Source organism: Phoca vitulina, unplaced genomic scaffold, assembly GCF_004348235.1.
Source record: "Phoca vitulina isolate PV1807 unplaced genomic scaffold, GSC_HSeal_1.0 scaffold97, whole genome shotgun sequence".
Classification (NCBI taxonomy): domain Eukaryota; kingdom Metazoa; phylum Chordata; class Mammalia; order Carnivora; family Phocidae; genus Phoca; species Phoca vitulina.
The window spans coordinates 1,106,985-1,237,738 of NW_022589800.1; the positions used below are offsets into that span (position 1 = coordinate 1,106,985).

At 57.1% G+C, this 130,754-nt stretch overlaps 6 protein-coding genes across 8 annotated transcripts; 5 read left to right on the top strand and 1 right to left on the bottom strand.

Moving 5' to 3' along the window:
* Window positions 1–13,450: 13,450 nt before the first annotated feature.
* On the top strand, window positions 13,451–16,090 carry SLAMF9 (SLAM family member 9). Its single transcript, XM_032397284.1, has 4 exons — window positions 13,451–13,553; window positions 14,006–14,347; window positions 15,125–15,397; window positions 15,780–16,090. The coding sequence occupies exons 1-4, from the start codon at window positions 13,508–13,510 to the stop codon at window positions 15,980–15,982; spliced, it is 864 nt and encodes a 287-aa protein (XP_032253175.1). The 5' UTR covers window positions 13,451–13,507; the 3' UTR covers window positions 15,983–16,090.
* Window positions 16,091–22,915: 6,825 nt separating this feature from the next.
* On the top strand, window positions 22,916–37,217 carry IGSF9 (immunoglobulin superfamily member 9). The gene is made up of 20 exons (XM_032397211.1): window positions 22,916–22,973; window positions 23,184–23,372; window positions 27,502–27,654; window positions 28,334–28,488; window positions 28,746–28,863; window positions 30,227–30,368; window positions 30,466–30,611; window positions 30,712–30,854; window positions 31,871–32,011; window positions 32,518–32,634; window positions 32,813–32,963; window positions 33,169–33,292; window positions 33,518–33,693; window positions 33,994–34,244; window positions 34,415–34,499; window positions 34,599–34,775; window positions 34,998–35,040; window positions 35,362–36,219; window positions 36,472–36,599; window positions 36,802–37,217. The coding sequence occupies exons 1-20, from the start codon at window positions 22,916–22,918 to the stop codon at window positions 36,981–36,983; spliced, it is 3,537 nt and encodes a 1,178-aa protein (XP_032253102.1). The 3' UTR covers window positions 36,984–37,217.
* Window positions 37,218–38,857: 1,640 nt separating this feature from the next.
* TAGLN2 (transgelin 2) lies at window positions 38,858–45,883 on the top strand. The gene is made up of 5 exons (XM_032397200.1): window positions 38,858–38,922; window positions 43,689–43,896; window positions 44,275–44,449; window positions 44,716–44,818; window positions 45,103–45,883. The coding sequence occupies exons 2-5, from the start codon at window positions 43,717–43,719 to the stop codon at window positions 45,242–45,244; spliced, it is 600 nt and encodes a 199-aa protein (XP_032253091.1). The 5' UTR covers window positions 38,858–38,922; window positions 43,689–43,716; the 3' UTR covers window positions 45,245–45,883.
* A 15,455-nt stretch (window positions 45,884–61,338) lies between these two features.
* CFAP45 (cilia and flagella associated protein 45) lies at window positions 61,339–84,138 on the top strand. Of its 2 annotated transcripts, XM_032397204.1 has the most exons (12): window positions 61,339–61,416; window positions 66,457–66,582; window positions 68,991–69,127; window positions 70,948–71,092; window positions 71,389–71,559; window positions 72,631–72,809; window positions 74,631–74,760; window positions 77,687–77,833; window positions 79,343–79,456; window positions 80,056–80,249; window positions 83,394–83,618; window positions 83,981–84,138. In XM_032397204.1, exons 1-12 carry the CDS (start codon window positions 61,414–61,416, stop codon window positions 84,057–84,059), a joined length of 1,650 nt encoding a protein of 549 aa, XP_032253095.1. In that variant the 5' UTR covers window positions 61,339–61,413; the 3' UTR covers window positions 84,060–84,138. The 2 variants fall into 2 exon arrangements, with proteins under 2 accessions (XP_032253095.1, XP_032253096.1); XM_032397205.1 differs by lacking the exons at window positions 72,631–72,809; window positions 74,631–74,760.
* A 9,496-nt stretch (window positions 84,139–93,634) lies between these two features.
* Window positions 93,635–100,349, top strand: VSIG8 (V-set and immunoglobulin domain containing 8). The gene is made up of 7 exons (XM_032397155.1): window positions 93,635–93,683; window positions 96,942–97,117; window positions 97,553–97,754; window positions 97,842–98,063; window positions 98,632–98,751; window positions 99,058–99,268; window positions 100,073–100,349. Exons 1-7 carry the CDS (start codon window positions 93,635–93,637, stop codon window positions 100,347–100,349), a joined length of 1,257 nt encoding a protein of 418 aa, XP_032253046.1.
* A 12,836-nt stretch (window positions 100,350–113,185) lies between these two features.
* On the bottom strand, window positions 113,186–121,675 carry SLAMF8 (SLAM family member 8). Of its 2 annotated transcripts, XM_032397247.1 has the most exons (5): window positions 121,523–121,675; window positions 118,761–119,087; window positions 115,147–115,452; window positions 114,961–115,065; window positions 113,186–114,100 (listed from the first exon to the last, which is right to left on the bottom strand). In XM_032397247.1, exons 1-5 carry the CDS (start codon window positions 121,665–121,667, stop codon window positions 114,036–114,038), a joined length of 948 nt encoding a protein of 315 aa, XP_032253138.1. In that variant the 5' UTR covers window positions 121,668–121,675; the 3' UTR covers window positions 113,186–114,035. The 2 variants fall into 2 exon arrangements, with proteins under 2 accessions (XP_032253138.1, XP_032253139.1); XM_032397248.1 differs by lacking the exon at window positions 114,961–115,065.
* Between the last annotated feature and the right edge of the window lie 9,079 nt (window positions 121,676–130,754).

The following is a 130,754-nucleotide window of genomic DNA, read 5'->3' on the forward strand; positions in this document are numbered from 1 at the left end:
GCAGGATGCGTCACTAAGAGGAGCCTGGCCGGGGTGCCTGGTGCCTGAGCAAGACAGTAGTACGGGAGCCGCACCGTCAGTGTTCTTCTGTGTGTGTGTCTTGGGTGGGACGGGTGCTGGGGAACGGAGAGCAATGTCCCAGGAAGAAGGGATTACATGGCCCTTCCTGCGGGTGCGCCTGGAATCCCCCTTCTTGCAGGCAGTTGGGGAGGAGTTCTCAGCAGAAGAAGAAACAGGAAGGAATGGCAGACATGCTGCTGATTGGCCCCAAGCCCCTTGACCTTGGTCTTGCTCTGAGGGTCCCAGTCTTCGCCCCCACCCTTACCTTCCCCTAACTCCCCGCTCCTGCCCCATGCTCCATCCGGACCCGACCATCTGATGTTTCCTGAAGCGTCCTGTGACTTCCCATCTCTGTGCCCTGTTCCTGCTGGTGCCTTACCACACAGTGTATCCCACCTCGGGCTGTCTCCAAATCCCTTCCGGACGCCGGCTGAGCCCTCCGACTGGGTGGGTTGCCTCCCTGCTTTCAGCTCTCCCGCTCCTGCTCCTCCAGCCCTCGGCTTTGTGTGTCTGTGTGTTTGGTCTTGCGTGGCCAGACCGCCTGGGAATGGGGCCGCCGTATGCCATTTTGTCCCCATTTCCAGCCAGCACAGTGCCTTACTTGTGGTAGCATTAAAGAGATCTTTGTTGAGTTGAACTGAAGTAGAAGAAGATGTTATTTTCTCTGGGTCATTCATGGCAAAGAGGCCCACGAGGGGCTCTTCCAGTCAAGAAGGTATTTTTTTGGCGACCGTCCTTTGACTCTTAACTCCTGCCCTTTGAAGCTTAGATTGATTTAAAGCCCTTTGCTTTAAATGCTTAAGCACATTTGCCTAAATGAGCTCACGGCTTCATCTAAGCCTGCTCGCTCAGGGACATTTACATTTTTCTGCACATTTACAAACATATGAGAACGGTTTCTAAGCAGAGATATGTTGTGGTTTCCTCTTATCTTCCTAGCACTGTTTGCATGTTAAAAGAAGAACTTGGGGAAAGTAGTGACCAGAAAGAGATCAGCGGGATTTCGTGTGTGTGTGTGTGTGGGGGGGGTGGTGGACCCCAGAGACATGTGATTGGAGGAGCTTCTCCGAAACAACTGGGAGGACCCCAGCCTGCAGCCTCTGCTCTCCCTGCTCTGTAACCCCTGAGACCCCCCCACCCCACTTCTGCAAGGTTTCCTTCTGGCAGCCGTGCCCAGCGAGGCACGGACAAGGAGAACTGAACACGGCCAGCCACAAGTTCAACGGACAGAAAGCTGCAGCTTCAGGGGACCCGTGTATTTACATCTGGGACTCAGGGGGCGCTTCGTGGTAAATAAGCACAAATGAATCCCCTACACCTCAAAACCCAAAGCCGCCTGTATTTTCACAGTCAAATGAGGTATTTTCTGGGAGCAGTTTGGGGAGAAGATGGAGTGGGTGAAGCCCCCTTCCTGCAAGAGGAGAGGGCCAGTTACCGCTCAGTCTGTGTTTTTGCAAGGAAGCGTTGCCTTCTTAGATAGTAACAGAATTCAGGACTTAGCCAAGTTGGGCCTGGAACCCGACTCTCCAGTGGGGGGGGAGCTCGGGGAGGCAGCTGGACCCCAGAGACCCCACATTCTCTCCGTCCCTGAGGCTCGCCTTCTCTCGGAGGCTCTCCGTGGTTCACCGCCGATGTCTCCCGTGCTGGGCTCTGGGGGACCGTGCTTCCCCTCCAACACATGGCTGACCCCTTCAGACAAGCATCTACTAAAGACTGGGGTAAGCAAAAGAGAAACTTGAGGAAAAAATAAGAGTACCAGGAAGCTGTCTTATGAGACATGATTTAGGCATCTTTAGCTGCCTCCCTTCTGAGCTCCTGGTCCGTCTGAGTGCCATCCTAGCGTCTGTCAGCCCCGTGACTCCAGGTTGGAGCTGGGCTCCCAAGGGATTTGGAGTCCTTTCCCCCCGCCGAGACCCACCTCATCAGACCTGGTGTGCTGCGTGGAGATCTGCTCTTCCTGCAAAGCTGAAGGAGAGTCAGCTCTCCTTTGCTAAGTGCCCACCCTGGCCCCGGGGCTTGTCCTGCTTGGGCTTCTTAGGGGACAAGGTGGCTGTCATCGGCTTCCTTTTCCGTGTGCCTCCCGAGGCCGGGCGCACAGACTGTGGGGAGGGGTAGGCCCTGGGGCTGCTCCGCCGAGCCCCTGAAGCCAGCGTGGCCAGATGCCGTGCGGGAAGCTTCCTGGGACGCTTATCGGGAACGACGACCAGGAGTGGGGGGCACTGTCCGGATCTGCGCGGGAAGATGAGTCAGGGGCTCACTTATCCTCCTGTGCCCACTGTTCCCACATGTAACCACTCTGTCTGCCGTGATAGAAAGCTGCGTGCATCCTGAATTTCACGTTCCCGCTGTTCCTATGTGTTTGCCAGTGTTCGCATCCATGCTGACCACCCTGGCTGTTTGGAAATATCTGTCTGAGGGGCCACTGTCTGGCTGAGGTCTGCATAGCCCTTGACTCTAGATTGGTCAGAGGGCTGGCTCCACCCTACAGGGCTCAGGCTTCGTGCCCATCGGTGCCATGGAATGTCCCAGATCTGGAGGCAGGAGAGGTGGCCTGGGACTGGGAAGGTGACCTTCATCCCGCACCTGGGCGCACAAAGTTCAGAGATGACCACGGTTCAAGTCCAAGGTGAGTCACGAGCTTCGGGGGGTCGGGGGGTGGTGGGGACTAGGGTGCTGCTCAGGGATCTGGTCTCTAGAGGTCAGCAGCCCTCCCTCTCGCTGCCCCTGATGCCGGGCCGACCACAGAGCCCTGAGATGTCCACCATGCTGTCCAAATGCCCTGCCCCCGCGGGGTACATCTGGAGCTCGGGGAAGGAGGGGGATGCCCTGGGCCGCAGAAGCACCCTGAACCAGCCCGGCCACTCAGTCCCAGAGACCCTGGGCCAGACCCTTCCCTTCTGGGGACCAGATGCCCTATAAGGCCCTCTGGCTCTGGCTCAGGATTCCAGAGGGGCTGGGGTGTAGTCATGGGATGAGAGGTGGGTCCTGGGGGACAATGACAGTGTCTGTCATGGGGCACAGGGCTGTGGCCTGGGATGTGCCCTAGCTTAGACCCCCGCCTCTGGGGACTCAGGGTTCAGGAGTCCCCCCTGAGCCTGGGCCTGCTTCTCCCCAGAGCTGTTCCCACCTCCAGTGCTGAGCTCTGTCCCTTCTCCCGAGCTCCTTGAGGGGAGCCCACTGACCCTGAGATGCCAGACGGCGCTACACCCCCAGAGGTCGGCCTCTAGGCTCCTCTTCTCCTTCCACAAAGATGGCCGCACCTTGCAGAACTGGGGCCCCCACTCAGAGCTCTGCCTCCCAGAAGCCGGGTGGGAGCCTCTGGGCCTTACTGGTGCCAGGCCACCCCTGAGGGTAGCAGAGTCCAGAAACAGAGCCCCCAGCTGAAGGTGAGGGTGCAGGGTGAGTGGCAGAGGCCCCTCCGCAGAGAGGTCCACTCCAGCAACAGGGGAGAGGGAATGTGGCCAGCTCCAAGGAGAGGGCGCCTGCAGGCCCGGGGAGAATGGAGCCAGGTGGCAGGTCTTCCTGCGGGTCTCTGGGTCCCCGGAGCCCCCCCTTCGCACACAAGACTCCAGCTCCCGCGTCACCCTGCTCACATCTTTCCAGTGCGTGCCTCCCCACCTTTCTGTGTCACGGACTATCTTCCTCGGCTCAGCTGCCATCCCAAAACACCACAGACCGGGTGGCAGGGGGGTGTTCAACAATGAAAATCCGTGTTCTCACGGTCCTGGAGGCTGGAAGTCTGCTATCCAGATGCTAGCGCGCTCGGTCTCATTCAGGGCACTCTTCTGTAGGCCTGGGGACGGGAGGAGGGATGGACAGAGGGGGGAAACTCTCCGGTACCTCTTCTTAGTCCCACTGTGGGGGCCCCACCCTCATGAGCTCCTCTAACCTTGCCTACCCCCCAGAGGCCGCATCTCCAAGTACCATCTCACTGGGGGGTTGGCTTCAACAGACGAGTTTGGGGGACACAAACTTTTGGCACATAGCACGCCCGTGGCCTAAGTGCAGGAGAGAAGTCGCCACCAGGACACTCACGAGAGCGACTCTGAGGCTCTGGACCCTGGGTACCAGCTGTGACCTTGACCCGGCGTCCTTTCCAACAGCTCTGCAAAGCTGCCAGGACTCCCCTTGTACCGCAGCATGCCCACGGCCCCGACTCTGCCTGGGAATCCCTCGGCTGGCATAGACGAGATGGGGCGAGGCCTCGTCCGCCTCTGTCCACGTCAGCACGTCTGAGCCTTCCTTGCTCTCCGAGGGCACCGAGAGATGACCCCCGTCCCCCCACTCAGGGCCGAGCGCAGCCAGCTCGCCGAGGGGCTCAGAGGCTGTGGGCCCAGTGTCCCTGCTGGAGCCCCTGTCCCTCGTCGCTCCCCAGGGCTGTTATCGTCAGGAGTCGGTCGCGCCTGGAAGGAGGCGATGTGACGGATTGGCTCATCTCGTCTTTCCTTCTCCTCACTTTGCTTGAAAAACGAATGTAACACATTGTGTAGTGAAGGATTCACTTTACCCGAAGAGAGGTCTGGCCTTTGCCGGGGGCTACTGGGTTGATCTTTCGATATGTCATGTGGGTGGGAGTGTCTCTGTTTGCGTGGGGACCTTGGCCACCAGACGGTCTAACGGTGTGATTTATGATGAGGGCTCTGGGCCATGCGGTATCAGGTCTACCTACGAGGGTCTGGACACTAAAGGTCTGAGCCCAGCCTTCGGAGGGACCAGACGCTGACAGTCGGCCACGTGGCTGCACATCCTCGAGCTCCAACAGCGCTGGGCGCCACGGCTGGCGTGAGCTTTTCCGTGCGTGTGGTCACGTGGACGCCAGGCGCGTAACCCAGGGAGAGGACAGGTTCGTCTCTTTTCGTGGGCCTACGCACTTCTCCCCTGGGCGGAGTTCAGTCTGTCGCCTTTCCCTGTAATAAACCACAGCTGTGAAAGTAAAAGCTTCCAGTGTGTTCTAGGAGTCCTTCTAGCTGATTATTGAAACCACGGTGGTTCTGGGAACCCCTGGACCTTGCACTTGGTGGTCTTGGGTGGACCGTGTTCTCTAACTGTATGTGGGGCTAACCTCTTGCATGTGGTCTGCAAAATGCACGCAGGATAAGACACCAATCAGCCAGGAAGATGAGATTCAAAGCAAGCAGGGTGGGATGAGGAACTGGAGCCAGGAGCGAGGTCAGGATCCAAACAGCATGCGTTAGTGCTCTGTCCTGGCTGTGGCCGGGCGGCAGGTGTGGCTGTCCCCTGACGGCAGGACTCTGGGAGGGCAGGGAGGTCTACGCAATCACAGGACTGCTCAGGGCAACGGCCCTGGCTGGTGGCAGCGAACAGTACCTTGAGCTCATCTTTTCCATAGCCCCGCCGACTGTTCCTACTTCGTGGGCGCCTCCACACAGGCTCTGGGCCTTGCAGCAAAGCACTTGGGAGAAGGGCAAGTGGGCAGGGTCCTTGTGTGACGTGGTTTGGCTTTCAGCTTTTGGGACTCGGCCCCTTGCCCCTCCTGCGTGCCCTTCCAGCGCACAGTCAGCCTACCTGGACGTCCCTGGAGCCGGGAGCTGTCCATCCTGGGACCATTCTCTCCACCGCTTCTCCCCCTCCCACAGAGCGGCCTGGTGGCTGCCCCCAATCCTTCACTTCTCCTTATGACCTTCCATTTCCTCTTCTAGGAGACGGGGGGATCCCCAAGGCCTTCCCCATTCCTCAGCCATTTCCATAGATGGAGAGAAAATGTCTCATTGTTGGTGTTCTGTTACCAAGCTGCTGTCCCCTTGGAGAAGGGAAATCTCTCTGTTCCAGGAGACCACCTAGCCTCCAAGCCACCTTCGGCGTTCTGGGTCAGGACTCCAGACAGCCCCTCTCTTGCTGAGGAAGGAAGATTTGACCCAGAGAGCAGACTGACCCCATAGGGTGTCATGAAACCTCTCGAGGGGATCAGCTCTTTGGACAGGGTAGAGGGAGCCTTCCCTGGTGATAGCGTTTTGTATCTGAGATGAGGAACTGAAACCTTTCTCAAGAAAAGTATTTAGAGTGTGTTGGGGGGCGGTGGGGGGGGGCAGGGGGAGGACCAGGTAGCCCTGGAGAAGGGGAAAATGAGGTTGTCTTCTGAGTCCCAAATTAGTAAATCGATACTTAGTGGATCAGAGATGAGATTTGCAAATTATCCCCAAAGAAACAAATGATCAAATCCAAGTATCTACCTTATTAGGAAAAGGAGATGGGGTGCTTGTGGACTCATTGCAAGGAGAGTCACAGAGGTGAGCCCTGACCGTGGCTTCTGGCTTCTGTCTGGGGCTCTGGCGGCCCAGACAGAGCCAGGCAGAAGGAGCGCCATGGAGATGGACACAGTAGGTCGTCACCAAATTGTTGAACCCCAGACCATCTCCTTGCCCCAGACCCCATGCTCCCGGCAGCCTTCTGTTAATAACTCCTCATACTGACTGTTCGTGTGGGAGACGTCGGGGCAGGGGGGCTGCAGCTGGTGTATGGGATCTGAGTGCCCTCAACCACATGGACTTCTTGCCCGCATCCCTGGTCATTCCTTTGTCCAGCTCAGTTCTTCTCACTTTATCACTTGATGTTATATGTTTGTTTGCTTGCTGTCTATTGCTGATCTCCCCCAACCCCACTCAGTGATGTGGCCTCCATGTTTCCCTGCTCACTGCTGCGGTCCCCATCGAGGGCTTCATAAATACTTGCAGGATGAGGGGATGATTGTATACGTCAGTTCATGACAGCTCTGGTAAAATGAGGCTGCCTCCCAGATTCTGATCACTCCTGGGACACGGGAGAGCTGGAGTTTTGAGCCTGTGCTGTGAAAGCCGGGGTCTGATCTGTAAGAAAAATACCGTCAGGTACAGACCTGCCTGGGCTCCCCGCCACGGCTTTCTTTTCTTTCTTTCTTTTTTTAAAATTTCTTTAAATTCAATTAGCCAACTTAAAGTACATCATTAGTTTCAGATGTAGCGTTCAGTAATTTATCAGTTTCATATACTGCCCAGTGCTCATCCCATCACGTGCCCTCCTTAACGCCCGTCACCCAGTTACCCCATCCCCCCACCAAGGCCCCGGCTTTTCTCTGCGCCCTCCCCTTTAAGCGCCTCCAGTCTCGAATACAATGAGCAATAACAAATGAATACAAATACAAACTAACAATTCCCTCAACCATGGTGACACTTACTGAGGATTTTCTGTGCGCTGGGACATCACCAGATGCAGGTCTGTTACCTCCCGAATTAGTCCAGTCCATCCGGCCAGCAAGACACCAGGTGACCTGGATTTGGGCTCAGCTTTGCTTAGGCCTCTGATTCCGGGCCCTCTGGTTTTTGTTTTTGCTTTGTGTGGTTTTAATTTGTAAAATAAGGGGCTGGACAAGACCCGTAGATTCTAAACTTTTCTTCTTTTGGCAATGGTGCCCTAGTCCCCAGCAAGTTCTGCTTTGGCACCCCCGATGTCGACAGGAAAGCACACGTGTCACGTGCCAGCTCCCAGGCCTCACCCCTGCTTCCGGCCGCAGTCCGGGAGACGCGCCCCCAAGTTCCCCAGGGACCCCCCAGGAGGACAGACCGAAAGCCCCAGAGCCCCTCTCATGTTCTAGGAAGCCCAGCCCAAGAAGGTGGCAGTCTCACCCCCCTACTCACGGGGAAAGAAACCTTTTGTGACACAAGACAAAGGCCAACATCGGGGAACTTCCTCTCTGTTTCAGTGAAACACAAGAGCAGACAGAGGGTGGTTTTCTCAAACTTTAGCGCACAGTGGAATCCCCGGGGGACCTGGAGCAGCAGGTGGATTTGCAGCCCCTCCCTCCACAAGCCCCACCCGAGTCCCTGGGTCTGGAGTGGGGCCAAGGGAACCAGCACTGTGCCCAGCCCTCCCCGGGACTGCGTGTGATTTCCCGCCTGTACACGCTCCAAACCCCGCGTTCTGAGAATGAGAGCACTTGGGAGAGAAGTCGTGGGAAAGGCGGGTGTGGGAACCCACTCTGGGATCCGGGATGAGACAAGGAATGAGTTGCCAGGCTGACCTGGCGCAGGGTGGGGGCACGCCGACTCCCAGCTGGGCTGAGCATCCCGCAGCACCGCCCACTGCCTCCCAGACTGGGGCTGATTGGTGCTGCCAGAGAACGTTCTTGAATAAACCCATTCATGTGTCCCATATCATAGACTTCCTGGGTATTCTCCTCAGTAGTCAGAGACCCTGGCCAGTGACGCGGGGGCTCCAGGTCCTCCTGGTACCAAAGCCCTCGATCTTTCCACTTCACCAGCCATCAGTGATAGGCACAGCTCACAGGCGCCGACCCTCGCGGTGTGCCAGGCTCCGGCCCCGTGCTTGGCAGGCTCATTGTCTTTGTCATCTCCTTTCGTTGCCCGGCTGCCCCACGGAGCACGTGTGGTGAGTAGCTCGCTCCGCAGAGGGAGGAACCCAAGCAGTGTGGCTGCAGGTCATTCTCTTACCCCTGCCCCCCGCCGCCCTCCAGATCTGTGGGGCAATTCGTTGTCCAGAAAAGCTAAGGGTGGCCCCGGACTTTCAAAGCTTAGCTAGCTCACCAAGTAAGATTTTGCTCCTGTTCTAGAGTAAGCACATAATGTATCCTACAAACAAGGCACTTTCTAAGAATGATTATTGATAATCAGGCTGGACAAGAGGCTTAAACTGGAACAGTCCCCAGAAACCTGGACACACAGTCACCTCATCTGTTTCAAAGCCTGTCCTTCCTCCCAAAATGCCTGCCTTTGACACACACTCCAACCTCAGTTTCAGCCGATAATGTGACTTCTACTTTGCAGAGAAAATGGAAACCACTAGACAGGACTCCCCTTAACTTCTTGCCCCAGACAAATCTCCCTTCATATCTGACCAGCTTATTATAATAAAAGACCATCTTGCAACCTAAGGCTGGGTCTTCCTGCTGGGCTCTGAATCTGAGTCCCTCACCTCTTCCGGGGGCAGTGGGGGCCTCGCTCTGTCCACCAGCTCCTTTATGTCTTGCTTCCCCATCCCCACTCCCTGCTCAGCATTTAAGTATGTTCAGATCTCTCCCATCTTAAAAAAAACCAACAGCAATACAACTTTCCCTCTACCCCACGCTCTCCCTTCCCCTCCCGTGCTGTGTTTCTCCAGCCTCTGAAAGGTGAATGCTGGAGAGAGGGGCCTTATAAACCCAAGCAGCCCGTGAGGCCCAGGGAGCTGACTTCTGCCCCCTCCGCGCCCGCTCAGCTCCTCCACCCCAGTGTCTTGGCCCCACCAGGCGGAATCTGTGCGCTTTCATGGGTGGGTGCTGTTCTCTCCCACCTCAGGGACCCCGCAAGGGCTGGTCCCTCCTCTGCAGGGAGGGCTGCTGTCGCCTCTGTCCCTAGTGGCCCCTCTGGGTGCACCTCGACTGTCGGCACGCTGTTTCAGAGCTCTCCTGCTGCCTTCCTGGTGCGGCTGAAAAACCAGCCTGTTAACCCTGACATTTAAAAACAGAAGGCAAACCCTGCGGGTAGAATAGAATAGAAGACATGTGCATGGCCCTATATCGCCGCCCCTCCCCTCCGTCAGAGCAGGACCGGCTTCTCCCTGGTTCCTCTTTCCCAAGGTTGTTATGGCAGGAGAACTGGGGCGGGGGGCTTATTTCTCATTAACGTATTTGCCCCTAAAAATCCAGGCAGAAGATCTAAATTTTACTGGCTCAACTACTTTATCATGTACGATAGTATCATAATCTAGGTTCCTCCCAGAGCAGGGCCTTGGACATGGACTTGGGTGGAGGACGTCTTTATGGGAGGTGATCCAGGAAGCCAGCCGGGAAGAATGAGGAACACAAGCCTGGAACGGGACGAAAGCCAATAAAGGGTGTATCAGTGGCTGGGGTTGCTCAGGGGTCTGCACACTCCCCACACTTCCCGCGGCACTGCGCCGGGGCTGAGTGGCCTTCCGCTGCTTCCCAGAAAGGCCCAGAAGGGAAAAGCAGAGGTGCAAACAGGGTGGAGGGGAACCCTCATGGAGCTGTCCAACAGCAGAGCAGAAATCAGCGGGGCCCGGGGCTGCGGGAGGGGAACCCCAAGTGTCTGCTGCATGCAGGATGTTAGCTGGAAGCCTCCCTGCGTGGTCCCACCAAGGTGTCTAGGAGACAGGTGTCAGCAGATCAACGGGAACAAAGGGGAACTTGTATCAGTGCTCTGGAACCCCTCACCCCGGGTGGGGAGTTCACAGTGGGAGACTGGAAAGAGATATCTTTGGAAACAGCTGTTATTTTATTGTGAGTCGGCACCACTTCCAATGGAGGGACGCGAGCCAAGTGAGAGGGTGTCAAAGAGAGGACTTGCGGAGGTTTGACACGTGGGCCTCACTGGGGTGGGTCCAAGGGGACAGGGACCTACACCAGGCCTGAGAGAGTGGAAACCATCGTACACTGAGATCAGAGTCCTTGCAGGCAGGCAGAATGCAGTGTATGCTGTAGATTTTGGTGTCAAGCAAGGAATATGGCGGGCCACCGAGCACCAGCCATGAGACACAGCCTTGTTGCTGGGTCTGGTGCCACACAGTGGGGACAGTTGGCCAGATGTCCAGGGGCTGTGGGAGGACCTTCAAAGGACCAACCCAGAATAGAGATGTATCCACCCTGGGTCAAGGGTAGGAGAGATGGAACCGGTGGAAACTCTTAAGAACCCATAAAACTGCTCCTCTAAAGAAGAGACCATCGTAACCATCTGCCAGACCCACAGAGAGCAAAGCCACTCAGCCAGGTGAGAACGATTCCATCACCTCTCCTTCATGCCCACCCTCCTGGAGACGGGGGTGGGGGGGGGGGGGGAAGGAAGTGAGTTGGGGGAAGGAAGTTCAGGGCAGCAGAGGTGCCGGGGTAAGCTGGGAGTGAGGAGAGAGAATCTTTCCCATTCCCCAGTGTGGGCTTCCAACCCGAGACAGACCCAAGCCGGGGGAAGGGGAGAGTGATTTGAATTTAAGTTTGGAATTTTGTATATTACAAGAGACAGGAAGTTCTCATTTCTGAACTGAGACAGAAATCAAGACCAGAGTTCTCATTTGGGACAGGAGAAGACCACCCTACTGAATAAAAGTGAAGGGGTGGGGGGTGCCTGGCTGGCTCAGTTGGCAGAGTATGCAGGACTCCTGATCTCAGGGTTGTGAGTTTGAGCCTTATGTTCGGTGTAGAGATTACTTAAAAATAAAATCTTTGGGATGCCTGGGTGGCTCAGTTGGTGAAGCCTACGACTTCCATTCAGGTTATGATCTCAGGGTCCTCGGATGGAGGTCCAGGTCAGGCTCCCTGCTCAGTGGGGAGCCTGCTTCTCCCTCTCCCTCTGCCCCTCCCCCTGCTCGTGCTCTCGCTCTTTCGCTCTCTCTCAAATAAATAAAAAAGCTTTAAAAAATATTTTAAAAAAATAAAAATCTTTTTTAAAAAGTGAAGGGATGGTGAGAGACAGAAATGGAGTTGAGTTTGGATCACAATCCATGAGCCAGAATGAAAATCATCTTCTGAAAAGTCTTTTCTCCACATTGGACTGGGAGGGTGTGTGTGTGTGTGTGTGTGTGTGAAAATTATCTCCTTCTACTCAATAATCATGATGTGCTGTTTGTTCTTGTTGATGGAGACAGGTCTAATCAATCTGAACACAGCTCCTTTTGGTGGACCCCCGTGGAACAGCCGTGAGGTGCCCCTGGATCCCCTTTCCAGAGAGCTTGTCTTCCGCTGCAGGGGTGTAGTTGACGGACGGCCTCCAATGCAGCCTCCAGCATTCCCGCTCCTCCTGGGCAGGCCCAGCCGGGACAGCACAGTGAGGGGGTGGGATCTTTGCCCCAGAGCCCCCACCAACTTAGCAACTTGACTTAGCGGAGAGTGAGATGATCTGCTTTGCATGGAGGGGCTCCCCCTGCCCGACTCTGTTTCCTTCCCTTTTATCTTCTACAGGGCGTTCCCCTCCACAAAGAGGAAACCTCCTTCACACCCAGCCCCGGCACCTGCTTCTGAGAGACCACAACTGATAGACTCACACTTTAGACTCTGGATATTATGCACGTGACCTTGTTTTCTTTTCTCCTTTTTTTTTTTTTTGCTTTAATTTTTTTTAATTGGGAAGACTACATAAGAAAGTTTTCATCTACATTTAAAAAAACCCCACAACCTCCAAGGTTTGATGCTCCCAAATTGAATTTTCAGAACTGCCCACCTCATTTTCTTCTTCACTTAGCAGATCCTAGTACCCTTGAGGTCATTTCTCCTGGAAGGCTTTCTCCGACCTCCTGACTTCAAATTTGCTAAATCCCCTTGTCCTTGGCTCCCCAGATGAGTCCTTGGGTGAAACTCATCAGACTCGCAGTTAGTTGTCCACGGTCAGATCTTAGCCCCTGATCTCCTCGAAGTCATGATCTAAAGCTCTTGGTCACTGCTAATCCCTCAGAATTTAGGACAGTGCCTGGGCCACGGAAGCTGCTCAGTAAGTATCTGACGGGTGCTGAATCTGATACCCTGAAGACATGAGGTGCTGCCACAGGACCGGGGCTGATAGATCTGCCTCTGTGGTATCATCTATCTTGAGGGCTTCACTCTTGCTTCCCGATCACAGCACAGACCTATAGGATTGAGTATTCGAAAAAACGTAAAGGTTCTCCTGTCTGAGTACCCACCCGATGCCAGAGATGCTGTAGACACCCACCGATCCAAGACTGGCCCGTGTTAGCTTGAACACCAGCGATGGAGACTGGTGTCTCCCAAGGCCACCACGGTGTCCTGGGCAGCACTCACTGTTGGATCTCCTCCAGCTTTGGTCCACGTCATAGTCTCACAGAACAAGTTAGTCTTTCCATAATATTAACAACCTAGATGGGTTCTCAGGCCCAAAGTGTGCTTTTTTTAAGGGGGTTATTAAAATTTTTCTTCCTCTGAATAGTCTCTCAAGTGGGAACCTAGCAAGCTTAACATAGGACTACTTCATTTATTCATCTATTCCAGAAATACCAATTGGGTGCTACATGTGTCTAGCATGGGACATACAGAGATGTCCCAAAAGACGGAGTCCATCTGGGGAGACCAAAATGCTTATAAGGTCAAAGGATCATAGCAATATAGGAAGTGCCAAGCGAGAGCTGACCCAGAGTATGCTGAGGGCCAAGAGCTCCAGGTGGGGCAGCGGTGGGGTGTCTGGGAACACAGGGGGCAGGGCGCCTAGGAAGGTTTCTCGTAGGAAGTAGGATCTGAGCGGTGTTTGATGGACAGGAAGCATGAGTCAGTGGGTGAACCAGCCGGGCAATCAGGCTCGGAGAGAGAACTTCCCAAGATGGACAGGGAGGGGCTTAGTGGGGATGAAGGAAGTTGGAGGCTGCTGGGGGGTGAGAAGCATTTCCCCTCCTAGAGACTGCCAATCAGTCACTGTCTCCAGCAGCTTCCTGACAGCTTGTCTTCTTCATTGGCTTGGGGGCCGAGCAGGTCAACCTCCTGGGGCACGGGGCTGCTGACATGGGGGCCCTTCTGTGGTTGCTCCTGCTTTTGTGGCTCCAGGCAGGTGAGAGAGAGAGAGAGAGAGAGGGCAGTCCTGGGATGGGAGCGTCTCCGTCCCTCTGCTCTCCTGTCCCGCCGCGGTTTGGGCTAGCAAGTCTTGGGGCTGGATGCTTTGGCTCTTCTGCCATAGAGAGAATAGGGTGTGGCTTCGGTGCAGGGCCAAGAGGTGAGGAAGCCTGGAATATAGAAGGGGGACCAGCCCACTGCAGTCAACGGCGAAGGAAAAATGTGGAGGGTGAAGGCCCAGCCAGAAGCCAAGCCCTGGTAGGTGCTCACATCAGGTGTGGCGGAGAGCCAGAGAGGCAGCTGGGCGCGAGATGGAGCACGGGATCGAGCACGGGGCCACGGAAGCCGCGCGGTGGAGACCGGTGCGCCCACATCAGTGCCCCGCCGCCAGGCTCAGCAGCCCGGAGACACGAGCTGGGCTGTTTCCATCTGTTCTTCCTTTTTCTGCAGCCAAAGGGTATTCTGGAGATGATGTGGATACAGAAGAAGTAGTTGCGGTCCTTCAGGAGTCCATCAGCCTCCGCCTGGAAATACCAGCCGATGAAGAGGTTGAGAACATCATCTGGTTCTCTTACATAAGGCTTGCCACCGTGGTTCCAGGGAAAGAGACACAGCCGGCTACCGTCATGGTGACCAACCCTCGATACGAGGGCCGAGTGAGCTTCCTGGACCCCAGCTACTCCCTGCACATCAACAATCTGAGCTGGGAGGACTCAGGGCTGTACCAGGCTCAGGTCAACCTGAGGACATCGCAGATCTCCACCATGCAGCGTTACAATCTACGTGTCTACCGTGAGTCTAGGCTGGGAACTCTAGCGCTGCTTGTTTCTGGCTCTCCTGAGCTTTGCACACAAAGGAGCGGTGGTCTCGGGACTGAGTTATGGTTTGAGGGGCGGGGACTGGAAGGCCGACAGTCTCCAGCGTGCCCAAGCCCGGTGTCTGAGCTGCGGCCACAGGCGGAGTGACCCGCATCAGTGAGGCCCTGGGCACGCAGGCTGTTCCCCTGGACCTTCCCGATGGAGTGGGAGGGGTCCGGAGCTTCGTGTGCAGACCTCCAGGGCCCCTTCTCCCCCACTGAGATTCTGCATCCTGGGGATGGATGCCATCTTTAGTCCCGAGCCTTTTATCCTCCTGTGCCATGGGAGGGCTACTAATCAATATCTCCTCTCTGCCTGAGCCAGATTTCTCAGTGCCTGTGACGCTGACTGATATTCTAACTTGAATCTTGCAGAGACACTGATTAAACTATAAATGCCCCCAGGAGGTGTGATAATATTTTCTGGGATCAAGGAGGCAGAATGGGGTTTGGAGGAAGGTGGGGTGCACAGGTGAGGGAGAGAAAGCAAGGACATGGGGGGGCACGTAGAAAATGCCATAGGCAGCTCTCTCTGCCTTAGCAGCTGCCCGGGGGCCCTGGCACCAGATTTCATGGTGGCTGGGTTATGTTAGTTTCTGTTTATGTGAAGAGACCTTCAGAAGGCACACCCGTCACCCCAGGATTGAGGACCTTAAGAGAACAGACCCGAGCCCTGATTCCTTGGAGGGTCTTCATGTCCTTCCTTCATCTAGGACGGCTGTCGGAGCCTCGTGTCACCGTGAACTTTGAGATTGCTCAGGAAGATGGCTGCAATATATCTCTGACCTGCTCTGTGGAGAAGGCAGGCCTGGACGTGACCTACAGCTGGATCTCCTGGGAGGATGGCAGGGACACAGTCCATGAGAGCTCGGCCCTGAGCACGTCCTGGCGGCCTGGGGACGATGCCCTCTCCTACAGCTGCAGGGCCAGCAACCCTGTCAGCAGCATCGCCTCCCGCCTCATCCCTGCCGGGCCCTTCTGTGCAGGTACCAGGCCCCCGGGGGCACCCCCTGAGCGACCGCAGGCCTCCAGCTACCACCACCCTCCCCCCGTTCTTCCCAGGTGTGTACCTGGAACCCAGAACCGCACTCCTCCCCATGGGGCCTTGCCCCCTGGACTGGGGCGGGGGCTGGTGCTCCCACCTTCCAAAGGCTCTCGAGTCTCTCGCTCAGCTTGAGATTGCTCCTCGCATCTCAGCTCCTGAGCTTCTGTGAGCAGAACACATAGTTCCAGAGACACTGGCAAAGGAATATCAACTGACTGTGAACTTGAGACCCCTCTGTGGGATCTGGGCTGGGTGTCTGCCTCCAAATCCGGACTTCCCCTCCCCCTGGCGAGCCCCCCTCTCTCTCCCTTCTTCTGTCCCAGATCCCGGTTTTCCTTCGGAGAAGGCGACTTACTTCTGCCTCTTGGCCAAGGGACTGCTTCTTCTCTTGCTCGTCGTAATTGTGGCCGCGGGGCTCTGGCTCATCCGAGCTCAGAAACGATGCCAAACGCCAAGGATGAGGAAGCTCAAGAGAAACAGACTCAGACTGAAGAAGAAGGAGAAGCCCCGCCCCAGCCTGGCCTGAGCGCCCCTGGGGACCCCTGTCCTGAGCACTGTTTCTCCCCAGCCCCTGGGGAGTCCTCCCCCGCCCCACCTGGGGCCTTCTCCTCCCAGGGGGCAGCGGGGTGGGTATCCAAAGGGCCATACTCCTCAGGTCGGGGGGCATGATTCTCTGGCAATAAAGTCCTATCAGGTGACAGCCACTCTGGAGCAGCTGCGTTTGGTCCTTTGCCAGGTGACTCACAAACCTGCTTCCCTGACTTCCCTTCCGTTCTAGGTGTCCTCCCCCCAGCCCCTGTGCTTTCCACACTGCCTCTGCTAAGGAGAGTGAGTCCAAAGCCCCCTTCACAACAGTATTTATTCTTCAACGCCTATCCCATTCCCACCAACACACGTAACATGTACACTTCCAACAACGAAGTGAGCGATCCCTGTGACCCAAACTGAGTCTGTGACCCCTAAGCAGGAGAGTTCCCAGCACTGAGCAGCCACGGAGGGCGGGGGTCTTCCCGCTGAGACTCCTCTGCTCTCAGACTCGGCTTCCGCCCTGGCTCGGTGCAGAGGCTGTGAGGCACAGGGACGTGTCCAGCGTCCTGGGCTGTCCTCCGTCCTCCCCGGGGGCTGAGTCAAGCCCGATGACCCTCAGTCATCTTCGTGTCTGCCTGACGCTAGCCGCACTGGGCCTCTGGGGCCGGCCACAGACGGACGACAACTCGGCTGGACCGGTAGCTGACGTCTGGACCCCTGACCGCCGTTCGTGGTTAGTATCACTGTCCTGGCCTCTTCTCAAGATTTCCATGTCCCAAACCTTCTCTCTGGACTCTTGTCCTGAGTGCATGCCCACCCCCTCCCCACATACCCATCCCGGGCCAAGGCCCTTACGCTGATCCCCGCCAGCAGTCTGAATCCCTCACCTGGGTCTGCTGAGCCCTGTCTTGGTCATCCTCCCCGGACCCTGTCTTGTGGGTGTTACGCAGGCCGGGCAGGTGGGGAAGCATGAGGGGAGGGCCCTGGAGGCCAGCAGGTGACAGGACACATAGGTGGTGAGTGAGCTGCAGGAGGTGGTGTAGGACGTGGGGAGAGCCCAGCTCTGGGCCCCTCTCTGCCACTCGCCTGGGACACTTTGTTCAGCAAACACCCATTCAGGCTCCGGTCCCTTTCTACAAGGAGCGCTCTGAAGGAGAGGCGGGCGTAGGTGGCCCTGAGGGGGCTCTTACAGCGAGGTGGCTACGGAGGCGCAGGAGGGCTGGCTGGTTCCCCCTGGGGGTCTCCGTGGAGTCTGAGGGACTAGGGGAGGGCCAGTGGCAGAATGCCTGACGTTCCTCCTGCTTGTCTTCCCCTCTTTCAGTGAGAAGGATGCTGATCTCCAAAGTGACTTCCAAGAAAAGAATTATCGGGCTGTGCAGGGGCAGTGGGATGCATAGGGGAATTGTGGGGACCCAGGACACTGCTTTTGGGAAGACAGGACAAGTGGGCCAGGCACTAGGACACCCGTGAGGAGGGTTCTTTCCGGGTTCCAGACGGGAAAGGAAGCAGGGCCAGGAGGCGAGCAGGGATTTCCTCCATTTCTATGCAGGACATGGAGCCCCTTGGGGCCTGGGAAGGAGTTGGTGAGGTTGGGAAACCAGTCCCCAAAGAGCTCCTCAGGTGGGCAACAGATCAACTCTACTACCCCCTGAGGGCCTGAGCCCTTGTCCCCCTGGAAGACAGTCCCTGCTGCCCCGAGGCCGATTCTCTGCACCTCTGCCCCGCCCCCCAAGAAGTCCCACCTTCAAAAAGGCCTGAGGTTCAGGGCCAAGCCTGCAGCCCCAATTCCTCTAGCTCCTGTAATCCGTTTCTGGAGGCTGACTGGGAAGACACGCGGGGCCGCTGGTTTTTCCTGTATCTCAGGGTCAGGCCCACGGAAAGTGAGTAAAGAGATGGACGGTCCCTGTGCAGCTGAACCAGGGCTCTCCCCGGGAGCTGGCCAAGTCCTTCTCCCACCATCTCTGAACAGAGAAGGGCTGAGGCCCCAGACCGTCCAGGGGGAACCTGGAAGAGGAAGGCAGAGCCCCTCAGAAGGTGGAATCGCAGCTCAGGGAGGCCCGGGGCCTCTCCCTCTGCAGGAAGCCAGGATAATGATCGCCTGGTAGCACTTTGCAACGTTTGCCTGTCCTTTGAAATAGGTGGAAGCAAATGGGGGTGGGAGTGGGGTGCGGGGGAGGGTACTATTTAGGGATCCATTAAGAGCCAGGCACTGGCTAGTACTGCAGGGGCAGGAAGGACACTGCCTTCCCTCAAGGAAGTCTTCCTGCAGCGTGTGAAGATGTAATCACAACGAGGTGTGACGGGTGTGACACGGGCCGTGGGCGAAGGTCAGGGCCCGGTGGGAGGAGCGGGACCGTGCCCCGGAGGAAGAAGAGGTGAACACAATTCTGACCCCAGATTAGCAGGGGGTCCCGGGAAGGGACATTCTCGCCTGACAGAAGATGAATGGGAAGACACTGGTTTGTGGGAGAGCACAGTGACTTCTAGGGACGGTGAGGCCCGCCCGGTGTGGGGACAAAGGCGGAGGTAAGAAGCGTGTCTGGAGAGGCTGGGCCCCTTGGACGGACTCAGGGCTGTGGGGGCATTCAAGCACGAACGAGACAAGCGCCACACCGTCCTGGACCTACAGCCTCACAGGGACAGAAGACAGGCACGCCCACGGCGAGGGGACAGTCTGTGAGAGACCACACCGGGTGACAGGGCCAGTGCTCCCAGGGGTCAGCAGTGTCCCTGGGACTGACCACATTGTCTGACCTTCTTGTCAGCAAGTTGAAAATACGTGGGCCGGTTGATACTTGGGTTACATGAAATCCTAGTTTGTTGGTTGAACACACTTTCCCAGAGAGTTACAACCACAGATCAGGGACGAATCAGAAGAAAATCTTAATTTTGAGCCTCAGGGACTATTTTTATCAAGTTTCACTTCTGACACAGGTAACAAGTTTCAGGGCTAGGTTCCTGTTCTTTCCCAAAAGCCCATAAGATACTTCAGAATCAGAGCAAAATGACAATAATACAACTCACAAAATAAGCATTCGGGGGGGGGGGAATGACCATATCGTAAACTTTTAAAAATGGAAAGTTATTCTAAATCCCAAGTTTACAAAAAGTTATTTTAACAACCAAACGAAATTAGCTCTTCCTCAAAAAACACTGGAAAGAGCAGAAGTGAACCTTCGGATCAGAGGTGTGCAGATCCCACCTGGGGGGAGGGAGATCTTCCCTGCTGGCTAGTGAGGGGCCACGGGGTAAAGCCTGGCCTGGCTTTCGCACGGTGTCCCCTAACCTGTGCTCCGAACGGTCTCATCACTGCCAGGTAAGTCTGTTACCTGGTCAAGTAATGCGGGAAGCTGCCACTTTGGGAGACTTTGCTGGAGGGATGGTGGGAGAGACCACACCACGGCTCCTGCCTCCCCTCCTTCTCACCCTTTCCCGTCACATTTTCATCTCAGGCTGTGGCAAGAAGCCCCCAGCTGTTCACACCTGGAAGAACTTTCCAGCAGTCTGTCTCTAAGGATGGAATGGATTACTAGGGGGGATGGTGAGCTTCCTGGCCCAGGATGTGGGCCGATGGGGCCAGGGGCCACCTGGAAGGAGGATGTGGCTGGGATCCTGGAGTGGTTCAGTGCATCCTGCAGGGTCTCTCTTGGAAGAAGTTGAGGCCATGATTCCATGAATCAGATGCCTGGGAGGCTCTTTTGGAGTCACAGGAGTTCAGACTGGGGTGAGGGCAGTGCACGGGGAGGACCTGGACAGATATGGCTGCTTAAGCCTGCTGAGGAAGGCATGATGACCCTATATCCCTAAGGGGGCCCCCAGCTCACCAAGGAGAAAGCTCTGAGGGGCAGAAGTGCCAGATATCTTCTGGCCTTAAGTCTCAAAGGAAGTGGGTTTCATGAAGTCCAGGTCGGTGTGCGTTCAGCTCTGCGCAGTCCGAGATGGAAAGGCTGGGGCAAATCCCCATTTTCTCATTAGTAAGGCAGAGCCGTGCCTACTTCCCAGGGTCTCCGCCCGGGGGACCTAAGAGCTACAAAGCCTGCAGTCCAGGGTATGGCACCCTGCAGCGTTCAGGAGGCGATCTTTCCATGCCCCGCGTCGGGATGCCTCTCGTCCTGCCCCCCCGGGCCTGTTTCGCTGGGTCGCTGGCGCTGGGAGCTGCAGCGGGGGCGACTTGGCAGCCTCGGCCCGGGCGCACGGTCCCCTCGGCACCCTGTGGGAGGCGCCGGGGCAGGGCCTGGGAGCTCGCCAGCGCAGACAGGTATTTCCAGTCGGGCTGCCCCAGAGGCGGGTGGGTGGCGGCGGGGGTGGGGCGGGGGAGGCGAGCCCGGGGCCCTCGAGCGGCGCGGATCCCCTGGGGGTCCTGTGGCCGGCCGGGCGCTCCGGCCCCGGCTCGGCGGTGGGCCCCGCGGCTCTCCCCGGCCGAGCGCGGACGGCGGGGCTCGCGGGCGGCTGGCCCGGGACGGGGGCGGGCCGGCTCCGGCCACCGGGGGCCCGGGTCCCGCGCGGCCGCGGCCCCGGCTGGCGCCTGGCGCACGGAGCTCCGCCAGGGGGCGACCCGAGCCCGCGGCCACGCGTCCCGCCCTCCCGAAACTACAACTCCCAGGCCGCTCGGGGGTCGCGGCCGCCCCGCCCCGCTGGTCGGCCCCCTCGGCGGCGGGCGGGGCGCGGCGGTCTCCAGGGCGACGCGGGCGCTAGGGCGCCGGGCGGGAGGCGGGCCCGCCCCCTATTGTGTGGCTGCGGGAGCCGGGCCGCGCGGCGCCGGGCAGGTGAGGGCGGGGGCGCTCCGGGGGCAGGGACGGCGGCCGGCGGGGCTCGGGAGTCCCGGGGGCGCGGAGCAAGCGGGGGCTGGGGCACCGTGGGATTCTTTGGGGAGCAGAACTAGAGTTCTGGGGAGTGAAGTGGGATTTTTGATGGGCGGGTGGTGGGGGGTTCCCCGAGACCCGGAGGCGTCTGGAGGTAACGCGTGCGCGTGCATGCGTGTGTGTGTGTGTGTGTGTCCGCGCGGGCGCGCGTCTGTGCAGGGGGTGGGTCCTGGGGGGTTCCGGAAGGGAGAGTTCAGGGGTCCGGAGCAGGGAATTGGGGTGGGGTATCAGAGGAGTACTGTGGGCTGAGGCTGGAGAATTTTGGGAGGGAGGTTCCGGGGAAGAGGATGGGAGAAGTGGGAGGATGGGGATTCTGGAGGAGACAGGAAGGGAGTTCCTTGAAGCGCGGAGGACCTGGTGCAGTTGGAGATCAGGGGTGGAAACTGGGAATTTGGGGGGGACTGTGAGAAGTAGGGGTAGCTGGAATCGGAGCACTTGCTGGGGAGACCCGACAGGTGAGGACATGGTGGGGGGTGTGGGCAGAGGAGTAGGAAGATGTAGGAAAAGCAGAGGAATTCGGGGAAACCCGGGAGGGAGCTGGGGTTCCTATCCACTTGGAAAATGATGTCAGGGAAGAATGGGAGAGCTGGCTGGGGGCAGAGGGAAGCAAGGGAGAATGTTTGCTGGTGAGTTGTCAGTTCCATACCCGGGGCCCCCAAGTAGAAGCCGGGGTCAGGCTGAGGGACTTGGAGGATGGTTTACGGCCAGTCCAGAACTGGGAGATCTGGAGTGGGGTGGAGACCACAGAGCAAAGTCCAGTTGGGTTTGCGGGGCCCACCCAAGGCAGCCGCACCCCTGCCCCCAGCCCACTGTGATTACCCTAGATGCTCTGGGGCTGGAGCAGCCAGGGTTCCTACCATCCGTGCCCCAGGGCTTACTCTGTACACCCTAGGGACTCGCAGGCTTTTTGGCTTCTGAGTCTTGCCTCTAGGGTTGGGGAAGGGAAAGGCTGGCAAGCCTTGGGCCCCCAGGTCACTGGAGGACAGTGAATGGGAAGCCCTGGGGTAAGGCACCTGGGTCATGGTGGAGGGCTGCCTGGCAGCATCATGAAGGAAAAGTAGTACCAGCTGCCTGCCCATGGACCTGCCCAGACCTGGAGGATGCTGGGGGGGGGGGTGCTTTCCAGCGGGTTGGGGAGGCCGCCCCTCTTCTCCCAGTGCCTGACTCACTTACTGCCCAAGCAGTATTGAGAGCCTGAGTGGAGAAAGAGATGCAAGGTTTCCAGCTTCCAGGGTTCACAGTGGCTGGGGAAATGGGCAAGGAATTGTGCGTGTGGGTTCCCTGGGGGCCGCTTTGTGGGGTTCTGATCCAGGCTTTGCCCTTCACTGGCTCAGTGCCCCTGAGCGAGCCTGTCTGGGATCCTGGGGGTCCTTATTTGTCACTGTGGGGTGGAGGCGCTGTACCGGTTCTACCTTGCAATCTTGTTATTAGCAGCAGGACTAAGGAAGGAGCACAGAGAGGAGGCTGAGCCACGGGGCCTCTTCATCTCCCATTTTCCTGACACATCTTTTTCCAAGTGGATAGGAACCCCAGTTCCATCCCAGCTCAGCTTTCTGAGCACTTAAGTAACCCCGAGTTTCCCTGGAGTTCCTCTGCCTTTCTTAAGATCTTCCTCCTCCTCTGCCCCACCCTCCCCATGTCCTCACCTGTCAGGTCTCCCCACCCAGTGCTCCCGGGCTCTTCCAGCGCTCCCACCCCGGCCCTGGGGGGCCCTTATTCCCTAGGCTGGCAGGATCTCTAGTCTCTGTGCACCTCCCCTACTTATCTGCTCTCCTCTCTCTTCCTTTGCTCTTCTCCTGGCCTTTCTGTAACTGTGGGGTTTCTTCTGGTCCCAAGTATTGGCCAACTCTGTACGTTGCCTTGCATTTTGCATTTAGATCTGGTGGTGCTCCGGGGAGCGGCTTCATCAGGTGTTATGTGAACCAAGTCCTAATCGTCCAGAAGAGTGAGAGCTGAAACCTGCCACCGATCAGAAGGCTTTGTGGGGCTTGCTGGGCTGTGGACACCCCCGGGCCCCTCCATCTGGGCCCCCGTGGATAGGAGGGGCCGGGCGAGCAGGCAGCTGGGCTATGGTTTGGTGCCTCAGTGTGGTCATCCTCAGCCTGATCATCAGCCAGGGGGCTGACGGTGAGCCGGACTCCCTGGGCTCAGGAGCTCCCCACTGGCCTTGGAATGGGGGACATTCCCCAGGAGGGGTAGAGGGGGAATAGGGCTGGTTCTGGAGAAGTGGAGGATTCTCTCAGTCGCTTCACAAAGTCCTGGGGAGCCCTCAGAGCCAGCGAGGAGCGTCCTCTCCCAGCCCTGACTGGGGTCCCTGCTGTCGGCCCCACCCTGCAGGTCGAGGGAAGCCTGAGGCGGTGTCAGTGGTGGGCCAGGCTGGCGAGAGTGCGGTGCTGGGCTGTGACCTGCTGCCCCCGGCTGGCCGGCCCCCCCTGCATGTCATCGAGTGGCTGCGCTTTGGATTCCTGCTTCCGATCTTCATCCAGTTCGGCCTCTACTCTCCCCGCATCGACCCTGATTACGTGGGTAAGACTTGTCCTCAGGTGGGAGGTTGGGAGGTGCTACCGACGCACCAAAGAAGGTGGGCTGGGGGTGGAGGGCAAGACCTCTTCTTTACTGCTCTGCTTCCCCCCCCCCACTGTCTCAAATGCCAGTTGGGAGGTTCTAGGGCTCTCGGGAGTGGGCTGATGGGCAGCAGGGTGGGTGGGTCTGTGACCCGTCTGCTTCTCCAGTGGGGGCTCAGTCTGGTCTGAGTACAGAAGAGCATGTGCGTGGGGAGGCGGGGGTTGGTGAGGGCCAGTTTCCCTAAAGATCAGGGAATGGATGAGGCCAGGCTGGGTTCCTGCTTCAGGTGGCTCCTGTCCGGATTTAAACTAGTGTATAGGCCTCCCAGGGGCCGCCTTCTGCGCCTTCTGCGCCCCCGCTGGCTGGCTCCCTCAGAGGGCTTGGTTTCCTCCTAATCCCAGATGGATCCTTAATCTGAGCGGGTTTTCTGCAGGCCTCAGAGGGCAGTGTGTGGGAGGGCCCAAGGTGGGGGCTGGGGCTCCTGCGCAAGACAGTCTTTGTGCCTTCTTCTTCTGAGGGAAACCCGGGAAAGGCCACCTGGGCAACGTTGGTGGGGGAGGAGACCCCCACCTTTTCCCTCTTGAGTTTGAATCCTGAGAGCAGCCCTAGGATTGGCTGAGCTCTTCCTGAGAGGCAGGCTGAGCTCAGGCAGGTGCCGCCAGAGGAAGAGTTTATTTTCAAACTGGGGGCAGTTGTTGGCAAACAGCCTGGTGGGAGCGTATGTGTCTACACAGGCCCTGTGAGAGCTGATGAAAGCAGGCCCCAATTAGGACAGTGGGGGAAAAACAGCTGTGCCCACCAGCCCTCCCTCCCTGCCTCTGCAGGCTGGCCCGGAGGAGTTTGGGTCCTGGGGCGGAGGCTGGGCCACTACAGAATGTTCCCTGCGTGAGGACGGAGCAGGTGCAGGTGGGGCGGTGGAGGGAGAGGGCTTTTCCTGGGGGATGTGAAACTGTCTCTCCAGCCTCTGTCCTGGCTTGGGATTCCTCCGGCCGACAAGCCACTGGGTGGCTGGGAACTTTGTGACCGGAGGGTTTCCTTTCTCTCTCTTGCTCCTTGGAGCTGCAAGGGCTGTGAGCAGTCACCCCTGGGGCTCTTCCTACCCTGCCCTTTGTGTCCACCCCTGCCCCCAGTCTGGAGCTCCTGGTCTGGCCAGCGCTAGTCTGCGGAGTCAGGGCCCTGGGGGGAGGCCGCCCCCCCCCCCCCCCCCCCCCCCCCCGGGCCGGGGGGGCGGGCCCCGCCCGGGCGGGGGGGGGGGGGGGGGGGGGGGGGCCCCCCCCCCCCCCCCCCGCCCGCGCCCATTAACTCTCTTACTGCCTCCCAGTGTGGAAGGGGCCTCTCAGCCTTTGTGTAGGGGACGGGAACTGCGGTTGCTAGGCAACAGGAGGTGGAGGTTGCTAAGGACAATGCTGTCCTGTCATAAGCCCTCTGGGCAAGGGAAGGAGAGATGGTCCCGGACCCGTGTGTGAGGCCTGTGGCCTAGAATGTGGGAGGGACCGCGCCTGTGACCAAAGCTCCCCATCTTTGAGGACTCCACAATCCATCTGGTGGAGGAGCCGGGATTTACAGACTAGCACAGAGTAGGAAAGAGCGGTATGGACAGGCTGAGAGGGCATCCGGGAGGAAGGCAGCAACTGTCTATCAGGCCCCCGGCACAGAGCCCACACGGGGTGCCTCCGTGGCCCCAGAGCCCAGAGGGATGGCGGCCTTGGCTTACTTACGCCAGCTCCCCAGGTGGGACCTGCTCTTCTAATCCAGGCGCCGGCTTTGGTCTTTGGTCTTTGGTCTTTGACTTTCGTGCTGTCTTTCTCGGGAGTTTGAAGGTAGCCCGCGCGGCAGAAAGTCACGGGTTTTCTCTCTGCCCTGAGTTGTGTGGTTCAAAGCATACAACTTTCTGTTCTGTTCAGAACCCCTGCTCTCTCTAGTCATCTCCCCTTGCTACCCTCCCCATGGTCCCTGGAAGCCCTCAGTATTCCTCTCGCTCGGCGGTCCTTGGAATATCTGGACACGGCAAGCACCATTTTCCTGAACTGTGTGTATGTGAACTGTACATGTACATGAGTGTGGGTTCTCTGCCTTCTGAGAGCTTGAGAGCAGAGTCTGGGTCTCCTGCTCTCTTTACACACCCCTGCATGCGGGAGGTCTGGAGCCCATCAGGCTCTGGCCCTGCGGGTCCTTTCCTCTAAGTGAAATCTTGGGAGGATTAAATATGGTGCTGGTACTTAATGCCCGTGGTCCAGGTTCAGTGCTCAGTCTCCCTTCTCTCTCCTTCCTTCCCTCTAGAACTTGAGGGTCGCCATCGTGAAAAGTTGCTATCTTATGGCACTTTGGAGAGGTCATATGCTGGGCTCTGCAGGGCTCTGTGGCCAGGCCGATTAGGGTGACGGAGGAATCCCGAAGCGGGGCAGAGGGGTGTGATTATGTTAAATATTTACCTGCAAAGTCTAGGCTTATCTCCTGGGTGGGGATTTCAACAGCTAGCCCTTGAGGTACCTAGTCCACACCCATTCTGGAGAATCCACACCCCTGGACCTCATCCTTGGAAGAAGCAAGTCCCTTGCCTAAGGTCACCAGGCCAGCCTGAATGGGATCATTCTCCTCCTCCTCCCTGACAGCACTAGGAGCACTGCAGGCTTTGATTATATTTTGGAAAGATCACCCTAGAGGTAGAAGAGAAGCAGACACACAGTGTCAGAATTTCTAGTATTAGGAAGGGCTGATTAGGGCCTCTGTCTGGATGGTTGGTGTGGGCACGTGGAAGGGACTTGGCTTAGGGCTGCAGTGGTTTTGTGTAACCCCAAAGATTTAGAAAATCTCATCCGTCCGCATCAAAGGTCAAGGTGTGGTGGACTGATGCTTGTAACAGAAGTAACAGAAGGTAGGCTCAAGGCAGGGAGACGACCTAGCGGGCTGTGGAGTAACTCAGGGGAGAGGTGCTATGGGACCACACTAAGGTGAGGATGCTGGAGAAGAAACAGATATTGAGAGGGCAGAATTTTGAAGATTTACTGAACACGTAGGTGTGGGAGATAACGGATAGGAGTCTAGGCGGTCCCAGGTTTCTGGTAGGGCAGCTTGGTGCCTCATGGAGCTGGCCACTGCTGGGGGCAAAGGAGAGGATGTGTTACCAGGCAAGGGGCAGGGTCAAGCTCGAGTCCAGCTTCTGATTTCAAGTGTTGTGCTCATGTGTTTGTTCAACAATATGTGAGCACCTGCTGAGGCCCCGTGTTCCCTGAGCTCCAGCCCGTCCAGATTTGCCTTCCCTCTCTTACAGATGAAACTGAAGCTGTCTAACTTGTCCAAGGGAGTCTCTCTGGCTCCCGAGTGCGGGCCTCTGTCACTAGGCCGCCCTGCCAGGGACACCCGAAGTGGTGTGGGGAGTGTGCTGAGGGATTTGTGGGGGCGGCCTCCGTCTGAGCCTGGTGGTGTGCCGGATGCTGACCGAGGGTGGACATGTGTGTCTGCCTGTGCTGGGCTGTGTGTCTTTGTGAAGCTCCACGTGGCCAGCCAGCCGGGGCCTGGGTGCCCTGGGGCGTGAGGGGATGGGGTGAGGAGGCTGCTGACCTTGCTGCCTGGCTGGGCTGGACTCTGGCCACCCTAAGGCGCTTAGGCCGTTGATAATAGCCCCGACGGATTAGGGGCTTTAGGAGGCGAGGTCTGGGTCCCTGCTCAGGGCCCCAAACACTGCTGAGGTTTCCGGGGACCGTCCTCTGGCAGGAGGAGTACTCTGGGAGCCAGACCTTGCCCCTATAAAGAGTTGTGGGGTGGGGCAGGTCCTGTAAGAATCACGGGGAGACTAAGTGTGGCTCTTAAAGCCCCCTACCCCAAGAGCCCTTGAAGCCCCCTGCGGTTCAGTGGAGTGTCTTGTCCACCCGCTGCCACTCTGGGTTTTTCTTTGCCTAAACTGGGTCCCAGCTGCTGAAAAGCAGAGGTGACCCGGGGCTGAATGGAGGGATCTGCCCTCAGTGACCCCAACCCCACTGTGTCTCTCCGGGCCAGGCCCCACTTGATCAGGGTAACTGGAGGAGACTGGGCCTGTTCTTGAGCTCTGAGAATAACCAGTGTGACCAGAGCCTTGGGGCTCCTCTCCCAGGGCGAATCCGGCTGCAGAAGGGGGCATCTCTCCAGATCGAGGGGCTCCGAGCGGAAGACCAGGGCTGGTACGAGTGCCGAGTTCTCTTTCTGGACCAGCACAGCCCAGAGGACGACTCGGCTAACGGCTCCTGGGTGCACCTCACAGTGAACTGTATGAAGCTGGGAGCAGGTGGTGGAGAAGGGAGGAGAGCAGCAGGATGGGGACCTGTGCCTGGGGGTGGGGTGTGGTTCCCATGCCCCACTCTTGCTGACACCCCTTGTTTGCTGGCTTGCTATCTGCATCTTACCCCTCCCACCCCCACGCCGGCCCTTCCAGTTCTTCAGTCTAAGTCCCAGCTGCCTGCTAGGCTCTGTTCCCGTCTTCCCTGTTCCTGCCTCTCTGGCCAGGAGAGGGGAACGGGACGGGGGCTGTTGGGGACGGGGGCTGTTGGGCCTGGAGTGAGGTAGCTCACTTATATACACAGCATGTTGTTTTTTCAAAACACCTTTTAACCCAGTACCTCATGAATTCTCTCTCAGCCCTAAGAAGGAAGGGATGTCCTAATCATTCCCATTTCATTGTGGAGACTGGATCATGCCACGGATAGGGGCAAAGCAGAGTCTCCCAGAGCAGTGCCAGAGGCCACTAGCTCCCCCCGCCCAGCCCCGGCCCGTGTGCAGCTCCCGTTGCCAGCTCTACAGGCCTGTGCAGAGATGGGCTGGCGCATTCCTCGCTTGGCCCCGAGTGCAGCAGGGTGGCCCTGGGCTGACGGGCTGACCTGCCGCCTTGGCCCTCGGACCCTGCTCTTTGGACTGATATCTGGCACCCCCTGATGCCTCTCTCTCTGCAGCACCCCCTCAATTCCTGGAGACGCCTCCCCAGGTGCTGGAAGTTCGGGAACTGGAGGCTGTGACCCTGCGTTGTGTGGCCCGCGGCAGCCCACAGCCCCGTGTGACTTGGAAGCTCCGAGGACAGGACCTTGGCCAAGGCCAGGGTCAGGTGCAAGTGAGTCCTGGGCTAGGCAGGGGAGTAGTTAGAGTGTGAGGGGCAGGTGGAGGCCTGGGGGCGGGGGTGGGGGTGGTGGCTAGAGGACAGGGGCAAAGGCCATGCTGGGAGACTGGCTTTGCACTGGCTTCCTGGGCCTGGCGTGCTGCCTCCCTCTGCCGGTCAGCCTCGGGAGTGCAGGGTCTGAGGCCGCCCGAGGGAAGGGGCGGGAGGGGAGGGGAGGCACGTGGGACCTTCCTCATCCCCTCCTACCCTAGGTGCAGAATGGGACGCTGTGGATCCGACGGGTGGAGCGAGGCAGCTCCGGAGTCTACACCTGCCAAGCTTCCAGCACCGAGGGCAGCGCCTCCCACGCCACCCAGCTGCTGGTGCTAGGTGCTGTCCGGTGGGGAGGGCTGGGAACCGGGCCTGTGACCTGTGTGACCTGTGGCCGGGGGGGGGGGGGGCACACAGCAGGAGTGGGGACGGGTGTGTGGAGAGAGAGGGAGCTCCCAATGCAGGCTGGTGCTCCAAAACCAGCATCTTAATTTTAAAAGGATCAGTGAATGGACAAGTAGATATTTAGTGCCCAGCAGTGTGGTGTGTGACCCCCCCGGCCCCCAGTTTCCTCGTCTATATATAAGGAGGTTCAGATCTGCATTTTAGGACTATTACAAGAATTTAACCGAGCACAGTGATCAGCACTTAGTAATTCCTGTCCAAGTCCTTCTGAGGAAAGCTGAGCCCCAGGGCCTGGACTCTGCTGCGGGGAAGTCAGAGGACCGAGCCAAGTGTCGCTCTCCTTGGTACTGGGGGTGGGCGAAGTCGGCTGGCGGCCCCAAGGCCCCAAGGAGCCTTGCCTACCCTGCTGACCTTGGGCAGCGCTCCTCACTTCTCGGCCTCTGAGCCTTTATTTCTTCATCTGTGAAGGGGAGACAGTAATTCCTCCCACAGAAGGCGCCGGTGAGGATTGAAAGAGATGGTGCGGCAACGTGCTTACGCCAGCTCGAATCGTTACCTCTTAGGACTGATGCTGGTGCAGCGGGGCCCGGGAGGGGGCGAGGGCAGTGGAGCAGCAGATGGGAGAGACTGTGTGGCCTGGCCAGACTCTGCGGGAAGAGCATTCTGGACGGGGTTCGGAGAGCAGAGGCAGGGCAGTGGAAATGAGGCTGGCACGGGACAGAGCCCGCTGTGCATACTGACCTGAAAGAGTCTCTAATGGTTGGCCAGGCCGGGAGCAGTTGTGAGTTCTTGAGCAGGAGCGTTCTGTGGCCAAAGGGGGCATTTCTGCATGAATGGCCACTGGAGTGGCAGAGATACGGGAGCCGGGGTCAGGGCTTGCTGCAGTATCTTGGGGTAAGGTATTGGGTATCCGCAGTAGGGTAGGACGCACAGAGGTGACTTCAGATGTGACAGATGAGGATGTAAAGGGTAAGTGAGCAGAGAATAAAACCGATTCCCCCCCCCCCCCCACCCCCCCCCACGCACACACTCTGCATGCATGGTGCACGAACACACAGCTTCTAGGCAGGGGAACCTGGGTGAATGGTGGTGTTCCTGGAGGGAAGGGGAGCTGGTCTGGGGGAGAGAAGGAACTTTTCTCACCTACAGGGTTAGGGCCCGTTGCAGCTCCCCGGGGCCCTGTAACAGCCCCTTCTGTATTCCAAGGGCAGATCCGGGAAGAACTGCAGAAATGACCTCAGGGTTCTGGGAGGGCTGTGGGCTGAGGCCCCTCTCTCCTCTTGTGCTCCCCCCACAGGTCCCCCAGTCATCGTGGTGCCCCCCAAGAACAGCACGGTCAATGCCTCCCAGGATGTTTCCCTGGCCTGCCGGGCTGAGGCGTACCCCACCAACCTCACCTATAGCTGGTTCCAGGACAGCATCAATGTATTCCACATTAGGTGGGGCTCTGGGCTGGGTGGGGGACTGGTAGGCAGCCTTTGAGGAGCCCCTCAGCGGAGCAAGCCTGGAGCCCGGCCCACATGTGCCATTTTGCAGCCGCCTGCAGCCCCGAGTGCGGATCCTGGTGGACGGCAGCCTGCGGCTTCAGGCCACCCAGCCCGATGACACGGGCCGCTACACCTGTGTGCCCAGCAACGGCCTCCTGCGCCCACCCTCGGCCTCCGCCTACCTCACGGTGCTCTGTAAGCCTGACCCAGCTCCCTCCCCAGCCTGCTCCCCCTCCCCTGGGCCAGGCTGAGCTCCTGCCCTCCAATCTGCCACTGCTTCCCCCGCCCCCCCCAGACCCAGCCCAGGTGACAGCAATGCCTCCTGAGACACCCCTGCCCATAGGCATGCGGGGGGTGATCCGGTGCCCGGTCCGTGCCAACCCCCCACTGCTCTTTGTCAGCTGGACCAAGGACGGGCAGGCCCTACAGCTGGATAAGGTAGGGGCCTCGGGCCGGGGGAAGGAAGGGCATAGATTGGTGTTCTGGTCAGGACAGCTGGGCTGGGGTTAGCTCTGTGGAATTCAGGTCGGCCACTAGGGACACGCTTCTTCCCTGGGGCTGTGTGGGCTGTTCGGAGAGCAGGAGCACCACATCCGTCCTTAAGGAGGGCACAGCCTGGAGGAGTAGGACAGCGCACATGCTCTGTCGAGTTGGGGGGGGGGTCACAGTGCCTGTGGGGACATGAGGCTACCGAGAAAGCTCGCGGGGCAGGTTGGGGCCAAAAGGGAGCACTGTGGATGCCAAGTGACTATTCCCTCGTTCCCAGGCAATCTTTGTTTGTCTTCAAAGAGTACACGTTCTGCGTGGGCTACCACCGCGTCCTTGAATCCCAGTGCCCCCCAGGGCTTCTGCAATAGGACTCAGTACATTTTTGTTGAACATTAGAAAAAAAAAGTCTGCAGGCAGTTGGAGTCCGTGAAGTTGTCTGAGCAGAGGTGTGATAGTTTTGGAGCTTGGAGCAGGAGTTGAGTCTGTCAGTGAGTGGAGGACAGAGTGGACGCAGGGAGAGGGGTTCAGAGGCTGTTGAGAAGGTCCAGGGGAGAGGTGAGGAGGTCATGGGGGTGGACGGGCTTGACGCCTAGACAAACGCCTTCCCAGAGGACAGAGCTGGTGAGCATTTGGATGGGGGAGTGGGGAGTTAGGAGTCTGTGGTTAGTAGGGACAGTGAGGCCCTTAACACAGCAACAGGGAAAGGAAGGGCTTTGGGGTGGAAGATGCTGACTTTCATCATGGAGTGCTGGAAAGACAGGCGGGGGACACCCCAGCAGGCAAGGAGCCCCCTACCAGGGCTCAGCTCCAGGGGGCGCCCCCAGAAAGAGAAGTGAAGGACTGGAGTTCAGAGAGGGGTCAGGCCTGGAGGAGGAGTCCTCTGCAGGGAGGCGCCTTTCTCCTCCCTCTCCCGCCCCTGCCCAGCTGCTTTGACTAGTGGCCATCTCCTCTCCTCTTCCCTCCAGCTCCCTGGCTGGTCCCAGGGCCCGGAGGGCTCACTGATCATTGCCTTGGGGAATGAGGATGCTCTGGGAGAATACTCCTGCACGCCCTACAACAGTCTCGGCACCGCAGGGCCCTCCCCGGTGACCCGCGTGCTGCTCAAGGTGAGGCTGTGGCCGGGCCAGCAGCACTGGGCCAGGTGGCTGGGGATGCGCCCTGGCTGACGCCGGCCGACCAGGGGGTGGGACAGTCAGCGTGGGGAGGGGCTTCCGAGTCTGTTTCCCACGGTGGGCACAGCCGTAGCTACCAGACGCCGTCCCAGAGGTTTTTGCAGAGATGGTGCTGGGAGGTGGGATGGGAAGCACACACATCCCCAAAGTAAGATACCCCGCCGGTCCAGCTCACTAACCTTGGCCTCTCTGGAGGGGGAGGGGTGAGTAGCAGAGGGGAGGGTGAAAGTTCTGTGGAGGTTTATACATCCCCAGAGAGGCCTCCCAGCCCCCAAGTCCTTGTGCAGCCCCCCATTTCCCTTCAGCCCTGCCAGGGAGCAGAGACTACAGGTAGGGAGATGGGGCCTGAGATGGGGCGTGACCGGAGCCCCCCGAGAGAGGAGTGTGGTCCTTAGATAGCAGGGTGAGAGGCCCCTCCCGATGCCAGATCTGGCTTGCAGGCTCCCCCAGCTTTTCTAGAACGGCCCAAGGAAGAATATTTCCAAGAAGTAGGGCGAGAGCTACTCATCCCCTGCTCAGCCCAAGGAGACCCCCCTCCTGCTATCTCTTGGGCCAAGGTAAGGCTCCCGATCCTGCTCTGCCTGCGTTCACGCCCACTACGCCCCTGCTTCTCCCTGCCCCTGGTCATTCTGTGGGAAGGAGGGGGCGGTCAGGGGCAGGGTGGGGAGGACACTGGAGCTGCCCTTGGTGAGGGGTGGCTGCGTGTGTCCTCAGGGCTGACCAGTGGTTCTGTAGGTGGGCCGGGGGCTGCAGGGCCAGGCCCAGGTAGACAGCAACAGTAGCCTCATCCTGCGGCCACTGACCAAGGAGGCCCATGGGCGCTGGGAGTGCACCGCCAGCAACGTTGTGGCCCGAGTGGCCACCTCCACACATGTCTACGTGCTGGGTTAGTGGCTGGAGGGCCGGCCGGGGGCTAGAGGAAACCGTGTGGGACAGGAGATGGGGGGATTATTTTTGGAGGTCCTCGTGGGCATGGTGGTTGAGGGACGCTGGGATGATAGGTAGAGGTCAGAGGCCCTGGGACTCCCCTCAGCTCTTCACTTTCCCTCAGGGCCCTGACCATCGTCCCTCCCTCAATTCCCCCTCCCCAGGCACCAGCCCCCACGTTGTCACCAACGTGTCCGTGGTGCCTCTGCCCAAGGGTGCTAATGTCTCCTGGGAGCCTGGCTTTGATGGTGGCTATCTGCAGAGATTCAGTGTCTGGTACACCCCGCTGTGAGTGACCTGCCCCCCATTCCATCTGACCCTCTGCCCTTTCCCCCACCCCTCCAGCCCAGCCTTGCCCTAACTCTGCCCTATTTCCAGGGGATCTGAGGTGTTCAGGGCCCAGGTTCTGAGACCCCGGAAGGCTGAGGGGAGGGGACAGGTCAGATCTCTGGACTCCAGACCTTCCTGGCCCTTCTAGTTCATGAGGTGCCCCCATTTCCTCCTGTCCTCCAGGGCCAAGCGTCCTGACAGAACCCACCATGACTGGGTGTCCCTGGCAGTGCCTGTGGGGTCTGCTTACCTCCTCGTGCCAGGGCTGCAGCCCCATACCCAGTACCAGTTCAGCGTCCTAGCTCAGAACAAGCTGGGGAGTGGGCCCTTCAGCGAGATCGTCTTGTCTGCCCCTGAAGGTGAGAGACCTCTGCCCCGAGAGCAGCTGCCAGGGTGGGAAAGGACTGGTAGGGAAAACCCGGATGTGGGACGACCTGGGTGGGAGGGGTCAGAGGTGCTGGGCGGCTTGGGGTCCACAGGAGTTTGTGGAACAAGATTCAGATTCGTCTTTAGGGGCTCTGGGAGAATGGTTGGGTACGGAGGTGGGGGCAGGGGTGGTGGTGAGAGGGGTTGGAGGGCTGGCATGTGGTGGAATGGTCAGGGGACAGGGGAAGGGCACTGGGAGCCCTATCTCCATCATGCCTATCCGTCCTGTTCAGGGCTTCCCACCACACCAGCTGCCCCCAGGCTTCCGCCGACTGAGATGCCACCTCCCCTGTCACCTCCCCGAGGCCTGGTGGCAGTGAGGACACCCCGGGGGGTGCTCCTGCATTGGGATCCCCCGGAACTGGTCCCTGAGACGCTGGATGGCTATGTCCTGGAGGGACGGCAAGACTCCCAGGGCTGGGAGGTGCTAGACCGGGCCGTGGCAGGCACGGAAATGCAGCTGCTGGTGCCAGGACTCATCAAGGTGTGTGGGGGAGGCAGGCACAGGGAGCTTCCTCCTCTCGGCTGTCCAGGCCCCAGCTCCAGCCCCCAAACCTCAGCTTCCCACCCTAACCTCCCAACTGCAGTCTTTCTGAATGGGGCTGGGGTGGGCGGCGCTGGCCCCTGACCCCCTTCCTGGACCCCCGCCCCCAGGACGTTCTGTACGAGTTCCGCCTTGTGGCCCTCGCGGGTAGCTATGTCAGCGATCCCAGCAATACGGCCAACGTCTCCACTTCCGGTGAGAACCGGGCGGGAGGGCAGAGCGCTGGGCACGGGGGGCTCCAAGCCCACTGTCGCGGGCACCGACCCCCTCCCCCCCTCGTGGCCCCTCGCCCAGGCCTGGAGGTCTACCCCTCGCGCACACAGCTGCCGGGCCTCCTGCCCCAGCCGGTCCTGGCCGGCGTGGTGGGCGGGGTCTGCTTCCTGGGCGTGGCTGTCCTCGTGAGCATCCTGGCCGCCTGCCTGACCAACCGGCGCAGGGCAGCCCGCCGCCGCCGCAAGCGCCTCCGCCAAGGTAGGCCCCTGAGGCCGCGCCCCGCCCTCCCTAGGCCCCGCCCACCGGGGGTGGAAGGCCCCACCCCCAGGCCCCTCTGCGCGCGGCCAGGTGCGTCCTGTCCTCCTGCACGGTCCCCGGGGCGGGAGGGCTTGCCAGCGGGTGATGGCTGAGCCTCAGCGCCCTGGGCCCTGGAGGGCCTGAGTTTTGCCGGTGTCCTCTCTGGTTCTCCTGCCCGAACAGATGCGCCCCTTATCTTCTCTCCGCCCGGGAAGTCAGCTCCACAGTAAGTCTCTCCACCTCCTCGGCCTCCTTCTGCCTGCCCTCTGCGCCCACTATCTCGGCTCCCGTGGTGGTGCCTTGGGGTGGGCTGGGAGGGGCGGAACAGAATGAGAACGAGGTGAGGGTGGGAGTGCAGAGACCCCAGCTTGGGGCCTGTCCACTGTTGCCTCTGCCTCTCCTCCACCTCTCCACCACGTGGGTCCTTGTCTCCGGTACTCTCCCTAGCTGTGCTCTGTTGTGCAGCAAACCTCTCAAGGCCTGATGCTGGTTCCTGGGAGGGGGACTGGCCCCCTGCCACAGAGCCTGATCTCTTGTCCTTCCCCAGCTCTGCTCCGGGCTCGGGCAGCCCCGATAGTGTGGCGAAGCTGAAGCTCCAGGGTTCCCCAGTCCCCAGCCTGCGCCAGAGTCTGCTCTGGGGGGAGCCTGCTGGCCCCCCCAGCCCCACTCCAGATCCTCTGCCTAGTCGGGGGCCCTTACCCCTGGAGCCCATTTGCCGGGGACCAGATGGCCGCTTTGTGATGGGACCCAACGTGGGGAGCCCCCAAGAAAGGTCAGGCTCTGAGCGAGCTGAACCTCGGACCCCCGCCCAGCACCAGGCCAGGTCCTATGACTGCAGCAGCAGCCCCAGTGGGATGCCCCAGCCCCTCTGCATTGCAGACATCAGCCCTGTGGGGCCCCCTCCCGCAGCCCCACCTAGCCCTCTGCCTGGTCCAGGACCCTTGCTCCAGTACCTGAGCCTGCCCTTCTTCCGGGAGATGAATGTGGATGGGGACTGGCCCCCTTTCGAGGAGCCCGCTCCTGCTCCACCCCCCGATTACATGGATACCCGGCCCTGCCCCACCTCCTCTCTCCTTCACCCCCTGGACTCCGACAAGGTGTCCCCCAGGGCAGCGCTTCCTGGGGCTGTGACGGGGGCCGGGGCCACCCCAGAGCCCCTGTACACAGCACTGGCTGACTGGACGCTGAGGGACCGGCTGCTGCCAAGCCTTCTCCCTGCCGCCCCTCGGGGCAGCCTCACCAGCCAGAGCAGCGGGCGGGGCAGCGCCTCGTTCCTTCGGCCCCCCTCTACGGCCCCCTCTGCAGGAGGCAGCTACCTCAGCCCTGCTCCGGGAGACACCAGCAGCTGGGCCAGTGGCCCTGAGAGGTGGCCCCGGAGGGAGCATGTGGTGACAGTCAGCAAGAGGTGAGGACAGTCCCTGCTCATCCCTGCCCAGGCTCCAGTTCCTGCCCAGACTTCCCCTAATGCCCTGTGCCTTCCGGGCTCCACCCCCACCCTGGGACCAGGAGAACTTATCTCCTGTTAGAAGCTTTTGCTGAGGTCCAGGGATCTTCAGGGGACGCATGGCCCCACCTGAGCTTGGGGACTCTGGGCTGGGGCTTTTTTGGTCACCTTCAGTTCCTCCATCCAATACGGGACATTTGTCCCTTTTAACAGGAGGAACACGTCTGTGGATGAGAACTACGAGTGGGACTCAGAGTTTCCTGGGGACATGGAATTGCTGGAGACTCTGCACCTGGGCTTGGCTGGCCCTCGCCCCCGACCTGAAGCTGAGCCAGAGCTAGGTGTGAGAGCCCTCCAGAGAGGCTGTGTGGCCTTGCTGTTCCACGTCTTGCCCATCTGGTCCCCGTCTGGTCCCAGTCGGGCCCCGTGCCCTAGGCTTGCTCCCACTCCTGTGCCTCATCTGCACTGGCTGGGCCTGGGCGGCTTCGTGGTGCCAACGACCCTCAGACCTCTCCCTGTCCTTGTCCTGCCCTCCCCTTGCAGATGTGAAGACTCTGGAGGAGGGCGGCCTTCCGAGCGTGGCCCATGCCCCGGGCCCTGAAGCCCGCTGCGCTGCCCTCCGGGAGGAGTTCTTGGCTTTCCGGCGCCGCCGAGATGCCACTAGGGCCCGGTTACTGGTCTACAGACAGCCAGTCCCCCATCCTGAACAGGCCACTCTGCTGTGAAGGCTGGGTGAAGGCACACAGGCCCTGCACGCGAGGGCCCCACAAGACCCAGCTCTGGCCGGGGACACTGCTTCTGCCCCACTTTGGTGCCCAGGCACAGCCCCTGATGGTGGGCAGGGGTGGGCTAGGTATGAGATGTCTGCTGGGCCCCTAGAGCCTGGGGACTGGAACAGGGATCTTAGGTCTGCCCGTGTGTGTGCGTGTGTGTGTGTGTGTTGATGGTGATGGTGTTTGTGGTGTGGGTGAGGTTTTTTACAGGTGAATAAAGAAAGTCTGAAAAATGTTTGTGTGTCTTCTGCCTTTGAATCTGAGAGGGAGGTAGGAGAATCCCTGAACCCTTAAAAAGGAGGGGACTCTTCCTGAATGAACAGAGGTTCATTCAACATTCTTGTAGAAAGCATTTATTGAGTGCCTACTGAGGTCAGCTACTAAGACCAGCCATTGAGTTAGATGCTGAGAAAACAAAGTTCACTAAGTCAAGCCTTTGCCCTTGGCAAGTTCCTTCTAGTCCGTGAAGCAGACAAAGGGACAGTTACAGTGTGATGTGATAAGTTCTGTGATAAAGCTATGTGTTGCATAGTGGTCGCACAAAGGAAGGCGTCAACAATGAGTGCTTACAGCATGTGCTGGGACAGTGCTACCTATGGGGGGTCCTCATGGAGTGGGAGTAACAGCAATAGCGAGCAGCTGAGCCCCCACTTTCTCGGCGGCGCCGGAAAGCCAAGAACTCCTCCCGGAGGGCAGCGCAGCGGGCTTCAGGGCCCGGAGCATGGGCCACGCTGGGAACATGCTCATGGGACGACTTTAAGCTCCTTACACGCTATTTTCCACCACTCTGAGGTAGGTAGAATGCCGGGCTCCATTTCCTAGACTGGGGAACTAAAGCATAGAGGTTTTAGGAATTTGTTCAGAGGTCACACAGCAGGTACGGAGTAGGGTAGGTCAGAAGTTGGTCAAAAGAGGGAAAGCACCCCAGGCAGAAGGCACAGAGGAGTGAAAACACTTGGTCTCCCAGGGACTCACTTGGCACTGGATTATAAGATTGGGGAAGAGGGGATGGCGAGGTGGAGGGAGGACACTGGTGGTTGATGTCCCTGGAAACCAAGCTAAACGGGTAGCTTCTACCAAACAGGAAGAACCCCACTGTCTGATGAAGGCAGGGACTCCACCCGAGGGGCACAGCTCAGGAGAAACCTGAAGAGGGGCGCTCCTTCAACCCCTAAACTATGCTCCCCTCCACCCTCAGACACAGAACTGCCGACCTCCTTCTCTCCTGAGGCCTCCTCTTCTGATCCCTCCAGGATTAAGAGACGCCAGGTCAGGGAGGAGGAGACTAAGGGGAGAGAAGTCAGATCTGAACCCTGGGTCCCAAGGCTGATCACACCTCTTGAGCCCTGGGCAAAGAGTGACCTCACTGTGAGTTCCTGCCCAGGCCTGAAGAAGGCGAGAGCAGGAGCACGTGTGGGTACTGCCCTGGCCTGCAGCCCTAGTACTGTCACACCCAGTCACTTGGGGGGCGGGGAGGGTCCTCCTGCGCTTCCGTTTACCTAACCACCCTTTTTAAATCAAGAGGCCTCTTCCCACATAAACACGACCATAGTCTTGAGCTAACCTTCCAGGCAAAACGCTTCCCGCCAAGGCGTAAGTTTAAGAGCTCCGGGCTGGAGGCCGCGGTTCTCACGGGTGGAGACCACTACTGTGGCTCGCGTAGGCCCGGGCTCCCCAGATCCTTTCGCCCAGGCTCCCGCGCACCGCCCCCCTCCCCAAAGCTCTGCCCTCCGCTCCCGCGCTGTGGCGCCTTTAAAGCCTCTGGGCGCTCGCCCCGCCCCGGGTCCGCCCCGTCCGAGGCGGGAGCCCGCTGAAAACCCCCCGGCCCGGGCCGGGCGCGCCACTCGGCCCGCAGCCCCTGCCAGGAGTGTGCCGCGCCGGCCCGCCAACGGTGAGCAGGGGGAGGGCGGGGGGCGCGCCCCCAGGAAGCGGGAGGCCAGCGCTGGCGACTTGCTCCCCGGATGGGGCGAGGGTCCGACGACAGCTCTGCTCGCCCGGTGCTGTCGGGTCCTGTCCCCAAGCCCCGACCCGGCGTTGCTGGGCGATGAGGTCAGCCGAGGTTGCGGGTGCACGGACGGGGCGTCCGTCCGAGCAGGGGGGGGACTCGGCCTTCGGGGGAGAGGAGCGGCGGGCGTCGGGGCTTGGCGGGCGTGCCCGGAAGGCGGGCGCGCCCTCGGAGCTTCCCCGCGACCCTCACTTCCCGGTCCCAGGAGCACGTGCGGGAGCTGCCCGCGCTCCGCGACCCCGAGGCCGCCCTTTCCGTTCCTCTTCCCGCCGCTGACCCGCTGGCGAGTCGGGGTCACGGGCCGGGGAGGACAGTCCCCCGATCTCGGGCTCCGGGGGCTGCCGCCGGCGCCGGCGGGCGGTGTGGGGAGGGGGCTGCTTACGGGCGATCCTGCCCCCGCGCCCGCGAGGGCCCCCACCCCGCGCCCCCTGCTGCTGGGAAAGCCGGCGGGGGCTGCGGGCGGGCGGGCTGCCCAGACCACTGCGTCACCCCAGCGGCGGGCGGTGGGTGACTCATCCGCCTGTAACGGCCCAGGGTGTGGCGAGGCGGGGCGGCGGGGCCGGACCCGCAGGACCGGAAGTGGACGGCCGCCTTCCCGGCCCTGCAGGCCCCGTGGAGCCTCCTGGAGCCCGTGCCGGGGAGTTCTGGGGCAGCCTGGCATCTGGGAGCAGAAAGCGTGGCGGGAGTGGGGGTGGGGTGGGGGGCTGTGGAGGTCCCGGGTACGGGGGGCCCTGTGACTTGGCTGGGCTCTCCCGAGTTCTGACTCCAGAGCACCAGACGGAGGGACAGCTCCCCCTCTCCAGCGCCCCTCCCGATTTCTCCTTCCTCGTCCCGCGCGCGGGGAGACCTACAACTGCAGGGGAGGCCCGGGTAGCGTGGGGCTGCGGGGCCCGGCCCTGCGGGAGGCAACCGGTAGTCTTCGTCCGACTGCAGCGCCCCTCCAGCGCCCCAGCCCTCCTCTGCCCCCTGGATTGGCCTCGAGTCCTTCCTTCGCCCCAGCCCTTCTCCCTCCAGGATTTTCAGGGAGCGGGCTCTCTAACTCCGAGCACACCCTCCGTTCAAAGAGCATTTCTTCTCTACCCCCAAACTCGTAACTTCCCACGCCTCCAAACGCCCTCCTTAGCCTCCGCCGCTGCCCCCCGGAGGGATCCCTCGCACCTGCCTGCACCCGGGAACTGCCGTGGGGGGGGGGCTTTTTCCCCGGAGGCCGCCTCTGGCCCCGGTGCACGCAGCCTCCTCACCCTGCGTGTGTGTTGAGTGCGTGTTTCTGCCCGGTGCCCCCACCCTGCCGGGTTCCTGTGTTTGGTACACAGAAGCCATGGCAACCGCCCCACCTCACCCCTCCTCCCGCAAGCCTTGCGGCTTCCTGTTTGTGCCGCTTCAGCTTTCTCTTCTGCTCGCTGACGTGATGGTGAGGGGCTGCGCCCCGGGTGGCTCCTCGGTCACAGGTGTCCACCACCCTTGCCCTGCCTGCCCCCTCTGCCCTTCCCTTTGGGGGCAGGGGCCCCCACTGGCGCCTTCAGAATAGCCCTAAGCGCGATTCCGACTTGGGAAGTTCCCCTGCGACCTGTGTGCACAATGAATGGAGAGTCTCTTTGTCTTCCCCTGTGAGATGCCCCGGGCCCCAGCCACCCCAGCGGGGACCCTTGCCCTTGACATCTGCGTGGGGTGGGGCGAGGTGAGCGTCCTGCCCAGGGTCTGGGGGGCCCCTCCGCCTTCCCGGACCATTGTAATCTTGTGGGTGGGGTGAGGGCTGTTCCCACAGCTGCAGGCAGCTCTGGCTTGGGTAACTCACCCCCGCCCCCCAAGTGGTTCGGCTGTTGTCTTCTCTTCGGATCCCCAGCCCTGGGCATCTCCTACACAGCTCCCCACCCCAGCAGGCACCTGGCCCTCTTCCCTTCCTTTGAGGGAGGGCTGCGGAAGGTCCCTTGGGTGTCACTAGGGCGGGCCACCCCAGCTCCAGCACACCAGCCGCGGCCCCTCAGCTTGCGGCTGCCCAAGGGGGCGGGGAGGAGAAACCCCTGCAGGCAGGCTGGCCGGGCCGCCCCTTCCCGGAGCTCGGCCCCACAGCTCTGGCACCTCCGGGCCCCAGGGCAGTGGCCCCCAAGTGGAGCCGAGATGCTGCAGCTGGAGGCTGTGACACGGCCATTGGTGCCCAGGCTCCAGAGTGGGGGCGGGGCCCCCAGCATTCTCCCGGAGCCCAGAGGTGGGGCTGGGAGGCCAAGTCTGTTCTGCCCCTTGGGGGGGGGGGACGCTTCAGGCCTGCTCTCCCCTACTGACCCTGGTGTCCGGGTTAATGATTCTTCTGCCCTTTCTCTCCCTGGGCCATCGTGATCCCTTGGCCCTAGGCCACTTGGCTCCAAGGAGACACAGCCCCGAGGCCCAGGGGACCCTAGTGAAGCTGCTTCCAGGAGAGAGGTCTGGACATTGGGTTGGGAAAAGGGGGCTTACTGGTGGCTTCCGCCCCGTCCTCCCCCTTTCCCCCCAGGTCTCCCAGCCATGCCCCTGTGTGTCAGGGGCCCCGGGCTGAGATAGAGCGAGTGGTGGCTGAGCTGCTTGGGGCTGGGCTGGCAGGAGAGAATCTTGTCCCCCTTGCTCTGCAGCCCTCGGCTGCTCTCTGCTTGCCCTCCCCCGGCCGAGAGTGTGTGTGCCTGGTGGTGTGGGTCAAGGCCCAGACCGACATTTATCTGGGCCAGCCTTCAGGCTGGGGGGGAGTGAGGGTGGGCTGGTCTTAATGAGGTATAAAAATAACTGATTTAGGGGGAGGATCGCTGCCGGAAATGTGCTGCTGGATAAGCTGGCGTAGAAAGGAGCAGCGCTGTTGGAGTGTGGGGGAGGGGACCGGCCTGAGACCAAAGGCTGAGAGCAGGAGGGGTTTGAGGCGGCTCTGCCCCATGCCTGGCTCCTCTGCTGAGCCCCGAGGCCCATGGAGGGGGTGGCAGGATTGTGGAACCTGGGGTGTGTGGGAGAGAGTGAGACAGAGTGACTTCATCCCTACCGGCTGACCTGTCCTGAAGCCAGGTGTGGGAGCAGAAGTCTCCCCTCCCTGTCCTTGCACACAGGTGCCTGTTCTGGGGGATCCCCCTGTCTGAGCGGCAGACAGCTAGCTGGATCTCACAGTGGAAAGGGAAGCTCATCTGCAGAGGGGATGGGGACAGGGAGTGAGGTCCTGTCCCTTCTGTGGTCCTGGCTCCCCCCTGGCATGGGTAGCATTTTGGGGACTTGTTCAACAGGGTCCCGGGAGTGGGACGTAGGCAACGAGGTAGGAGGTGGGGACAGACTGCCCCTGGGCCGGCAGTCTGGAAACCGCCCACTTCTTCCCAACACAGGTTCTCAAACGAAGTTAAATCCTCCCATGTGTTTCCCCAACTCTCCCTCCCCTCCAAAGTTTCCCTAAAAATACCATCCACACTCCTGGGTTAGTTCCCTATTCCTGCTGTAACAAATTAGTACAAATTTAGTGACTTAAAGCCACACACATTTCACATGGTGCAGTTTAGAGACCTCAACAGAGGTTAAAATCCTCAGCAGGGCTGCCTTCCTTCTTGTGGAGTGTAGGGGAGAACCCCTTTCCTTGCCTTTTCCAGCCTCTGGAGGCACCTGCATGGCTCTCCCCTGACTCTGCTTTCTTCTTGCTTCTCCCGCTCTGACTTGCCTGCCTCCCTCCCTCGCTTATAAAGCCCCTTGCTGTGAGGACACTGGGCCCTCTTGGATGATCCAGCATACTCTCCCTGTGTCAAGACCCTTCATTCAGTCCCATCTGCAAAGGCTTTTTTTGCTACGTAACATTCACAGGTTCTGGGGTTTAGGATGTAGACACCTTTGGGCGGCACCATTATTCTGCCCACCATAGCTTCTAGAAGGGGAAGTAGGATTGGTTTTGATTGCTTGGTTTCTCATGGGAAGTTCCTTTTGTCTGCTGAAATCTTTTAAGGGCCTACTCAGACCTCCTCTTCCAGGAAGCCTTCCAGGGTGCTTCTGCCAACACTCTTCTCTACGTTTCCATGACCAAGGGTCTGACTGCAGATTTGTACAGTATTCACCATGGACAAGACTTACCTTTTCCTGGGTGCTCTCTTTGTCTCTCTGTTGGCATTCTAGGACCAAGAACTTCCTTCTCTTCCACAGTCCCCAGCACAGAGAGTGGGTGCTCAGTTAAACCCAGAGGCTAACTGAGGGTGGGTGTGTCTAGTTCTCTAGCTCCCGGAAGAAGTTTCCCTAGCCATGTTTTCCTCCTGTCCCCCAGTCCTCCTCCTTCCCAGGGCTGGGGTTAGAATGACCAGTTTGCCTTTGCTAAAGCTAACCACCCCAAATGAGGGGCTGGACCCCCAGACTTGGCCTCATTTACCCCATACTCTATTCCAGTGGGTTTTCTATTTCATTCTAGTAGTGGGGCCATTCAAATGAAGTCCAGTGGCAGGACTCAGTAACAGTCTGCCTGTTGTGGGGGTGGGGGAAGCCAGAGATGGCCTGCATGGGCCCTTAACGCCAGAGCTCTGAGCAGTGTTATTTCAGCCCATGCTCCGGAGTCAGGGTGAGAGTCCCCTCATTTGACAGTGGTTCCCACCTCTGGGTCCCACCCTGGGGATATGGAGTGTGTCCCTGCAAGCTGCAGGGTACTGACTGCGGGCCTGGCCGCGTCCTCTCCCCAGAGTCCCACAGCCAGCACTGCCCTTGGGAATGGCCAACAGGGGACCTGCCTACGGCCTGAGCCGGGAGGTGCAGCAGAAGATCGAGAAACAGTACGATGCGGACCTGGAGCAGATCCTGATCCAGTGGATCACCACCCAGTGCCGCAAGGATGTGGGCCGGCCCCAGCCTGGGCGCGAGAACTTCCAGAACTGGCTTAAGGATGGCACGGTGAGAGCTGAGCACTTCTGACTGGAAGTGCAGGGAGCAGTGGGAGGCCTGGGGGGCCTGGGGGGGGGGCCAGGGGGGCCTGGACTTGTTCTACTTCTTCCTTCTGAGCCTGGGTATCTATCCCGCAGAGGACTCACAGAGTGAAAGGGGAGGCCCTGGGGGACACAAGGAAGAATAGCTCCAAGGAAAGAAGCTCGGGAGGGTGTGTTCTAGGCAGTGATGCTGGACCAGCAAACACTCTGGGCTCGGGCAGGAAGGAGCCTGGGGCTCACTCCAGGGGAAGTAGGAGTTGCCTTCAGGTAGGACAGGAACCGCGCGGGCTCACTGTCTCCGGGGCCAGCATGGCCTCACCTCTGCACACCTGCTGTCCTCACCCAGGTGCTGTGCGAGCTCATCAACGGGCTGTACCCCGAGGGACAGCCCCCAGTGAAGAAGATCCAGGCCTCCACTATGGCCTTCAAGCAGATGGAGCAGATCTCTCAGTTCCTGCAGGCGGCCGAGCGCTATGGCATCAACACCACTGACATCTTCCAGACTGTGGACCTCTGGGAAGGTGGGTCAGGGCCAGGGCACTGTCACCCAGAACACCAGAGACCGGGCCAGGCCATCTTGCCCAGGAGGAGGGGGCAGGTTTATGGCACCCTGAGGACAAAGAGCGGTTGTGTGTGTGTATTTCCTGGAGGAATGGGCCATGTCGGGGGGTGGGGTGGAGGAGGGTATGGGGACAGAGGGAATTGCTGACCTAAGCGGTAGAGGTGGGACCCTGGTTCCCAGGACCCCAGCGCCGCCGAGGCCAACACACCCCCTCCCCCTTTCCAGGAAAGAACATGGCGTGTGTGCAGAGGACGCTGATGAACCTGGGTGGACTGGCGGTAGCCCGGGACGATGGACTTTTCTCTGGGGATCCCAACTGGTTTCCTAAGTGAGTATGGCAGGGCGGCCCAGGCCTGTCCCTGTCCCAAGCAAATGGTCCCGCACAAAGCACTTTCCCGTCCCTCATCTCCCTGAGTCCTCGCAACTCTCCTGGGATGGCAAGGGACTGTCCCTTTTGAGACACGAAGAGGTGGCTTGAGAGAGCTCAAGGCCTCTCAAGGGCAGAGTGGACACTAGCACCCGAGTCCCCAGCGAAGCCTTGCCCCGTCCAGGGAAGACACGCACCGGGGCAGCCTCCAGCCTCTTCCTCACCAGCGCTCCCTTTCCACCCAGGAAGTCTAAGGAGAACCCTCGGAACTTCTCGGACAACCAGCTGCAAGAGGGCAAGAACGTCATTGGGTTGCAGATGGGCACCAACCGTGGGGCGTCCCAGGCCGGCATGACCGGCTACGGAATGCCCCGCCAGATCCTCTGAGCCCACCCCAGCCCTGTTCCTGCCTTCCCATGAATGGTTAATATATATATATATTTTTTAGCAGTGACATTCCCTGAGATCCCCTGGGGCTCTCAGACTCCCCTCGGCCGGGGTGGGGGCCTGGCCTGGCTGGCCTCTGGGGGTGTCCGATGGCAGGCTCTCCCCCGTGCTTACTAATACATTCCCTTCTTTAAACCCACCAAAACTGGACCAACGGGCCTCTTTTCTCCTGGGACCAAAATTTGGGGGCCTTGCCACCCCCCACCCTCATACCTCTTCTCTTTCCCTTCGGCTTCTTTTCCCCCTGAGCTCTGTCCTCAGTCCATTCCCTGGCTGGGGGTTAGGGACCCTGCCTCCTGGCCTCGCTTCCACAAGTAGGCCTCGGCCCTAGCTGTGGCCGCAGGACTTAATTTATAGGGAGAGGCCTGTGGCGACTGCCACCCCAGCCGCAGCCGGGCTGTGCTTACCACACATCAAGGCAGCCTGCCCCTGGCAGGGGCTCTCTCAGCTTCCCATTTTCCATTTCCCTTGCTGTGGCTAAGGGGTGGGGGTGAGGGGACAGGGAGGGACGGCTGCCCACCATGGGCTGGGGCTCAAAAAACCTGAGTTTGCTGATTTCAATAAATCTCTCTGTCTTTTTTGGATGGTCTCTGGCTGTGTCTGGGGCCGTGAGCCCTCCACTGGGAAGGGAGGAATGTGGGGGGCAGTACCGTGACTGGTGCGGGAGAGGGGGCTTTGAGATGAAAGGCTGCAGTCCTCACACCCATCTTCCGAGTTCCTTCCCTGTCCTCTTCCTCCCCGGCTTTAAGGGAGGGGAGGTTGGGTTGAGGATAGTTGCCGTTGGGCCGGGGGCCGTAATGCAGGAGGTGTGGACGGTGTCCACACACCAGCCTAGGAATTGGGCATCCCACCTGGTGCTCCTGGTTGGGCCCCTCGCCCAGCCAGAACAGCTTCTTCGCCACGGCAGGAGGGTCGGGCTGGCTGCTGGCCCTGCCCTGAGTCCTGGCCAGTCTCGGCGGGAGGCCCCTCAGGCAGGCCTGGGGCAAGGTGGCCCCTGTTGGAGTTGGCCACACCAGCTTGGGGGCCAGGGGCCAGGGGGGCAGTGGTGGGGAGGAACTGCCAGGCTGCGAGGGAGCAGAGGGGAGTTGGTGGTGGTGGCTGGAGGGAGGAGGCCCTGTTGAGGGATCCCACGCACTTGGGAGTGCAGAGGAGAGAACTTGCCTTCTGGGCAGGTGGCCTCGTTCCAAGAAAATCAATTTTGGGGTCAGGTTGTCCGGAGCTCGCCCTGACCGAGGCATGAATGTTGCCCCCGTCGTTTCCAACTCCTAGGTGTCACCTTGACTCCATGGCCTCCCCATCAGACCCTGGGAGGACTGGACAGACCCTGGGCCAGCCCCCCACACCAAGGTCCCCCCTACCCTCTTTCTACTTCAGGGCCTGTTTCCTTAGGAGGGCAGAGCCCCAGCATTGTGCCTGAGGGGGACAGATTAGGCCCGGGTTGCTAACCAGAGAGCTTTAATTCTCTCTTCTCCCACTGCCTCACTGTGGCTCCCTCTGCCAAGGAGCACCTCCTGTGTGCTAGGCCCCGTGCCGTGCCGGGCTGTCTGTGGAAGGTCAGCTGGAAGGCTCAGCGGGGATCCTGGGGGATCCTGACGTGACCCCGCGGGAGGGATGGAATTTGCTGCCCTCCCTCGGGCTGAGGCACAGATAAGATAGGCTGGTGCCTCTATGCAAATTCCCACGGATTAGCTGTCATTCTGCCCCGTTATCTCTGGCTCTGGGAGGCTTGCGGGAAGCCAGAGAGGGAGAGTGATGTCACTGCAGAGAAAACCTTGAATTCACTAATTGTTATACTAGAACACCGAACCATTTGCACCCTTCCCTGATTTAACCATTTACAGCTACAGATTACGGGCCATGCGCCTCACAACTTTCTGAGACACTCAGCTGGTTCCAGAGCCTAGACTGAGACCCCCTGGCTTCCCCCAGTGGATTCCCACAGTAGTCCACGAGGTGCATATCACTGTGTTCTTTCCCCCATTTTGGCCCCACATGAGCACACCGGGTCTCAGGGCATCCCACGGCCACGTCAGGAGTAAAGGGAGGGACGTGGATTTGAGGCCTGGTCAACCTGGCTGTGATCCTGGGTAGTTGGAGGCTCAGCAAGAAGTGGGGCCATGGAGGAACAGGGGGACAGAAGGGATGTGGGGGTGGCGGGTGCCCCTCATCTGAAAGCTAGAGGTGCTGGCTCCTTCCTCCTGGTGCCGTGAGGATCGTGCCAGCCCTGTGCGGAAAGCACGGGCCCTCGCCTGCAAGTGCTCCAGGGACGGACGTGTGGGGTGCAGCAGGGTTTGCGTGGACGCCTCGCAGGGAGAGAGGTGGTGCTCGGAGATGCTTCAGGCAGCAGCCGGACCCCCCGCCCCGGGAGGAACTGGCTCTTCAAGGCAAACAACACCGGGATCGGAGAAGTGCTTGGTTAGGGGGCCGCCTTGCTTCTGGCTGGACCGCCACCCCCCACAGGCTCTGTGAGCCGTCTCCACGGCTCCCCGCAATCCACCTGGCCGCAGCTCCAGCAGATTCCTTCTGGAAATGGCCTGCACCGACACCTCAAAATCTGCTTAGTGTTTTGTCCCATCGGAGGCCATAGTTTTGCACTGAATCTGGCCTCTTTCACCTCTCCTGGCCTCACCCCCTTCAGAGTCCTAGCGGGGGGTTGGGGGGGCCAGGAGCTCCTCTGTGTGGCATCTCGCTCTCCATGGCTCCCTGCACTGGTGTCTCCTGATGCCCTACCTGCAGGACTGTCCCTGCTGCCAGGACCCCTGTCCCCTCTAGGTCTCACCACGGTTTGTCCTTCAAGTCTTTGTTCAAAGGTTACCTTCTGAGTAAGGCCTTCCCTGGCCAGCCTATTTAACATTGCACATTCCACCCTCGGCCTGCTCCCCATCCTCCTCCCCTGCTTTCTCGTATCACCACCTGACCTGCAGTGTATTTTACTTATTTATTTTCTGTCTCCACCCACAGAATGTACACTCTTTAAGGGCAGGTTTGTGTTGGTTTTGTTGATGTGGAGAGGTGCCTGGCATGTTGTAGGTGCTGGATAAATATTTGTCGAACAAATGAATGAATATCACCCCACTCTCATGTTCCTGAATCCCCTGGCCCAGTGACACGGTGCCCAGCCAGGCCAAGGGCTCAGCAAGCCAGCCTGTCATTGGGTCTGAGATGGAACCAGCTCATCCATCAGCTTCCTTCCAATGCTCCCCCATTGTTCATTTCCAGCAGGTGAAAACCTGAGACGCCAGGGCTCCGGACGGCCAGAAGTGAGGTCGGGGAGGGGACAGAGAGCCGTGTGTCCGCCGGGCAAATGGAAGGCACACTGAGGATTTGGGGGAAGACATGGGAGTAGGGCAGGAAGAGGTAGGAACCAACTTTGGTTCATTTATTCCTTGCCTTCAGCCTTGAAGTGCAAAATCACTGCGGAGGTGGAAAGTAGGTTCGGCTCCTTGTGGCCCAATGGAAAGAATTGGAGTAGGAAGGCAGGGAGAGGTAGGGGGAGGTGGAGGGGGGAGGAGGAAGAGGAAGAGGGCTCCTGGTACTCAGCCTAGCTTGGCTCACCCTTGGGGAAAAAGCATAGGTCTGTGTGGTCCCTTCCCGTGGGTGTGTGTCCAGGTGTGTGAGAATTCTCAGGGCTAGGGCTCAGCAGGTGGGAGCAGAGGAATCTGTGACCGAGTGTGGAGGCCGCCTATGAGCATGTTTGCCAAGGAGCAGGGATTATGGGCGCAGCGAGGTGTGCGTCCTGTGTGCGTAGGCAGGATGTAAGCATCTGTGAGTTTGTACATCGTTCCGTGGAGAACAATATGTCCCATTCCTGCCTTTACAGCCGGGGGAGGCCTTGGAGAGCTTGGCAAAAGGCCCAAGGAGCAGCAGAACAGGGAAAAGCCTGGGCAATAGGGCCCTAGGGAGGGAACTATAAAGGGTCTGGGATTAAATTTGTTGAAGAGAAGCCTAAAGAGTAAGTTAGTAACTGTCTCCATGCAAAGAAATGAGTTTCAGTCCCAGTGGCCAAGAGGTGGATTAAAAGAAAATGCACTGAAGTTGCATCTAGAGAAATTTAGGTTACACAAGGAAAAACGATCCTCTTGACTCTGAAGGTTATTAGCCTCTGGCATCTCTTAAGGATCAAGAGGAATGTTTTCAATAATAGGACAGATCCCATCTTCTTAAGGTAGAAAATGGGCAATTCTGCTTGGGAATGCGTATACATACACCCATTTTTTTTAAATTCGGGTGTTCGTTCGTTCAACACTTATTGGGGTTCTCTGTGTCAGGCCTTATGGGGGAGATGAAGATTATTAATACATGATCTCTTTGCTCAAAGAACAGATAGTCCTGCAGGGGCGATAAAACAGATACGAGCCGAGTCTCAATCATTCAGGAAGCCAGCACTCTGTGCCTTTGGAAAAATGCACACAGGGCTCTTTGGGAGGATCACTCGCCAACCTCCAGCAGCTCTGGGTCATTTCTGCAGTGGAGGCTGGTGGTGATGTTGTGGGGAGCTGAGGCTGCATATCTCAGGAATCAGCTCAGGCGAGTGGGGCTGCTGGTTGGGGGCTGGGGGGCTCCTCCAGGAAGAGGAACAGTTACTTGCTCTGTGGTCAGAGGTCAACTTTCAGTGCGGGGTGAGGGGTTGTTCCTTCCATTCTGGAGTTGGGGTTGGGCAAAGAGGCCTGAGCTGGGGTGAGAGCCAGGGACTGGGTAGGGACAGATCAAGAACACGGGAGTTCTGAATTGTTTCCATGAGAGAAGCGAGAAAGTGTGGCTCAGTGTGGGCTGGGCCATAATGGTGGGGATGCGGAGATTCATTACCACTTTCTGCTGGTCACTGGGCTACGAGCTTTATCTGTAGTTTGTGTTTCTTTTTTACTTATTTCAACAAATGTTTCTCTCTTTTTTAAAGATTTTATTTATTTATTAGGGAGAGCACAAGCATAAACAGGGGGAGGGGCAGAGGGACAGGAAGACTCCCTGCTGAGCGGGGAGCCTGATGCAGGGCTTGATCCCAGGACCCTGAGATCACAACCCCAGCAGGTCACTTAACCGACCCGACCGAGCCACCCAGGCACCCCTCAACAAATAGTTCTTGAGCACCCATTTAGGGTAAGGTATCTGCTGGGTGCTGGGGGATACAGCATCAGCAAGACAAGTAGAGTTTTTGCCCTCCTGAGAGGAGCTAGAAAAGCAAAGGGCCAGTTATAATGTGATTTGGGGGGTGGTAAGGGGAGCGTAGGTGCTAAGGGATCCCGCAGGAGGGGACTCAACCCAGCCTTGTGCGGAGGGCATCAGTGAGGATCTCTGAAAGATGCTGAAGTCTGAGCTGGGGATTTAAGGACAGTTAGAAGCGTGAAGGCGTGGCCTGTGGTGGTGAGGAGAGTGTTCCAGGCAGGAGTGCGGCGTGGGCATGGCCTGGAGGTGAGAATGTGCAGAACCGGACTGTAGGGAGCCAGCTTACAGGCTGAGAATGCAGTTGAGAAGGAAGTCAGGACCAGCTCTTCCAAGGAGCTTCAAAGTCAAATGAAAGATTTTGGACATTTCACTAAGGGCTGGAGGAATTTTAAGCAGGGAGCTGAAGAGATGAGAGTTGTGTCTTACTTAGAAAACTTCCCCGGGCTGTAGGGCAGAGAAAGGCCTGGGGTTGGGAAGACTCCGCGGGGGCAGGCCGACCTTAGGAGGCTACTGCATCGGTCCAGGCTGGAGTGAGAACAGCCTGGGCCAAGGGGGCTCAGCAGGCATGAGAAGGAGAGGATGGATTTCCAGATTGGCTCATGCATTGTGGAGAGTGAAGAGGGTTTCAGCAACCACATGAGTGGTGCTGTGGTCTCCGGGATGGGAAATCCAGGAACAGGGGCTGGATACTACCACAGATTCTTCTCCGCTTCTCTCCCATTTTCCAGGTCAGGAAACCGAGGCGAAGAGCAAAAGTAACTTCAGAACCCAGCTGGTGGCTGAACTGGGATTTGAGCTGATGACCAAAGCAGTCTAAGCTCATCACGTGCCCCTTTCTGGGCTCTCCTGTGAGCTGGCTGACCCGGGAAAGGGTTCGGCTGGTAGCCAGCATGAACTGCAGTGTTTCTGTGGGTGGAGGCCAGGGCCGCAGTGAGGAAGTGGGAGGTCAGGCCTCAGAAGTGGGGCAGGAAGTTCAGCTCCGAGGCAGCCACCCCTCCAAGGCTACTGCAGATCTGGCAGCTTCAGAAAGAGGCTAGTGGAGAGACCCTGAGGCCCAGCCCCTGGATCTTGCAACTTGGGGTTGCTGTCCTCAAGGCTCTCTGACTTTCTGGAGCTTTCTGACTGCCCAACTTCTACCTCTAGCAACAAAAGCTTTTGCAACAACCAGGACATACAGAGAAGCCCTCCCGTATCTATCAATTCCGGAGGGGCTTGTCACCTCTTGGAAAGGCTTTAATATTTGTATACCCTTTGGAGAAAAGAGAAAAACATACCTAACCACTGTTAAGTGGTGTGCTCAACCCAGCGTCCTTGAACCCCTTATATATCTTCCTATGGCTCCTGGTGCTCAGCAAGGTAGTACCTGGCCCAGAAGCTAGCTCAGTGGGAGTTCATAGTTTTGCACTGGTTCTGCATGTTCTAGAATCCAGATCTCTGGACTCCTGGTCACTCCCTGGACATTGAAAATACCCAAAGTGAAGCATCCCTGGGGCTGGGGCTAGCTGCAGGCTTCAGCAGACACCGGATGGTTGGGCTATCCTAGGCCGCCGCCTCTATCCCCCTAACCCCACCACAAGGAGTCCCAACTTGCTCAGACTTACTCTGTTCTCTAAGTGACATCTGTCCTGACATTGCCAATACTGCAATCACCCCGGGTGCTGGTTAGAAATGAAGATTCCAGTTTGTCCTCTTAGACCCCTGAGACTCAGAATCTGTGGGGGAGTTCATGGGGGTGTTCTCTTGAATTTGCATTTTAAACTGGCTTCCCCCATAATTCTTAGGCGGTCCTGTCCTCAGAGATGCAGAGCGAAGTTTCTCCAAGCAGAAAGCTGAGGTCTGGGACGGCCCTGGCCCAAGGCCTTGGATGGGAGTTGTCCCTACCCCCCACCCCCCCACCCTGCACTGTTTGGAGACTGTGGTGGGTTGCCAGGGGAAACAGGCTGTGTAACTTCCGGGCTTTGGCTGCTTTCCCTCCTTGGCCTTATCTTAACATCCGCCATGCAGTCCAGGGTCCTTGCTGGTCACGTAGGAGGGGAAGCTGGTGCCAGGCATGCGGAGGCGTGTCCAGGGCACCCGGGACCTGGGAGAACCTGGGATGGGCGGGAGGGTGGAGATGTGGTTTTGAAGAGGGGTGGAGGCTGTAGATTCCTTAATGTCTTTCTCCTTGGCCTGGGGGCTCTCTGCCCAGGGGCGCTGGGGCCAGGTAGGGGGTGGGCTGTGTGGTCAGCATGGTTCTGTCAGCGCTCTGGAGGTTCAGCGCCCCACTCCCCACCGTCACCACCTCCAGGCCCGAGGGTGGGAGGGTGATGATGCCTCCTTGGCCAATGCCCTCTCCCCTCCTTCCCTCTGGACCCAGGGCCTCCAGTCACCTCCTACACCCTCCTCCCCCTCTCCTCCCCATCCCCCCACCCCTTTCCCTGGGGCTCACCATCTTTCTCCATGGCCCTCCAACTCTCTCCCCACTCCCTGCCCCATGCCTCATCTCCCAGTTTTTAAGGATGGGAAAGAGAGATCTGGAGAAAGAGGGAAGGCAGCAAATTCTTTGAGTAAAACAATTCATGCATTTAAGTGTTTATTTATGTGTTCAGCTCTACTTTGCTTTGGGAAGAACTGAAGGCCCTTCTGAGAGTTCAAGTGCTCCAGGAAGAAGGGGGTAGTGAGATAGGCTTTCAGGCATCCTTGCAACTTAGAGGATTTACAGTCTGATTCCTGACTGTGTTTACACTACACGGAGGACAAAGAGGTCCCCCACCCCACATAGCCCCCTGCTCTGGGGGGCGGAAAAGGAAAGAAAACCACCAGGCACTGTGCAAACTGGTTTTCGAGCCTGGTCGGCACAGTGCCGCTTGGGGCTATTGCCCCGTGTCGCAGATGAGTTCACAAGGCCCAGGTGGTTGGGCAGGTGGCCCAAGGGCTCTCGGCTGTGAGCGGCTAGGTCAGGGCTGTAACCCTGCTAGTCTGGCTCCAAAATTAGTCACCACTTTCCTTCTTCACTGTGCTGCCAGGGGAGCACAGATCATGGGAGAGCCTCTTCCGGGCTGTTCTAGATGGACTTCTTGGCTATGAACCAGCCTAGAAACAATGTGCTTTCCTGAGAACTGAGTGAGCATCCCACAGTTCCCTTTATGGACAGCTGGTCACCCTGACAATGGGAGCAGAATCTGGTAGGGCCATGGAGGCAGGTCTGGAGGAAGGAGGTGGGGACCCTATGTTGGAGAACTCCCAAGACACGTGTATCAAAGGCGTTCAGAGACTACACGAGTGAGCAAAGAACTACATGCGCTCAACACAAACTCTCCAAAGGAAATGTGGGAAGCCTCATCCCTGCTGGCCATTCTTTCCTATGGCCCTGCTACCCCCAAGCCCCGCCGAAGGGCCTCAGCATCGCCGATCCCTGGCCTGCAAAGTGTGGGTTCTAAATGCATTTCAAGCGCAGAGAGACAGAGAGGGAGGGAAGTGGGGAATCAGTCTCTCTTCTCGTTGCTCTCGGGCAGACCTGTCATTTTAACCATTGGCTCCTCCGCTCTTATCTCCCAGGCTCCTCCCATTTATTTTTTTATTTTTTATTTTTGAGACAGAGAGAATGAGAGAGAGAGAGAGCACATGAGAGGGCGGAGGGTCAGAGGGAGAAGCAGGTTCCCTGCCGAGCAGGGAGCCCGATGCGGGACTCGATCCTGGGACTCCAGGATCATGACCTGAGCCGAAGGCAGTCGCTTAACCAACAGAGCCACCCAGGCGCCCTGGCTCCTCCCATTTAAAATGTGCTTATTAATCAGAGTCAAAATTCTCGCCCCTCCGGCCCTACCAGCGTGGGCAGCACCTCGGGACGCCTGCAGGGTGGGGCCGGCCCCGGGGAGGGCTCCAAGGCCCAGTGGGGCGAGGAGGAGCTGCGGGGGCCCAGCGCCCCCCGGGGAGGCTCCTCTGAGTGACGACGCGGTGGGAAGGGTCCGGGAGCCGGGGGTGGGATTCGGGTAGGGCAGGGAGTCGGGACCGCCGTCTTCCTCAGGCTCCCCAGCCCCTCCAGCCCCGGACTGCTCTCCCGCCCGCCTGGGTGTGCGGTGGGGACGCTGCGAAGGGGCGGAGCGGAGGACGAGAGGGAACCGAGAGTCTGGGGATGGGCCCGCAGGAAGCGGACGCCCACGATGCACAGCAAGGAGGAAGGCCGGGACGAAAGGGAGGGCAGGGCGCAGGGGAGAAGGTGGGAGAGGGCCCGGGAGGAGTGGGCAGAGCCGGCCGAGGCTGCGAGGGGAGAGCAAGGGCACGCCACCCCGGCCCCACCGGATACGGCTGCACTTGGGAGCCAAGTTTTGCCGAGAAGGGGAAGGTTGCCTCCCTGCTTATCAGGGGTGGAACCAGGCTTTGTGAGGCCCGAAGCTCGTGCAGTCTGGGAAGCCCCATTGAAGAGAAACGAGGCAAAATTATCAATACACAATTAATTGCAAGAGTGAACCTTTATTTGGTATAATAAATCATGACAAATTAGAAATGTTTCAAAATCTGGCAAATACTATAAAAATCATAACACCTGGAAGAGTAACAGAAGATTTAAGTGAATTCACTGCCTGAGACAACTCTAAAATAGCTTTCCTCCTTCCGTTTTTTGGCCGTTTATTCTTTGTGTCCAAACGACAGTGATTTTATATAGACAGAATAGAGTGATAATTCATTCCTTCTTCTGATATGGATTGATCGACACTTTTATTATTATTAATAGATTAGGATGTTTCTTTCATTTCAGTTTGCCATTGGCAAAATCATATCAATTTTCGTAATTGTCAAATTTGGAAAAATCGGTGCTAAATTTCTTACATGAGCTATAAATTTCAGGACATTGTTCAGTAATTAAATGTTCTTTGAATTGAGGGCACTCATTAACCAACTTGTCAAAGGTTCTGATTTTAGGGTACCGATATGAGTTTTATGCAAGCTCTGTCAATGTCAGTATTTTATGTCAAATCAACAGGAAATCTAATATATTCCCAATGTGTTCATAGGATTTTTTTCTCCTTGTTAATTGGATTATTAAACAATCCAAGGGCCTATTTATTCAAAATTCGTCTATTTCTCTTACTGAATTACGATGTTGATAGAGTCTGAACATTTTTGTTACCATTTACTTTTCAATTTCCTAATAATATGTACTGATTTCATGGTTCATTTTTATCACTTTTGTTTCATAAACCTATTAAGTTCTTTTATTGAGATATAATGACACATAACATTATATTAGTTTCAGATGTACAACATAATGATGCAGTGTTTGTATACACTGAGAAATGATCACCTCGAGAAGCCGAGTCAGCATCTGTCACCACACACAGTTTACACATTGTTTTCTTCCGATGAGAGATGTTAAGATCTACTCTCTTAGCATCTTCCAAATGTACAATACAGTATTATTATTTATTTTTAAAAAATATTTTATTTATTTATTTGACAGAGAGAGACTCAGCGAGAGAGGGAACACAAGCAGGGGGAGTGGGAGAGGGAGAAGCAGGCTTCCCGCGGAGCAGGGAGCCCAATGCGGGGCTCGACCCCAGGACCCTGGGATCATGACCTGAGCCGAAGGCAGACGCTTAACAACTGAGCCACCCAGGCGCCCCACAATACAGTATTATTAACCACAGTCATCCTGTTGCACATTAATCCCCATGACTTACTTATTTTATAACTGGGAGTTTGTACCTTTTGACCATCTTTGCCCAACTGCCCCACCCCAACTCCCCACCTCGGGCAACCACAAATCTCCTCTCTGGATCTATGAGTTTGGTTTTGTTTCCTTGCCGCTAGATTCCACACCTAAGTGAGTGTTGCTTTGCAACCCTCTCAGGAGCTTCCTGGATATAATCTCAAACCGGCCCCATATGTGGAGGGCAGAGAGAGGCCAGAGAGAGAGATGACCACTCCAGGTTCGAAGGTGGCAGATTTAAGAGGCTTGTCTTGGGTGGGAGCCAGATAAATAGATCCTGCACCCGCCCCCCCAAATCTTAAAAGTTTCTATAGAGGCCTTAGCTGGGTTCAGTCACATATACTGGCCAAATGTTCTCAGTGCCACATCATTATCCAAGGCTGTGTCCTTGGAGCAGCCTCTGGGAGTGGCAAAGCCAAGTGGAACCCGCATGCCAAGGACAGAGTGGGGCTGAGGAACCTCTGATGGCCTGGGTCCAGGTCACGGGTCAACCAGTGGTCAGGTCTTTGATGACCTCCCCCAACAGCTAGATCATACCATTTGTCTTTCCCTGTCTGACTTACTTCACCTAGCAAAATACCCTCAGGATGCATCCATCTTATCACAAATGGCAAGATTTCATTCTTTTTTTAATGGCTGACTAGTATTCCATATATATATGTCACATTTTCTGTATTCATTCATTCATCAGTGGACACTTAGGTTGTTTTCATGTCTTGGCTATTGTAAATAATGCTTCAGGTGTCATAGAAGAGTGTATATTTTTTTGATTTAAGTGTTTTTGTTTTCTTTGGATAAATACCCACAAGTTGTTTGCTGGATCATATGGCAGTTCTCTTTTTAGTTTTTTGAGGAACCTCCATACTGTTTTGCACAGTAGCTGCACCAATTTACATTCCACCAACAGTGCAGGAGGATTTCCTTTTTTCTACACCCTTTTTTCTACCCACTTGTTACTTCTTGTCTTTTTGATACTAGCCATTCTAACAGGTGTGAGGTGATATCTCATTGTGGTTTTGATTTGCATTTCCCTGATGATCAGTGATGTTGAGCCAGTTGTATATCTTCTTTTTTCTTTTTTTAGATCTTTTTATTTATGTATTTGAGAGACAGAGACAGAGCATGAGCAGGCGTGAGGGGCAGAGGGAGAAGGAGAAGCAGATTCCCCGCTGAGCAGGGAGCCCAATGCGGGGCTCAATCCCAGGACCCTGAGATCATGACCTGAGCCAAAGGCAGATGCCTAACTGACTGAGCCACCCAGGCGCCCCCGTTTGTATGTCTTCTTTGGAAGAATATCTACTCAGAGCCTCTGCCTATTTTTAAAGTGGATTTCTTTTTCTTTCTTTCTTTCTTTCTTTCTTTCTTTCTTTCTTTCTTTCTTTCTTTCTTCCTTCCTTCCTTCCTTCCTTCCTTCCTTCCTTCCTTTCTTTCTTTCTTCTTTCTTTCTTTCTTTCTTTTTCTTTCTTCCTTCCTTCTTTCCTTCCTTTCTTTCTTCTTGCTTGCTTGCTTGCTGTGGAGTTGTAGGAGTTCTTTATATATTCTAGCTATTAACCCCTTATCAGATACATGATTGGTAAATATTTTCTCTCATTCAGTAGGTTGCCTTTTCATTTTGTTGATCGTTTCCTTTCTTGTACAAAATAAATTCATTAATTTTAAAGTAAATTTTCTGTTCTTTAACACATACATTTAAAGTTGATGGAAGAAGAGAATGTACTCTTTTTAAAAGATTAAAAAAAAATTTTAAGTAAACTCCATGCCCATCGTGGGGCTCAAACTCATGACCCTGAGATCTAGAGTTGTATGCTCTACCTACCAACTGAGTCAGCCAGGCACCCCAAAGAGGATGTACTCTTGATATATGTCCAAATCTGTTCACTCTCATTTGTATTATTTGAATCTTCAAAGAAACTTTCCAAGATCGGTTTAGAAAGGCATGTTCAAGTTGTATCAACTTTTTGAATAAATATTTTTGCATTTTGTTTTTTGTGTTTCTCTCCCAAGCCTTTGAAAATATGTTACAGATCCTTAAAAGATCATTGTTACCTAGCAAGGTGTGGTAGGCAGAATAATGCACCACCTCTCCTCCAAATATCTACCTCTTAATTCCCCAAACCTCTAAATATTTACCTTACATGGTAAAACGACTTTGCAGTTATGAATAAGGTAAGGATCCTGAGATGGGGAGATTCTCTTGGATTATCCTGGTGGGCTCAACCTAATCACACGAGTCCCTAAAATCAGAGAAACTTCCCCATAGAAGGAAATGTGACTTGTGTAGAGTGCTCAGTGCTGTAATGTTACTGGCTTTAAATATGGAAGAAGGGGGGCGTGAGCCAAGGAATATGGTGGCCTTCAGAAATTGGACAAAGTATTCACCCTAGAGCCTTTGTAAGGAATGTGATCCTGCTGAGAACTTAGTTTTAGGCTGGTAAGAACTCCAGGACTGGGAGATCATAAATTTGTGCTGTTTTGAGCAACTAAATTTGTGGTAATTTGTTACAGCAGCAGTAGAAAACTAACACACAAGGCTTGAACAGTTTTTAAATGGAAAGACTGTCTCATTATACTCAGAAGAGTTCAAGTGGGCATGTGGGTTTGAAATTATCTACGAGAAGAATGCAAAAAGGAAAAACCGTATCACTGTTAGAAAAACAGAACCGTCAACAAGTTTAGGTCCTCTGGAGACAGCTTTTTCTCTGGTGAGATGTATAATGTGTTTATAATTATATATGTTGCATTACTAGGTCTCTTCTTGGCCAGAGAGAACTTCCGTTTTGGCCAGGCAGTGATAAGAACAGAATCTGCACTTAACAATTTTATACAATAGGAGGGTTAGAATTTATTCATGGACTGGCTGCTGGCTTTTTCTTCTTCTTCTTCTTCTTCTCTTTTTTTTTTTTTAAGATTTTACTTATTTATCTGACAGAGAGAGAGACAGCGAGAGAGGGAACACAAGCAGGGGGAGTGGGAGGGGAGAAGCAGGCTTCCCGCTGAGCAGGGAGCCCGATGCGGGGCTCGATCCCAGGCCCTTGGGATCATGACCTGAGCTGAAGGCAGACGCTTAATGACTGAGCCACCCAGGCGCCCCTGGCCGCTGGCTTCTTAAAAAAATTTCAAACTTTGTTTTTCTTCCACTTTGCAAAGCCTTCTGGGGTCGGGCACCACAGCACATGTTCCCACAGAGAATGTGGCCGGCCTTTTCCCGTCTGGACCTCAGCTGAGGTGGCCGGTGGGCAGCCGGAGGGAGCGTCCCAGGCGGCCTTGCTGACAGCCGCACAGAAAGCAGTAACACAACGAGACAGGTGATGGGGAACCACACAAACATGGAATCCAAAATAAATGGGGAACATTTCATGGAATCCAAAATAAATGGATCCCTAACTCAACTTACTTTTGCAAATCTACAAACCACATGGCCAAGCAGACACGCAGCCAAGAGGCCTGGTGATTGAGCCTTGTAAGGGGCTCAAGCACTCCGAAGGCCCGAACCTTAAGGATTGGGAGCTTTGAGGTCAATTCAAACAAAGCCTGGCAGGGGGCTCCCTTACCTGGCACTCTGTCCCCCACTCCTTCCTGCCTCGACTTTAAGACCTTGCCTTCAGAGAGGCCGCCTGGGTTGAGGAAAGAACACCAACTTTTGAGTTTGGACGGTGACCCCTCTTGGCCTCAGTCTCCTCTCTGGTGATGGGGATGATTTCACAGAGATGCGGCTGAGGATTCGGAGGAACACTTAGGGGAGCATCCCATCCACAGCAGGCTGCTCGCCTCGTTGTCCCTCCTTCCCTCACCTCACTCCCAAGCCCAGAGGATTGTGCTCCCCCTTCAGGCCCACAGGGCATGGTAGCTGCTCTCACCTCCCCCTCGGATCCCACCTCCCACACTGTGGCCTCCCCGCCACCCCTGTCCCGCCCCTGTGTTCTTTTGAGGATCCCAAAGGAGATAAGGCTGGGAAATCCAGAGAAGGAATGTGAGGTCTGCTGGAGTTAAGTCCTTTTAAGAACAACTGGAGGTGACCCGGCTCCCTTCCTCCATCCCCTGGGGCTGTGGACAGCCCTCGGTGCCCCTAGCTCTGCAGACCGTCCAGCCCTGAGTGTGTCTCAGAGGCAGCCAGTGGCTTTGAAGCACAGAAGTCAAGCTGCAGTGAGCTTCCGCACGGCGGGCTGTGAGGGACTGGGGAGGGGTCCGCCAGTGGGAGAGCAGGATCGTCATCACTGCCTTCTGGCCCGAGGTCAGCTCATCAGGGCTGGAGGGGAAAGCGTCCTTGGTGCGTGCAGAGGCTTGGTGAGGCGTGGGGCACGCAGGCTGGGGGGTCAGCTCAGTTTCGTCCCTGCAGGTTGGGAGGTATGCGGGCCAAACCAAATTGGGAAAATCATAAAACTCCTAAGAACTCTTCCAGAACAGTCCACGCAAACTGGGAAGCGTTAAAAGGCAGATTTCCTAAGGCCAGTTCCGTAGATTTCCATTCAGATAGTCTATAGGGCCTGCCTTTTATTTTTATTTATTTTATTTTTTAAAAAGATCTTATTTATTCGACAGAGAGAGCACAAGCAGAGGGAGAGAGAGGGAGAAGCAGGCTCCCTGCTGAGCAAGGAGCCCGATGTGGGACTCAATCCCAGGACCCTGGGATCATGACCCAGGTCGAAGGCAGCCGCTTAACCGACTGAGCCACCCAGGCGTCCCAGGCCTGCCTTTTATTTGTAATAAACTCCCAGGTGACTGAGCTGGAGGTCTGAGGAACTGCTCCTGAAACTGCACACACGTCCTCAAGGCGGGAAGTACTTTCTGTGGTCTAACCAGACTGTCCTGTTGTGAAACTTGTCTCCTCTGATCCAGGGTTGGCGGGCACCTCCTGGGCAGAACTGGCAACAGGAACCATGGTAACCAGGGGGTGTCCCCGGGCCTGGCTTTTGCAGGAGTGCCCACAGATGCGTCCTGGGCCCGTGCCAGGCCCTTGAGGGTTCGGGTTCCGACCCTACGGTCCAGCCAGAGCCAGAGTGAAGAGCCGGGCTCGCCGGCGGGGCTCAGTCTTTCGGGGGCGCCGTTCTCAGTCAAGGGAGGGGCTCGGGTCCCCCCGATCGCTGGACGCCGCGTGCTTCCGCGGGAACTGAGGGGCGGGGCCGGGGTGGGCCCAGGGGCGGGGCCGCGGCGTGCACGCGCGCTCTCGTTGCTATGGTAACGCATCAACATCCAGCGCCCAGGCTGCGCTGTGGGTAGCAGAGGCGGCGCAGGCGCAGAGCCAGGGCGTTCGGCTGAGATGGTGAGGTCCCGGGAGCACCAAGGAGGGGGGCCTCATGTGTCCTGAACTGGGTTGGGGTGCTGAGCGGGAAGAGCGAGGCGTTGGGGAGGGCAGAAAATGAGTCAGGGTCTGGGGTCAGGAAGGCCCAGGGGCAAAGAAGACATGCCTAGAAGCAGCAAGGGAAGTCCCGAGGAGGGTCCACGGGAGGAATTAGGGGTGGGGTCGATAGGGATTGAAAGCGCGGAGGGGTGCTAGCCCGGGAGTTCCGGAGAAAGGGACGTTCTCTTCCCTCTCCTTCAGGCTAGAGCCTCCACGGGCTGGGGATGATGGGCGGTGATGTGGGTCAACCGCAGGTGAGGCCACATGCCGGGTTATAGGACCTGCTCGGCCACTGAGAGCAGAGTGACAAAGTCACCTAACGTCCCTGAGCCTCAGGTTTCTCTTCTGTTGGTGGGGCCTTGGTTCACTCAGTAGGGCTCAACAAGTATTTGAATGAATGAATGGGTGGGTAGGTACCAGGTTTGAAAGGCCCTGGAGAGGGATCAGGTGTGCTTTGGCAGGCCTGGGGTTCCCTGGGGTGGGAAGGATCCCGCAGTGGTGAGGGTTGACAAGGACACCAGGCCTGGGAGGAGCTATGAAGGGGTGTCTGGGTTCCAGTAAGGAGGGTGTTGGTCCCTGAGGGATAAGGCAGCGGGACAGAGGATAGTCATTGGAGCCTCAGGGTGTTGGAAATAACCTTAGAATTTCTGGGGCACACCAGGGGGCAGAGATGATGCCCCGGGTATTCAGTGGACACATTTCGTGCCCATAGGTCACACTGCTTTTCTAGGGCTCAGTGGTTCCAATTCAGGGTCCCCAAGTAGGGATTTCAGAAGAGCTTTGTTAATTATATGCAAACAAGTCTCCAACAAAGAGCGGTCCCCAATTTCTGGGGACTCCCTGTGGTGTTGCGGTGCGGGTCCCCTTTCACGGATCCGTTTTATCAGGCTTAGTCATTCCAGGCTCTCCTCGGTGCTTCATAAGCGCAAGGTGTGTGTCCGTCTGTCTGTGATGGCCTAGCATTGCGTCGGGCCTCCCGGCAGGCAACTAAGAACACATAGCAGCTCTCACTTCCTTTCTCTCCGGTTAAAACTATTCATATTTTCCAGTGCAAATTAATCAGTGCATTGCACTTAGGCTAGACTTGTGGGCTTTAGTGTAGTCAGATCGGGATTCCCTGCCTATGGGCCACTCGGGGCAGGGGTCGGCCTGCTGACGGAGGCCTTCTGAGATCCCCCGGACAGGACTGGGCCTGCAGGCACCTTTCAGAAGCAGTGGGTCGAGTTAGTGATCTCCACTCTTCTGGCAGGCTGTGTGTGTGTGTGTGCGCGCGCACGCGTGTGTGTGCACGTGTGTGCGCGCGCGCGTGTGTGCGTGCGTGTGCGTGTGTGTGCGTGTGCCGCTCGCTAGCTTTTGAGAGTGTTTGGAGGAGTGGGGAGAGGTGCTGGTGGCGGCGGGGAGGCTGGGGCTCACGATGAGGCGGATTTCCAGGACTCTGCCAAAAACAATGAATAACACCATCCTCCAGAAAGAGGCTTGGGACCTCAGTCCTGACTAGGATGCCACCTTCAGATGGCATTCTGCTGATGGCCAGCCTTGTCTCCCATTTGAGGAAAGAGGTGGCTTGAGTGCATCACTCTGTAAAAGGCAGCTGCCTGGGGCAGGTGCATCCTCACCTTCTTGGTAACCAAAGCCCACAGAAAGGGACATAGAATCGGGCCGAGCGCTGGAAGCTTGCTTTGCCGGCCCGTGATGAACCTACATGCAAAAGGAGAACTGGACGGCAGGGTGAGGAGGATGTCCAGGAAAGGACACAAAAGGTCTTCGTTCCGTTGACGGGTGTTAAGGTTACGTCAAGGAAACCCCACAGCTGTCCGCGCCACCCCCGTACCAGCTCCTTCTCACCGGATTTGGGCTGAACGTACTGGATCGGGGACGTCCGATGCTGCAGTTTTTAAGGGCTACACTTCTGTGTTCAGAGTCAGCACCAGCCCCACGGCTAAGTTTGGTTTTCAAATAAATACAGTGTGTTACCTATAAAAAGAGTTACCTCCTCAATTGCAGAAAATCATTCACTGCGAGAACCATCTGAAGATAATGTTCATCCAAAATTTCTGTTCAACATTTTTTTGTGAACATTCTTTCCATACGCACTCGGGGTGCACACCCTTCAAACAGACATTTTCTCAGGAATACTCACCTGTGCCTTCCAATCTGGTTTCTTCAAAACCTAATACATTATAGAGACTGTCCTGTGTCAATGACAGAGTGAAAATCATCCGATTGACCAGCTAATCTTTTGGCATCGGAGTCTCTCCCCAAATTCCTAGTGGCGGCCAAATTCCTGTGGTCCTGGGGTGGGAGGGTATTTGAAGAGAGGGAGTCGGCTGGGTCAGCAAGAATGGAAACATCCAAGTGGGACTGGCATCTTTATCTGTCCGCCCTCCTCATCTCCGCCCCTGGAACTAGGCACTAGACAGGCTTGTCTCTGGGCGCTGCTCACCCTCTTGGGGATATTTATTTGGTCATGCAAGAAGTCAAACCAGCCCTTCACTTCCTAAAAGAGCTTTTTGGCTACTGTCTCGACCTAGAGGGCTCTAACTTTCCATTTCTGCTTGGTTCTTCATTTTTTCGAGTGCTGTTGCACAGTGACCTCCCTAATCCTTCTTGTTGTTCTTGGCTATGATGGCTGGGGCTTGTGGCTTCAAAGTCAGCATTTCTCCGGTGAGGTTTCTCAGCCACCCAACCCTAGAGAGCTCAGAGCTTCCCTCTGCCCTGCCCAGTGGCCACTTCTCTGTGGTCATCTCTTTTCCTTCCTCTGTTCTGACTTCTAGGCTCTGACAGTGGAGCATCTCATGAGCGGCTTGCTCTTGACCTGGGTGCCAAGGGCACAGGAAAGAGGCGACGGGGTCTCAGCCCTGGAGGAACCTGTCGCCCGGTGGACACCTGAGGGTAAACGGCAAACCTGCAGGAGCCCTTGAAAAGAAACAGGAGAACACATGCAAAAACAATAATAATACTTTTCATCTGTCTTCCAAAGCCCTGTCACTACGTTATTTTCCACAGTGATTTGGAAGATGTGGAGTCGGGGAGTGGCGCGGAGTCAGGCGTGTTCTGGGGAAGCTTCCAGTCAAGCCGGCCTGCGGCCCGCGAGAGGCCGCCTTGCTTGCTTTCATTCATTCGGGCTTCCTCTAATGCGTGTCGCACTCCTCTGATGTGCCAGGCACCACACCTTTTTCCTTACTTAGAGGCAGAACTCACACCATCCCTGCTGGTCCGGTACCTTCCACCTTTCCCCTCCCAATGCTTGCCCTCAGTCCCACCTACTGCAGGTTCTTTTCATTTCCTCTGCTTCTATTTTTGGTGGAAAGGGGAGCAGTAACCCTTCCGAGTCTGTTATTAGGCATCCTTGGGGCTGCTATATTTACCTTCTAATAAACCCAAGCTTTCCTGCTTTGCTGTACGGGGCTGCCTGAAGCTGTAAAGGGAGGCCCCCACCGTAAGCCTCCTGCCGGCTGGGCCAGGCGGTGAGGAGAAGGGAGGGCACGCACAGCCCTGCGCGGCTGGAGAATAATCGCCTGATTTAGCGGGAAAACCCGAGGCAGGTGAAACAGGTGCTGCCGAATCTGGTTGGTCAGGGCGGATCGGAGAGAGCTTTCAAAACACATTGTCCAGGGCTTAGTGACCTGCAACGACGGGGTCCTTCTCCCTGTCTACCCTGTCCTCTTGACGGCTGCTGATTCCCAGGCTTGGGAGACCCCCAGTGGGTAGCTCATGCCGCCGAGACATCCCAGCTTAGAGAACTGGGGGACAGGTTGGCTCCTCCAAAGGGAGATTTGGGTCAGCTTTAGAGTAAGGTTGGAGCCGCCCCCAGTCCTGGCAGAAGTCACCTCCCGGAGACAGACTCCTCTCGGGGCTGAGCTGGGCTTTGGTGGGGGAGGTTGTACTAGTATTGGTAGCTGTAGGCAGCAGAGCCGGAACTCTGACTTAAGTACGAGGGCATAGAGGGGGGTGGATTTCGGGGAGCTCCCCGCCTGGGAAACTGTGCATGGGAAACGGGGACAAAGGGAGGCAGTGCAGCTGGAACCGGAGCCCAAATCACCACCCAGAGCAGGTCTGGCAAGGCCCCTGGATGCACCGTGGCACGCCCAGCCCCGGCAGCTTTGTGAGGTGCTGCCGCGGGTCCTCACCACGCTGCCTCGGCCAGAGCTCCCCCGGGCTCTCCGGGCACAACCAGCTCCCCTCCATTCCGGCTCAGGGGATCCGATGGGTGCAGCCGAGGCCCTTTGCCCAGGCTCAGAAGGAGCGTATCTGGTGTTTTTAGCGTCTACAGTCGGAGATAGGCCTTATCTCAACTCATTAGATGAGGAATTCTCCCCAAATAGGAAGACACTGGCTGGTTAAAAGTGCATGCCTTTGGGGTCCCAGGAGTGAAAGCCGTGAAGCAATCACTCAGCCTTCATCCACTGAACTTTACTGGGCACCAACTGTGAGCCAAGCAGCGGGAAGGTGCTTTTCCATCCTCAGTGTCCTCTGGTCCCCACCATAACCTTGGGAGCTTGTGGGGACACGGAGGATGTCAGATAGTGGTGTTAGTTGTGAAAGGGGCTCAGAGCTCAGGCCAAGAGGCTTGGAGGTGGGAGAGGATGCTACCTTTCCGGAGAGGCCTCACAAGACAGTGTCCTTGTGGGAAACTGGGACCAGGATGACGATGACGTCCTCTTGCCATCCCCACTTCCTTCCTCCTCGCTTCTGTACCACACGATGACCTGGCCATCTTCAGTGTGGGGACGAGGAAATGCTCCTTCTCGCGGAGCTAGCGTGCCTGGCCCCTGCCCAGATGCCCCCCTGCTTCTGCGGGGTGTCTCCTACATTTCAGGGTTTAGCCGGTGCTTCCCCTCAGTGGCTCCCCCACATGCCTACCTGCTTCTCCCTGGCACGGGCTGGCGAGGTGTTTCCCTTGCCCAGGATCCAGCCGACTGCTTGGTACTGACGACCCGGCCTTTCTGCCTCTCCCTGCAGCCACTAAGCACCACTGGTGTCCTGAGTTCGTCCTCCACCACTTCCAACAGGTCGAGGAATAGGGCTCGCTACCGGACCAGAGCTGTGAGCTCCGAGGTGGATGAGAGCCTCTTCGGAGGAGTCAAGGTAACCGTCACCCAGCCCCTCCAGGTAGCTGGCCCTGGGAGGCAGTGACCAGGACTGGTGTTGCTCGGGTTGAAGCCAATCACCCAGATGACTCTCAGAGGGAGACCCGAGCAGCCGGACGCTGGCATCTAGTGGGGCCCCTGTGATCAGGGGTACCTGGCCCCTCCACCCCTGCAATCTTCACATCTGCCCTGCATTTAAAATCTGTTGTGATGTTGAGGGGGGCTCTGCTGCAGAGAGCAGGTCGTTGCCCAGTGAGTGCCCCAGGATGAAGATGTGTGAGGGCCACGGACCGAGCTCACAGACCCGGAGCAACATATTGCCCCTCCATCCAAGAACAGTATCAGAGAAAACCACAGATCCTCCTCTCCCAGTTGCTCAACTAACAGGGTTCATTAGCTTTGGGAAATCCCGAGCAGGTCTTCATGTGCAGGTGTCGTCCCCGCTAAGAGGCCGACAGCTTCTTCTGTGTAGAGAAGGAGAGCTAGCGAGAGCATGACTTGGAATATTCTTGGTACACGGGAAGTGCAGCAGGTGAGAAGGAAGAGAGGCAAGGACGGAAGGAGAATGGGACATGGAGAGAGGGCAGTGAGAGACAGAGGGACAGAGTAAAGGCCAGGAAAGATGCCAGGAGTGGTGTGAGTGCTGGTGGGAACACCTGTGCATCCGGCAGGTGGCGGGAGCCCAGCGGATGTCTGTGCTCCTCGCTGTCCTCATTGTGAACCAAAAGGACTCTCCAGGGGCGTCTGGGTGGCTCAGTCGGCTGAGCGTCTGAGTCCTGGTTTTGGCTCTGGTCTGATCTCAGGGGTGTGAGATCAAGCCCACCGCCCCACCTCCAGCTCCGTGATCTGTGATCGGTGATCCGTGATCTGCGATCCTCGGGGAGTGTGATCCGTGACCCCGGGGAGTCTGCTTGGGGCTTCTTTCTCCTGCTGCCTCTGCACCCCCTCCACTTGCGCGTGTGAGCGCTCTCTCTCTCAAGGAAATAAATAAATCTTTAAACAAACGAACAGGACCTTCCAGAGGGTTCGAGACAGGCACCTTTCTCCATTTATTTTTTTCTGATTTACTTATTTTTAAGATTTTATTTATTTATTTACTTGAGAGAGACAGTGAGAGAACACACACAGAGGGAGAAGCAGGCTCCCCGTTGAGCGGAGAGCCCGATGCTGGACTCGATCCCAGGACCCCCGGGATCACGACCTGAGCAGAAGGCAGCCGCTTAACCAGCTTAACCAGCTGAGCCACCCAGGCGCCCCGCCTTTCTCCATTTAGAAGACGGCCATCTGCATCGGTTTTCCTATCCACAGGGACAGAATCGGAGGAACGCACCCTCACTTACAGACAGGTTTTGTTTTGGGCCCGTGGGGTGATGAAGGGTTTGGAAATGGCTGAGTTCTCCAGGAGTCATCCAGCTGGGACAGCGGGAGGGGCAGTCAGAGAAATGCCTGTTCCTGGCCCTTTTCTTTGGCCTCCTCGCTGGGGGAGCGGAAGTCTCTGAAGCGGCAGCAGGGGGCAGAAGCGGTCCGTGGCGTGCCTGAGTCGCGCCCTCTCGGAAGCAGATGGACTGCAGGTGGTGGTAGCACTCTGCGGACGGTCTGTGCAAAGGGCGAAGGGCGCTCAGGACCCGAAGGACCTGCACGACCTCCATGGAGGCAGGATCACGGTCGCTGCCTTCATGACAAATGAAATTCTCTCCTGCGTTCAAAATTTTCCTGAAATAAGTGCTTTCATTTTCTTATTATCTGACTCTTTCATGGTTGGAATATTTTGGAAAAAAAATCATACATTTAATATGTATGCCTTCTAATGCTGATTCCCTGACTTTCTAACCAAATTCCATGTAAAAGCAGGTCTCCACCAGGCCATTTGGCCATTTCTAACCTCCTCCATATGATTTTTTCGGGGGTGGGGGGACCAAAGTAAATTAATCATAAGGAAGGATTAAAAATTCCGAATATCATGGATTGCATGAGTCTGTAACAAATCGTATTATCTCAAACCACGATGTGGGTCCAAGAGAGATCATTATTTCTTCTTTCATAAATCTTGAAGGGAGGAGAACCTAGAGACCCCAGATTTTCGTGCCTGATGGTTTCAGGTTAGGAATGGACACACACTAGCCACTCCCCTCCCCATCCTTCCAGGACTATTTGCACAAGACATGGGAAGGCCTTGTTCTCAGAGGCGCTTGTCAGTAAGAAGGCAGCCATATTCACGGGCAGAGCAGCGTGCTGCTTTCTCAGTGCCCTGGAAACTCTTGGTGGTCCCGCGATCTGGGCCCCAGTCAGCCTTTTCTGCCATTGGATGGGGCGGAAGAAAGAGGAGAAGGCTGCCCTTGAAGAAGTTGGGACTGACCCGCAGGATGTGGGCTGACCAGCTTCTAAGCTGGCTTCCTGACCCCACAGCCTCAGGCCCGGAGCGACAGCCCCATTGTGGTCCTCCGAGATAAGCATGCCATTCGGAAAACCCTCACTGCCCTGGGCTTGGAAAACAAGCCGGAGACCATCCAGCTCATCACCCGGGACATGGTCCGGGAACTCATGTGAGTACCCAGGGCTCAGGGCCCTGCCTCCCCATCCCAGCCTGCACTTCTGCTGAGGACCTGTGCAGGGAGAGGGGCTATCTGATCTCCTCCAGATACTTGAGCCCCACTTCTGTCCTATTCATCTCCCCTGTTCTCTTCCTAGCTCTCCTTCCTTGGCATCTTGGCCTCTCTTGTTGCTCCCCCTCCTGTATGGATTCTTGCCTTTGCCTTCGATCCCCCGCTTCTTCTTTTCCCCTGTCTCCTGGCTGCGGTGGGACTCATGGGACTGCGAGAGGGGCCGTGCTTGGTGGGTCCTCTCTGAGCCCCCCTTAGTGCTCTTGGTAAAGAGAAATGGTCCAGATGAGTCAACTCCTTTTGGCTGCACCAAGAATCTGAAGTAAAGGGAAACTGACCAGATGCTAATTGGCCCCCTGGCTTCTTCCCAGGCTCTGAGGCCAGAAGAGGAGATTCCCCGGGGCTCTTGGGTTCCTTTGGGATTGGCTCTGCATGGCTTCCTGCCTAGAGCTGCCCCCTTGCTCGGTGCCCCTGTGGTTTAGGCCTGTAGCTCAGCAGGGGGAACAGCTGTCGCTGGGGGCGGTGGGGGGTTGGTTCCAGCTGCACTCTCTGAAACCGTCCTCCCAGCCCTGGTTCCACCCGCGGAGAACTTGAGCTCCCAGGAAGTGTCGCCTGTGTCACGAGCTGGGGCAGCACGGCTGGGTCACGGCCCCAGGAGCGCGGTCTGGTCGGCCCTGGTGGCAAACGGCCATGCATGGTCCACCTCCTGCAGCCGCTGGTGGGGCGAAGGAAGGGTTCCTTTTTGGGGGGGGCCAGATCGGTCCTGGTCATTGCAGGTCCCGGGCCAAGCCCCGGATCCACTCACTCATTCGGTCCTCCTCCTGGACTGCTCCCCACCACACACACACACACACACACACACACACACACACACACACACACGCATTTTATGGGATGAGGTTTCACTTCCTGCCTCAGATGGTCTGCGTCTCCTTGCCGTGTCCCTGTTAAATGGCCTCACCCAGAAGCAGCTTTATTCACGGCCCAGGCTGCTCCTGCCGCCTCCACCTTCAGTGTATGTCATTTGTTTGTAATCATTATAATTAGCTATTGGTTTGCTGAATGTGCTGGGCGGCTAGGAGGAGAGGTCCGCAGACATGCTTCTGACTGTTGTTGATCAGAGATTTTAATTAATATTTAGGGCTCAAAGCTTCTCTCTGGGCCGGATGGACAGGGATGCTTAGGTTTCTCACAGCATCCGTTTCAACCTTGTCTGGCGTCCCCCCTGCCCTTTTTATGTCATCCTTGAGGAATAAGCTATTTTTAAAGTCCAGTTCACCAGCGTGGTTTTGCGCTCTCCCTCTGGGCCCAGCCGGGGGCTAGGCGGCCACCAGGGCCGGCAGAGGCTGCATCCTGGAGGAGTGCGTGGTCCGCGCACAGGCCGTGCCCGGGGGTGGGAGGCACAGCCCAGGCCGTGACAGCAGAGCGCGGTGGCCTCCGAGGAGGTCGGCTCTCGGCCTGGTGGGGGGATTGGCCTATGTGCACATGAGGGGCGGGGCAGGGTCTCTGATGGGTGCACCGAGAAGGTGACATGCACACTAGGCCTTTCAGCAAAAGCCCTTAAAATGTCTCTGCTTGGCCCATTCCTCACCTGGGACCCCTTCTCCCCAGTGGGCCGGTGGTGCAGCGGGTGGTCTCTCCCACCGTGGGGTGGCATCGTGGGACGCCAGCAGTGATGAGGGAGGGGCGGAGGGCCGAGCACCTGTGGTGTGGTGCTGAGAGCTTCCCGCTCCTCTCCACTGACTGTTCATCCCCTGGGGCAGCGTTCCCGCCAAGGATCCCTCTGGGGAGTCCCTCATCATGAGCCCTGAGGAGTTTGAACGCGTCAAATGGGCATCCCACGTGCTGACCAGAGAAGACCTCGAGGCCAGGGAGCAGGCCTTCAAGAAGGAGAAAGAGGCCATTGTGGTAGCTGCCCTCCCCGAGCCCTGATCTCTGCAGATGGGAGGGGGGAGCTCTAGTCTGGGGGTCCTGGAAGGAGGCGTGAATGCACGCTTCATGGAGACCAGAGATGTGCTAGAGTGGACACCAGGTGTGGGAACAGCTGGGGGGCGGAGGACGGGTGAGGAGGAAGCCAGGCCGAGAAACTTCTGGGTTCTGCTAGCACGACGGGTGAAGCCACCTTGAGGGTCCTCCTGGGTGGCCTGTGGTAGCCGGGCCAGCGCCCAGGGCAGTCCCCTACTGATCCAGACTGTCTCCCGTAGGACGCGGTGACCAAGCGCAAGAAGATCATGAAGCAGAAGGAAATGGTGTGGAGAAACAACAAGAAGCTCAGCGACCTAGAGGAGGTGGCCAAGGAGAGGGCCCAGAACCTCCTGCAGAGAGCCAACACCTTGCGCATGCAGCAGGAAGAGGAGCTCAAGGACATGAGCAAGGTGGGGACTTCGTTCCTCCCCTCCTCCCGCCCTCCTCTTAGGCTCTGGACGGCCTCAGCTCCAGATGGACTTGGGGCAAGGAGGGGGTGACGGGTGAGGGGCTGGTGGAGGGGGGAGTTGCTGTGGTCAGAGGGAGGACTGGCCTTGCCACATGCTGTCCGTGTGACCTTCAGCAAGTCAGTCACCCGCCCTGGGCCTCATTTTCTTCATGTGTCAAGCAAGAGTGGTAAAACTACTTAGCAGGGTGATTCTCGGGGTGAACTGAGCTTTGCCAAGTGAGGACCTGCCTTCCCTTTCTCTCCTGCCGGGAAACGGGCTTCTCCTGAGGAGCCCAAAGGGCTTCCTTTAGCTGAGAGCATGAAGACAAGAGGCTCGGGTGGATTTTTTGTTTCTCATTTGCATGTGGTTCACGTCCCAAGCACACGAACACCGCTGACTCCCAACCCCGTCATCTATACTTCTCTCCCAGGTTGATCTGTCCTCATGCCTCCTTTTATTTTCCAGAGCTTTCACTTGGTCGTTCTTATGGAAGGCTGTCCCCTGATGTGTCATGTTGGGCTCTTCCAGCTTAAAAAGTCTAGTCGCTTGGCCTCTGCACGAGTGTTTCAGTTTCCCTGAGAAGTAGAACAGAGGGCCTAATGTTGGGGTTCATGGGTCCCTAAGGGGGACCTTGAACCTCTGAAGTTTTATGGAAATTTTATGTGTATGTATGTAAGTGAATCTTAAGGAGGACAGAGCCCATTGCTTTCTTCATATTCTCAAAGAGTGGTCCATGGCCCCCAAAACACGAAGACCCAATGCCCTGAGAGGTACTAGTGAGGCTTCTCCTTGCATAGGCTAGCACTCTTAGGAGCCAGTCAGCGTTCGCACAGAGCTACACTCAGGGAAGGGTGAGCACAGGAATGCTCCTGCTCTCCCGGGCTTGCGCGTGGCTGTGCGCGGGTCCGGCACGCTCAGGAGTGCCCTGCTCCCATTTCTCCCCTCCAGCTTCCACACCCCATGGTGCATCCCTCCCCGTCCTTGTGCCTAGACCTGGTGCCACTGTGTCATTCCCCCTCCGCCCCCCCGCAGATCATCCTCAATGCCAAGTGCCATGCCATCCGGGATGCCCAAATCCTGGAGAAGCAGCTGATTCAAAGAGAATTGGATGCAGAGGAAAAGCGGTTGGATCAGATGATGGAGGTGGAACGACAGAGATCCATTCAAAGGCAGGAGGAGCTGGATAGGAAGAGGAGGGAGGAAAGAATCAGGTACAGCGGTGGTTTTGGCATCTCCCTCCCTGTCATTTCCATGGGTCTTTAGGTCCCAGTAGCCTTGCCAAGAGGGAACAGAGGAGAAATGGTCATTACTACCATCTATTATGATCTCAAAACCTTATGATGAGATTCATAGAACCGCAGAGCTTCTCAAAGCTGATTCCTCAGATCATAACAGGTGCTTCACAGTCTGGCCCCAACGCAGCCTCGTTTCCTAGCTTTTCCTGCCATCCCTCTGCGGTTCCCCGTCCCCCAGCACGCCTGGACTCCTCACGGTTTATGCTTTTGTTGTTCCTTCTGCTTTGAATACTCTTCTCTTTCCTTTTCCCTTGGAAAATACTTTCTCTTCCTTTAGTATGTGGCTTTGCTGTCCCTCCACTGGAAAGCTCTATCCCTTCAGCAGGCAGGCTCCAGGGCCCCTTTCTCTGCGTCCTGCCACACCACGTTTATACTCCAGCACATGGCTTCTTGCACTGGGGCTCTCTGGCCCTCACCAGACAGCATTCCTGTCTTGGTTCATTCCTGGAGCTCCTGGACCTAGCAGAGCGCTTGGCCGGTAGCAGGTGCTTAACGCATGTTAGGGTGAAAAACTCAGTCCCCTTCCTTTTGCAGAAAAGGACAAGTAAATTTATCGGAGCAGGTTATTTACCAAATTTACCAGAGCAGGTAAAGTTACCAAAAGGACAAGTAGATTTACCAGAACAGGTAAATTATAGACCCACAGTGTCCCAGGTCTAGAACATCAACCACATAATGTGAGAGTTACCTTGAACCACACTGACTGGCTCTACTCTCTCCCCCTCTGATTCTGTGCTCTTGAACCATTCACCTTTGTACTTCCCGGAGGTAGGTGCTCGACTGTAGTAGGCTCCCTATAAATGTGGATTTAATGGCTAAGTGGCTCTTCATCTTCTGTATAAATAGCTCCAATTAAAGAAAAATCTCTGCCTCATCAGGCCACTCTAATGACCTGAGTTGGTCCTTATATTGAGCCCCAGCCTGCTTCCATGTAACTCTTTTACTCATTCCTCCTGTGTATTTCATCTGGAGTCATGAAGCCATTCAAGCGCTCCACCTGGATGGGAATCTCATTGTCCTTCCTCTCAATTCTACCCTAACCTGTGTCTTCTCTCATTCTCCCAGCCTTTACTCATACATCATGGGGTCTGGATGTTTCTAAGTTTATTGTCATCCTGACAACACATAGGGAGTCACTGGCACCAAAACGGATTATAAACTCTGGGTTCTCTGCTTTTTACTGTTGAGCAAGGGCATCGCTGAGTGGAGAGGCTTGTTCAGACCCAGGAGTGGGAGGTCTGTGGCATGTGAGATGGGGCATAAGATAGACAGCTAATGAAGTGGGTGTGGGAGGTGGGTGGGAGACAGGACACACTGGGTGCTAGCAGAGGCACGGGAGGAAGGAGAAGTCCCGGGCTTTCTAACTGCGAAGCTGGCATAGGAACCTAGCATCCCGTGATTGCTCAGGGAGGGCTTGGGAGGCGGTAGGATTTCAGAAGCTCTTGACACACTGAAAGGCAGAATGTGCATTGCATAGGTGGGGTGCACTCTTGGGCAAACAAATGAAGAAGGGGAGCCTCAAGAAGGGGAGCTTGGAAGAGGAGAGGACAGCACCCTCATGACACTGGACACTTGAGAAGGACTTTGGTCTGGGCTCATGAAGAGTAGCGATGTGTAGGGGGTGCTTGTCCAATTGTCCCTGTGACACCTCCCATCTTGGGGGTTATTTGGGTGGAGATTGGAGCAGAGGAACGTGGACGTGGGTTTCTAAGCCCCTGCGGTACTTCTCACTCCTAGAGGAAGACAGCACATTGTGGAACAGATGGAAAAGAACCAGGAGGAGCGGTCGCTGCTTGCCGAGCAGCGGGAGCAGGAGAGGGACCAGATGCTGGAGTACATGGGACAGCTCCAGGAGGAGGATCTAAGGGTAACACGCTGGACAGATAATGCCAAATTCCACCAGCAACAGCAACAAAGCTCTCCGAGATTTGGGGGTGTCAGGGTGTGGACTGATTTTCTGTCAGGCATGCTCATTTCGCAACACCATCGCCATCAGTTTTTATGGCCTTGTTGAATGTTCATTTGGCTGTGGCGCTATACTGGGGGATGAACAGGGACTTGGACAGATTCTGTCCCTGCCTCCCGGGCACCTGGGGTCCGAGACCAACACATCCGTGGGCATGGACACAGAAAGGAAATACACAGCTATGTGCATTGCACACATAAACATAGGGATGTTTAATAGTCTTCCCGCACCTATTTAGGGATGTGATACACTTTGTAGATGTCTTAGCTCTGTCTTAGGCTCAGGCTCCCTGCTGTTCCCTCACTCCAAGTACACAGCATCCGAACGTGGTTAATTGTGTGGAGGAGCCAAACCTTTTTTCTCCGTTAGTCTAGGTAAAATCAGTAGGCATATCCATTGCAAAAGAAATGATGACATACCTGCCCCAAACCAAGTAGACTTAAATAAACCCTCTTCTGTTTGCCTGCTCCGGTCTGTTGCAATACATAAAGGCCGCTCGCACAGTGGGGGGGGGCAAGGGGAGCCTTTGGGGTGTTTATTCTTTCTGCCCCCCCTCAGTTTTTTACCTTTGAAAATTTTTATTCACACAGACAAGTTGAAAGAATTGTATATATCACATCCATCCATGCTCCACCTAGATTTCATAATTGTGAATCTGCCATAGTTGTTTGTCTCTTTTGGGGGCTTATACGTATTCTGTTACTGTTAAACTCTTTGACAGCAGATATCTTGAGACTTTGCTACTAAATGGTTCAGCCCTTATTTTGGAAGAACAAAGATGCTCTCTTACCAGTCATCAGTACTGGTATCTCATCCCCTCATGAAAAATTGGAATCCAGTGATTCTGTCATATCATTTAATACTTAATCCACATTCAGATTTCCCCAAGTGTTCCAAAAATGTATTTTCAGTTTTCTTTTTTTCAACCAAGATCCAATCAAGGTCCCTGCCTTGCATTCACTTAAGCCTCTTTCATGTGCTTTGACCTAGAAGAGTTCTCGTTCCTTCCTTCCTTGATTTTCTTGGCACTGGTATTGTGAGGGACCCAGGCAAGTTGACTTGAAGTGTTTCCCCCATTCTGATCTGTCAGATTATTTCCTCATGGTGTCATTTAACTAGTGGGACCTGCGTTCCTGATTTTTTTTTCCTCTTTCCCCACGTTAATGGACGATTGGGTTGTCATCCCCCAGTGATTTGATGATGGTTGGAACCAACGAAAACAACAACCTGAAAAGTAAATAAATAGGCAAAGAAGTAGGTCAATGCATGATGGTATATATGTCCTAGATCAGTGTTCAGCAGGTTTTCTCCTTGTGCTGGTCAGTGGGATTAAATAATGGGTACCGATGCAGGCCTAAATCTGGTGGGAAGCAGGTAGAAAGGAAAGGAAGAGAGGGAGAAGGGGAAAGGAGTGGAGAGTCACTGGGCCAGGTGGGGAAAAGCGGGGTGAGTGAAGAGGTAGGCACGCGGAGAGTGAGGGAATGCTGGCCGCCGTGACTCACGCTCCACAGCCGGGTGGGAGGCGGTGGGTGCTGCGCCGATCTGGTGCAGAAGGCGTTCCGGGAGGCCTGGACGTGGCTGTGAGTCCAGCTCGGGGAGAGCCAGCAGAGTTGTCTTGGATGAGTCAGGGCAGAAGCTGGGCTGAGAAGCAGCTGGAAGTCTAGGGTGGGGCATAGCCTTTGAGGGATGGAGGGAGCTGGAAACGGTGTGTGTGGGGAGTTGTTGGGTGGAAGAATTTGAAGGAAAGAGCTGGAGATTGGTGGGAGGATATGGGTAGGCCAGCTGCATAAGATTCTACGTTGGGACCTGAGTGTGCTCGCTCCGATCTTCAGGCTTTGAAAGGCTCAGGCTCCTTCCTTAGAAGGGATCTTGTCACTCAGGGTCACACTGGCACCCTGTCCTCCATCATTCATTGTCTTTCTCTGTGTCTACCATTTTTTCCCCCTTTTTCTCCCATGCCACTCACTTTGGTTCCCCCTTTCTGTGTTTTAGTTGATTATTTGCTGTTTTCCTCTCATTGGGCTACACATATTGCCAGGGAAGACAGGAAGTGTGACATGGTCCCCGTCCTCTGGCAGGGACAGGATGAACACACAGGAATGAATGGGGACCTACAAGGCAGGGCCTAACCAAATCCCAGGAGGTGTGGCACCGTCTTAAGTGCAGAGGGGATTCAGAAATCAAGAGAGAACTGGAAGTTGGGGCAATCTTCCCGAGAAGATTGGAACTTTAATTTAGAAAGACCAGGTTTCAAAATTCTGGCACTGGATTTTGTTAGCTGGATGGCCCTGGACAAATAAATTTGGGGCCTCAGTGTCTTCATCTGCATGAGAGAGAGAACAAATTCTACCTTTCAGGGTTTGGGGATGTATTTGGGTTTCAGAGATAGGCTATATAAAGGGCCCAGTGAATAGAAAATACTCAATTAGGGCAATACTTTATTATTTCAATCATCACTATGGAATAGAGACCAGAAGCTAGGGTTTGACGAAGAGAGGGAAACTGAAGGCAGGAGAAAAGACCAGCAACAATGGGTAGGACTTCTCATGACATGTGGGAGACACCGGGGAGAATTTTAAGAGCCTCCACTTCCCCGAGAGTGTATAGAAATCATCCGAGTCGGGGCTGCCACCAGCCACGTGGGTGCAGACTGCAAAGAGGCCATGTGGCTGCGAGGGGTCATTGGTGAGGCTTGACCAGAGGCTAGCGGCGGCAGCTGGCCTGCAGATGGGGCATGAGCCCCTGCCTCTGTGTCTCTGTCCTTATGGGCCAGTGTCTCCGGGTCTTGTCCCCTTCTACTTGGAGGCTTTTTTCCTTCTGATGGCAGGACATGGAACGGAGGCACCAGCAAAAACTAAAGATGCAAGCTGAGATTAAGCGCATTAATGACGAAAACCAGAAACAGAAGGCAGAGCTGCTGGCTCAGGAGAAACTGGCAGACCAGATGGTGATGGAGTTCACCAAGAAGAAGATGGTAGGTTTCTGATGCCTGGGACTTCTGGCCACGGGGAGCGGCAGGCCTGAGATCTAGGGGACTCACGACAGGAAGCCATGTGTCCATTCCAGAATTCATGTCCTTCGTTCAAGGGACTGGCTCCTTCTTCTCTTCATCTTGGCCACTGGTTCATTAATAGAGAGTAGGCTGGAAGGGACACCCAAATTAGGATGTTATACCCTTGTTAACATCTTTGATTAGAAGTTGGATGAAGGTCAGGTACAAACTGGGAAGAAAATGAAAACTATTGGGGAAAGGAAAGTTTTTGTGGATTCCTCATGGAATGCATAATTACATCCCCAGTGATCACGGGTCACCTGCCCCATAAATTTCTTGTGAAAATTCCTGTATTGGGCATCCTGTACTGGGGGCTAGACTCTGAGAGTAGAGCTTCTCCCACCGCTGCTGTGGAAGCTGTCAGCATAAATGCATTGCGGGGCAGAGAGTGACCCCGCTCATGGTGACGGGGAGATGCTGCTCATGCCACACGGACTCACTCAGGAGCTAGGCTGAGTAACGGAGTGATTGGGGGCAGTGAGGAATGGGGGTGAAAAAGCTTCTAAGCCCAGTTTAGATGGAGTGGTGGTCTCTGTTCTCGCAGCTGGGGCTGCCCCGTTAGAGCTAAGGGCAGAGATTGGTTGTGGATACCTCCGGAGTTCCCTACCCTGCCATCTAGTGCGAGGTGGAACAGAGACCAGCTTTGACACACAGCCCCTGTGCACAGCCCACAAGTAGGCAACTCACTGGGCTGCCCAGGAGTCTGGGCGGGTAGAACGATGGCTATGGAACATTCTTTATGGGAACGGAGATCACGTTTCCACCCAGCTCAAGCCATTAGTCTCATGACTACCCAAGAATGGTAGTTGGGAGGCTGGGTTTGGGAAGATTTTAGGGCTATGTCTGTTCTTCCAGTGAAGTGGCAAAGGGAGCTAACTTTGATGGTTCACTCCTTGCGTATCTGCTAACCGCAGTGGAACTGCCCAAAGCATGGTTGGCCATTTGCCCAGGGACTAATGAGATAACTTCCACCTGCTGCACTTTACAAGACAGGCAGGGTGCCACAGTTGTTACTTGCAGAAACGTGGCCCAGTGGCCTTGCAACTTAGACATTGTCTGCAATACAGTGGAAGGAGCATGAAGGCTGGGCTTGGGATACCTGCGTTCAAATCCTCTTTGGTTGTTGACTAGCTATGCGATATCGGGCAGGACCCTTGATCTGAATGAATGTCAGTTTCCTCGTCTATAATACCTGTCTCATGAAATGTAGTAGGGGCCCTCTGGGATCATATAGGAGGAAGCATTTGGTAAACAATGAAGGATTTTGCAATGCTAATTGACTTTATTCATGCATTGCTAGTTATTTTGCCCTACCTTAAAAAGAGTCAGGGAGTGATATGGGAGATACTGGACAGACTGTGGCAGGGACTTTGTTTCTCTGCAAGGCTGGGGCAACGGGAGCTGCTCTACAAGACCTTTTCTTCCTGGCAGGCTCGAGAAGCAGAGTTTGAGGCTGAGCAGGAGAGAATACGGAGGGAGAAAGAGAAGGAGATCGCCCGTCTGAGGGCCATGCAGGAGAAGGCCCAGGATTACCAGGCAGAGCAGGTACCTTCTTGGTCTCGGCTTCCTTGGGGCTCCCCAGCTCCCTTAACTATTCCCTTGACAGCCTGCAAAACCAACCTGACGGACAGTGATGCGGAAGCGGGTGGGGCGTGCAGGTTACCTAGACTTGAGTCGTCTGAGGGCTAAGGGGTGAGCTGCCCCCAGTGCTTGCAGCAGTGAGGACTGCTCAGGGCATTATGTGCTGAAGGTTCAAGAGAAAGCTTTTGGCTGCCACGTAAAGAACTTTCAACTGTAACTATCACTGAACTGTGTCACCAGGGGAACTGTGGCATCTCCATCATTAGCAGTTTTTAAAATGAGAGGCGACTGTAGGACCGCCTGGAGGTGTTGGAGGTGTAGGGAAAGAATTGGGATCGGCGGTGGGGGAGGACAAGCCAAGACCCCCCAGGGTATCTTCCGACCAGAAAGTTCTACAAGATTCCATGTACGCTTTCCCGCAACAGTCTTGCTGCCAGAGAAATGCACGGCACTCCTCAAAGAGGGCTGTGTCAGAGTCTGCAGTCGGGGTCTTCCTAAGGTGCCCGGTCAGTTCCGAGGTCGGTTTGCACCCTCGCGGGTCTCCCCACCTTCTCCTTTCCCAGGACGCCTTGCGGGCCAAGCGCAACCAGGAGGCTGCAGACAGGGAGTGGCGCAGAAAGGAAAAGGAAAATGCGCAGAAGAAGGTGGAGACAGAAGCCAAACTGCGCAAAAGCCGGTTGGAGCAGGTGGCTTTCAAGGAGCACACTCTGGCCGTTCAGGTGCAACGGGACCGGGATGAGTTCGAGAGGATTCTTCGGTAGGTGGGGCTGGGCACCTCGGCTTCCTTTCCTTGTACTGTGGCAGGGATGGCCCCTACTGGGCGGAGAGGACTTGCTGGCCTGTCCACAGACAGATGTGCGTTCATCTTGCCTGGGATGGCGGAGTCATTCCAGCTAGATGCAGAGCTGAAATGCGCAAAGACAAGAACTGAGAGCCAAGAATTTTCTGATTAGGGATTTGGAAGACTGCACCTTGACGTAGCTAAGGAATTGGGTGTTATCGGGATTATTTGTCCCGGAGGATTAAAGGTGTAAGTAAAAGTATGTGTCTGGTCCCTCTGCCCTCCCCTGCCGCCATGTCCCCCTGTAAGTTAGGGATGAAGCTGCAGCCGGGAGGTCTAGGAGAGACAGAAAGAACTTCAAACACCAAGGTTGTGGGTCACTGGGGAAGAGCCTGGGTTGGGGGCTGGGGTCTTTGCCATTCATTTGATAAATATGTTTTAAGCACATAAATTCAAGACTCTGTGCTGGATGCTCCGGGAGACATTAGAGGTGAACAAAACGCTGTCCTTGCCAGTTCATGTGGGAGGATGTGGGAGACTCATATTTGGATGGACGTCACCTATATTTATCCATCTTGCCTGCCTTGCCAACCCTTCATCCTTTTATTTTTGTTCCCTTTTGGCTCAGTGAAAATTCCCACCCATAAGTGGAAGTGAAGTGTTCACATCTGTCACTTTCCCCGCCCTGCGTCCACCCCCAGAGCTGCTGGCAGCCACAGCTGCTTTGGCGTCTCTCAGTCAGATCTGCCACCACCAGACCTGGCCCCGGGGGTGTTCCCCTGGCACTGTTCTGGACAAACTGGGAATGACTCCTTTCTTGCTCTGGTTCAGACTCTGTAAGATCAGAAGTTTTCAAAGGAAACAAACAAAACAAAATTGGAATGGGGGGTGTAGATACAAAATAACAGAAATTACGCTCAGGTAAGTGGAGAGTCAGTGGTGCAGCCCGGCTTTCTGGTCTACCTGCTCTCGGTCCTTGGCACTGCCCCAGGTACTTGCAGACCAGACCTGGGCCCCCACCCAAGACCCACCAGCCAGAGGCAGAGCAGACCTGTAGGAATCTCTGCCCTTGTCAGAGCCAGGTTCCTGGTCTTTTATTGGACCGTGGGCCCCCAGCCTGTCCCCACCAGCTGCGGTGCCCTTTGGCTCCGTAGCTTTGCCTGCCCACAAGGGTCGTGCCATGGTCTCTGGAAACCTGCTGAAGGAAGCGGCTTCCTTAACAGCCCCACAGATTCCCCCCTGGGCTCCAGACAACCTCTCAGATGTCTGCCCTCACCAGCCTGTATGCCCTTGGACACCTGTGTGGCCTTTAGCAGGCACTAATAAATATTAATGGGAAGAAATTAAGGGTCCTGCTTCTGCCACTGACCCATTTGTCCCTTCTTGGCTTTGTTTGCCCAAAGCATGTGCACTAGCCAGTTATTAAAGTGAGACCAGCCCTTTGGAGACGTTCAGCTTCACCTGATGTTCTAGGTTAGCATCTAGACCTGCTGTCTCCAGGGCCATGTGACCACCAGGGCGGGTGTCTTTTAGCGCTAGGAGCGTCTCTGCTGTAGCCAGCAATCCAACTTTTCCTCCTTCAAAAGCAGGACCTCGTCGATGGCCTCTGTATGTGCTTCCTGCTTCTGGAGAGAGGGATGCCTTTGTCCGGGAGCCCCCTGACTAAGCAGAGATAGCTGACCTACCCTACCCGGTGGCTCTCAGAAACACCCGGGAGCTCACATAAAGTCCTGGGCCCGGGCTCCACCCCCACAGATTCTGATGTAACTGGTCTGGGGTGAGGCCCTGGGCGGCAGCAGGTTTTGGAAGCTCCCGGGTGACTGTAGTGCAGTCAGGCTCCAAGGTCACGGCTATAACCCTATGAAGTGACCAGGCTCGCCCCATTCAGGTTTCCAGCTGCCCAGGGGCTCCCTAGTGACACGTGCAGCCTCCCGTTTCCAGCCTGTTTTGCCTGAGGTGAAACAACAGAACCCCATTCTCTGTATAGGAAAATACAAGGGCAAGGCGAGGAGGTGGGGCTTCTTGCTATCACGGGGGCGTCTGAGCGGCTGGGGTTGGAGTATAAATGGAGAGGGGTGAGGAAGTCGGCAGGTGTCTCCGGGCAGACCGGGGGCCTGTGGCAGCTGCAGGTGACCGCAGGTGTGCGGGAGTTACCGAGAGTTGAGACGACACCGGTGTTTCTCGGGGCCGGGGAGATGGCTGGCCAGAGGGAAGTGAATAAGTGACATGGTGCTTTTCGGAGCTTTGTGGGGCACCAGTGCCCTCAGGGCAGGGAGCAGGTGAGAAATCCCTGCCCAAGATGATTTTACACGTTGTTCTCGTTTTTGGTTATGTCGAGAAAGAACTAAGATGACGGCTCAGGGTGGCCGAGCTCAGGGCTTCCCCTGAGATGTGAATACATTTCATCTGAGGTTTTTTGGAGCCTGTCTGGCCCACATTGGCCGCTTTCTCCAGGATATCAGGGCCCGTGAAAATCCCCCTGCAAAGAGGCTCCTATGAGGAATCTGGAGAGCTGGAGAGCTGGAGCACTAAGAGGCCCCAGGGACAACTCCTTCCTTCTTCCAGCAAGTAGGAGAGCTAGCTCTACCAACACCAGCACTTGTCACTTCTGAGCATCCCCTTTGCAGTTTTGTTAATGTCATTAGTATTGTTCGTGGGAAGGAAGAAAGGGAGAGAGAGAAAGAAGGATATCTTAGAACCAGCTAGAGAGGAGCTGTGCATCGTTGCAAAAGAGAAGGTTGGAATAAAATAGCTTCCAGTGGGTGAAACCCTGAGTATAGGCCAGCTACATAATTTGCAGGGCCTGGGGGATCCCTTGTTCAAAAAATATTAAGAATTTCAAAACGGTGACGGAACAGAATGAAAGCAAGCACGGGGCCCGTCTAAGCATGCCCCTGACGTGGAGTGCCCACGGCGCCGGGCCTGGCTGAGGAGAGGGGCGGCATGCACGGAGGCGGCCTGGAGGCTGGTCTCTGAGCCTCAGAAGACGGTGGGAGTGTGCAGGGCTGTGGTCTCTGAAGCATGTTCCCTGGGGAAGCCCTTCCAGAAGGCTCCCTCAGTGCCTCTCCTCGCTGGGCCAGCTCGGCCTAGTCCATTCGGCAACCGGTGTCGCCCCTCCAGGGCTCAGAGAGAGCAGATTGAGAAGGAGCGGCTGGAGGAGGAGAAAAAGGCCACCGGGCGCTTACGGCATGCCAACGAGCTCAGGCGCCAGGTACGTGAGAACCAGCAGAAGCAGGTGCAGGACCGCATTGCCACCTTCGAGGAGGGCCAGCGCCTCAAAGAGGAGGCCCAGAAGCGGCGTGAGCGCATTGATGACATCAAGAAGAGGAAGATTGAAGAGCTGAGGTGCGCTGCAATCCCTGTGGCCCACCTCCCCTCCCCCTCCCCTTCCCCGAGGGCAGGGCGTGTGGGAGTCAGGGGCCGGAGGGAGGTGGCAGGCGCTCTGGGAGGGCCCTTTCTCCTGACTAAAGGCTCACCCAGGTTGTTGCCCCCTGAAGGGGGCTCCTGCTGAAGGCTCTGGGACTGGGGCTGCCTGGCTCTGTGGGAGCTCCGAGGCAGGGGGCTAGAGCCTTGAGGGGAATGTGTTTGGGGGATGGATTGTGGGAGCAGGGGTGGGGGTGCGGGCCCCCCGGTTCCGGGGCCTGCTTCCTGCTGCCTCCTCTCTGGTCCCATGCCCCCCTCACACCCGCCCTGTGTCCCCCCTGCAGAGCCACCGGCCTTCCTGAGAAGTACTGCATTGAAGCAGAGCGCAAAGCTAACATCCAGCCAGCCGCCTCTGTGAAATGAGGGGAGTCTCCGTGTCCCCAGGGGTGCCTGCAGGGGACAGGCTCTGCCCAGTCTCTGGGCACCCATAACTGCCGCTAACCTAGACATTTTATAGTTACAGATTAAATTTATTCCACTTCATTAAGCAACAGCCCAGCTTTCTTGGGGGGCGGGGGGGCTGTGGCTGCTGAGGATATGTGAGCTGTGAGCCCAGTGGGCTATGGGAGCCGGGGCCGTGGGCGATGTGATGCTCTGGGGGGGATGGAAGGGTGCTCCCTGCTGGTGGTCCCTCCTAGCTTCACGGGCCCTTGCCCTGCGTCCCCTGATTTTTGGGGTCCTGGGGATGTTTCCTTCCCGTCCACCTTCAGCACGGCCTTGCTCTGGCCCTGTTCCAAGTCCAGTTCAGAGGCCTTTCAGGGCGGGGGGCTGGAGCCGCTCTCTCAGGGAGGGGCTGGGGCAGGAGGGACCAGAGCTGCAGACGCAGAGCTCCGACCGGGCACCTGTGACTCAGACCACACCTGTGGGGGGTGGCATTTGCCCCCGGCTTACCCTCTGGCTCTGCCCTCCCCTGCCAGAGCCCTTTCCGCTCAGGTGGTGCCACAGCACAGACACCTGCCGTCCCCCCCCCTCCCCCCAGGCACACCCAGGGCCCTGCTCCTCACCCGACCTGGCTGCCCCGCACTCAAGCAGCCGGGCTCTCCTCACTCCACCTCACCCTGACGGGTGGGGCGCCCCACGGCCATTGCTGCCTGTGTTAGCGTGCCTCCTGTCTCCCCAGAACACTCTTAGTCATTCATTCCCTCATTCAAATGCTGCTTGAGTGCCTCCTTCGCTGGGTGCACGCTGGGAGCTCAGTGCAGCAGACCTGGGTCCACCCTCGTGGACGCTTCTCATCTGGGCCAATCTGCTCCTGTTCCTCCCTCAGCTGCTCCACCACGTCTTGTGCCTTTACGATAGTCTCAGCTTTTTTGGAAGCAGCCTGATTACCAGGCTCCTCGTGGGCTGAAGAGCTGTGGTTCAGGGATGGAGGCTTTTTCCCGTTTTGTATGCCTGGGGGGTGGGGAAGGGCTTGCCTCCCAGCTCCCAGGCCCACAGCGTCACCCTGCCCCCTCCATACTCCCCTCCAATCCAGAGCCCAGTCTTGCCTCCCTCGATGGGTCCTGCCCTAGAGGAGGCAGGGAGCTGCTGCTGAGCGCGTCCTGGGTGTTTACAACGCCAGGTTATAGGGGCCTTGGGCAAGAGTCCTCTTTTCATAAGGCCCAGGGAGAGTGGGCAGGAAAGCTGCTCCCTATGCTTCCTTCCTCTTCCTCAGAGAAGCCTCCCCAGGTTCCTTCTCCACCTGCCCCGCCCTGACCAGGCTAGCTGCTGGGGAGGGGGGCTCTCACCCTCCTGCTCAGTGCTCCTGAGGACGCCGCTCCTACCTAGGGAAGCTGCTCCCTTCCTCCCAGAGGTCTTGGAAAGATGTGGTACTCGCCCAGGATGGGAGGGCTCCCTTGATCTCATGGCAGCACCACTGAGGTTTCTCGCACCTTCTGTGGCTGGCTTACTTGCTCAGGCTCCCTGGGTGAAGCCTCTTGCAGTTCATACCTGCAGAGACGAAGCCTTGAGCCCTTCCTTGTTCCGGGGGACCCTCCTGCCAGGAAAGCCAGAAAGGGCCTTGGGTGCCTGGAGTTTGCCCAGACCCCGACCTGAGTCACCCATCTCAGGACCAGGAGGAATCGGTTTCATCGGGGTGAGGGTCGAGAACAAAGGACGTTCCAGGCCCATTGCTGACTTGTGAGGCCACGTGGAGAAAAACGGGTGACATTCACAGGCTTAAAGCAAGGCTTGCATTTCGGCAGAACTGCTGCCTGAGAAACCGCAGGTCTGCAGGGTCTGGCAGAACCCACAGCCTAAAACTGAGACCATCCTGACCTGGCCTGGACACGGTAGGGGCGGGCAGCCATAGGTCAGAATAAAAGCCTGGCTTCAGAGATGGGGGGCACAGAGCCTCCTCTGAGCAGGGGAAGACAGTTTGGGGGAGAATCTCCCAGTTCTGCCATCAGAGTTGCTCCCTCTGGGAATTCTTGGAATTGGCCCGTGACGTGGAAGAGAGGTTTGGTTGCTCCTCTTGGGATTCCTCAACAGCCCTGCACTGGCCTCCTCGGGCTTCGGGACTGGCCTGAGTTGTCCGCAGGAACCCAGTTCCTAGAACTGGGACATTCCTCAGTGCCCGGCAGGCAGCTGGCTTCGGAGGCAAGCAGGGAGCATCTGGGCTGCGTCTTTTATAAACCCTCCGCCCCCTCGCTGAGAACGGCAGGGGAGATAGTGACAGGGAAGAGGTCCGCGGCATTAGTGGGGGCTCAGGGGTCGGGCTGCAGGAGCTTGGTGGCAGAGCCCGGCTTACAGACTGGGGGTGGGCCACTCTGGGGCAAAGCAGAGAGACGAATGGAATTCCTTGAGGACTTAGCGGGCCCAGAGCTCAGGAACAACCAGCCTCAGTCTTGTTGCTAGAGATTGGGCCTTTGGGCGGGCGGTGCTTTCCCCAGGGAAGGCTTTGGTTTTCCCTCCTCTGCTCTGAGGCGGAAGTGAGCTCTGAACCCCTCAAGCCACTGAGGCAGCCCCGGGGTGTCTGGGAAGCTGCAAAGGGGAGAGCCGTGCTGGGCGAATCAGGGAGTGTTTGGTGCATTGTCTTTGTTGATGTAAAGATGTTAGAAGCTTGTGGAAAAAAAAAGAAGCATGCCCAAGCTACCGACTTATTTGTATGGGTACCCAAGGGACTCCCCAGCTGCCTATCCCCTGCTCCTTGGGTCTTCTGGTCCTGGCAATGTCAGACTGGGCTGGTTGGTGTAGCCTGGCAAATCCAGAGGTTGGGCTCCACCTCGGAGCCCTGGGTCAGGTGTGCAGGCGGCTGCCTCCCGGGCACGTGACCCCGGCTCCTGGCTCCTCCCGTGTCCCTTCCTGCCCGTGTGCCAGTTGCCTGCTCCCTATGCTTGGAGCCCCGTCATGCTCCACTGTGGCTTGGAGGCGGTCTCAAACCTTTGCACCTGCCCAAGAAGCAGCTCCAGTTGAGTGTAACTCAGCAGCCTTCCCTGGTGGCCAAGCCAGGCTGTCCCTGACTCAGTGGGGTGCTGAGATGTCCTCAGCAGCCCCGAGCACCTCAGCATCCCCATCTGTGACTCGGGTCACAGCCGGGCATTAACTGGTCTCAGTAAAACACTTTGATTAGGCTCGGATGAAAGAGGCTCAGAGAGTTCAAAGCCACACAGGGCTTTTGGGATGAGAAAAGGGAGAGTAGAGGGGAGACGCGGGAGTCTCAGACAAGCGGTCTGGCTGTGGAGGCCATGGAGCTCCTCACTGCTCTCCCTTTTCATCTATGCCGACAGTTCCTTCTGCAGAGTGGGAGCCTGGAGACAGCTGTGCGGGAGGACGGCTCGCTCCAGACCAGGGTCTCCTCCGCATCCGAGGCTGCTGCCAAGGTGACCTGCCTCCTTCCCTCCCCCTCCCACACTCTGGGAGGTATCCCAGCAGAGCACCCAAGGTTACCCGGAAGAAGCTCATTTCCGACATCACAGAAATCCAGAGTCCCAGAAAAGACTAAGTTGCTCTTCATCTGCCCGGCTTTAAGTAGTTAGACCTTCCCTCTCTCTTAGCTTTCCTAGCTCAAGCTCCGCATCGCTCCTTGCATTCTGCATATCCTCTTGGGAGACGCGTGGCCATCACCTCAGTGCCCATTGATGGCTTTGAGGCTGGGACAGGAATAGGGTTGAGCTTTTGGGTGGCTTTTTCAGGAGACTCCTGGAAAGAGGAGTCAAGGGGGTGGGTGAGAATGGAGAGCAAGAGAAAGTGCCCAGAGCTAATGAGCTTTTCTGTATGGCCCTTGGGGAGAGACCATCCCCAGGCCTAGTGGGGTGAGCACCAATCAGAGAATTTCAAGTCTGGAAGGGACCTGCAAAGACCCTCTGGTGCTTGAATCTCCTTTGTAACCTCTAATCAAACGACTGGGCAGTTTGAGCTTGCACACCCCTAGAGACAGGATGCTCATGACCTCATAAGGCAACCCAAGCTATCTCAGACCAGCCCTGATGGTCAGAACGTCTTCCTGTGCATCCCCCTGCCAGCTGGGACTGCAGTAAACAGGTCCAGGCCCCTTTTACACACCACACCCCTTCAGGTACCTCATATCCCGGTTCCTGTGTAGTCTGGCTCCATGTGGGCATGTGTTCGAAATTCTGGAAACACAGGACTCTTCTGGGCATTTTGTGGGCTGGGGGCGGTTGTTGGAGGGAGGAATCGGGGGTGGGGGGAAACAGGGAATCTTTATCCCTTGGGCTGGGCATTAAGCCATTCTGACAGCTAACACCTCCACTGTCCTGGCCAGCCCTGGCCCAGCTGTGCTGTCCCTGAGTCCCACCCCCTGCACCGCCTCCCCCACCCCTCCCAGTGTCCGGGCAACGGGAAACAAATGAACACAAGGAGAGCAGAGTGAGGGTTGGCCGGGCGGGCTTAGTGGAGAAGGCTGAAGCAGACACACCCCGGGCTTGTCTCCTGCCCCTGCCGGCCTCCACTGTCAGGGGCCGCCCCGGGCGCCGAGGAGGACCACCGGGCCCCTCTGCAGTATGTGTTGGGGGCGGAATCCACATGGCACAATCAAAAGCAAATTTTATTTCTATAAATTCAAAGCAATGTGCCCCTGGACGTGTGGAGTAACCCATCCCAAGGTCTCTCCACACACAGACGTGCAGGCGTCTGGGACGACCAGTCTGGGTTGTCTGGTCCATCCTGAAGGCCTGGCTCCAATCCCACTGAATGCCCTGCTGGAGTGGGGAGCAGCTCCCCAGAGGTCCGGGTCTCCAGGATCTTCCCCTCAGTGCGAAAGGCACCATCGGCCGACTCTCCCCGCTTCACCCTCTTCTCTGGCGTGTCCGGCACCTCCCTGGTTTATGTCCCGAGGACCGACACACACTCCCGGGCGCATCATGAGTGGTCCTCCAGAGCTATTGGAACGCCACTCCCACCAGGTCAGGGGGCAGGCCGCCCATCGCCGTAGCTCACGAGCCTGTGAGCGAGGGGGCACCCCCTCCCTCGCTGCTCTCCCCCCCAGGCCGGGCGCTCCAGAAGGACAGAGCAAGTTATGCTAATGGCTGCCGCTTGTGGAATGGATGAGGATCCCGCAGGATATGGATGAACTCCGTGAGGTGAACACAGCTCGGATCTTCAGAGTCTCTCCATTCTTCACCAGGAACCCACATACTCTTTCTAAGCCGTTCCCGTGACGGTAGCTCAGTTGGTAATGTTCAGCCCGCCCAGCCCCTCTGCTGTCCTGGCCTGGGAGCCGGCAGGCCCCGCTCCGGGATGGGGACCCTTCGTGCTGCTTGCCCTTGTCAGTCCGGGGCATCACTTGATGGGAGGGACTGGGGCACATCCCAGCCCCCTCCCAGAGGCCTCCCTTCTTCTGGGGGGGCAGCAGGAATCGAGGAGGCTTGGAAGGCCTGACAGGGGCTGGGGAGCCGCAGGGCTCAGAAGCTCTTGCCCACCAGCCCTGACCCGGCCTCAGCCCCTCAGCCCCCCAGCCCCAACCCAATTCCTGAAACTGAGCCCACACGTGGATCTCGGCCTTCTGTCAGTCACCGACCAACACTTCGTCGTCCGAACTCGGCAGTCTCCCACCACACCCCTCGTGCCCTCGTGCCCCCAGTCTTCTCGTCCCCCTGTGGCCTCACCTGGCTGCCTGCCCACGACCAGCCCTTGCTGAGACCTGCTGGAAAGCATTAGCCGCAGGGGTCTTCTGCTTCTCTGCGACCCTGCGCCTCAGACGCCTGTCTGCTCTCCTGACTTGGTGTACTGGTGTCCCTCCCATGGCTGTTCAGATGTCTGCTCCCAGACCCTCTCCTCCGGGGCCACTCCTGGGGTCTGCTGCCTGGGTCTACACGGGGATCTGAGTGAGGGGCTAAGGAGCCTGCTGACTGTGTGAGTGTGTGTGTGTGGAGTTTAGTAGGGGGCAGGTTGCAGACCCAGGGCCCCGGAGGGGGGACGGGAGCTTGAGCTTGAGCCTGGGGCCCCCGGGAGCGGGGCTGGAGCGCAGGGCCTACAGGGCTGTGTGGAACTGCTGTGCAGGGCTTTGGAGGAAGACGAGGCTGGCCAAGGCCTCTGCCTGTCCTTCCCCAAGACATCGTGGGGCTGGGCTGCACCTCGGCTCAGAAGTAGCCTCTGGGCTTCTCTGGGTCCTGGGCCTGCCTCTTCCCTTCTTCTCGGTGTCTCCGTTCACTCCTTTCCACGCCTCTGTCTTGAGATTCTGCTTCTATCTTAGGATAGAAGCAAATACAACCCACACTGGGGGGCCTGAGAGAGGATGTCTTAGGGAAAAGCAAGAGGCCCTTTGGAAGTGTGTGCACTGGATCGCAGATGACAGCCTGGGCCCTCTCCCTCTTCTGTCTCTCAGAGCCTCTGATGAGCCATCGGGGTGTCACATGCATTTCTCTGCCCCTTCCCTGAGCACCTGCTCTCCCGATCACCCTCTCTCTCCCTGGGGCACAGACAGACCGCAATAGTCCCCTGGAGCTGTCCAGACATTTCTGAGACCTGCAAAGAAAGTGGGTGGGGACACAGGATATTTGGAGGTGGAGACTGGGTGGGGGAAAGGGAGACGGAGGAGTTGGGGTAGGGGGCTCCCAGTGTTGAGGATGAGTCCAGAGTGACACATGGGCTGGGGCTCAGGCCTATGCTGTGAAAACCAGGTTGATACCCCAGGGCCCTCCCTCTGCCACCTCCCCCCCAAAACCCTGCAGGGCTCAGGGCACAAGGCTGGAAGGCTGGCAGCTTCATTTATGGGCCCCAAACTATAAGGAGGTGGCAATTAGCCCTCAGTGGGTCAAAGGAGAACAACAATGTGCTTTGCCTTTTGAGGCTTTCAGGGGCCCTAGTGTGGAGCCCTCAAAAGTGACTGTTCTAGGAGTATCTAGGCCCTCAGTCTCTCCCAACATGCATCCCCTAGACTCCAAAACCAGGACCCTCCTCTGAGCCAGTAAGACTGCCTCTGGTCGGTCCTGTCTTCTGGTTCAATATGGCACCTGAGCCCCACTCACTGCATCCCACCCCCCCATGTCACTCGGGGAGCTGGACTGGTGGCGGGCTTGGGTTGTGGAGCAGGACTCCTGAGGTTATATTTATTAGGGGATGAGGTTGCTTCAGGTGGGCTCGTGCATACTTGGAACTCTCTCCCGAAACTTGGGACCTCAATTCACACACTGGTATATGTTGATATGACACTGGTGTTCTCCCAGAGCAAAGGGATGAATATTCTAGCCAATCTGGCATTTAGCAGCTGGAGACTGAAGTCTTTCTGTCTTATAAATAAAACTTCACTTTTGATCCCCACGAATCACCCTGCCCATATAACTGCCACTCAGGTCCTAAACATAACCATAGCCCGTCCTAAGTCAAATCCCAAACTCAAATTGAACAAATCCCAAACTTAGCTAGCAGGAGCCCCAGCCCAAGTCAGTTTCAGCCTGGCCTTCAGCTTCCCGAGCCAGGCTGTGAGTGAAAGTAAACCCCTGTTCATGCCTTACCCTAACACGGACCCGGGCCACAAACCCCGGCCTCAGCTCCCGCTATTAATCGAGCTTAATCTAGCCTTCATTCCCATCCGGGCCTCAAGTTGAACCTCGAGCTCCTTGGTAATCCCAACTAACTGATCCAATCTTCACCCCAACTCTGGCATGAACTATCCAGGACCTAATCCACCAACCGTATACTCGAGTGTGTTCAATCCCCTTCTTCCTGGCCTACCGTTCTCCCCCTGTCTATCCTTGACCTTCTGCACTTTCCCCCTGCGGGTGGGTCTACGAACCCACAGGGCCACCCAGCCCTTTCCTTGGGCCACTCTGGATTGAGAGTCAGGATGCCTGGGTGTCCCCCACTCTGTCAGGCCCACAGCAGCACCTGGGCTGCACCCCCTTTCTGTAAAGTGGGGAATAATAATGATCCCTGCTCTCCCAAGCGTGCAGGGCAATCCCATAAACTTCAAAATAAACAAGGAAATAAGATATTCATCGGTACATCAGTGGGTCCCAGAGCACCCTGTCATCGCTGAGAGTGCAGGTGGAGAGGTTTGGAGCGCAAAGACGCGTGGAAGCCTTGTGCTTCCTTGTTTTGGGCTGCCCCTGAGCCCAGAACTCTCTCCAAGACTCTTCCCCCAACCTCGGCCCTCCCTGTGCCCCCTGCCAGGGAAGGGGAGGACCCTGGATTCCTCTGAGGGGGCTGAGCTGCTGCAGCAGGGCCACTCAGGACCTGACCCCCACCATCGTGTGCGGGACAGCCCTGAGACCCCTCCAGAGCACTAGCCAGGGCTGGTGCTCTGCCTTCTCCCTTTGCCTGCCAGGACCTCCCCACCCAGCTCCAACCTGCCCAGAACTGTGCTGGCCTTGTCCCCCCAGCGAGCTGCTGAGGTCATAAGGGTCCTGGTCTGCTTTCCTGGGCAGAGAAGCAAGGACAGACACAAAATGATCCCTAAAATAAGTATACACAGCAGAGACATAACTCACGTCGGGTGAGCAGGTGCACATGGGCTCGCCCCCTTCCCTGGCCCTCCTGGTGCTTCCCCCCCCCCCCCCGCTGCCCCCATGTATGCCCCTCACCCCCTCCACAAACCTGGCTCCTCTCCTCCCAAGCCCCGCTGGAATGGGGTTGGTTCTGCGGGGAGACGGGGGTTTGATCTCCCCAGCAGCTCCGCTCCCAGGGATCCCCTGCCCTCAGGGCTGACCTCACCTCAGGTATGGGTGGGGGACACAGCTCCAGAGGGGCAGCCAGGGGAAGACCCCCATTCCCAGACGCCCCCCCCTTTCTCTTGCAGCTCAGGAGGCTTGACTACCTTTGAAGGGCCAGAGGCCTCAGGGGGAAGGTGGGCTGGACATTCCCGGGTCCCTTTCACCTGCCTGGGCCTTCCCTCCAGCCTGTGTCCCTTTCCTTGCAGCCCCTTTCCACAGACCTCAACTTGGGGGAGGCCCCTGAGGGTCTGTCGGGAGGTCTGGATGCTGCAGGGGGGGAGGGGGGGCGGCGCTGAAACCCTGGAGCCTGCGGGGGAGGTGGAGTCAGACCCCTGGACTCAGTATTAACCCTTCAGGGCCTGGTCACCCTTCCTCCCCAAGCCTGACTCTCCTTCCGCTTCTCCGTTTCCCCCAGAGAAGGAGGCAACAAATGAGTGGTGATGAGAGGAGCCCTGTGGATGCTGTGAAGTGGGGCGACTGTTGTTATCCCGAGGATGGGGCCAGGAGGAAGTGGAAGTTTAACAGGTGCCTAATTACAAGTCCCACTGGCCGCCCTGCGCCACTCTTGGGATCGGGAAGAGCTTGGGTGAGGGCCGGGTAATGCCTGGGTAGGCCACTCTGTCACCCTGATAATTAGGGTTCCTGGGGCTCCTCCCTAAGGCGGGGACCAGGCCCCCTCCCTCCTATAGAAATAACTCCGGTTGCGGCTGGGCACTCATTGCACCTTCCTGCCACCCCGGGCAGTGTCTAGGCCCTCAGTACCCCCTCCCTCCACCTGTCCCCACACGCCCACCACCACCGGCCCCCAGGATACCCAGCCCAGGCGGAGGAGACGCCAAGCCTAGAGACATGGGAGTTCGAGGAGCATTCCACCTTCTACTCGTGTGCCTGAGCCCAGGTATGGGGCTGGGCATCCAGCAGGGACACCCACACGATGCCGGACGGGCAGGGAAGGGGCAGCAAGGGGCCCGCAGACGAGCCTCGGAGGTGGTCGGAGGTGCCCGCTGCTACCCCACTTTGGATATCGCCAAGGGGCCTCTCCCCAGGAGAGCCTGTGCCTGAAGGTTTGGGGCACGTGTCTACGGGGCAGGAGTCCCTGATGGATCTTTGCTGTGTCTGTGAGCCGTGTGGGCTCAAACATGCATGCACAAGGTGTGCATGGGAGTGCAGGCCCGCCTGAGAACTGGGGGGGCCTGGGGGCGGGCCGGGGTGTCAGGTAAGCAGCAAAGCTGGAGGCGCTGAGGAGGAGCCAGGAAAGACCCCTTCTCCTCAGTGTGTACTATTCCTGGAGGAGGGACCCACCCCGGCCCCCAGGCTCGAGCCAAGGGCAGGGAGGGGCTTGCCGCGAGAAGGCAGAGCCTCGGTGTAGTCTGTGTGGGTGAAGCAGGGACGTCTGCTCCGGGCCCCTGAGCTCTGAGAGCTCCTGGGTAGCGCCACACCCCCAGGATGAGGCGGGCGGGGGGGGGACGGCGCCTCCCAGGGCCCCCTCGCCCCACCGGGGCGCACCCTGAGAGCAGGGCTCAGGAGCAGATGCCGTGGCTGCCTGCCAGGCTGGGGCAAGTCCCGGCAAGGGCCCTTCTGTGTGGGCCTCGCTGGAAAAGGCTCTGAGACCCTCGTGGGGTCTGGATTTGGCACGAGGGGGTTTGTGGGAGGAACTCGGGGAGGGGGGAGCGTTTTCAGCCTTTGTTCATGCACGTGCGCGCACGTGTGTGTGCGTGTGTGTGTGTGTGGTGTGTGGTGTGGGGTGTGGAGTGGGTGTGGGAGGGCAGACCCGGCCCCCCCGTGTATCCAGGCTCCAATGCCCTCATAAGGGCTGCTTTTCTCTCCTCCCTCACCTCCAGGCGGAGGGTTAGGCGCTGGGGAAGCAGCTTGACAATTCACGAAGGATTTACAAGCTGAGAGTAGACACCCCCAGAGGGAGTGCAGCCCTGGGGCTTTCGTGGGGGGCCATGCATCGCCCCTGCCCCTGTCCTCCCTCCCTCTCTCCGGGGCGTCCTGACCAGCTCGCTCTCCCACCCTGGCTTTCTTCCCTCTCTCCAGCCTCTCTCTTCTCTCCCATTCCCTGGAATACTTCCTTAGTGCCACAGCAAGAGGGACCAAGGTGAGACAGCAGGAACAACGTCCTCAGGGGAGCGTGAAGGGGTGTGGAAAGGCTGGAGCCCTGGGGGGAGGTTGAGAGGCTAGGTGAGGCCCCCTGGCCTGGGACCATGGAGCACACAGCCTCGTGCAGTGTGGTTCAGCCTGTCCCTCTTTCCCAGGCCCCTTCCCTGCATCCTTGCCCTCCTGCCCACTAGCCCCCTGGGTATGGGGACAGGCCTCAGGGTTGTGGGTTGCTCCCAGCAGCCCTTCCTCGGGGGGAGCCTCTGCTCTCCGCTGGGTTCTGGCTCCTACCTGGCGTGCCTCCAGCTGCCCCGGGATCTGGCAGTCAGCATCAGGATCCTTATCTCAGGAGAGCTGGCAGTCAGCATCAGGATCCTTATCTCAGGAGAGCTGGCGTTCTCTTGGCCTGGGGCTGGAGGAGGCGGCCCCGGATCCCGTTAGTGCCCCAGTGGCCAGCCTACCTGCTCTGGGTCCCCCTGCAGCCCAGGGGGTTAGGGCTGCTCCCTACCAGGGGTCCGAGGGGCAATTTCAGGGATCCCTGAGGGGTTGGGGGTGTTGAAAGGGCCCCTCTGGCTCTTTAGAACCAAACTAAGCTTCTGCAGGTGTGTCGAGTCTTGAACGAATGCAGCCGGGGGACTCTAGGAGTGTGCGGTGGGCGCGTCTCCTGGATTAATATGTACCGGTGTTTGTGGGCAGATGTGGGTCTGTCCGGATCTGACGGTGTCTGGGTGGGTAGGACGGTGGGACTGCATAGGCCTACGTCTGCATTTTGGAGGTCTGCAGAAGTGTGTCACTGTGTGACCACACGTCACTGCATGTGTGACACTCTAACAAGAACGGGGGCCCCAGAGAGATCGAGAGACGGGCAGAGCAGAATGAGTGGCTGAGACCTGGGCTGGGACTCCAAAGGATTTGCCGGCTGTCACGAATGCAGGAGGAGATGAGCCAGGCTGGGCCAGGGCCCAGGGCTGCAGGAGTCTGGGAGGTGGAGCCTGCCTGCCCTGCTTGCTGAGGTTGGGGCCCCGCACACCACCAACCCCCCCTCCCCCCGCTTCGTCTTCCTCTCTGGGTCCAACCGGTTGGGGCTAGTGCTTGCCTGGGGCTTCAGGGTAGGGAGGGCAAGGAGCTCAGGCCTGAGCTTCCGGATCCTGGCTCCTCACCCCGGCTGAGTCAGTAGAGCGAGGGCTGTTAGGAGCGGGAGGGGCCCCAAGGGGAGCGAGCATGAGAGGGCGGCTGCCCCGGACCACACAACCGTGCGGGGAAGGACGCAAGCCACAATGCCGTGGCATCACGCGAGGCTCAGACCGTGCCGCAGACGCATGCGGCCCTATTCCCAGGCACACGGCACCGCGCACCGCCGGACAGACACAGCCAGGCCCCTGCTCACAGCTGCCCCCTGCCGCCACAGGCACAGATGGCCACCCAGAGCACTTACACAGCCAGGCACACGCGGTCACACCCATGCAGTCATACCAGACGCACACACAGGCACGTCCAGCCTCCTGCTCCTCGGGCTGGAAAGGGACCCTGGAGGCCGCGGTGTCCGTCCTCCTGCCTCCAGACAGGTGCGTCTCACCGGCCCAGACAGAGGCGCCTTTTAACGAGCCAGGTTTCTCCATCAGAGCATTTAACAACTCTGGCGGCTTCATGTGCTTACACACACACACACGTCATGTATGTACGATACCCTACCTGGTTCTAGGCATGAATACCCCTACGTACGCCGACGCAGCCACAAGTCCTCATAAGCACCCTACGTGCACCCGTGTGCGCACGCAGTCTTGCACAACCACGCACACACACAAGCACACGTAACAGCCGTATACACACAAACAGTACTCCGAAGCAATCCCACAGTTACAGAATACGGACCCGCGTACACGAGTATGCACAGACCTCACAGAACAATCCCTGCATTCTCACACGCGCACACACGCGCTGAAGGCAGCCACTGCTTCCTAGGGAACTCCACCGAGAATGGTGGAGAGAGGGGCTGAAGCCGACCCCCCACCCCCTGGTCTTCTCCCCCACCCCATCTGCCCTGCCCCTCCCCTAGCGCTGCTGTCTGCTGTGCGGATCAATGGGGATGGCCAGGAGGTCCTGTACCTGGCAGAAGGTGACAGTGTGAGACTGGGCTGCCCCTACATCCTGGACCCCGAGGACTATGGTCCCAATGGGCTGGACATCGAGTGGATGCAGCTCAATTCAGACCCCTCACACCGGGAGAATGTGGTGAGTGTCGGGCTTAGGGTTCCCCTTACCGTACGCTTCACAGTGTCTACCTGCAGGGCGCCAACACCCTGAGGGGAAAACGAGGGCAGATAAGCAAGTGAGGACCTCGAACTTACCCCATGGACTCTCTGGGGATGGGGGCAACAGGGACGAGGGCTCTGCAATCACAAATCACAGTCCGCCTTCTCCCACCTGCTCCAGAGGAGGGCACGGGAGGCCTCAGGGCAGTCCCAGCCTGAGCTTACACTTTCCAAAGCGCCTGATCTCATCAGCTCTCACACACTCACTACCAGGTTAATGGGTCTGGTGTCATCATCACCATCATTACCATCAATAGAGTCTCCGAGAAGTTCCGTGAGGTGCCCGAGGCAGCCGCGCCATGGGGGGCTCCTTGGCTCTGCCTGTTTCACCATCTCCGTGTTCCCTTCTTCACAGTTCCTTAGTTACCAGGACAAGAGGATCAACCATGGCAACCTCCCCCATCTGCAGCAGAGGGTCCGCTTTGCAGCCTCGGACCCCAGCCAGTACGATGCCTCCATCAACCTCATGAACCTGCAGGTATCGGACACAGCCACGTACGAGTGTAGGGTGAAGAAGACCACCATGGCCAGCCGGAAGGTCATTGTCACTGTCCAAGGTACAGCTGGACGCCTCCGGGTGCCCCTTCCCCAGACTTCGGAGCCTCTTGCTGGGCCCTGGCTCACACCTGCCCCATTCTCTGCAGCACGGCCCGCGGTGCCCATGTGCTGGTCTGAGGGCCACATGACCCACGGCAATGACGTGGTGCTGAAGTGCTTTGCCAATGGGGGCACCCCGCCGCTCTCCTACAAGTGGGCCAAGATCAGCGGGCACACCCACCCCTACCGCGCCGGCTCCTACCACTCACAGCACAGCTTCCACTCCGAGCTCTCTTACCAGGAGTCCTTCCACAGCTCCATGAACCAAGGTGGGACTGGGCGAGCAGCGGGCCCCGGGGTGCAGGGAGCAGGGTCTGGGACAGGTAAGAGCTAGGCTCAGGTCCCGGCTGCATCACTGCTGGCTGCACGTCGCTCTGCCTTGGCTTCATCTCACACGGAGAAGGAATAATGACGTCTACCTTCCAGGGCCATGTGAGGAGGAAATGGGGGGGAGACAGGGAGAAGCTGCACAGGACTCACAACCAGACAATATCAGGGCTGGAGGGGCCTTTAGAATTCCTCTGGTCTAACCTTGTCCTCACTGTTCAAAGAAGGACACCAAGGCCCAGAGAGGGGACACATTTCCCTGAGGTCACAGGGTGAATGAATGGTGTCTCTGTCCTGTTGCTGGGAGAGGGGCCTGCCTTGCCTCTCTGAATGCTGGGAAAGCGACTTACCTGGAGAGTGGGGTGGGCCTGTGTGTGTGTGTGTGTGTGTGTGTGTGTGCACACCTTCCCTCCTTCAGGCCCCACCGGCAGTGGCCTGGGCTGGGGTGGTGCTCTCAGACACCAGGCCCCTGGCCTTCGCTCCAGCCCCCTGGCGTTCCTTCAGTTTCAGGTCTGAACAATGGTGACCTGCTGCTGAAGGACATCTCCCGCGAGGATAATGGGCTCTATCAGTGCACAGTGGCCAACCACGTGGGCTACAGCGTGTGTGTGGTGGAGGTGAAGGTCTCAGGTGGGTGCAGCGACAGTGGCCCTGGGGGCCCTGGGACCGGGAGGGCGGGGCTGGAGGAAGCTGGGCTGTGTTTGGAGACCCCCCTCCCCCACTGCCATCAGTGTGTAAGGCTCTGCTGGGGGTGGCTGGGAACCCCTGGGAGAAATATGCACTTTGAGGGGTAACTGGCATCTCCCCATCCTTCCTCACTGGGTGTCCCAGGGCCCTGAGATCCCCCGGGGGATCCTTGCTCTCTTTCCCACAGAGGACCCGCCCTGGCACCTCCTGGTGAGCCAGGCACCTGACTGTCTTTACTTCTCTCCACAGACTCCCGGCGCATAGGCATGATCATAGGCGCAGTGCTGGGCTCTCTGCTCATGCTGGGCTGTCTGATGGTGGGCATCTGGGGGCTCATCTGCTGCTGCTGCGGGGGCCCCGGGGCCGGCGGCGCCCGCGGTGCCTTCGGCTACAGCAACGGCGGCGGGGTCGGCGGAGGGGCCTGCGGAGGGGCCTGCGGCGACTTGGCTAGTGAGATCAGGTAAAACCTGATGCATGCTGCATGCTGCCGAGCGGCAGGGGACCGGCGCCCTGCCCCTCCTCACCCCTGCCTGCCACCGGCCGGCTGGGATCCCCACCCCCACCCTGCCTGCCATCGCCAGGAGTGCTGGGACCGCAGCATGTCGACCTGCCACTCGTCGTGGCTCCTCTCTCCCCCTCCCGCGCCAGTCTTCCCCTCTACCCCCCTGCCCTCCGTTTCCCTCCTGTCTGTGCACCTCTCTGTCCATCTTGTCTAGACTGTAAGCTCCTGGAGGGCAGGGTCTGTATTTTTGCATGTTCCCCCTATTTCGCGCCGGTGACAATTCTGGACATGCTTATTTAAGAAGAGTCAATAGTAAGAATAGTGCCAATAACTTATATTAGAAACCAACTAGAAATAAAACTAGAACAAGACTAGTCGTGCTAATGGCTGCAGTGCCCTGGGGATGGAGGAAGAGATGGAGCAGGACGTTGAGGGGCAGAGGCGCGGAGAAGAGAAAGCGAGAGGGCCAGGCTGGTGTTAGCTAAGGAGAGAGGGACAGGTAAGGCAGCTCCTCTGGGTCCCCGCGAAGGCGGGCGGCCGTGCGCACGTCGGACGGGCACGGAGGGCTCCTGAGCTGGGGCCGCGGCGGGGCCGCCGGCCAGGAGGAGGCCGAGGAGTGCAGGCGGAGGCCGAGGGAGAGGCGAGGCGCAGGCGGAGGGAGGCGCGGGGCCGAGAGGCTGCCGGCTTCCCCGGCGCCCGCCAGGCCGTGCCCACGCCGCGCCCGGAGGAGCCCGCTCACCCGCCCGCCTGTTGTTTCCACAGAGAGGACACCGAGGCGCCCGGGGGCAAGGCCAGCGGGCGCGGCCGCAGCGTCACCCACCTGCTGGGGTACCCGACGCAGACCGTCAGCCGCTCCCTGCGCCGCAAGTACGCGCCCCCGCCCTGCGGCGGCCCCGAGGACGTGGCCCTGGCGCCCTGCCCCGCCGCCGCCGCCGCCTGCGAAGCGGGCCCCTCCCCGGTCTACGTCAAGGTCAAGAGCGCCGAGCCCGCCGACTGCGCCGAGGGGCCGCGGCCGCGCACCGACGGCCTCCTGGTGTGAGCGCGCCAAGGGGTCGCCCGCCCGCCGCTGGGGACACGCTCGGCCCCGCGCCCGCCCCGGGCCTCCCGGCCACCGGAGCCCACGGCGCCTCCCCGGGGCCCGCGCGCGAGGCGGCGCCCCTGCCTCGGCGGGAGGGGCGGGAGGGGCGGGAGGGGCGGGAGGGGCGCGGGGGCCGGGAGCGGGAGGGAGGGGCGGGGAGCGCCGAGCGCGGTCGAGGCCGGAGGCGGAGGGCCCCGGGGCCGGGGAGTGGGTGCGGGTTCGGACTGGCCGGTGGCGCGAGAGATCGGAGCTCCCAGGCGCGGTGTTAGCACAATAAAGCACCTGTAAGACCTCAGACTGCTGGCTGTGGTTCCGCCGAGGGGCGGCGCGGGGCCGGGGACGCGGGCCTCCCCGCCGGCCGCTGCTTCCGCCGGTTCCTCCCTCCCACCTGGGGCGGGCGGCGGGCGGTGGGCGGGCTGGAAGGGGTAGCTGGGGCAACTGCACCGTACGTCCCGCTTTCCCCTCCCATTCCGGAAGGCAGAGGAGGGGAACCGCGGGACTGACCGGGATGACCTCCCCGAAGGTTCCCAGCCATCCTCCGCACTCTTCTTCCTCCTCCTCCTTCCTCATCTCTCCCGGGCGTATGCCTTCCTTCTCAACTGCCAGGAAGGGTTTCAGAGCCACACTCTGCGGTAGAAGACCTTCGAGGGCATCCAGTGTAACCTCCCCCAGCCGGCCCCCCCTTTAATGGAAAGGGGATGGACATTTATTGGGAACCCATTAAGTGCCAGGTGCTTTCCAATATTTTTGTCTTCTTTAATCCTTGCTCTAGTCGTATGATGTCGTGCAATGTCCCATGTGCAGATGAAGAAACCAGGGCTTGAGGGATAGATATCTTGGCCAAGGCCACAAAGGTAGTAATAATGCAGGTGTTGATCCAGGCATGTTTGACTCTAGGAGATCAGGCTGTTTCTCTGATAGCTGAATTCCTTCTACAGCATTCCTGACAAAGGATCCTCCAACCTCTTGGGTACCTCCACTGGCATCTGGCTATCTCCCAAAGCAGTCCATTCGGCCTCTGTCAGAGAGAGATTTCTTCTATTGAACCCAGTTTTTATTCCCTAGAGCTTTTATCCCCTGGTCCAAGTTCTACTCTCAGGGAGCCCTAAGCGTCACATTTCCAAGTCAGCTGCCTCTGGGGGACCAAGTGGTTGGACTCTGCACAGGATGGCTGCAACAGGCAACAGCCGGGAGTGTGTCCGGTCTAGGGGCTGAGGGTCTTCTGAAGAACACAGTTCTACCTGCCTCTGCCCAGCCACCTGCCTGTTGAGAGCCCAGGCATTTCCTTCTCTTTGCCTCTTCCCTGGGAGGCTTCCTAATGCTCCCTGCTCCCACCCTGGGACTGCATGAAGTGTGGGGTGTGGATGGACCCCAACTTACCTGGGTTCCATGTTTCTAAACTGAGAAAGCCCTGAAACCCTGCTTGGTTATATGCAACTACAAAGCCCTCTGGTTGGCTTGGGTATTGGCCAGAGGGTGCGGGCATGGCTGGCTCTGTCTTGCTCGAGCTTGGGAAGAGAAAGGAGAGACAGTGGTGGGACTGAGGGAGCCAGGGACAAAAGCCTTGGGGGTGGGGGTGGGTTCTTGGGGATGGGTGGGGTACAGGGGGTAAGGGGATCGAGTGGTGAGGAGAGCAGAGGACTGCAGGAATCATGCATCCCCTCGTTGCGTTTGGACACATCAGTGAGCATCTATAGGATGACTTGCTTGCAGATAGAGTTACACCTTTGGCGGGCACAGGGCCTGGCACACTTCTTCCCTAAGGCAGGAGCCTGCACAGGATGACTTGGGGAGGGCCCTCCCAGTCTGAGGAGCCTCCAGCTCAGCCTCCTGGAAGGCGGTGAGGGATGGACTGACAGCCAGCTGGCTGTAGAGGTTCTGTTGAATGACATCATCTTCCCCGTTCCGGGAACCAGGGAGCCATGCTCAGGCAGCCTTCGTTGAGGGCTGAGAACAGCGAGGTCTGGCAAGAAAACCTCATTATGAAGCAGTAAGAGAGATTTTAGAGAGGCTCTGGAAACGACTTCCAGTAGGGTGACCCAGTGTACCCGGGGAAGTTCCTAAACCCCAGGCGGGCTCTCAGTCAGTCCCACAGCACTCGCTCACCTCCGTGGCGGGTGGGAGAGGTGGTTCTGCTCCTGCCATTTTGCTCTAGGGGCACCTTAGTCTCTTCTTTGTCCTTCATGAACCCCTTGTCAGTGTTGGGGGAGAACACTTGTGGTGGTGAATGTGTAACGGTGGCTGGGGCGGGGGGGCGGGAAGCCCTGATTTGTAGCATTTGCCCTTTCTGAGATGCGCGCACTCCCAGCGGGGCTGGTTTCCAGCTAGGACATGACGCCCTGGCGCGGACTGGGAGCAGCGTGCCACAGGACGCCACCGTAGACTAGTTCCACGAAACAGGTTCCACGGAAGTAAATGACCTCCAGCACCGAGACAATAGTGAACCTTAGTAGGGCACCTGGGTGGCTTGGTCAGGTAAGCATCCGACTCTTGATTTCAGCTCAGGTCATGATCTCAGGGCTGTGGGATCGAGCCCCACGTCAGGCTCCGTGCTGAGTGTGAAGTCTGCTTAAGATTCTCTCTCCCTCTCTCTCAGTCCCCCCCTCCCCGCCCACTGCACACGCGTGCGCTCTCTCTCTCTCAAAAAAAGGGAACCTTAGTAAAATACTTAGGAAGTGATGAGTTTTGAGTACTTATCTCTTTTGTTTTAATGTAATTTAACTGTAAATTTATAGAAATTAATTTTTAGTAATGGCTGCATTTAACAACGGGCTGGTAAATTTTGGGTGGGCCATGTCACCCGGCAAGCACACGGCTGTGCGCACAGATGCTGCCTCAGGAGAGGGAATCCCAAGTACAGTCCTGATGCTTCGCTGTTTTTCCGTGGAGATATTAGCAGCACAAAAATCTCTTGTCTCCCTTCTGCTTCCCAGGGCTGCTTTCTGTGTGCCTCTCCAGCCTTGCCAGAGTGGAATTCTAGCTCCTCTGCTCACTGGAAAAGTAGATCATTTATGTGTCCCTGGTCACCATCAGGGTGACCACAGAATTCCCGTGACTTCGTCTCCCAGCATACCCTGGGAAATCTATTCGGGAGACACCGAGTCCCTCCTGACTCAGTTCCTCCTGAGTCTCTCCAGGTTTTAGGAAGTGATGCTCTAGTCATCCTCTTTTAAGCCCCCAATTCTTAAGACCTGAGAAGCATGGAATCCCAATGAATTTTCTTCGCTGGGTTTCCATTAGAGTAAGTTTCAGCATCATGCTGCCCAATTACATTGTGATTGCTCTGGGCCCACAGACTCTGGTGGTGACTCTGGGAGGGGGTGGTGGTTTTTCCTGCCTCCCTGGAAACCAGGGGTTTTTGAGAATTACACAATCACTGTCTGGAGGTAGGGGACTGGTCCGAACTTTAGCCTTGTCTCCTGTGCTTCCCTAGAATGTCCTGGGAAAGCCCTGCTTGCAGTTTACCCTCGGCACCAAGCCTCTCTGCAGCGATCTCTCGTTTATTCCTGGGGTGTGGACCAAAACCCATTCCGGTCAGTTCCTTGCAGTTAGATCAGGAGGGACATGCAGAAGGCACAGAGCCTAGAGGGAAGTGGGACCATGCAGGCGAGGTGGGATGGTGTCGCTCTGGGTAAAGCTGGGGGCGCTCGGGGGCGGTCGCTGTGCGGGCTAGTGAGGCGTGGACAAGACAGCCAGGTGCCGCCCCGCAGTGGCCTTCCTGCATGCGTTTTAGGAGGACAGGGTGGGACACTGCGTGCCTGGGAGGGGACTGAAGCCCTTGACCAAGTCAGAAAACAGAGTGGAGGGGGATGGGGAGACTCTAGGGGCTGAGGGGCTGAGTCCACGGTGATGATGGACCCATGGTGGGTGTCTTGGGGAAGAAAGAAGGAAAGGTGAGGGGAAGAAAACTTGTAATAAATATGTGTGGGTTAGTCACGTTCACACATGCAAGGGAAAATACCTTAGTTCTGGAGACAGACAGACCTGAGTTCATAGTTATGTAATAAGCCCCAAAGCCTCAGCTTTTTCCTCTGTAAAATGAAATAGTAACAGGGCTATTTTGTATGAATGCTTATTACAGAGCCCGGTACATCGCTGGGGCTCTGCAAATGGTTGCTCCCCAGGCCCCCAGCCCTCAGTATGGCATTTCATACGGCAAGAGGGCAGGCTTGCGGGCGGACATCTAACTGCACAGGGGTGGGGGCTGGGGCAGTGGCAGGCCCGCAGGGAGGGAGATGGAATGAGTGAAGCCTCGGGATTGAATTTGGAGGTGACTTCCCATCTGGGGGAAGAAGTGAGGAGCCAGCAAGCAGCAAATAGGGAAGTAGGAGGAGAACCAGGAATCCACGTGCATGTATTAATATTGATGACAATCCTCATTAGTAATAGCGATGCTAATAATAACAGGAAGCACCAGAAACACAAGTTCAGCAGGGACCCAGAGTCAGGCCTGGGGACAGGCTGCCCAGATCCTCAGGGCCACCTCCCCCGACCAGGGCGTGCCGTCCCTGAAAGAGACAAGACTCTTTCTTGTCTACCCACTTGCTCTCAGCTGCCAGTCCTCAGGCCCGATCTGGCGCCTGGAGCACTGACCTCCACAGCGTCTCCCAGGTGTGCGGTCTCTGCTGAGGGGTCTCCACTCCCCGCCCAAAGCCGAGGAGGGACCCTCCCAGCAGGGGCCACAGAGATTTTCTTAAACATTTTTGGGGAGAATCAGTTCCGTCTTAGAACCGAGCTCCTTCAGCTCAGGACAGGTCCCACTTCCTGCCTGTCTCCACCTGTCGGTCCCCATGGGCATCCCCTGGTCTTGTGTTCCTCCTCCTCTCCTGCTGGGAGGCCACCCCGAAGCCTGTGGCCCCAACTCGTCATGACTGGCCTCAGTACGCTCCTTGACTCTGCAGACTCCCAACCCGCCGCCTCCACCCCCAGCCCCGACCTGGCCTCAGTGCTCCCCCTGCTTCCTCCTCTTTCCCGGTCCCCTCCCCTCCTTTCCCTTTCTCCTTCCTTCCCCCATTCTCTCCCTACCTCCCCCCAGTCTCTCTCTCCCCCCCCTCTCCTTCTCTCTCTCTCCCCCCTGTTTCTCCTCTCTCTCTCGAACCGTCTCTCTCTCTCTCTCTCTCTCTCTCTCATCCTTTTTCTCAGCCTGCATAGGTCTTTCGAGACAGACTGACCATATCTTGTTCTACTATCCCAGGCTCTATTGTGCTCCCAGAGAAGGGGAAATGGTGTTGACTTTGTTATCCTTGAACTGTCCTGGAGTGTCCTGCTACCCTCCCATCTCCATCAGACGAAGCTTCCACTAAGGGCAGAGCCGGGCCACCTCCTTTCTCAGTATCTACTCCCTGCGAGAGCTCAGAATCTCTCCCCGAGCTGACCTTCCCTAAAATTAGTGTGATGGATGAAGACTGTATTAGATACTTCTCCCCCAACTTGGGATGCCACCAGCAACCAACAGCTGTGATCGCCTCAGAGGCATGTGATGGAAGAAGTCACACAAATCCCCCCACATCTTCCTCAAAGTGAAAATTACCCACCAGCTAAGCAGCAAGTCAGGTAGGACCTGGGGAGCGCCGATGGCTGCTCCAGGCTTCCGGGCTAGGGCGCCGGGCCCAGCTCTCCCGGACCAGTCACTGTGCTCCCTGACTTTGGCCAACGGGCTCCCCAACGCTGCCCTGACCTTCCTCCATCTGCTCCCGCACCGCCTTGCCCCTGCACTTGAGGGCAGCGCTGTTCCTCCCGCTCCGCTCCCCCACACATCCCACCTGTCAGAAGTCCAGCTGGCTCTACCTTCAGAGTACCAGAGTCCGACCCTCCTCACCTCCTTCAGGCTCCCAGCCTGGGTGACGGCGACAGTGTCCCAGCCGGGCCCCCTGCTTCCTCCCTCACCCACCTACACCTCATCCTCAGCAAAGAAGCCAAAGTCACACTTAGACCATTCTTCTGCTCAGAATGCTGAAACGGCTTCCCATTTTACTCAGAGCCAAGGCCGACGTCCTTCCACTGGTCCTCCCGACCTTGCACGGTGCCGCAGGGACCAAGCCTACGGCCCTTCTCCCCGTGGCCCTCTCCCCTGGATCCACACTGGCTCTAGCTTCTGGAACACTGGCAGGGGCTCAGCCCACGCGGTCTCTTTGCCCAGAATGGCTTCCCTCCAGATTTCCCAATGGCTAACTCGTCACCTCTTTCAAGTCTGTTCAACTGTCTCATGGAGTCTTAGTTAGGGTTGGAGGGCCCTGCTGCCCACGCTCCTGATGGCTCTACCCCTCTATTGTTCTTTAACCCAGAAGATGCACCCCTGCTACCATGCTGTCATGGTTTTGCTAACTGACACCCCCACCCGTCAGCTCCACGGGGGTGGGGATCTATGTTTTACTCACTCATGGACCTAAGATGCCAACAATGCCAGGCAGTTAGGAGGCATGCCATACATTTTGTTTCAAAGATTTCAAGAGGCTGGGGGGAGACCGGCAAGCTGCAGCGAGGGGAGGTAAAGCCCTGCCCAGGGCCCCCGAGGGGGTGGGAAGTGATGCAGAGCAGCCTGTCTCCTCCTGAGTGGCTGCGAGCTCCCCCAGAGGCCCAGAAGGTGGTCTGAGCCCAGCCACGGGATGCTGCCGCCTCAAGGGGGCCATCCAGATAGAAAATCTCCCACCCAGGGCGCCTGGGTGGCTCAGTCGTTAAGCGTCTGCCTTCGGCTCGGGTCATGATCCCAGGGTCCTGGGATCGAGTCCCACATCGGGCTCCCTGCTCTGTAGGAGGCCTGCTTCTCCCTCTCCCACTCTCCCTGCTCCTGTTCCTGCTCTCGCTGTCTCTCTCTCTCTGTCAAATAAATAAATAAAATCTTTAAAAAAAAAAAAAAAGAAAATCTCCCACCCTGAGACTCCCGGCTTCCTCAGCGGAGGGGATGTCTGAAGAACAGCCCCTACTGTCCACCTGCATGCGCCGCCCCCCCCCCCCCGCATTAACCACTTTGTTCACAAGTGTATTTTGGCCACACACTTCCCGTGTGTTGTTGGTGGGAGGTGGTATTCAATCTGACCCTTCCAGGAGCTCCCAGGCTCCCCAGGGACACCATTAACCCCATTTGGAAAAATTAAAGAATAACGCTCATGACAGTTGATTCAGCTTCTTGCAAGGCTGGGACAGTGGGTGCTCTGAGGTCACTTGAGGGGAAGGTCCTGGGGCTGGCTTCAGAGCTTGGACTGGAGAACAAGATGGATACAGGGCTATATTCTCCCTAGGAGGTACGGGAAGAGCCTGGAAAAAGAGGCAGAGAGCATGACTGTGTCAGGTTCAGGGGACAGCCTACCACCTGGGATGGAAGGTGCGGGTCGGGTTGCCGAGCCATTTCCATCATAAGGCCCTCGCAGGGGAGAGGGGAGGCGAGGTACGCGTGTCAGCTGGGATGCTGGCCAGAGAGGGGTAGGGGTGCCTGTGAGGGGGGTGTTCCCTCCTCCATCCTGCAGGCTGAGGAACCTCATTTCTTTTGCTGAAAACTGTCCAGTGAGGCCTCATCCCTCCAGGACTCCAGCTTCCTCTCCACCTTCCCCTGCCTCCCGACCCGGGCAGGACAGGACATTCCTCTTCTCGGTGGTGTGGGGGACCAGGAAGGAGGCGCTGATCTCATGGCATTATCGAGGCTATGCTGGTCCCTGAGGCAGAGACAACTTGGTGATGGGATGTTTGCGTGTCCTTCAAACTGGGTGGTTGGACAACCTCACAGGAGGCTGTGTGTGCGGGGTTAGGATGTCCACCAGGGTCAGTGGTGGCCAGATGGCCACGGCTCCAAGGGATGGACCACAGCAGACCGCCAGTACCCTCCTCTGCCTACGAGCACCCCCCCAAGGCCCTGACTCACGTACCCCTGACTCTCTGCCGGCCCTCCCCTCCCTTAGGCAACTCATTGACCCCTCAAGAGGAAACGGGATATTTCCAGCCCGGAGTCGCTGTGCAGCCAGATATTCCCTGCTTCACCCCGACTCCAGCTCGTGGCTGCCCCCTCCCTACCATGGCCAAGGCACACCAGACTCTCCTTCCACCAGCCAGCCTGACCCTGAGGCAAGTCCTCTTGATGTCCTGAGCACCCCATGGCCTTGACCTGGCTGGTGCGACTTAGCCCGTGCTGGACGGTTGCGGTGTCTGAGCATGACGCTGTCCCTTCGCAGGGAAAGGCTCTCCGGAGCAGCACTGGGGGCTCCACCTGGGCGATCCAGGCAGGACTCAGGATGCCGCAGCCGTGGGGAGGGTGTCCTCCCTGACCCTCCCCATAGCCGAGCTATCCGGGTCTGTCTCCATGTCCCTGGGGCCACTGCCCAAGCTCAGCTTTCTGCTGTCCTGCTCCAGACGTTCTCTGTGAGGCTGCCCGAGTGAGCTTTTAAACATGCAAGTCTGGTCCTGTCGTTTCCCTTCTTACAACTCTGCAGTGGCCTCCTTTTACGTTGGAATTAAATTTTCAATCTTACCGTGTCCTACCAGACCCCACATGGGCTGACCTCTGCCCTTGCCTCCTCCCAGCGAGCTCCTTCTGGTCACCCTCCGGCCGCGGGGGACCTTCCTGCAGACCCTCCTCTAAGCCAGGAGCTTTCCAGAGGGGCTCTCAGGCGGCCCGGTCCTCAGCACGCCAGGCCTCCCCACTCTGCTCGGCGACTCCCGTCCCCGCGGGCCTCCGCCTAGGCCCTTCCTCAGAGACACCCCGTGTGTTGCCCTGCACTGTTGCCCACTTTTCCCCCTCGTCATTCTTGCTTGCAGTTTTCGCTTCTTCTCCTCCATAGAGCTTAACACAGTTTTAATTAAACGTTGTGTGTATTTGGTTTTTTTAAAGGTTTTATTTATTGGGGCGCCTGGGAAGCTCAGTCGGTTGAGTGGTTGAGCGTCTGCCATCGGCTCAGGTCATGATCCCGGGGTCCTGGTCGAGCCTCTCTGCTCAGCGGGGGGAGTCTCCTTCTCCCTCTGCCCCTCCCCACTACTCGTGTCCTCTCTCACACGCTCTGTTCTCTCTCTGTGAGACACAGAGAGAGGAGAGAGCATGAGCTCCATGTCTGAGCTCCGCACTGACCGCCAAAGCCCCCCTCTTAGCTACCCTCAGACGTATGGGTGCACATACAGGCACTTTGGTCCATCTTTGGGAGGACGAACGCGGCAAAGGGGCTTGTACAAGTCCCAGATTCCCGTTTGGACAGGGAATTCCAGGATTCTGGATTCCCGGAGCGTGTTCTAGAAGGGCAAGAGTGAGCTCCAGGTGGCCACAGCCTTGGCCCATTGCCTGTGGAGGAGAGTCCCAGCAGGCCCTGCGGTACAGACCCAAGGCAGCGGCGGTCTTGCCTTGGTGGAAGGGGGATACTCTCTGTGCTCACGGCCTCTGGGAATAACTGGACAGGGAATGGACCGACAGACATCCTGCTCTATCTGTCCTCATCACACACAACCCCCAGAAGACTTTCCAGTGACTGCTCCCCGGAGTTGGCTGAGGCTCTAGCTGGTAACTCTGGCCTTTGGTGTTCGACTCCCTCCTGCGTGAGTCATAGGTGAGGGCTCTCCGTCTCCTCCCGACTGCCGTCCCTTTTCTGTTCTACCTGGAGGGGAGCCTAAGGACAACCTGCCAGCCTGGGAACACAGTGACCCCAGACCCTGATGCTGCTCTGGGACACCTGTCCCACGAATCTACCGGCCATACCTTCTTCCATCCCTGCCCACTGAAGCTTTGCTCCCAGCCAGAGTCTCTGTCCCTTTCTCCGCTTCCTTTGGGGACCTGACTGGCCCTCCTTGGGGACACAGTTCTCACAGGCCAGAAGAAGCCTTTGAGACACACTGGGGGCCGTATTATGGTTGTTGACACGTTGCTTCCCCACTAGGCTGTGAACTCTTTGAGGGCAGGGCTGGGGATGCCACGATTCAGACTTCCCTGCATCCCAGTCGGGCCCGGTGTACTGGGGGATCAGCAGGTGAGCAGTCAGTGCTTCCTGAATGAACAGATAAATGCATTTCCTTCCCTACCGATTCCTGTTCACACTGCTTTTTTATCCTTTATTTTGTTAAACCAATACTCCTTCTGACAAGATGTAACTCTTCTCCATCCCCTAGAGGGAGGATCCTTGACCCCAGCTAGGCTGATCAAGCTCTATCTGTTTGTTGGGAATTTTAATCTTCAGGGAGCCACATGGGAACAGAAACAGAACAGATTTATTCCATGGTGGCCCTGAGGAGGTTGTCCCAAGACCTGCATCCCCAGGGCCTCCTGGCTTTGTCCCTTCTGAGGCCCAGTTCATCAGTGTTTTCTTTGGTTCTCAGAGTGCTATAGACTGAATGTTTTTGTCCCCTCCCCACCAAATTAATAGACTGAAACCTAATTCCCAAAGTGAGGGCATTTGGAGGTGGAGCCTTTGAGGAGATGAGGTCCTGAGGGTGGAGCCTCGTGAGTGGGAGGAGTGCCCTTAGAGAAGAGACCCCAGAGAGCTCGCTCACCCTCCCGCCGCCCCGTGAGGACACAGCGGGAAGCTGGCCGTCCATCCATGAACCAAGAAGCCGGCTCTCACCAGATTCCAAATCTGCTGGCGCCTTGATCTGGGACTTCCCAGCTTCCAGAACCACGAGAAATAAACTTCTGTTGTTTAGAAGCCACCCGGACTACAGTATTTTTTTACACCTGCCTGACCTGACGAAGACACTGAGCTACCTACAACTTCCTAAACATTTCCTTCTTTTGCTTTAGTTAAAACCAGAGTTGGTTTCTGTTCTTTGCATCCAAAGAACTCTGATGCCAGGGTTTTCACATTATTCTTAGATATTCTGAAGAACAGTATTGTTTAAACGGCCAAATGTATGATATTGACTTTTTTGGCTCAAGTCCTGTTGTTTTGTGCTTCCCTGGCAGTGGTATTACTCTTTTCTGCCGATCTCTCTTTCTTTTCAGTTCTGATGCATCCCCGAGCCGCACACTGAGGAAAGGGCAGAGGAAAGGGGGCTGAAGAAGTCTCGTTTGCAGGAAGCTGGCGTGTTTCTGACACACGAGTCGACTCCTTTCATTGGCCTCTTTTATTCCACGGTCCACTCATTCTTTCCATCTTTACTTTATAATTCGTTTGTGATGTGGGGAGGATCTTACGGGTCGTCTAGGGCAGGAATGGCTAATAGGTTTTGTCTTGGCTCCCAACCTCAATTAATCGGCCCGAGTCACTTGAGCGTCATGCTGCCTGCGGACTCAGTGTGTCATCATTATTCCTCCGTGCCTGACACGGTCCCGGAGGGCGGAAGTCTGTGTACATGTACCGCATATTTGTCACTCCTGATCTAATGCAACTGCCCACCTAATAGGAAAAGTCTCTAGTCTGTAATACCGCTCTGAGATGGTTTCAGCTTAAGCACATTCACTGAAACAGCTCACCTCATGTCGGGCTTCCTCTGTTTGTCAGAAAGTTCTCCCTGGTGGAATGGTGCAGGGGACGGGACTGGACGGATGAGATAAACCTCCAGCTAATTCTGCCTCTGCCATGGACCAGTTATGTAATTCTAGGGAGTAACAATCTCTTTGGGCCTCGGCTTTCCACCTGAGAAATGAAAAACTTGAACTGAGAAACCACAAGGTTTCCTTCCAGCTTTAAGATCCTATTACTCATGTGAGTCATTGTCTGCCTCTCAGGGCCATACTCCAGTGGCCTCAGTTACACAATCTGGCTACGTGACAGCCCTTCAAACAACGGGGGACCTTCCGAGTCTTTTGTTCTAGGCTCAATATGACCAGTTTCTTTAATCATTTTTCATATGATAAGGTCTCTAGACTTTTCGCCGTGTGGGTTATTCTCTTCTTGACACTTGAGTTTTCGTGCTGCATGCAGAAAAGATGTGGGGAGCCATGGAGTCAAATCTGGAAGGAGATGGTGCTTGCCCTGAAGACCAGTAACTAACCAAGTGCTGAATAACCAAACAGGTGTCACTTCTTAACAAAAATGGAAGATTTCCCAGAGATGTCATTTGCAGAAAATTTTTTTAAAAAGATTATTTATTTGAGAGAGAGAGAGCGAGAGAGAGAGAGAGAGAGAATGCGTGCATGAGCGCAAGCAGAGGGCAGGGGGAGAGGGAGAAGCAGACTCCCCGCTGAGCAGGGAACCCGATGCGGGGCTCGATCCCAGGACCCTGGGATCATGACCTGGGCTGAAGGCAGATGCTTAATCAACTGAGCCACCCAGGTGCCCTGCAAAAAAATATATATTTTTTTAAACAAGGCACTGGGTATTCCTGTCCCTACTGATGAAAATAAATATGTCTGTCTCAGCCTTGCCTTTTGCTATGCCCCCTCTCCATTCTCTCTGACATCATGTCCCCTGACCCCGACGTCCTATCAGCTCTCGCTTTGCCCAGAGGACAGGTACAAAGGCTCAAGGAAAATTTAATGAAAACAGAGAAAAGCGAAAACAGAGGGACAGGATTCTGGTCTGACTATGTGCCAACTGGAAATAATGGTGTAAAGGTAGTCATGGGAAGAATCTGACTCCCAAACATACAGGGGTGCTCCTGGCTACCCTAACCCCAGGCACATGTGTTGTGAAGACCACAAGGTCCCACGTGTTGTGGCCCAAGGCCACCACTCGGATCCTCCCCATTCCATTCTCCCCCACCACACTCCCTCTGTTTTGACCCAGCCAGCCATGAACTCAGATGACCTGACAGTCCTTCACGCTGGAAAGAGAATCCCCTGTCCCCCATCTCTCACCTTCATCTGTTTCTAGATCTTTTCTTATGATAATGCCTCGGACATCAGGAAACATCAGGGTCTCAAACTACAGGGGCTGGGCTGGGGCCAGAGCTGGAAGTGGGTGATTCAGAGTTTCTCTGTTAGTTCAAATGTCTAATGTCTTTTACATTCTGGGACCCAGACTGGAGGCAATCCTTTGGTGCCAGTTAGTCGATACTTGCATTGGTCTGCTAGGGCTGCCATAACAAGACCCCACAGAGTGAGTGGCTTAAACAACAGAAATTTATTTTCTCATAGTCTTGGATGCTAAAAGCACAAGACCAAGGTGTCAGCAGGTTTAGTTTCTTCTGAGGCCCTCTCCTTGGCTTGTAGATGTCTTCTCTCTCTCTGTGTCCTTCCATGACCTTTTCTCTGTGGGTGAATCCCTGGTGTCTCTCCCTCTTTTATAAGGACACAAGTCATATGGGATTAGGGCCCATCCCAATGACCTCATGTAATTTTAATTTTCTCTTTGAAGTCCTTTTTCCAAATACAGTCATATTCTGAGATATTGGGGGTTAGGACTTCAACCAATGGACTTGGAGGAGACAGATTCTGTCTACAACAATACTTCATGAGCAGTGGTGGGGGTGGTGGGGTTGGTGAATGCCCTGGACCATCAAAGTCCCTGTGGATCCTGGAGAACTTCCAGCATCTTTGAGGGGATGGTCTGTTATCTTGCCCCAGGCAGAGCCAGGAGCGGGGGAGGGGGGATGTGGAAGGTTGTGCTAGTGTTTTCTGTCTGGCGGCTCCCAGCACAACAGCTGTCTCGGCTGCTCCTGGAGGTGGGACAGGAGTCTCATGGGAAGTACGAGGGCCGTGGTGGTTTCCAGACACCAACTATGTTCCAGAGCATCATGTGCTTAGGCAGTGGGCTTCCTGATGGTCCAGGCAGCAGTTTATATCCTCCTCCATGGCAGACCCTACACAACGGGGTTCTCTGTCTCTGGAGCCACTCTGTCAATACAGATGTCCTTCTGCTTTTTCCCTGGCAAAGAGATCAGAAAGGTTACTCCTCTGATGTTTGGAATCTTAGCATCCTTGGCTAGACCTGAAGCCATCCCAGAAAGCCTGGGGTGGACATCCCCACAAAGCCCAGGTCTGTGGGGTGTTTCTATCAGGGGCAGGGCATCCTGGGGTCGAGGCAGGGGCTGAGCTAGAGGGATGGCCCAGAATCCAGCCACACCTCTGAGTTTCTCCTGCTCTCTTCTCCTTGAGAAGGAGGCCTTATCAGCCCCTAGCCAGAAAGGTGCTTCCCTCAGAGAGCATTTCCTAGGAATGCTAGGCAAGAAGGGGTTGGGATTCATCTAGGCTTCCACTCAGCAAACCTTTATCCGTACCAGTGCTGTCCCAGGAACCATTGCTAGATGCCCGGTGGTAAGGCAGTCTTTGCCTTAAGGGGCCGAGAATTCAGTGGGAGAGTAAGTGCAGTGAGCACCGTGACTAGGATAAGCAATGGAGATTAAAAGAAGTACACCCACCCCACCCAGGCCAGGGGAGGAGATCAGCAAGGCTTCCTGGAGCAGGTGCACCTGGGAGATTGTGGAGGAGATAGTCACACGAAGAAGGGGGACTGGGTGGGAAACCAAGGAAAGTGTGGTCCAGATAGGGAGAGTGGCACGTGCAAAGGCCTGAAGAGTTATATAAGACAAGAGTTCGTTTGAAGAACTGCAAATGAAGCTTCACATAGTTCAGTCTGATTGGAGACCAGAGTATGAGTCAGGAGATGAGGTGCAGAGGTAAGGAGGGCAGACCATCCGAGGCCTAAAAGAGAGAAGGTCCAACCCTGCTCTCCTCCGCAGTAGGTCCCCCTCCTCCACACACCTCTGGCACCTGCAGGACTCCTACCTGAGCAGTAGTAGTGCCAGGCAGAGAGGAGACCAGCCAGGGTCAGGAGCAGGGAGATGGGCACGACCACCAGCAGCACATCTTTGTAGGAGGACTGTCCTGGGGCTGGACATGCAGGGGGCAGGGTCAGAGGGGGGTTTGATGCTTAACAATCCCTCAACCACTGACCCCTGGCCCTTGCCATACCTGCCTTGCGATGGCAGCTCTCCCAAGGGGTGACGGTGGCCAAGTCCCAGCTGACAGGGTTAGAGACAATGCAGGAATACGCCACACTCTTGTCTCCTGGTCCCAGTGAAACCCTCAGCACCTGTCCATCCGTGAACAGGCCGCTTGGTTCAATACCAAAGTCAATGGTCCCCTCCCGTCGCCAGCTATAGGTTATGTCACTGATGTTGGGGGCCCGACAGGACAGGAACACCTGGCAGGTCTTGGGTGGCTGAGCGTCCCCTGATACAGCGATGAATACTTGTACCACGGGTCTGGGCACTGCATCTAGGCAAGAACAGTAGAGCGGGCATGGGTTATAGTGATGCTGGGCAGGGCATACCGTGCCAGCCCTGGGATCCATGCAGGGTTAGAGGTCACCTCTGACTAGCCCACTCTTGCTCCAGAACCTAGTCTGGTTTCCCATTGCCCACAGGACAGAAGCTGAATTCCTTAGTCTGGTATTCAAAATCCTTCATGAAATAGTTGATGTCAACCTCTGTAATTGTAACCTCCTGCTGGTCTTACTCACCTACCCTCATTAATTTCCAGTTCTCCCAAGCATGTCATGCTTTTCCACATCCTGCATGCTTTCATATGGCCCAGCTGTGCATGTATGCCTTTCTCTTCTCTTCCTCCTAGGGAACTCCTACCAACCCTTCAAGACCCAGCTTGAGCACATTGCTTACTGTTCTGATTATGAAGCCTTCCCTGACACTGTAGGCTCTGAAGACTCCTCCTGTCTGTCCTTTGTCATAGCACTTTCCTCATGACATATCAGTCAGACAGGTGATAGGCTCCTATTAAATCAGGCAAGAAAACAAACACATTCTGGACTATTAGAGTTTATAGTTTGGTGAAGACAGGTACTGATAACTGACTGAATAATTAAGGAAATAATTACAAGGGTCCAAGCTCCTGTGGAGACCAGGGGGTGGGGGTTCTGTTCTGTTATCTTCATAACCTAGCTCTCTAGGTGCTCAGCCACTTGGACCAGTGAACACAGTGGAGTCCCGGCATCCCAGGCGGTGGCTCTCCTTTCTTGTATAGGTTGATGAGTCAATCCCGAGTCTCTGTGGCAATGGGGACCAGCAGGAGAGCATTCTGGTGACAACGGGAGGGCTCTGTCTCTGACAGCATTCCAGAGTCAAGCAGAGTAAAACCTCATTAATGCCAGCTCAGTCTGGTGGGATTTGTGATATGGAAAAGGAAAGATTTGCTGGGCACACTAATAGTATAAACAAAGATTACCGTGTGTGTATGTGGGGGGGGGATATTTACACTACTTAAGAGGACAAGCTGCTTTCAAACACTATCAGGCACAGTAGAAACACCCATTGACATTTCTAGTAGCTGATCTGCTAATTCAAATCATTCTTATCTATTGTCAAAGCAGAGCTCCCAAGGACGGCTGCTTGGCAGCGTTGTACAGTTAGTTCTAATCATGCTATGTATTTGGAAGCAATAAAACAGCAATTTCCTTAAAATCTGTAATTCAGATGCTGAGAACAAGGCATTTTAGAGCTTAGTGGTGTGGGTGCTGCGTGCATTATCACAGTCAATGTCCTCATTTCACATGTGCAGCAGCTGAGACTCAGAATAGGAAGAGGCTCCAGGGCTGCCTGTATGGTTGTGTAGGTTATTCACTGTGCAAGGGCCCTGGGCTAAGGGGACAACCAGTGAGGGTAGGGCTGCTGAAATCCAGCCCACACTCCGCCTGCCAAGCTGTGCAACTCGGTTCAGGGCTGCGTGCATCCAGGACACACGCCTAATGGTGCACTGGCACCCCGAATGGCTCACAGACTGGCTGTCCCTGGGTTGGTGGTGGTGGTGGGAGGTCCCCTCTCCTTCCCAATTTATTGCCTTTCTCTCCCTCACTGTCTTCCTCTTCCCAGCTGTCACTCCTACTTTTCATTCTTAACATTGGACCTTTTTCTCCCCACTGCCCTATCAAATTTCTGAGGTTTTACTGAAATAATGATTTGAGGTACCTCACATGCCTTTTCCAAGACATTAGGCAGATGAACGAGAGCTAAAAGGCTATTTTTTTTCCTAGATCAGCAGAAATACGGTGGAGGGGGAGGCAGTAGAGGTGGAGATAGAGGTGATGATGGTGGTAGAGGTGATTGTGGAGGCAACAATGGTTGAGGAGGTGATGGTGGAGGAGGTGGAGGTGGTGGTGGAGGTGATGGTGGACAAGGTGGAGCTGTGGTGGAGGAGGTAGAGGTGGTGGTGGTGGAGGTCATGGTGGAGGAGGTAGAGGTGGTGGAGGTGATGGTGGAGGTGGTGACTGTTGAGAAGGTGGAGGTAGTGGAGGAGGTGGAGGTGATGGTGGAGAAGGTAAAGGTGATGGTGGAGGAGGTGGTGGTGGTGGAGGTGAAGGTGGTGGTAGTGATTGTGGAGGAGGTGGAGGTGGTGGAGGTGAAGGTGGTGGTAGTGATTGTGGAGGAGATGGAGGTGGTAGTGGAGAAGGTGGAGGTGATGGTGGAGGAAGTGGAGGTGATGGTGGAGGTGGAGGTGGTGGTGGATGTGATGGTGGAGGTGATGATTGTGGAGGAGGTGATGGCGGAGGCGGTGGTGGAGGTGGTAGTGGAGGTGATAGTGGAGGTGGTGGTGGAAGTGATGGTGGAGGAGGTGAAGGTGATGGTGGAGGTGGAGGTAGTGGTGGAGGTGATGATGGAGGTGGTGATTGTGGAGGAGGTGGTGGCGGAGGTGGTGGTGGTGGTAGTGGAGGTGATGGTGGAGGTGGTGGTGGAGGTGAAGGTGGAGGAGGTGACTGGAGGAGGTGGAGGTGAAGTTACCGGAAAGAAGGGCCAGTGCCCAGTGAAGCCAGCCGCCCCAGCTGAGGTGCCGAGTGGGGCTGTGTGAATGATCTTGCCAAACCACGGGGAGCAGAAGACCTGCCCAGCTGAGCCCCACCACCCCGCAGGTGGTGAGAATTAAAATGGCTGTTTTCGGGCAGTAAGTTTTGGGGTGGTTTGTTTTGCAACAATGAATAATTGAGAGAACCCATGAATGTCATATAGTTAAAAATCTCTAAATACGTCTAAAAGAACTCTTTAAAACAATATGAAATCAACATTCCATGCTTCAATTATACTTCAATTTTTAATAAAAAAATTGTGTCATAGTTTGATTGGCAGTATTTTTTTCCTTGTTAATGTTTTGTCAAATAATGGCACATCTTATAATCTTAGAATTTTGGAGTGTGGGCCAGACCTCTGTCTCTGATGCTTTCCCAAACGCAGTGCATCTTGCCTCTGTGGGGAGCTACGTGTAATATTACTGACGATGCCCATTTTATAAATGAGAAAGGTGAGTGCTAGGGAGGCTTCTCATTGTGTCCAAGGCCACCGAGCCCAGAAAAGACCCCGCTGGCGTTCAGGCAAGGACTGTGGGGCGGCAAAGCCGGGCTGCCTCACACAGGAGCACACCTGCCTGGGAGCACCTGGGGAGCTTTCTCAGATGTGTCCCGAATCAGCTGCGAGGTCAGAGGCCAGAGGTCTCTGGAACCCTGTCCTCCCCAGCTCCTGGGACACAGGACCCCTTTCCAGCGCTTTGTGGGCAGCCGGAGAGCCGGTGTGGGGCGCACTCACCGTACACCTTGAGCTGCAGGAGCTGGGTCCGGGCCCGACCGCCCGTGTCCACCAGCAGCACAGAGAAGTTGCCGCTGTCTCCGGACTCCAGAGGCTGGAGCTCCAGGCTGAGGTTGCTGTGGAGCTGGGCTCGGCCCAGGAAGCGGGAGCGGTACAGAGTCTCTGTGGAGCCCCGGAAAAACGTGGCCAGGAGCTCCTCCGAAGGCCAGAGAGATCTCCAGATGGCCTCTCGGACTTGGAAGCCGGCAGGGCGCTCTGCTGCCAGCAGCACAGAGCCCCCGACCTGGCCGTGCACTTGGGCGCTGGAGGCTCTGGGGGGAAGCAGTGCTGCAAGAAGAGAACCCCATCACTGCCGGCCCCAAGCTCCTCGCCCGTCTCCCGCCACCGCTTACGCTCCCAGCTAAGCTGCTGCGAAGCGCGCTGGGGCCCCTCTCCCCACACTCCCTCCACCCACGCTGAGCAAGGTGCACTGTGCGGGGGGCTGGGAATAAAAGCCTAAGGGGGAGAATCCTGTCTCTGCGCTCTGGAGCTCACAGAGGAAGTCCGACTCTAAGCAAGTGATTAAAGCATATTAAGTGAAGTGCCACGATGGTGAAAAAGATACCCTGGGAGAACACAGGTAGGGTGATGGCCTTGGGAGGCTCCGGGAAGAAATGGTTAAGCTGAGAGCAGAAGGAGGAGTGGGGATCGGCCAGGCCGGGTGGAGGAGGGCTGTGTGGAGCAGGGCTGGGGAAGTGGCACGGGCGAGGGAACACGGCGTTCGGAGGCCTGGGGGGCGGGCGGGAGCGCGTGGTTCTCGTGGTTCTCGGAACTGAAAGTCGCTCTCTACAGGGGAGTAAGAAACTGTACTGTAGAGCTGGTGGGAGCCCGGTCCTGCCGCCTGAAAGCACGCGTGGGCTTTACCCTTAGAGCTCTGGGAGGCCTCGCACAGGGTTCAGTAAGAGAGTAAGAGGATGAGATGCTGGTTAGAAAGACGTGCCGGCAGGGGTGTGGGGGATGCACTGGAGTGGGCAGGGCCCAGGCCTGCAGAGTGAGGGGGGGAAGAAGGAGGAGTTGAGAGCGACTCCGGTGTGTAATCAGTGGGGTCGGGTCTGAGGTGCAGTCTAGGGAGCGAAGGCGAAGGGCATCGAGGGTATCGGGGACCCACAGAATGCCATTCTCCGTGATCCCGAGGAGCCGGGGTGGGGGGGGGAGAAGCAGGCTGGGAGGTGGGGAGATGCTGAGTTTGAGGGCTGTGGGCGGTACCTTAGCGGGAGGAAGCCCTGACTCCTTTGCTGGCTAATTGCTGCTCATCCTTGGAGACCCACTGCCTCCCCTGACCTCCCCCTCTGTCGGGGGGCGGGCGGTGTCCGCACTGTTTCTCCGTGTGGCCCAGCAGCCTGGGGTGCTTTGTTCCTCGGCCGGGATGGCCCGGGGATGAGTCAGGGGCTGCCACGCGAGACCACAAGTTCCTCTTGTGTTCTTCGTACCCCCACGCCCATGCTATATTTAGGAGGAGCACGGAGGAGAGGCTCAGCGCATTGTACTGAGTGAAGGGAGGCCCCGAGGACTCCCCTGGCACCTGGCACTGTGGGGCTCAGGGACACAGAGCAGCATAGCCCGTGTGGGACATGCCCGAGCGCCGGGCGTGGGCTTGACGAGCCCTGTTCTGGGGGGGTCACTCAGCCAGCCCCCTGCCCATCTCACTGCCGTCTGCAGCCCTAATCATCAGGCCTTGCTGCACAGCCTACTGCGGGTGGAGGCCCAGCCTACACAGAGGATGGCGCTGGATGCCAGTCAGGCCCCTCGGGTCTCTCCTGCCCCAACTCGGCCGCAAACCCACGCTGTGACTTCAGCACAGCACCCTGGTCCCGTCCGTGGTCTTACCCCCAAAACAAGAGGGTGCACCCAATCGGTGGTACTCATCTGGTTTACCATTAAGGGGCCTTCAGAAAAATCCCTTTTTGCCTTCCACGTCCAGGGACTTGAAAGATTTGTGCACCACACAGATTCCTTTTTCTTTGGGAGGGATTTCCTGCCCTGGTTAGACAGGTTAGAATCCTCAAGGCCTTTGGAGCCCTCGAGGCCAGGAGCCCAGGAGAGGCACACTGGATAAAGTCCTCTCCAAGTCCCTCTGAGTTCCTGGTGGGAACCTAGGTGGCTTCGTCTTTGCCAGGCCCCGACTCCTGCCCCCTGGCCTTGCAGGGCTGACCCCTGGCATGTGGGCTGCCTGCTCACCACGGAGGGAAGTGTCGCCCTTCCCACAGCACACCCTTCCCACATGCCAAGTCCATGTGCTCTGTTTGGCTTGCTCCCCCCTCTCCACCCTCCCCAACATCCCCCTCCCTTACACACACCTGCAGGGAGCAGCCTCGGCTTCCCCCAGGCTGATGGAAAGGCCTCCTTCCTTGTACGAGCCTGCTCGCCCTGCCCTCCTTCTCCCCAGATTGTACTAGAATTCCCTCACCCTTCTCACAACCCTGTTTTTCCAAACCACGGGTACCACCAGCCTTTGTAACTGCCCGGGGCCATGGAACAGCTCATGTGTCATAGACAGGGACGCTGCCACAGCTACCACCTCCTTCCTCCCAAGGACCCCGCAGAGCTTGGCTCTGTCCTGCCTTCAAGGTTGCCCGAGAACTTGCTTCAGTCTTCCCTGTCCCTCCTCAGCCCCTGGGTTCTCCCTTGGGTTGCGGGCCCCTGCCCAGGCGGCTGGTGAGCGAGGGGCCCTGCAGAGGGACCTCCAGCTCTCTGAGGACGGGCCACACACCGGCCCCCCTTACCTTCCCAGAGAAGCAGGCTCCACAGGGACCACATGCCCATCCTTCTCCAGAGAGGCCAGCAGACTCCTTCAACAGCCCAAATCCAGAACATCTGGGGGCAAGTTGATACACGGGAGGAGCCTGTGGTACTTCTGGGAAGTCCCATGTTCAGAAGGAGGAATCTTGACTCAGAACAAGATGCCCTGAAAGTGAAAATATCCAGAGTAAAGTGGAAGTTGGCTCCCAGCCTGGCTGGGCTTTGTCAGGAGTGGATTCTTGTAAGTCAGCCTCTTTCATGTGCCCGTGGTGGGCCAATGCCATCCGCCAGAGGCAGGTGCCCCAGCACAAGCCCACATCCTCCGGTTGGACCGGCCAGCCTTCCCCGTATCCCACCGCCCCACGGCTGGCTGCCCTTCCTGCTGTAGCCACGGAGAGCCCTCTAGACTGCAATTCCCTTTGTTACTTCTCTAAAATTCTTCCGCACCTCCTGCTGCCCTCGAAAAAGAGACAAAACGCTCAGCTTGGTGTACAAGGCACTCCTAAGTTCGACTCCAGGCTGCTGGTCCGAGCTGGCCTCCCCAGTCCGCTCTCTGGCCATGCCAAGCAGGACCGCCCCTCCGGGGAGCACCCCCTGCACCCCACGCGCTGTGCGGCAGGCACGCTGCTCCCATCGGCCCTCCGGACTGGGCGCGCTGCAGCCGGCCGGCTCCCCCTCAAGCCGTCCCGAGCCCAGTGCCGGCGGGCTCTCTGCCCTCAGCACACTGTCTTGCCACGGTTTTCTCGCCTCCATGGACTGGTTGCTGGCAAGGTCTTCACCTACTCGTTTCTGTGCTCCCCTCGGTGCTCGGCACACCGTGGGTGTCTCCTAAACATTTGTAAATGAGTGCATGAATTCTAGACGTGCTCACAGCTCTTCTCCGCGAGGGTCTTATTGATTTGAACCCAGAGCAAGGTTAGCACCTTGCAGAGGTCACGAGTGAGAGCTGGGACTGGAGCCTCGCCCCGGGGAGCCTGGGCCACTTTGTCAGTGCTGCCCCTCCTCATCCTGAGTCTCTTCTCACTTCCAGTTACACGGGTTCTTGAGTCAGGGGAGGCCCTGCGGGAAGATGAAGAGAACCCCCGAGAGCCACGCCGGGCTCATGGTGTCTCATCCCGCAGAACTCCTGACCTCAGCTTGGGACTCGGCCAAGAGCGGGGCAGGCATGGCGGCAGGAGAGCAGGAGGGTTCTGGGACAGGGTTCCTGCCCTCCAGTGGCTTGCAGCCGAAGTGTAGAAACAGGAAATGCCCAGAACGAAGGTCCACTACAGACAGGCAGAGCTCTGTGTGATGGGCAGCGGGGCCTTCTCGCTGCAGAGGGTGTGGGGATCCACATCTGTGGATGTGGGTGGGGGACACTTCCCTAAAAGTGGGCTTTGAGCTGCACCTTGATGGTAGGCATGATTTGGATAGGCAGAGAAAAGGGGAGAGCCAGAGGCTGGGGGCAGGCTCTGAGCATGAAGTAGAGCCAAATGGGTAGAGCCAGATGGGGTGGGGGGGTCCCAGGTGGGCTCCCGGGATGATGAAGGAGCAAGGGGAGGAGCCTGTTAGGGCTGCAGTGGTAGGAATGGAAAGGGAGTTTGAGGGTCAGATCACAGAGGCCTTGAACACTGGCTTAGGGATTAGGCTTTTGTTCTGGGGGCAGCAGTTCTTGGCCTTGCTGGACTCAAAGCCTTGGAAACTCTGGTTCAGTGGGGCTGGGACGGGACCCGGGAATCTAGTTTGACCAGCACTCTGCTCCAGGTGATCTGCAGCTGGTGGGCCGAGGGAAGGCTCTGAGAAGGTCTGCTCGGAGGGAGGGGTTGTGGCCCGTCCTAAGCCCAGGGTAGCTGGCTGGTGGAAGGACAGCGTGTGGGGCAGGTTGGCAGAGAAAGAAGAGGCAGGAAAGCCTGGGTAGCAGCTGTTGGGATGGTCCTGACTGGAATAGGAAGGAAATATCCAGAGTAGAGAGGAAGGGACAGAGCAGAGTCAGGGGACAGGACTTGGGAGCCACCTGGCCTTATGGCAGAGAGGCCAAGGGAGGGGACTCATTTATGACTCCGCTGTGAGTTCCGTCCTTCTTGCATCAGGGGTTTATTGAGCATCTACTTACGTGCCAGGGGCTGGGAACACAGAGATGAAAGGCTTGGCCCTGCCCTCAAGGAGGCTGCAGTTTGGGTGAGGAGACGGGATGTGTAACCCGATAATTACAGTCAGCGAGGCAAGAGCGGTGCGTGTAAGGGTTTATTTAGGATGGGGTCTGGCGCAGAGTCAGCATTAAAAAAACATCTTAACCGTTGCTCCTAAGTGGCCAGAGAGGGAAGAGAGGAGAGCAGGTCAACGCAGAGCAGGGGGGTCGGGTGTGAACAGCCCCCTCCATCTGTCCCAGACTGGCCCCTACACGTCTGCACCCTGCCTACAGCCAAGGACAGGCTTCCCAAGCGGGGGAGCCCTCCAAGCCCGCCTAGAGGTGGACAGTGTGGGACCGGGAGGGTGTGGGATGCAGGAGCTGGGCCCTTGTGGGAACGTGGGGGATAGAGACTCGGAATTCCCGCCGAGCAGACTGTGGGCAGTCACACTCCCTCTTAGCAGATTGGACCTACGTAGGCGTCCATCCAAGCAGGAACCGAGTTGCCCTCTTCCCGGGCTCCCCACGCCGCCCCCCATGCCCTTTTGCTGGAGGGGAATTTCAGGGAAGCTGAGGAAGGGGGAGGAGGAGGTTGGTGAGGGTCAGCAGACGTCCCACCTCCCCAGAGGGAAGAACTCCAGGCTGTGTGGCAACTGGAGAGAGACAAGCGGGGGCAGCCCCGGATGGGTGAAGTCTGTAGAGGCGGGCTCCCCCCACTGCTGACCACTGGTTCGGACCAGGCTAATTAGCCCGCAGGGGACAGCGTGCTGGAGACACTGCGCTGGGAGTTCAAAGGCACCACGCCCACATTCCTTAATTAAGAGAGCAGAGGGGCCGCAGGAACCTCCTGGGAGCCAGGGAGCGGCTGTGGCTCGGGGCTGGCTGTAGCTCCGACCGCACCTCTCCCCCTCTCCCCTAGCCCACCGCCCCTGCCGGCAGGGGTGGGGGGCGGGTGTCCCCGGTGGCCACGCAGGCTGCCCCAGACCCATTCGGGGCCAGTGGAATCTGGGTGTCCTGCCCACTCACACTTGTCCTCGATTCTTGGACTGGCCTGGGGACAGAATAGGGCCACACCAGAAGAGAGGAGAGATGGAGGACAGAAAAAAGTGGGAAGGTGTTTGGGGGAGAGAAGGAAAGTGGGCGGAGCTCCCGACAGGAAGGAGAGGCGTTCAGCGGACTTTCTGGGAGGGAAGGGGGCACCTCTGAAGGGTGGTGTGGGATGCGGGCTGACAGGCCAGGTACAACCCCATCTAAGCCCCATCTTTTTTTTTTTTTTTTAAAGATTTTATTTATTTATTTGACAGAGAGAGACATGGCGAGAGAGGGAACACAAGCAGGGGGAGTGGGAGAGGGAGAAGCCAACTCCCCGCCGAGCAGGGAGCCCGATGCGGGGGCTCGATCCCAGGACCCTGGGATCATGACCTGAGCTGAAGGCAGACGCTTAACGACTGAGCCACCCTGGCGCCCTCTAAGCCCCATCTTTATGTCTACCTTCACCTCCTCGGTTCGTGTAGAGTGGACCACCCACCTGCATGATCTGTCCGCTGACACCATGGCACCGGCTGGGCCCGGAGGCGGCCCTGGGTGGGGCAGTCCGTGCACAAACCCCGCCCCCCGTCAGTCAGCTCCGGCAGCAGAGGCAGTGCCCGACCTCCCCTGAGATGACACTCTCACGCCTGCACCCACGGCCCCGAGCATGAGGGCCCCTTTAATATTTGTGCCTACAGCAGCTGCCGTGCCGCGCCCTCGTTCTGGCTTTGCTGGGGACGTGGAGACCGAGTGGAATCTTTGATCTTTGATGCGCGAGAGCAAGGTGCACGCGGCAGGAGAGGGGAAGCAGGAGAGAAGAAAGAGCCCTGTAGAAACTGGCTGGGACGGTCGGAGCCTTCTTCTTTTTAGGGTCTGCTTTTGAGGCAAAGACATAGTTTCCCAGGGAGCTGAAGGCAGGCTGCAGAAAAAAGAGACAAAGCCGTGACCATGCGGAGGTAGCCAGGGAGGAACTGGAATCTCACTCACTCCCGCAGCCAGCATTTGCTGGATCCCCGTCCTGTGCACCTTCCCGCGGTGAGCAGGTGTAGCGAGCACTCAGCATGGGAAGCCCGCGAGCGCAGGGCTCGTGCTGGTGCCCATGACGCCGATCTGTACCCCAGGCAGAAAGAATTCCCAGACAAGTAGGACGACGTAGGCTGATCTTTCAAAGGGCTTGACAGACGGACCCCTCTGAGGACGGCGCAGAGGGACGCGCGCTGAAGACGCAGGCAGGCAGACCGGCCTAGGCCCTGCCGGCCGCAGCCCCTTTCAGTGCGGGCCCGGATGGGAACCTGTGTTTGGGGCACGAAGCATCCCGGTATTGGATGAAAAGGCCTGGGTCTTCCCTGACCCGTGCGCCCCATCTGTCGTTCCTGTCATCGCGGTCCCATACAAACACGAAGGACGCAGAGCTACTTAGTGGATGCTGGTTTAGGTAAAAATGTCAAAGACCTTATTTTATAGCCAAATCTAAAATAAACCTGGAATTGAAAGCAATCCCAGTATCTGTAAGCTGCCTGGCTCGGGGAAGGGTCACGCTCCATTTTTAGTGTTTGTCTCTAAAATGTTGAGCCACATATAAAGCAAGGATGGGCGTCCAGTGGCTCCTCTGGATGCGGCTGTCCTACGGATGGTCAGACCCAAGGGGGTCAGCAGAGGGCAGCCGCGAGGCCCCGTTCCCACTCCCTCTCCCCGGAGGGACAGCCGCATGCGGCCTCAGCTCTCAACCGCGCTCGGAGCCCTTTCCTCCCTGCTTACCCAGGAGGTGATGTGACCCCACAGAGCCCTGGTCCCTATGTCCCCAGGCCCCGGGCCCGACCCCATCCTAAGGAGTGTCTGCATTTAGCTCTGACTTGGAGAGAAAACTAACAGTGCAGAGCCTTGCGGGCCGTTCTGCAGACTTCCTTGGCGTCTGCAGGGTCTGTCCCTGGAGGCCCGGGAGAGTCCCAGTCTCCTCGCCACCAGCGTCCTCCAGGACCAGCAGCGGGTTCCTGCTCTGAGCACTGGCAGGGAGCCTGGGGGCCACCTGTGCTGCTGTCGGTCCAGCCAGGGAGAGTCTGGGGTCTCCTCTGAAGCCTCTGCTTTCTCTATGTGCTTTTCGGGGATTTTCTTTTTCTTCAATTTTCTTAGTAATTGTTCATTTTTAAAAATCCCAGCTCATTCTTCTCTAAACTAATGGGGAGGGATATTTTTGGCTGTGCAAATAGAAGTGGGGGTGGGGAGGGATTCTGGGGAAGGAGCAAAGTGCAGGAGAGAAGAGCCACAGGTGTGTGTGTGTGTGCGCGCACGTGTGCGTGCGAGCGTGAGTGTGTGAGTGTGAGTCTGTGTGTGCAGGAAAGGGCTTCTCACCTGTGTCAGAGGAAATGTTTCTCTTTATTTTGAATCCATTGTGGACTTATACTTCCGTAGAATACGATAAAAGCAATTTACTAAAAAAAGAAATAAAAGAGACATCCAAAATATAAGCCCTATTTTTTATGATTGTATTACTCTGTCAGATTGCTATAAAAGTTTCTAAGTTCTTGCTTTTCACCGTTCCACTTATCCTGCCCTGCACTGGTAAACACCATCCACAGACAGGCTCCAGTGTCACTGGTGTGGGGCAGGGGGCGGGTGGTGTGAATGCTCAGGGAGGAGCTGGTCCATGGGGATGACTGGCAGCGCCAGCTCCTTCCCGCTCCCCATCATCAGTGTCTCCTTCATGAGCTGTCCTGTCTTTGACTTGACTCTCTACAAGGGGCCAGACTGTTTATAGAGGGCGTGGCAAGGCTTGGCTTCTGCAGGTGCTTCCTGATTGACCAGCAAGGACCCTGGGCTTCTAGATGACCTGGCATGTGCTTCCCAGCCTGGCAGATGAAGAAGTGAAGGGGAGGGGCCCTGATGTCTTCTGGACACGGACTGGACCAGTGATGAGAGAGATGGGGAGGAAGCCGAAGAGGCTGGGGAAGAGGAAGGTCAGGTGGGGGATGGCCCGGAGGAGAGAAGGCCCCGGGGAAGCCGGGAAATGCTAGCGAGGGTTGTCTTAGCAGTTCTCTGGGCCCTCTGTCTATCCAGTGATGTTCCCAAAGGCGAGTGGACGGAGGTACTCCCACGAAGTGTCTTTTGGAGGCAGACCAGGCTTTCTAAACTTTAATGTGCATACCAACAGCTTACAGATCTTACTTAAATGCAGATCAGGATTCAGCAGGTCTGGGTCTGAGTCTGAGTGGATGCATTTCTATTAAGCTCAAGGATGAATGCTGGCTGTGGGCAGCTCAGGGGCACCTGGGCGGGAGCTCTGGGTGGGCAGGACGTGGGCCTCTTCCCAGGACAGGTGGGTGGGGTCGGTGACGTCCAGCAGCATGACTGGGACCTCTCTCTGTGATTCAGGAGCAGGGGCCTGCAGGGAACCAGGGCTGGGAGGCAGAGCAGGGAGAACTAATCCTCGTAGTTACTAGGACTAAATCCTCAGCATCAAGGAGTATGGACTCAACAAACCAAGCCAAACCAACCTTGAGGCACTCTGAGTGAGCAGCATTGGTGAATAGTATGAAACAAACTGATACGCTTCTATGAACAAATAGATTCTACAAGCGTGTATCTTGGTAAACACATGAGGGGTAACCGAGTCTTCTGATATACTCCACAAATGGGGTTTTTGGGCAAGCCTCAGTTCCAAAAACTTTGGTAACCTGGTCGCCGGAAGGGGTCTGAGCAGAAATCAGTTGCATAGAAGGCCGGGCTCTCAGTGCCTGGGAGGGGGGCTCTGGCTCTGGGGTTGAGAATTCTGTGCTATTATCTGGGCCAGGCCTTTCCCCCCAATTCTTGGTCTGCCCGAGCCACTGAGAGGTCCTTAGCCCTGTGGTCACTCAGCGGCCTCAGCGGCAGCTTGGAAGCTGCAAATGCTCTACCAGAGCTGCCCAGGGGCTAGCTCTCTCCTTCAGGGAGATGCCAAGCCCATGCACGGGGACTGAGGGCCACCTTAGAAAGTCCTTACAAATGTTGGAGAGAAGGCACTCCAACCCTTCCACTCATGTGCAAGAAAACATCTGTGGCTTCCGTGTCCAGCCCACTGCTTGGAACTCACGTGTGAACGGGGATGCCCCTGCCCACATGTTCCTGTTCTTCCACTCAGAGGGCAGCCCAGAGATCATTTAGGTGTTCCTCGAGTCTCCTCGGAACCCTGGCTGGGACGCCGGGCTCCCTCACTGCTGGGCTCAGGGATTGGGGACCTGCAGAAGGGACTGGGGTCTCTGCTAGCCTCCTGGGGAGCACTGGAGGCCTCGGGTGGGTGGTGTTGGGGGGATGCCCCAACACCTCCTCAAAGTTACCAAGGGGACTCTGTGGGTCCTGCTTCTTGTATTCGATCCCCTGGCTGGAACCTCACCAAGTTTCGAGTGTTTCACCTCGGTGTAGATGACAGAAGTGTCCTGTGGGAGAGTCAGGTCAGGATGAAGAGGCAGATGCAACACAGAGGGGGAGGGAAGAGCAGGGGTCCAACTCACCCAGGCCCCTGAGGCTGACTCAGCAGGCCCAGCTGTGGGGGAAAGAGAAACACTTGGGTCAGGCTGTCTGGCTCACCCGTGCACCTGCTGTCCACCTCCCCCAGCCCAGGGAGCACTGTTCCCCCCTTCACTTCTCAGGACGCTCACCTGCCATCTGAACACAGGTGGGCCCAGGAACCAGGAGGCCTGGGTCTGCGCAGCTCAACCACAGCCCAGCTGTGTGACTGCAGGCCGGCCTTTTAGCCCTGGCACCTCAGCTTCCCCAGCCAGGGAGAAAGGAGGCGGTGGTAACGGTGACTGCCTCACAGGGATGACGGTGAGAAGCAAGAGAAACGAACGTGTCCAAGACATCAGACAGCTACCATGCACCGGGCAGTCCTTCAGGTGCGAGGATTGTATTTATTATATTAGTCTCACACCAATCCTGCCAAGTAGGGACGACTAATTCCTTCTCAAATTGGGATGAGAAAACGGAGGCTCAGAGCGGCTAGTACTCCCGAGGGTCATATCCATAAGAAGGGGAACTGTAGGCAAATATCAAATCTTTGCAAACGTGAAGCATTCTCCCAAGGATAACAGATCCAGCATCCCCTTCCTGTGCATCTTGGAACACAATGGCCTCTCCTGCCTTTGGGTTTCAGACCCCCTCGCCCTCCCCTCAGTGAAAGCCTGCGTCTTGCAAGCAGGAGCTGGGAGCAGGCTGCCTCGCCCCGAATCATTCCTTTGCCTTGTTGCCGTGCTAGGATTAAAACAGCCACATTTCCTTATTTTGTCCAGGAAAACCACATATTTAGAGTTGGCTTCTTTTTTCTTTCTGGTGTTTAAGTTCTCATTGTAACTTTCCTCTGGAAGGAACCGTGCCTGGATGTGTTTTCCTACCTGCCCACCAATGCTTGGGTCCTGGGGAAAGTGGCCCTGAGCTCAGGAGCTCAGGCCCTGAGCTGTTTGTCCACTTCCCGTACTGCCCTTCATGGCAGAAACCCCAGGCTGGTTCAAACCCATCTTACAGACCAGGAATAGAAATCTCAGCAAAACAAAAACAAAAAGCTTCCTGTTTGTGAACACCTATGACACACCAGACAATCTTTAAGGTGTCTAGAACCTATGTTCTATCCCTAGTGACTTATGATAGTCTTGCAAAGTAGGCATTATCTGCACTTTATAGATTAGGCTCAGAGAGCTTAAATAACTTGCCCAGTCGCTCAGTGGGTATATAGAGTCAGGTTTTCAACTCAGGTCTGACTGACTCAGAAACTCATACTCTTCCCACGACGCCAGGTTGACCCCTCTCCGTGGGAGAGAGGACTAGCCTTTCCCCGTCCCTGCCATCTGATTCTGGTATCTGTGGTTGGAGCTTATGGTCTTCTTGGCTCCTCTCAGAGCTGGGACTGTCCTGCTGAGACTTATACTGTGGGACAAAGACAAACTGCATCATTCCTTTCTCTCTTTTCTTTGTTCCTCCACAGTGCTCAGAAAAAGGCAAAAAAACTCTCTAGGTAGGGTGGCAGCAGTGGTGGTGTGGTGGAGATGATGTTGAAGATAGTCATTATGGTGGAGATAGTGGTGGTGGTGGTGTTGATGTTGGTGTTGTTGTTG

Excerpts from the sequence above, each read along its gene's own strand:
- SLAMF9 (XM_032397284.1), top strand. The coding sequence starts at position 13,508 with ATGGGGGCCCTTCTGTGGTTGCTCCTGCTTTTGTGGCTCCAGGCAG. Across the intron at positions 14,348-15,124 it reads TTACAATCTACGTGTCTACC|GACGGCTGTCGGAGCCTCGT; the intron begins GTGAGTCTAGGC and ends TCCTTCATCTAG. Across the intron at positions 15,398-15,779 it reads TGCCGGGCCCTTCTGTGCAG|ATCCCGGTTTTCCTTCGGAG; the intron begins GTACCAGGCCCC and ends CTTCTGTCCCAG.
- IGSF9 (XM_032397211.1), top strand. The coding sequence starts at position 22,916 with ATGGTTTGGTGCCTCAGTGTGGTCATCCTCAGCCTGATCATCAGCCAG. Across the intron at positions 23,373-27,501 it reads CATCGACCCTGATTACGTGG|GGCGAATCCGGCTGCAGAAG; the intron begins GTAAGACTTGTC and ends CTCCTCTCCCAG. Across the intron at positions 32,012-32,517 it reads TGACCCGCGTGCTGCTCAAG|GCTCCCCCAGCTTTTCTAGA; the intron begins GTGAGGCTGTGG and ends TCTGGCTTGCAG.
- TAGLN2 (XM_032397200.1), top strand. The coding sequence starts at position 43,717 with ATGGCCAACAGGGGACCTGCCTACGGCCTGAGCCGGGAGGTGCAGCAG. Across the intron at positions 43,897-44,274 it reads ACTGGCTTAAGGATGGCACG|GTGCTGTGCGAGCTCATCAA; the intron begins GTGAGAGCTGAG and ends GTCCTCACCCAG. Across the intron at positions 44,819-45,102 it reads GATCCCAACTGGTTTCCTAA|GAAGTCTAAGGAGAACCCTC; the intron begins GTGAGTATGGCA and ends CTTTCCACCCAG.
- CFAP45 (XM_032397204.1), top strand. Across the intron at positions 66,583-68,990 it reads GCCTCTTCGGAGGAGTCAAG|CCTCAGGCCCGGAGCGACAG; the intron begins GTAACCGTCACC and ends CTGACCCCACAG. Across the intron at positions 79,457-80,055 it reads AGGATTACCAGGCAGAGCAG|GACGCCTTGCGGGCCAAGCG; the intron begins GTACCTTCTTGG and ends CTCCTTTCCCAG.
- VSIG8 (XM_032397155.1), top strand. The coding sequence starts at position 93,635 with ATGGGAGTTCGAGGAGCATTCCACCTTCTACTCGTGTGCCTGAGCCCA. Across the intron at positions 93,684-96,941 it reads ACTCGTGTGCCTGAGCCCAG|CGCTGCTGTCTGCTGTGCGG; the intron begins GTATGGGGCTGG and ends CCCCTCCCCTAG. Across the intron at positions 97,755-97,841 it reads GGTCATTGTCACTGTCCAAG|CACGGCCCGCGGTGCCCATG; the intron begins GTACAGCTGGAC and ends CATTCTCTGCAG.
- SLAMF8 (XM_032397247.1), bottom strand. The coding sequence starts at position 121,667 with ATGGGACTTCCCAGAAGTACCACAGGCTCCTCCCGTGTATCAACTTGC. Across the intron at positions 119,088-121,522 it reads GAGCCTGCTTCTCTGGGAAG|CACTGCTTCCCCCCAGAGCC; the intron begins GTAAGGGGGGCC and ends CTCTTCTTGCAG. Across the intron at positions 114,101-114,960 it reads CTGGCACTACTACTGCTCAG|GGAAAAAGCAGAAGGACATC; the intron begins GTAGGAGTCCTG and ends TCTCTTTGCCAG.